The 144,179-nt window shown below is 44.6% G+C and overlaps 3 protein-coding genes across 3 annotated transcripts; all 3 read right to left on the bottom strand.

Moving 5' to 3' along the window:
- Positions 1-10,299: 10,299 nt before the first annotated feature.
- On the bottom strand, positions 10,300-71,708 carry LOC309672460 (nucleoporin NUP35-like; the record flags this gene model as incomplete). The annotated part of the gene is made up of 10 exons (XM_082483989.1): positions 10,300-10,461; positions 11,779-11,891; positions 65,267-65,297; positions 67,257-67,385; positions 67,476-67,545; positions 67,941-68,082; positions 68,464-68,524; positions 70,156-70,283; positions 70,972-71,142; positions 71,690-71,708. 10 exons carry the CDS (start codon positions 71,706-71,708, stop codon positions 10,300-10,302), a joined length of 1,026 nt encoding a protein of 341 aa, XP_082340115.1.
- A 7,323-nt stretch (positions 71,709-79,031) lies between these two features.
- LOC309672461 (nucleoporin NUP35-like) lies at positions 79,032-83,507 on the bottom strand (the record flags this gene model as incomplete). Its single annotated transcript, XM_082483990.1, has 7 exons — positions 79,032-79,184; positions 79,275-79,344; positions 79,740-79,881; positions 80,263-80,323; positions 81,955-82,082; positions 82,771-82,941; positions 83,489-83,507. The coding sequence occupies 7 exons, from the start codon at positions 83,505-83,507 to the stop codon at positions 79,032-79,034; spliced, it is 744 nt and encodes a 247-aa protein (XP_082340116.1).
- A 33,583-nt stretch (positions 83,508-117,090) lies between these two features.
- LOC309672462 (nucleoporin NUP35-like) lies at positions 117,091-129,533 on the bottom strand (the record flags this gene model as incomplete). Its single annotated transcript, XM_082483991.1, has 8 exons — positions 117,091-117,168; positions 125,082-125,210; positions 125,301-125,370; positions 125,766-125,907; positions 126,289-126,349; positions 127,981-128,108; positions 128,797-128,967; positions 129,515-129,533. The coding sequence occupies 8 exons, from the start codon at positions 129,531-129,533 to the stop codon at positions 117,091-117,093; spliced, it is 798 nt and encodes a 265-aa protein (XP_082340117.1).
- Positions 129,534-144,179: the final 14,646 nt, after the last annotated feature.

The raw sequence follows: 144,179 nt of genomic DNA on the forward strand, positions 1-144,179 counted from the left end.
ACCAGTATTTGTTCCATCTTGCAATTATTTTTTAGTAATAACTGTGCAATAAATTGTGCATTAAGTAACCACAGCTGCAGTAAAGAAGCCAAGACTTCAAGTTCTGGCATTTTACTGCTGCCAGCCACAAAAATTTAAAACTTGCAGAAAGAGAAATACAATTACAACAGGAAGGAAAAAAACCAAACCAACCAAAACAAACAAACTGAAGATGAAGCTCTATTATTACTTCTTGTTAACTCTTTAATTCTATTGCATATTCTTGCTAGTGCACTGGAGGATTCTTCTTGTTTCTTATGGCCTCTCCTCTGTGTTTCCATCTTTTGGTTGACTAACTCCCAGCAATAATCTCCTTCCCTTATATGCCATTTCACCTTATGTTTTCTCTTGCTTTATTTCCTACTCCACCATCTCCAACTGCATCAATTTTCTACATGCATAAGCTATGTCAGTGATAACTCCTACCCTCCCTTTTCCTTCCAAACTTAGTGTTTATCTAATTTTTTTTCAGTAGGTTACACTGAGTGCCTAGATCTTTTCTAAGCCTACTACTGCAGATAGTGCTTTTGCTACCGATATGCTTTACCTCAGCTGGATCACAGGCTCTGCACCTCTCCCAGTGTCTGAGCTGAGTGTGGGCACTTTCCCCTCTGAAACATCTAAAGCTTTTATTGGCTGAAACACCACCTCTCCTTCCTGCAGGCTATGGAAGGGAGAACACTGAGATATTGTGAAGTTTCCACTCCCAGCAAAGACAACGAGCTTTTCAACCTCAAGTCAAACTGAGAAATCTGTTTCTCAGACCAGAGGGCAGAAAGTAATTCAGTTGAGAGTCACAACTGCTAGACTTTTTCTATGCCAGACTATAACTTTTTTTTAAGGTTGAAAGCATAGATTATGACAGTGGTCTGTGTTACATTTGATAAACAATGGAGGGGGGGAAATCATTCATTTGCCTTTTAGTTACTGCTCTGTTCTGCCTTAACCAGATGACAACTTCAATATAATATTAGGATTAGAAAACATAAGAAAACCCACAAGAATTACTAGAAGCTCACATTAAAAAAAATCAGTCTAGTCTATAATTTATGAAAACTTCTTTGGTTCAAAAAAGTGGGAATGACGATCTTTTACTAAGTTAATTACAGAGTATAAACACGATCACTAATGTCTTTGAACTACCATAGCCTACTCTGAATTTAATAAGTATTTGCTTTCAGTTTTCTTAGAGTTGCTGTTTCAACAGTTTCTTTTGCATTGCTCAAAATAGTTTTTTTAAAAAACATTATGCTTGTATGATTATTTCAAGGGCCATAAATAATATTAAAAAAAATGTATGAACTCTTAACATGTTATATAAACTATTACTGTGCAATTTAAACTAATGTTTGAGAGACTTTATTTTCAGCATTTCTTTGATTTTCTTCAGACTTCTGACACAAACAGCTTCTCTGACTCATCTGTCTCCCCAGTCTCCTATCGTTGCTCTTTTTGCTGTGACTCATATCATTCTTTCAATTTAAATCACAATTTTGCTATACTAATTCCACATACACATTACCCATCACATTATTTTTTCTTTCATGACTTTGCATAGTCACAAGGTAGCACCATAATATAACAAAGATTCAAATGGCATTGTTCTCTCCCTTGCCTTTTTTATCACATCTTTGCAATTGAATATACTTTTAATAGTCTTCCTAGTCTTTTGTGGCCATATGATATGGTAGTATTTCCCTGTGAATTTTAAACAAATAACATGTTTTCTTCTTTGTTTTTTTGATCTGTTACAAACACCTAATTTCTATTTTACCCCAAAAATCTTGTTTGTGAATTGGCAACAGGGAGTTCTGCTCAGTCATATCTAACACTGCAGGCAGGTTGTTCCTCCACACCCCATTTCTAGCAATGGGACAGTCCCAAGCTGCTACTATCACATAGCACATCCTTAGATAAGCCCATCTCGAGTTTAGAGAGAGTTTGTGTGTTTATCTTGAATAGGTGGAGCTGCCACCGTGGTCTAAACAGGGTATGCGTAGTGGTTGCAAGATAACTCTGTATATAGCAACGTGACAATTTAGGAAAAAAAACCCAGGAATTAGACAATTAAATAAAGTCCCTAGCTTAAGGATACTTTTTTTTTCTGGATTGGCAGTTGCTCAGCCGAGACCATGCCACAGTAGATCTTCCTGTAGCCCACCAAACTCTGTCTACAAGAATGGCATTGTATGTGATGCCTGGTGCCTCTCTGTACAACACCCCAGAGTCCTCCTGCCCTGACACACAAACATACACTCCTTTTCTTGAGGAACATCTATTCATGTGTCTTTGTGAAGCAAAGCAAGATCCAGAAGGGTGACTTAGCTTAGGCATTGCAATATCCAACTCCTTGGCTTCATACTGATGTAAACTACACTCCTGAGTTAGATAGATCACTTTACAAAACATGGAGAGAAAGAAACCTAAGGACCAAGTCTCAAAAGTCAGTAGACTGAAGAGAGGCCTATTATAGCATACCAACCTCCCTTAACCACCTGAAGAATTCAGATCCTGTTGCTCACCTGGAGAAGTACACCACCATCTCTCCTGGACTGCCACCAGCAAACTTTGTCCTGGAGAAAGACAAGTAGCCCAAGGGAGACTTTTCTCAAAGCACGGTTTTAACAGGAAAAAAAGAGAGACACGTCTATGTCTGAATATTTCAGAATCATCTACAGCATCTCCGGGTAACTCTGTGAGTCCTAAATCAGAGAGAGATCTGATTGTCTCTTTGGGCAAGATACCACACCTTGGAGGTGTGGGTTAACCAGCAGGCAAAAGGAGGTGCCATCTATTGACCTATGCCATTTGGGCTCTTCTTAGTATGAAATAAAGTTGTTAAGTATTTCTGCATCCAGCCCCAATTCAAAGACCAGCCCTTTGCCTTCCTCTCTCACTATCATCATTTAAAAGAAAGAAAAGCTCTGTGCCTTTCAGTACATGCAGAAGACTGAGATTCGGGGAATTGATATAGGCATATTTGACTGACTTTTCATATTAAGGGGAACCTGGAGAGATATATTAAAATGGCATCTGGACCTCTTCCCTCCATGAGCATTCCTTAAGTGTTTGTTAGTGAATTGAATCATTATATTATAACTATGTTTGCTAGGTGTGATTTTATATTGTCCCACGTTCTTTTATACATCTGGGGATTTTTTAACTTATACATGTTAGATGTATTTTATCACAGTTTTGCTGCCCCTCAGCAAGACAGCCATTGCTTACAATGAAACAACACTGGGCTCTATCTCTGTGTGTTAGAAGTTCATATTAACCCATATCTGCTGAATAAATTGAGTATTTTTTTCCGGTTTAAAACCTTGTTTTAGAACTTCTCGCAGACGTGGCAAATTGCTGTGGGATTTTTGTGGCAGCCTGATTAGACCTCTTTCCTCACTTGCAGCCTGGTGCATCAGTGCTGTATTTTAACTGTTGTACATGAAGAGTCACAGCTGGGGATGCAAGCTGTATGGGCCAGATGCCTCTTGGCCTTACTCAGCAAAACGACTTCTGACTTCAATGAGATTTGTGCTCAGTTAATGAATGTAAAATGCAACTCTCTGGTTTCTGTTAGGGCCCTAAATACACAGGCGCTTACACATACACTTAATTTTATGCATATGGACCCTGATTTAGTAAGGTAATTAAGGACATGCTCAACCAAAAATACATGAGTGTTCTTAGTGAAGTCAATGGAACAATTCCAGTGCATACAATTAAATGAATACATGAGCGTTTCGTTTCCAAGGTTGAAGCCGATTTTCTTTTTGCAGGTAAGAGACACAGCAGAGGTAGGCCTTTAGGACCCTTTCTCTGATTGTGCCACTACAACCTATAGAAAAAGCAAGAAGGAAATCTGTGACTTGGCACATAAAGGCTGAAAACATGTCAGCAGCATTATTTTAAAGTGAATTAAAACTGACTGAAATATATCTAATCGATCATAGAAATAGTAGAACATACCACTATAAAAAGAGTTATACTTGCCTGTTCCTAGTCATTGCTCATAAGACAAACACCAAACTGTTTGACCTTAAAAACATTTGACAGGGACAGGAGAGAGCTATCTGTCCAAAACTCATATCTTCTACAGTTTTCTTAGTTTGCCACTAGAGATTTCTTGGACTTAGTTGGACAACTAGCTTTGAAGGCTCATGGCCAAAATTCTGTCCCTGCGAGCAGTATAGGGTAAAGGGATACTAATGGGAGTAGAGGATACAGCTTTTCCAAGCCATCTTTCTCAAGGCAGGCTTGTTTGAAAGACTGGGAGGAGTAAGCTCAAAACCGCTCCTACACAATTAACCAAGAGCCACAACCACTTCTCTTCATATTCAGTGTCATCAGGACCTAGTGGCCATGCCCTTCAACCCTCCTGCTGTCTGCCATCTCACCTGCCCACATATGATCTCTAGTCAGGGAGTCATTTGAAACACCTCCAGGCATTTTATTGTGCAAGTGCATGGCAGTTTACAGACCAAAGCTGCCTTAACTGAAAGTTCATCTAGCCAGAGTAGGGTGCAACAGAACCTTGTCCTTTATATCAAAACTATTTATTTTATATATACTTTTAAAACAATCTTTTTCTCTCTCACCACACAAACACTGTTAATATAAGATCCTGTTTGTATTAGACTGGGCTACAGACATCTTTGTACAAGTTTGTATGAGCTAGGCAACTCACGAGTTACTCTGGATACCCACTGACAGTGGGTATCCTTGGACTGCCCCTAGAGATAGCCTTCTACCATAGTTATCCTATTCAATCTTTCATGGATAGGGTATAAATATATCATTACGTTCCTCATCTGAAAAGATTCCAGCTAGAAAACCTTTCAATCAAAGACACTTATTTTGCCAGCATGATGTAATCTCAGAATCCTTTGTTTTCAAAAAGTTACAGTCTGTTTAGATACAGGGATTCTGGGACAAATTCTCCCTGAGCTGGGATTGCTTTAGGCTTAGAAAAACCCTAAAAGATAAGTCCATCCATAGAAGGAATAAGCATAGGAAGATTGTCAGCATCACACAAGCAGTAAATTAACCTTTACCAGAGTCATCACCTCTATGGCTGACACAAGGATGTGGTTGAGACAACAGGGACCTCCTTGGGATTTCTGTGATGAAAGCCTGGTAACCACACTTTGTCCTCACAGCCCCATAGGATCCCTGGCACGGACTTATGTCATTTAGAGCAACAATTAAGTTGTTTTAATAGCAGAATCCAAGTGGCACAGTGATTTCTGGAATTGGGAAAGGATTGTGCAATACAATAGTATTAGGGCAAGAATCTCTGCTCAGCTCCACTTTTGATATTCCTTTTGTTTCCATTCTTTTGAAGCTGTATATAAATACTGCTCTGGAACCTGTGTCATTGCTGCCAGGTCGTAGTCTTACCATGTGAGTCATGGACACCTCCTCAGCCTGTCTGGAGAGAAGCAAATACTTCTGCTTTTCTTTCTGTTCTCAAGTCTCTGACATGCTTTTCCAATTAATGCCCTGTTCGTGAGCTGGTACCAAGTAAATCTGGTCAGATGCCATGTCAGCGTTGTTTCACAGACTCCAGAAAATTTACTTCTCATTGTCTGGCATAAGAGCACTGTGGTCAATGGAATTACACTGATTTTAAAAAAGAAACAACCTCCAAATGGAAGCAGTTACAGAAAGCCTAGGAGGCATAAAAATGGATAAAAGTAATAGGAGTTAAGTTCACTACATGTCACTTACATGAGTACAATCTGTAACAATCTACTTTAAAAAAAAAATTCAACAAGGATGAAAATACAATGAAAAAAAAGTCAACCCATTCATGCAATTAATCATCAATCTAAAGAGAGCATCTCTTCCCAGGCAAGGGTGTTGCAGCAAAACTACTAGAATCATTCAGCAAACAATTAGATGATCCTATGGGGAATGATGCACTACAAAGGTAATGAGCCACCTAGTTTTTACTTTCGTAATGAAATCCTCCTGCTGTTCATACAGAAAGACTCTGGGGAATGCAATATCCAACAGGCACACCAAGACTTGAAATACACACTGCAGAAAGCTAGTTGGCTTTTGGATACCGTAGGTCCCTAATGTATAAAATATACCTTCTGTATTTAGAAACCGCACACTCCATTATGGGCATTATCTAAAATTCTGTTTGACTTATTAGAGACTTAGGTATATGCTAAATGCCCTTTTTCACACTGCTACTCTTCTGAGCTGAAGAATCACAATTAAAAAATATGCTTCAGATGACCAAATAGACATGATAGCTTAGCTGACGGCTGCCCAGGAGACATCCATGTTTCCACCATGGGCATACTCATCCCCAACGTCCACCACAGAAGAGGTCTGGGAGAGAGGAAAGCATTAACTTCAAACTCTGGACCCCTTCGTAGGCATCTTACCTGACCTGCCTAACAGTTTTGCTATCCTGACTTTGGGAAGTACTACAGCCTGGCTAGGCAAGAAGGAAGAATCGGGTTAGATGCCTCAGGGTGACACTCAAGGAGGACACAGTGAAAGAAGCGCAGTTTAGTCTGTTAGTATGTTTGCTTATTGCTAGCTTGCTTGTTCCATTCTCAGACAATGCAAAAAACACCATTTTAAGACACCTTCTGCTAAGTCAGAATGTAAATGATTTATTCCACCGCTGCATTTGTTTTCCTGTGTACAGCAGACGCAATCCCATATGGCAAGTGATTTTTTGTAATAGATGGAAATTTGAAGAACATACCTTCAAAACTTGGGATCTGTTATAAACAGGCATCAGTACCTAAGGGACAATAAGCACCACAAACGTTAGTGAAGGGCACCTATTTTTTTGTAGGGTGTAAATCAAAACGTATTGACAGGAAAGAATTTTGGATCTGTCTTTGCCTGTGGGGCAACTATAATTGGTTAATCATCACTAAAACTTTCATGGCTTCAGGATATGAATACAGTACTTTATTTATTATTTAGACAATAATTGTAGTGAGGAAAAATACAATATTGCATTACTTTTTAAATGACAGTATAACTACAACATAAGTATGCATAGATATTCATATTTTAAATAAACCCAAGAGGAATTTTAAAGGTATACCAAAATCACATATATAAAGATATTATGCAAACATATGCAAGAGTAAAAGGGTCATTTGTAGTTGGTGCTTAATTTAATTTTACATAAAGTAAGTATATACTTTCTACAAGTACCATTTGTTATAAAGGACAAAAAGGAAAGAAAGTGAATTTTATTTCTGATTTTAAAAGACAAACATTTTTGATGAGCAAAACAAACATCTGCATTTCACTGATTTGGTTCAGCCTAAATAGACACAGTATTTATTTTACTGCATGCCAATATCTTTTTGTTGTAATTGTAGCACTGCTGAAGTCATCCAAGTTATGATAAGAGAAAGCTTGTTCTACGTCTCCAAGTCATTTCAGTGTAACACGGGTGTGTATTCTATTTCTAATGGTACCAATGCATCTCAGGACCTTTTGCAAGAAGCCCATTTCCTTCCTTAGAAATCAGCTGAACCAACACTGGTCTGCTGTGCTGGGAGAGGCAGGCTGAAGACTGTCTCTAAGGGAGAAAGAAGGATTCCCCAAGAGGGAAGAACTCCAGAGTTTCTGTTATAGATGGGAAAATGTAGTACTACTCACCTGTACTGAATGGATTTTTGGACATTTCAGAGACATAGTCAGCTCTAGTGGAGAGTGGAATGTTGGATTTCAGTCATTTAATAGTTTGACCCAGATTCATTTGTGTGTGCGTGACCCACCGCTTTCAGTCAGCACATATGGGCATATGAAAATTTATGTAAAACAATGTTGCAAGATTCAAACCTGACATTTGGTTATTTCACAGCTGTCAATACAAAGTAGGTATTTTCTAACAGTAGAAATTGACTTAAAATGAATAAAACTGACCTAGCATTGACCTTAAAAAAATTCATTTATTGTTTTGGCATTGCTTAAAGAATGTCTCCTGTTTGACACATGATTAGGCACTGGAAGAAGCAAGTTGTCTTACATAAACATTATTATGTGCTATTTGTAGGTTGTTTTATTTTTAAAAATCTTTAGTTGACAGGAGACTGCCTGAAAAAATAAGTGGCTCACCAACGGAAGCCAACAGGGAGTCAAAGCTCTCATTCACATTGTTGTTAAATGCAGTGGAAAAGTAAACCCCCTACAAAGTGACTTTTTGGTAGAGGGGTGTGCCAGACTCCTGATTGCAGTACATAGGCTCACGCAGTTATTTTCTTTGACCTGCCAAAGTTAGACTTGAAATGGCGTGGAAGAATGGTTCAAGGAAATGAAAGTATAATTGTTCTGTCAATTATATTTCCAACTCTGGCAATCACACGCACATTGTGAGAAGCAAGTTCTTCAGTCCATTTCATTATTTTTGTTTTGTTTTCTTCCTGGGAAGGAATAATGATGTCTCATTTGTATAATTCTCTAAAAGGAAGAAACCCATATTTTTAATAGGCAACGGTAAATTCTGAATTAGTTCACTTAATAAACGCTCACCAGTGCTTGCTACAGGATGAGGAAGAAGGAAGTCTTGAGGACCATTTGGCAGAGCACTGCATATGAGATGATTAAACGTTATTCTCCACAGAACTCTGCATCTATGACAGTGACATAATGCTCTCAGGATACTCCAACACTTAACTCTAACATTTCATAAAAATAAGCCATGCATTTAAAATGAATAATGAGGTTTTCTTTAAGGAAGAACAAAGCTCAGAAAAAGAAAAAAGGGAGTGCTTATTGAAGCATTATTTTGAGCACTGTTTTCCTTCACTGAAAGTTAGGGTCAAGTAAAGCAATAACAAAATTTCTTTGAAACAAAATACCTTCCTTTTCCAACACTTCCCTTTTCCAAGGGAATCTGGTTTGTTGCTGGTTTAAAAAAATGTAATTTGATCAATTTGAACTCTGCAAAACAGAAACAACTTTGAAATGTTTTTCAGCTATCTCCTCATGCAGATATTAGAGGACACAATAAAAATAGTTAACAGCAACTTTCCTTTAGAAGAAAAACAAGATTTTGGTGATGATTAAACTGCCTTGGATTAGCAGCAGTTAAGGAAAACCCACAAGCACAATGGAGTTTCCTTTCTTCCTTGGCTTTTCACACAAGAAACACTTCTCTATCAGAATGAAATATCCTTTTAAGCGGCAAAAGCTCAGTGCCTTGACAATGTATTGTCAGAAGGATGAGTTAAGTAATATCAGCAGTAGAGAGTACTGCAGATATATTGGAGGTTATAACAGGGGCTTGAACCCATCCCGGTAGATTAGGGATCGAACCCTTTTCTCCTGGTCATTTAAAGCCTTCCATGACACTGCAAAGGTGGTGGAATGAACACTGGAAGCTGTACAGAGCTTTACTTGAATCTCACCATAAACACAAATGTTTGCTTGTATTGTTTTCTTTTTATAGTCTAGGTGTAAGAGTCTGCTTATGTTTTCTTACACTAGTTCACATTAATTTTTGCCATTGACTTCAACAAATGTATTTTTGGTGTAACACTTGGGTGGCTTGCGCTTCAGGGCCGGGGGGACTAGGCAAGAGGGAGATTAAATTGCATAAACAGAAATCATCTTTCTTAATTTTGTTCAGATGGTTGCAGAAAATTATCCTGTGCTTCAGCAAATGCTATTTGTACAATCAGTTTCCAATGGTACGGTCCCAGCACACCAGTTATTGGTTTCCAACTTGAGAAACTCTGATTATAATAACCCTAACTGAATTCAAGCTTTGTTACAAGATCCTGTGCCTTGCACTGGTCCCACTCTGATCTTCTGTAACTCACTAAGAACACCTCCTTAGATGTCAGGAAAAGGCTTTCTTCTACTGTATATATATATATGTATATATATACATATATATATATATCAGGTATATATATATACCTGATATCCTTGATCCGAAGGGAGACTTCAAAGTCTTTTTTCATACAAATGACTAAAAGCTAAATAAAAATTATAAAATATTTTCTCCCATTTTCTTATTTTCCTCTTGTTCTTCAATGGCATTATCTAAATATCCACTAGTTCAGATGCTCCAAAACAATAACATGATTTAAGACTATATAGCCCCAAGTAGATTCACTGCTGAGTTCATTAGTGAATTGTTTTAACTGGCAATGAACAAAATTTTAAACAAGTAATTCCTAAAATTAGTAGCAGGAAGATTAAATATATACAATATTGTAAGAACTTCAAGTTCTTAAACTTGGAAGTGCCACTTACTTCTTCCTGCCATTAGCTGCACAAGCCAAGGGCCTCATTTGGATCAACTTCATCTCTGTAATGCATCTGCAACGTCAGCTGCCTCAGCCAGACCGATGAACCACTTGGCTTTATTAAGTTTCTTAGCCATTTCCCAAAACTTGCTACATAGTCTTTTGACAACTGTTCTGATTGCTGTAAAAACAGGTCATGCAATTTGTTAATACATAACATTTACTGCTCATTTGCAGTTCTGTGCTCTTGGGATTCGCAGGTGAGGAGCCTACGTTACAGGTTATGAAGCATTAAAATGGTGGAACCCTCCATGCATGGAGATCACTGTACAGGGCCCATGAAAATTTCATTAGGCAACACTATAGGAAGTCTAACTGTAGTTCAGAGTAATTTTAACTGTCAGTTAAAATCTCTTCCCATTACTACCCAAGACTGCCAAGAATTTCTGCTTGGACATCCTCTATTATGCTTTCTGGACCAGAGCCAAGCATCAAGAATCAAAGCCTCAAATCTTCCTCATTCTTTACATTTCCTTACTAAATAAAGATGAAAAACAGCAGTCTTGTTTTTACTACTCCAAATTCTTATTTGTTTCAAAATTGTTTGAATGCAGCAGGAGTTTATCATGAGGCTGTAAAATGCCTCTTGATCACTGGCTTCCATATTTTTTCCGACCTTTTGCAGTTCTAATTTGTGTCAAATTTCATAAGCCTGACATCAGATACAACTACATTGTTATTGGCAACAATGTTTTACGGGTGAGAGGGAGCTCTCTTTTTGTTGTTTTTGGCCAATTTCTGTCTACCATGGAAAATAGACATAAATGGGAAAATCCTGTATTACCCATCTACACTTGTTAACGGAATAAATCTCTGCTTCCTTCTCCTCAAAAACCTCACTGAAAACATCCCTTTTTCATGTCCTTCACACTCTTACTGATTAGACAGAATTTAGTGAGATTTTTCACTTGTGATACCCAACATGTTTATGTCCTGAAAATAAGGGGGGGGGAAGGGAATCCAAAGAGGACAAGGAGAAATACCATTGAAAACATTTTCCAGCTCACCACGTCTCATTTAAATTATTTGCCTTTTCATTGCTTACAACCACTTTGCCTATTGCATGAAAAATCTCAGGGCTCGCTTTGACTTTAGCAGCAACTTTGCTAAAGATTTCTTATTGCTGCTGTTATTCTAAATCTTAACAACTAGTTGAACTCTAATGCCTTTCTCTCCACTAATATAAAACCCACAATTATCTGGCAGTTGGCTTAAGGATTTAAATTTCTTATAAAGGCTTTGCTGTCAACTTTTCACATTAAGTTTGGGAATTAAATCCACCCAAAAAATAAAATATAAATATAGCCTTATCACCTTATGCAATGAAGTCAAATGATACAAATTATTTTCTTGCCATCCTTTTTGCACAAATAAATAGTCTGGAGTTCACAGCTCTGTTTCCAGTTCTCCTTTGACACAGGCAATGCCTGAGACTTACCAGCTGGAAGTCTGCCAGAGCTTTGAACTGTTCCTTCTCCTTCTTCTGGCTTGGTGAGTCAGCACTTGCTATTAAAGGTAAAGAATTACTGAAGAGGTTGTTTTCTTCAAAGCCTAAAAAGGAGGGGGGGGGCTGTGGATTTTTGTTTGCTTGTTTTGGGGTTTTCTTTTGTTGTTTGTTTGGGTTTGGTTTTCTATTTTTTGACCCTTGAACTGGTGTCTCTGACCTCCCTTGGGCTCCCTGGCCTTTTGTTGTGTATTTGTCTTTAAAGAAAGAGTATGTGTAGCATCAGATAAGAAAGGGGAGAAGGAAACTGACCAAAATTGAAACTTTCCCAAGAAAATCCAATAAACAGACATTTATAATGCAGATGTTTCTGAGCCACCTTGTTGAGCACCATTAAATTCACTTTTATGCTGCAAATTCACCATACCAAAACATCTGAGACATGCCAGCAAACTAAACCACAAAGGAGTTTCTGTCAACATACCCAAGCCTTCAAAAACTAGCTTAGTAACTGTTACTTATATTTTAAATCTTTCACAGACATAAACCAAACTTATTTGGTGCAATATATGCAAATGCGCTGTCAAATACTGGTGCCTTTCAGATTTCAAAGCACGTATTTTCTTGTGCTGTTTTCCACGTAATCTAGCCTCAAATAAAGGCATGAGTAATTTTGACTTGATTACACTATAATTATTCAAATATCTTTAATTTTATACTCTGGACTAATTTCCATATCCGTTGTTATCATTAAAAGAGATTGTTATAGATAATGTATTTCATGTATTTCCCCTAATTGAAAAATGCAGTTCTTGAACAATAACAGTTATGACAACAACAACAATCCTGTTTAAAGGCTACTTTGGAATATAGCTGTAATTACTGCAAACATAACCTATGGCAAGCCACCGCAATTAATAGCAGAGCAGAAGGACAAGCTGTCAATCGTTAACTTTGTCCTTTTTGCCTAGTTTCTGTTTCTTCACCATGATCCAATAGACAATGTTGGAACTTTGCCAGGGAGCTCACAAAGTAAGCTATATCCCAAGTAAATTTAGTGTAGTTGTCTTGTACTGAAGACACTCCAGAACCAGAACACCCCCAGCCGGACCTTCCAGCAATTGGTGACACCCAGCACAGCCCTGAGTCATGGTGCAGCATCACCTTCTCTATTAAAAGGTATGCTTTCCCCCAGTAACCTTTCTTATCGGTGGATTCTTGCTGAATATGGAAAGTGAGGAGGGGTAGAACAATTCACCAGAAAAAGTGCAGCTAGGACAAATGTAGACAAGAGTCACTTCTTCCCAAATCTCCCCCAAAATTAGGAAGAGAACCAAGAAGGAAAATGTCAGACAAAAAGAATCCATGGGAAAGATGAGAGAAGTGTAAGAAAGGTTAAAAAATGGAAGAGAAAATAGAAGAAATAGCAGAAAAGGAGAAAAGCAAATAAAAGAAGGGGAAAATTAACTGTGAGAAAAGGAACTACACACTGAGAAGAGGAAAACCAAAGGATAGGTAGAGACATAAAAGAGTGCAGATGCATGAATTTCATATTTGCCAAACACCAACACAGCCCTGAGGAAGAGGTTCAGGTGCCATGTACCAGAATAAAAGAGAGGATGGAAATACCAAATGAAATGATGAAATGAGAAGACAAAACAGTGTGAATACAGAGTGAGATTAAAAGCACTTCAGGGGAAAGACTGCCTTTTTATTGTGTACTTTTGCAGAAGTCAGTAGAATAGGATTTTTAGCATCACTCTTTTCTCCGAGTGCTACTTCAGTACAAATAATTAATAACAATAGCAGTCAAAATAATTCATAAGACTAATGACTTTACAAATTGTTTTGTGCAGTTCTCAAGGGTGAGGGCTCCTTTCCCCCAATTCACTATCCAAAAATCATCAGCAAACCTAGCTGCTTCTCTTGACAGCTCATCTTATCTTTCTCCTTTCTTTATTTCAGCTTGAATTATGGGTGAATTAATATATTTTCTACCTTATAAGTAGAGCCAAAGAAACCCCCTACAGTTAGCTCCGTGCTGAAGCTGACTGCATGTTGTGTTGAATTTGTAATGAACACCCTTCTACTGGCACTCGGCACTGCTTTTTCAAAGCCAAGTATTTTGGATAGGTAAATAACAAATGCTGGATTTGTCAGATCTCTGGAACATTGGCATTTTAGCATGGATAGTGCAGTGTCTGATTACCACACTACAGTGTTAATATCTCTTTTTAAATGTATGGTCTCAAGAAAATTAGTTTCCCTACAATCACATTTGATCATTAACTTATACTTACAAAATATGGACCAGTTCCAGCAGAGCCTACTCACTCTTCCTTCATACTGATGTTCTTCTCTTCCGTTACACACATTGGGCTGATTTTTTAGCAAGAACAAAACCGCAGAGAATGAAAGCCCAGAGACTATTATCTGATCTGGTTGCAGACCCGAGCTGTCTGGATGTGAATCCACAACAGTCTAGAAGCATGCATCCATGGCTTTCAGCACATGCCAACGGACCCACCTTCATCAGATGCACCAGTGTCTGCAGTGGTCTGCCAAGGTTCATCCTGTAGCACTGCACTTCTGGCAGTGAGCTGTCAGCTGAACATGGGAATGATCCTTTACGTCTGCTATCCATTGCACTGGTCCATTTTCTAGATATCCAACAGGACTGTATGTTGTGAGAAAAGAGACAATTGGATACTCTTAGTGTTGAAAGTCTTTTGTTACCCTTCTGGGAGCTCCTCCTAGTTTCTTACTATCTTGATTTCCAAGAAAAAATATTCTTCTGGTGCGATTTCTCAAAAAAAACGCCAAACAAAACCAAACACCAGAGCATATCATCACTTTCTCTTACAGCCCTTTTGAAGTAAAATAAGTGGACTAGCAAGGATTTCTCTTTACAGTCATGCCATTGTTTTGCATGTGAATGACTATCTTCCCAAATGCTCATTGTGAGATAGCACTGTTGTATTTCATCAGTGCAATTTTAATTTCTGTAGATGACATAATTGCAACTGAAGTAGAGCCAATACAGATTAAAAGGCAGGCAGGCTGCTAGACTGATCTTCTCCAGGATCCTTTCTCATGGTTGTCTCTATCCTTCCTCTGTTGTTACCTATTGACTAAGATGTAAGATTTAAGGGAAAATAGAAGGCAGTGGAGATTTGTACTTATAAGAATAAGATATCTTGTTTGCCTGTGCATTTTCCAATATTGTGGACTCTGAATTCTTGAAAAACTGGTGGACATATTTTAAGAGAATCCAGGAAGAAAAACTAACTCATGTCACCCTTGTACTGGTCTTACTAATATTTTATCTTTCTGCTAACGGCGATCCCAGCACATAATTATTTTGTAGAACTATTTTTTTTTTCTTTTCACAGAGAGACAAAGGGATCTGAAATGTCACCAATTCTATTCATAAGCAGAAGCCAAGAGAATAGATGGGGATCCATCTGTAGAGAAAGAGTTTCCTCAATTCATAGAAGTAACTTGAAGAGATTTAGAGGAATGTCACTGTGCTGAAGCTCAGCACACCCACTGACCTGTGCCGCCTCTGCTGCTCTGGGCCCACTACCACCACAAGAGTTTTTGGAAACTTAAATGCATGCATTTTTTAGTCACAGATTCATTATTTCTAAATAAAATCTCACCACTGCCTCTAAAGAACTCATTTTTGTGCTAGCAGCAACTACACTGCAATAGTATAAACTTGTACTAGTGAGCATGCTGATCATGTCTCAGCACATTTGAATGAGCAAGGCTCCCCTGTAATTGCAGTTTTGTTATAAATCCAATAAATAATAATGCAACATGAAATTACATTTGCTCTTTATGCTGCCATACCACATTATAAAATCATATGGAATGATTTGTCTAGTCTCAGACTAAAGAACCCACTCAGAAAGGTGCTCTCCAGTTTTTCCTTCTATGTTTCTAAATAGTATTCCCTAATACTGTTGGGAGAGCTAAAAATGAGCGGGGGGATGGGGAGGAAGTGTGTTGCCTAGGAGGCAAAATAGCCTCACACGTTCATAAAAATAAGTGAAAACAACAAATCTGCATCAACTTTCCTTAAATAACAGTAGTCACACCATGGCAGGTAGCAGTACTCACAGAGGCAGCTGGTCCGTATTGAAATAAGGAGGGGAAAGAGGAAAAAACAGAAACTAGTGTCCCTGAGTACTCATATGGTTTATTTTGTAAATGTCTCTAAATAGCTCCTACAATGCAGGACATAGGTTTAGACAAACCTATGACAGAAAAACATTTCCAACTTTTCCTACATCAAGAGAAAATATGATTTGTAGCAGCTTCTGGCAGTACTAACATAAGCTAGCACCAGTTATATCCAGCAAGTAATTTATAGCTAAGCCAGACTGACACTTCAAGGAGCACCTTTCAGCAACAGGGAGGAACTGATCAGTTTGAGGAATATTCTTAACACTAGAGCCGCTTCTTCACTTTCAAAACTATCTTCTGATGTAAACCTCCAGAGCGTGATTGATCTGACACTAGGTCCAACAGTCCTTGACAACCTCCCACGTCTGCTGTAGGCAGTAAGCAGCCAGTTGTCTGCTCTTCAGAGGTTCGGCAATTAACAATTCATTTTATCATGCAATATTAACAGCTGTAATAACAAAGTCAACCCGAGCAGTAGCAATATGAATAACAACAAAGGAAAAACCCAACTTGCAACACCCAGAAGACAATTAAAAGGGGCTGGTTTCTTCAGAAAAGTGGAAGTTGGTGATTCAGAGATGAAAATAGGGAGAAGGAGAAGAGCTGCCTCCCCACGTCAGTTCTGGGCTGAGGAGACACAACTGGTTTGATTTCTTTGAAACCTAGCCCCAAAATACATTTGCATTCAAGGCAAAACAGGTCCACATACCAATCCTACAGCTCCCCATACACATCACATTGCCCAGCCATGGTAAAGGTGCCGCATACAGAGACCACCACCTTTACCCCAGCCCCTGGCCTGCCTCACTGGAAGTGAGGTTGCCAAAGTGAAGTGACCTGTTGGGAAAAAAAATAAAGTGGGAGTAGAAAAGCTTGGCCAGTTGGCTCAGTAGATTGGATCACTTGACCCTTAAACAAAAATCACAAGGAGAAAGGGACTGAACATGCCACAGATGGCCACAAAGACTTCACTTGTGCCCTGGTTTCTATTGCAATTACATTAACATTTTTCTTTTTTAATTTGGCAAAGGTTTTAATAAATTATTGATAGGGAAGGATGTTTCTGGTAGTTATATCTTTGGGCTGAAACAGCCAGGGGCCTGAGCTGAAGAAGAAGCGGCAGACCATACTCCAATCCAACCCATGCCAGCAACAAGCAAGATTAACTCCTCAGTGGAACAAAAGACACAAAACGAGGGGGTTAATTTTACATATCGATATAAATATAGGATCACACAGCTGCAGATACAGAACTACCTTTTTCAAAAAACAAATGTCCAATTTACTTAGCCCACTGTAGAGCTCTACAGGCATTCTTATCTTTTTTCACAACCTGAACTCCTACTGGAAATTATTCATGCAGACCAAAACCGAACTGAATGCAAGTGATCTGCATTGCAGATAAGGGAGCTAAAAGACCTGTTTGGGAAGGAAAAGTTTAACTGATTGGCTAAATTACTTGACTTAAATACTTGTCCCCAAAGATTATATTATTTAATCCTGTTGATATTTGCGTGGTGATAGCTGGGTTTTATACTTTAATCTGTCTGAATTAAAGTGAATAAATTGGGTGATAAATCTTTAAAAATCAAGCTGGACCTCCTATCTCACTGATTTTATCTTTCCTTTGGGACTCAATGCTATTTTGATTAAATACTTGCCCTTTTCTCTGAATTCCATATTATACCAAATTCATTACGATGATTGCTGTAATCTGTGTAGCCCTAACTGTAAGCGTCTTCAATAAATCTCTTCTGCTTTGTTTCTGCCAGGGTCTGTAATGGCATCAGGACAGGTAGGAGAGGACAGTCTCAGGCAAGACCCAGCCTGTGAGATCACCTTTCCCATCCCACCCCTGCTCCAGTTCTGGTGGAGTGGAGGAGCCACGTTGTCACTCATGGTGAAGGCCCTACGAGTGTTATAAAAAAAAAAGACCCTGACCTTTTTGTAAAACCTACAGAGATCATAATAGCAATAACTTACTCCTCTAAGATATATGCAAAATGCCAGTTTAATGTTGCGTTGAAAGGAAGAAAAAGAGAGGGGGATTTTGTGAATGCAGTAGATATTTCAGTTAGAAGAAATCAGCTTTATAAAAACCGCAGAGTTTCAGAAGGGGAAATCTTAAAATATTTTCCATTAAAAAATTAGTTAATATTTATTTAAATAATTACAAGGCTAACTCAGTTGTCATCAGAAAAGTTATTTAAAACTAGCATTCTAAATCAAATCCTTAAAAAGAGACAGAAGGGGTCCTAGTCCCGCAGCACTGCTGCTTAGTCAAAGCATTCAGAATTCAAATCAGACTACTAAATGCAAAAAGATAAAGAATAATGCACAGTGATTACTCTTGTTCACTGCTTCCAGCTTTGCTTTACAAATATAAAACATACTTAAAATTCTGGCACTGTATTATCTCTGAAGTTACTACTTGTTTATAGTGAAATCCTGGATATGCTTTTCTAACCATAACTGGGGTGTGGTAAAAAATTGAGCTTAAGTGACAATGACAGGCTTAAAATTATAAACATAGGATGCTTTGTATACAACAATGCATAAGTTTTATCACGAAATAATGGGCTGTATACACCTCTGTCTCCTTTGCTGAACAGATAATTCAGCAGTGCTACTCCTAAACCTTAAACCCAAATAATATAGGTAAATAATCTGTTTAATTTAATAATTATGAGTTTCCCTGGGGCATTAATATGTGAGATTAAAATACTTGATTTCTGAGTATTAGAAGAGTATCTAATAAGTAGCACAACTCTGCAAGCCTCTGACTTGGTTTTACTTTTCCTGACTAACTTTAATCAATTGCTGCAGTCACTGATCCATGTTCGTTGCACTGTGTGTAAAACAGCAAGTGCCTTTTGCCTCGCTGCAAAGTGTGGGAGGGAAAAAAAGAGTCTGTGCAGCAGAGAAGTCCATAAACGTCCAGTAGGCTTAAAAAGCAAGAATGCCTGCCGCAGTCATGCTTGACAAGTTGGAAGGCAAGGGTCTGGTAACAGACTGGTCTGTGATGACTTCCACAAACAAACGTCTTGTGCTCAAATTCCCAGGAGGAGAGTAAAATGAAACAATTCCTCAAATTGTTATTCACAAAAGAGAAATCCAGACAATCTGCAGCAACCTGCATTTCACAGCCATGTGGGCATAACACTGACCAAGGAGAAAAAATACAGGGACTGCCAGCCAAGGGGCCAAATGGCAAAGAAAGACAGGACATGTGTCCCAGGGAACAACCAAGAAATGAAGCCAGGCTCATTTACGCACTGGACAGCCCATTTAGGTACTTTATGCTTACTTGCACTGAACGCCAAGTGTGCCTTCATCACCTTATTATTCCTTATTAACGTTGCCCCATTATGCCACGTGAGAGGAAGATTCTTACCCGTTTAAGTATCGCTAAAGCTCCAGCTATACTGCGTATCTATTTGCAGATCTTCCAAGGAACAAGAAACCAGATGCTCGGGGGAAGGAAGCACTCCTGTGTGTTCATGAAGACCACACAGATTGGCCACATGTAGTTATCTTTGACATAAATTCTAGTGCTGCTTCTAGTCTAGAAGACAAAACAGAAGGAAAGACAATGGTGACTTGTCTTATTAAAGAAGGACTGACTGAAGAGATTTATCAGATTTTGATTACTGGAGCATCAGGTATTGATTCTATCTTCATGCAGACAAGACACAATGTATGAGCTTCAGGATTTGACTCAGCAATAATTACACATTGAGAAGTGCATTGGTTAGGTTTTTAAAGTATTTTCATAGTTTTCCTAAGAATTCCAGCATTATGGACTACAGCCTCTTGGCAAAAATTGTGGAAAAGCTTATACTCTGAGTCAATTAGGCTCTCAACATCTCCAATCAAAAAGTCTTTATGCTGTATTAATGTAGCACTCTGCTTCTCACCAAGGATTATCAACTTGGACAAAGCCTTGTGCTAATCCAATTACAGAGTTTCCAGTTTAGACCAGGTCTGCATCAGAATGGTTTAAAATGCAAGCAAAATGCAGCCCAAAAAAAGACCACATAGGTCTTAAAGGTGCTACAAATGTAAATTAGTTAAGCATAAAAAAAAAAAGCTAGGGAAGACTCATTTTTCTTTTGCTTTTATAAATTTTATTAATCAGGATCAGTCTAGCAGGGAAGCACTTTCAGAAGGCACATCAGTCAGCAAATCTGACATTGCTTCTCAGTGAACGACCAGGTTGATGTTATGTTGCAAATTAACCTCCAGTATGGCAAATGAGAAACTCCCCAACTCAGAAATAGTCATGGAATTAAAGACTGACTAATGGTTCAAAACTCAGTAACATCACATATTCTGTAACAGCCTACAAGACGTGGCAGATGCATTGCTCTGCACTCTCATGTCTGTGCCACAGTGATATTTTCCAGCTAAGACACATCATACTCCTTGACTTGTCACTGATAACCAAAGGAGTTGCATCAGTGCCTGCTAAACTGAAAGATTTCTATAAAATTACAAGAGCTATATTTCCTCCTACAAGAACTAAGCCCACTGCTTCTTCAATGCTTCCACCCCACAGCAGCCTAAAAAGGTAGTCTTTGAACTCTGGATGTGAACTTGGACCCCAGTACTCATATTTGTTAAAATGAACACTAAGTGGCCTATGGCTGATTTACCACCAAAATCCAGCAGGCACAAGAAAGTAGGTAGGTTGGTATTAAATTGAATCTGATTGCATTTCCCTGGGTTTCCCAGAAGCATTTCACTCACATTAGCGCTGCATTCAGGAGCCCACAAAAGGGAGAGCTAGAAACACAATTTTAAGAGATTTAAAATATTTATAGACTGTGGTTTCATGATTACAATAAAACCTATTGCACTTTTGGGGCATCTCTGTTGTTCGTGTCTTCAGCTCTATGAAGAGTATTCAATTATTAACAGGAGATGGGCAAGTAATTTAATGGTTCTTTTAAACACCATGAGCAAATTGTTGAAGCAAGCCCATCTAACTCTGGAAGGAATTTGTGCATGCTCTTCTAGACACAGTTGATTCTTATCTCCAAAGACAACATGATTTTCTCCTTACTCATCACTTCTGGCTCTAAAGCTAAATATCTGTAGCTTACTCAGAAATGGAGTAAAAGAACAGAGAAGAAGCATCTGCTGCAAGGGATTCAAGCCTCTGTAGAGCTTTACAGCTCAGATTCCTCAGTGTGCTTTTTTCAACACTGCAGACTCTCAGAAGTCTTTACAAACTGGTGCACACATTTTAAGAGAATCAGAGAGGGAAAATTAATTAATATCATCTTTGTACTGCTCTGTTACTAAGATTTTCTGTTACTGTGATTTCTGCTAACTGTGACCCCTACATACATACATATATATATTTGTAGGGCTTTTTTGTTTGTTTAGGGTTTTTTGAGTAAGAGTTGTAAAGGTTCCTGGGATGTGATCAACTCTGCTCATAATCAGAAGTGGTATCTCAGGCTGTTCTGTAGAAAGCTGGTCAAAAGCATTTTGGCGTACAATTTCCAGCACCAAATTAACCCTTTGATTTTGTATGAGAAGGGCTGCATCTAAAACAAATAGGCAGACCATTGATCTATCTGTGGAAAAAGCAGTCCTCTAATTAATTGTAACTAATCATTATTAAGTGGAAATAGGGATGTCATGCCTGGCACTGGTTATTAACATCAGGAAATAACTGTTGGGGGTAGAAGGGAACTGGTTTTAAACCACCAACTGGTTTTCAACTGCAAACATACTAGGAACTGACCTACTCTTCTACAGACACAACCTTAAGCAACTCTTGTTTCTTACAGGAGGCAGAGGTGCTGAACCCCACTTTTTCAAATGCTGCGAGAATCACAGGTGACAGAGACTGCATTCTTCCATTTATGGGGATGAAGCAAAGTCACGGCTTCCCTAAAAATTTGGTTCTGTTTTCAGAAGTGTTTATCAGGAAAGAGGAGGCATTACAGAAATGCATATAAAATTCAACTGATTTCCTCAGCAAAAAAGTACAGAACCTGTATATTTTAATTTCTAAAATACATTTTTTTAAAATGTTAGCTTCAGATCAGAGCATATAAAATTACTTCATTTCATTTCAACCCAAAGGAAACCTCAAGAGCTAAAAATTTCTGTACCTAAAAAGAAGCCCATTGCACCATCTGATGGACACTTTTTAAACCAAGTTCTAAAAAAGACAACACTGTCTACAGATACAGGCTGCTTATTTCACACCCTGAACTCAGGCAGAAGCACTGTGTCAAAATGCAGTAATTGCAAGCATTCAAAATCATTCTGAGACTCAAGATTTCTGCTAAAGGTAAAAGTGAAGCTTGTGTTTACCAACACCAAGGGTAACGCTTCTGAGTGCTTTCTGTTTTGATATGACAGCCTAGTATAAAGGATGAGCGAGTTCCACAAACTACATTCAGCCATACATCTGCAAAGCAGAAGGCTGGCTTGCAGCAGGCTTTTTTTTTTTTTTTAAAAGTAATTGTCATAATTCCCGCTGCTGTAAACGTTTCCCCATCCCTTTGAGAGGTTTGTACATGCAGCTTGTACCAACCAGCAATGTATCTAGTAGGTGGCAGATATAAACAATTTTTGTATAAGTTTTAAAATATGAAATTGTTAAAATCTAGGGGTTTAGGAAATCAGTTTTACAAGTTCACTGGCAGGTCTAGAAGAATTTATATAAACTTTTATTATGATTGTGTCACAAAAAATCCTGGGTCCTAAAAAAAATAAAAATCCTCAAGCCCTGCAGATAACATGAATCCAGATAGGATCCTGAATGTGAATCCTAAATGGGCTATATGGCTATATAGCCTGACTCCAGGAATAAAACCACTTCTGTGATGGAGTTTATTTTGATTTTTTCAGATAAAAATTCAGCTGATTTCTAGTCCACATTTTGATGTTGGTTTTAACCAGTAAAACCCTACACAGCTTGAAACTTCCAGGCCTGACACAGCAATACACTACATCAATCCATCCAAAATGCCCAAACATCTTATTTTAAAAAGCACAAAGGGGAAGGAGGGGAGGAGGAGTAGTATTAGGCTTTTGCATTTAAATTTATATGGCTGCTACATTTTGGCTAGAAGTTCACTTCAGACACAACTTTTCAGCTGACAGAAGCAGTGATCACACTTTGAATTCCATAAAAATGGGCCTATCACCTGCTTGTTCATTTCATGCCTTTTCTGTCCCTGAATGCTTTCTCAGCAAGTCTGAAAAGACATGAAGAAAGTGTAATTACTATATTCACAGGTTTTACATTTAATTTTGGAACTCTGAGAAGCAGGTATTAAAATTTAACACAATTAATGAGGATGAGGAACAGAAAACCTGCTGAAGAACTCCCAAAGACCACACCATAAAGACTGAATTTCCCTGTAAAACAGGTTAGGCATCACAGAGATTGATGCTGCATATAAAGCAGGGATGGTTGGCACGTTTGGAATTTCCTCCAATATTTCTTCCTTGCATCTGTCTTTCTTGTCCCTAACCCAGTGGTCAGGGACTCAAATAAAGTCAGTTTCTGCTCAAGCACCCCATTATTCTCCTTCTAGACTATGGAGAAGTCACAGTTTCACCAAAACCACAGGTATAAAACTCAATAGCTCTGTACTGGCCAAATAAATAACTGAACAGTGCTAAGTAATACCTTACACCATTTTTCAGTGACAGCAGTGCCTGCAAGGTACATTTCCTTTGCTCTTGGTGAGAGGGGCTCTGTACAGGAAGAAGAGCATGCTGCCTGGCAATCCCAGGCCATTCTAGAAGATGTCAATGAAAATAATCTCTTCCAGCCACAGCCTGTAATTTTATTCACCTACAGTTCAGCTGACACCATTGCCCTGGATTCCTCCTCCTTGTTAGAGATTAAAATGGCTGAAGTCAAACATGAAATACTATTCTATTTCAAAAATCTGTTTGGGAATTCAAAACCCAGGGACAACTGGACTCTGCAATAGCTCTTATACCCTACTGACACTTTAAAATCATTTCCTCCCTCCAGTCTCAGCAGTAAAAACAGCTTTAAAACATTTCTCTATTCTTAATGTAGTTCACTGATTTCTGCTGAGTGCCTTTGCCCTCTCCTCCCCTCCTCATTCAGTTGCTGCAAGTTCACAGGCAGCGAAAGAAGTTAAAGCAAGAAACATCCAGGAAAAACTGAAACCCTATCTCGCTCTGCCTCACGCAGACAAGGCAGTCACAAAAATCATCCTGAAAATTCAAGTTTCCATAATTTTTCAAGTGCCCCCTTGAGAAACTCCCTAGTAATCAAATCAAATCCAGTTCCTAGATCTGCTGGAACTTATTAAGAAACACCTCTGCCACCACAAACAAGACGAGCCCTCTGCCAACTGTTTCAGTGGAGAATTTGTTGGCTATGGGTCCTAACTGGCTTCTCCATAATCTAGTCCTGACATGTACTGCATATATGGAGAGGTCTCCAGAGGCTGAAAGACTCTACTGCTTCCAGGGTTTACAAGACTGAGGGCACTCAGAAGGGATTTAGACACCCAACCAATATTGAACAGCAATGAATCAGCAGTCAGTAAGTGCAGGACCTCTAGGAAATAAACTGGATAGAAATGAGTGATTATCATTGCAAGCATCCTTTATCCTGACATCCCTTACACATATATGAGAATACATGGATACAGCTTAGACACTAATATGACTGAGGTAGAAATCATAGCCAGACAGAATAAAACACAAAGTAGTTTTGGCTGCTCTGAGCTGACAAAGCATTGGTTTGGGCTTATTAAATAAGTACTCAGCTGGGAGGCTGGAGAACTGGGCTCCCCATTCCTGCTAATGACTTCATGCCCTAAAACGAAAGTATTAAGTACACAATGTATTTAATTAGAATAGACATCACCGTGGATATGGATGTAAAAAAACCCACTTGACTCTCAGCATGCAGCACTGTTGCTGGAAGACAAATTTAGAGCTAAGGATAATGGGGAAATACAAAGAATTACAGCTCTACTGCACATAACTGCATCCCTAACTGCTCAAGAGAGACTGGAGTACCAAGCACTGCCCAGTTATCTGGAGAAAAAGATACTCATTTTCTCTCACATTTGTTCTGTCTGCTTGCCAAGAGTTTGCACGCCATTTCCACATGGATTTCCAGACTTTTCAGTCTTCTTATATTTATATATATATAAATATATATATAACCTCAGTGCCTTCAGTAAGGTGTTTGGAGCTCAGACCTGGAGGGGAGCCAGCTTCCAGAGGTTGCAACACATGCAAAAGACGCCCGTGGTGTTTAAAGATGAAGGATGAAGTCCATCTACTTAATATAGGGCTGCATTTAGCTGTAATTCTCTATTGGACTTTAATATAAACATAATATACACACATATGTATGATACATATATTAAATAAATATGTTTTTAAACACAGAACTGGTATTCTCAGCAACAGAAGAAAAATTCCTCACCAGACGATTTCTTCCAAAGAAAAAAATATACTCAAAGGCATCAAAAGACCATTGAAATAATGAAAAATCTCAAAGTGGTTCCAGAAAGAGATGTACCGAGTGCTCGGTCCCTGTGAGGGAACAGCAGGTTTGGACCCTGTTTCATCGTTGGGGCACGTATGCATTGCTGCACTTTTGACAGATGGCCAACAACCAGAGCCATTGTTTGAACCCTTTCAGTCATGCTTTGGTTGTCACTAACCTAGAGGAACCAAAGCCATAAACATGCTATTACAATAAATCATCTACTGTTTTCATGAGGGAACCTCTATACACAAATAGACTGAAGAACAACGCAGACGGAAGGTCATATTGCTAGAGCAATGTAGCTGATGATATGCTATTTTCCACGCACCAAATGGTAGCTATTTTTTTTGCCAACTCACAGGCATTTGGATAAGACACCTTATTCTATCTTGTGATATAAAGCCATTTCTAATCACTTACCCACTAAAGTATGGTAAAACAATCAATGCAATTAAGATTAATTATTCTGTTAGTGTGAAAAACAGTGTCCAAGACCTTTATATTATAGCTTAAGAACATCAAACATAAAAAGCAACTCAGGAGTCCTCTCCAGAGGACAAAACCTTCCCTCTTCTCATCCAGCAAAACAAAAAAATGAAATAAACTAACTGACTTTCTTCCAGAAATGGCTCCCCATACTGCCATTATTTAATCCTCAAGGTGACCTGATTTAGGCTGAAAGTACCAAGAGATTACCAGGAGGAGGAACAAAAATAGCACAGAAATGGTATGTGCCATTCTCCTGAGACTCATGAACAGGAAGGACAAGGACAGAATCTTGCTGTCGGTTCAAGCAAAAGAAAAAAAATATAAAAAAAAGGAAAAAAGTAGCAGAATCCAAGCCTCCTCCACTTTCCAAAGTATAAACTTCCAGCCTCCCAGCAAACCAGGTCTTGTGAACAGATAGGCTTTGCTTTCTTTAACAGAAACTTTAGCAGGATTTTAAATTAACCTACAGATTTAAGAAAGTGTCATTTTCTATAGTTTTGCTGAAGCGTGGGAAGGAATTATGAATCATTTCAGAAAATGATTAGCATGGTCTGAATTCTTTGTATTTAGATCAGGAAGCAAACATAATAAAAAATGCCCCAAAGTAATCACTCCCCGAGAAAGGCTTTCTGTTGAAGCTTAACATTTGTTCCTTTTAGAATATCCAACACAGATTCCTCTTCAGACGTCGGCCATTGAAGGAAGAGCCCCTGACCCTTTGATCCCTCAGCTTTTATACTGAGCATGAGGCAGATGGGATGGAATACCCTGTTGGTCGGGTTTGGGTCACCTGTCCTGTCCGCTCCTCCCTGCAGGTGGGACCCCACTATGCTTTTCCGCTTCCGACCCTCCAGCGGGGCAAATAACAAAGTTGGTTGGCCTTGGGTGTTATAGCAATAAGCATAAGCAGGAGCCTCTCTGCATACCATGCCTGGGCATCAGCTATAAACAATTGGTCTTATCACTCTGAGAGAGTGAACGCTGACTGCACAATATGCAGTTAATTTCAGTTGTTAGAAGAGGCCCAGCTGAGAGGCGAAGTTACTGAACAAAATTGGTTCTGTTTTACTTCAAACCAGGACAGGAACACAACAACCATAGTGGCAATCACTTGTTGAAAGTCTCTTTTCTACCAGAACCACTGATGTCAAGAAGTGGCAACAATTGTGACTTTGGCAGTATCTTAATATCTGGTTTGTTTTGATTTCTAGAAGATTGCCCTTCCTCTATTATCATAGAAATGGAGAAGACAGAATAGGAAGCCAAAGAGAGACGGCAGATGGAAACAGACCTTTTGTATTCCTCAAATGTAAGGTGTTCAGTAATCAAAGAAACAATTTTTTTTTTCTTTGCTGCTACACAGCCAAAAAAGTAGATCAGAGTAGAAAGGCAATATGGCAAGATCTGTTTTTCACTTCAACAGGAGGTTGCCTCACCTTCCTGTGCACAACGATCCCCAGGAAAAGTATATAGTGCTCTTGATCTCCAGCAGTGAGAGTACATGTAGTAAGCTATTGCTCTCACCTGTCACCTTAAATTATATAATGAGCATAGCAGAATTTGATGATGTCTATAGTACATTCATGCATGTGTAGAGGAGTCTGAGTGTTAGGGGTAGTCCTATGTAGACCTCCCAGGAAAAGTCTGATAGAGAATTACAGGCAAACACAGCCCTACATTAAGTAGTTGAGCTTTGTCCTTCATCATTAAACACCATGAGTCTCCTGACCATGTAGTAGGACCATGGGAAACTGGCTCCCCTGCAAAACAAGCCTGTGCGGATCACACTCCCAATACCTCACTGATCACCCTGCTATGCCCCACATCTAACAGTGTATTGCTGCTGGCGACAGTGCTTCCAGTGCAGAAAAGGTACTGACAGATGGCAAGTTTCTATGTACAGTGCTCTGCCCACTCGTCATTTGAACTTGATTTAAAAAATCCAGAAGAAAGAAAATGAATGAATGCTTGCCATAGTTATACCAACAAAATAGAATTTACAAAATGCAGAAAAATGTATGTACTTATCTGCTTATGATTGCACTGAAAGTAGTTGGTTTTGTTTGTTAAATGCATTAAAAGATTACATTTAGGCATACTGCAGAACTTGCTAGCCAGCATAATCATTCAAGGAGAAGCTTGGAAGGAAATAGTAGGTAATTCCATCTTTGCTTTCTTTTTTGCAGTATTTTTACAAAACAGAAAACAATCCTTTGAGAACATCCTGAAATCCAAAACCAGACATAACTTCCCTAAGGATTAAATCAGGCTTTAGATACGTACACACTGTTCACTCTGACTGCTTTTCATAAACATCTAGGAGGGTAACAGCCCTTAGTGAAGGGGTTTAACTATATTTAGACCAGATTTTGTGAAATAGAGTGCAAGTTCATAGTAAAACTGATTCTGAGATCCAATTCTCCAGATAGAGCATTGATTGTAGTCTTATTTGCAGCAATAATTCCACAAAAGCCACTTTGCTCCACTGATTTGTGAAACAAGTTCAGAGACTTCAGAACAGGTTTTCAAATAGATGAATATGAATCCTGCACACTGCCCTCATGTCGACATGGAGAGGAGGATTTCTCCACTAATTACAAGAAAGCTTGGTAAGTCAAAGCAGATGATAGTTATGCTACTAAGGAAATCATGTTTATATGAAGATTTTCATTTGTTTGTGGAATTTCACAGCTATCCATATCACAGACATTTTTAATACAGACAGATACGCACATCAAGAGTAGGAAGGATGAGCCTCAAAGATGTGTTCACAGCTGGCACACACTGGCACTTCCATCCTGCTGTGGTCTTCTACCCTATTTGCTTAAATCATCGATGTTGGAAGACAAACAAGCAGTGCACAAAATGGAACCCTTCCAAATTGCCACTTCTTTAAGAACAACTGCTGTTGATGAAGCCTGATCCATTTAAAATTAAAATCTAAGTTGATTGTAGCAGATCAACCTCTGCACACTACAGGTAAAATACATGTATGTACCTTTCATTTTTTCATTTATCATTATGTACCACTTCAGTGTACCATAAAAAAACCCACAGCATGTATCATCAGCACATTGTCATCAGAAAAATTAAGTATATACTCAGGAGAAAGGAAAACGTGGTTAAATGATGGACTTCAGCAAGGCAAGCTGTGGTGAACACTGCTGCTGTAGGTCAAGTTGGTACAGCTTCGGCTACCCACCCTCCAGTCTGCAGCATCACCAGTGCAGAGAGGACATGAAGTCCCTTTCACAGGGCAGAGCTTTTGCTCACCTCGGATGAAGCAGTTCCCATTGAAATGCAGGACTATGAGCTAGATCATGTCTGTCGTGGGGACGGAAATACTCTGCTGAAGGGCAGTAACGTCTCAAACTGCCACAGCTGCTCATTCGGTGAGCATGAGCCCTAAATCTTCACACTGTACCTCGAGGATTAGTCCAGCTTTACCACTACATTGTCTGAAACATGTCACCTCTTTACATCTTTTTTTTCCCCCCGTCCCTTCTGTTCATCTCATGCATTTTGATTTGCCATTGGTGGAACGATGGTGGACCCCTCAGTCTGGTTTAGCCCATAGTGCTGCTATAACAACAACAAAAAAATTCTTAATGATAGTTATCACAAAAGCAAATATGCAGGCAGTAAAATGAATGATTATCCTAATATGAATATTTGTTTGTTTGGTGCTTCTAAGTAGAAAAGGACTGCTTAGAAATTACAATAGCCACAACCAAAAATCAGAAAGCATACATATTTGAAATCTAGTTACTGAGTAAGAGTCAGTAGCCATTAAGTCCTCCTCACAGATCCTCTGTTCAGGTTAACTCCTGGCATCAGTGGATTTGCACCACAAGAAGCTTCCTGAGAGCAGGAACAGGCTTCTAAGCCAGGTATGGGTTTTTTTTAACTCTTCCAAGAATTACTAAAAATTTAGAGTTTAATGCCTTCTTAGTCATTGCTTTATTATGCAACATGAAGTGTATCTACTTCTTTTACTTGCAGGTTTCTTCGTAAAAGGGAGGAAATTTGGTCAAAAATAACCTATGTATGAATTTCTGCTCTTCGGTATGCAGCTGAGTCCCTGAGTGTGATAAAGAAATAGCTAAGAGAGAAATTCAACCATGAATTTGTTATTTCATGGAGCTATATATACCCAATTCCTTAGCAGTTACAAAAGTTTATATTTTATTTTAATTGGAAGGGCAACAAAATTCAGAACAGCATCCTTAAAATATCACCATGGGTATTTGTTCTCTGAATCAGGGGGCGCACGGGGGACAGGACGGGGGGACAGGACACACGCCCTATAATGAACTACCCATTTTGATCCAGGCAGTATCCACTGTGTTTCTTTTTCCTTAAACACACAGAAACAAAAATAAATGGCCCCACTGGACAGTAATTTTCCTCTTTTCTAAGGAACTCAGAGACTAATATGTCACTTTCAGACAAAAGAGACTTGGGCTGCAGGCTTTTTCAACACACAGAAAATGGCTCTGTTACTTCTGGGATTTTGTTAAGAAGGCAGCCTGCCTCTTTCTATTTCTCTCTTAATTTTGTTGTTTCAAAACACTCAAACAAGCAAACAATTAGCTCAATGGACTACTACTGATTACAGTCTCTTCGGAAGGAGTGAAGCATGAGGTCTTCAATTGGAGAGTGACAGACCTGAAGCTTCCAATAAATACCAGAAAGGGGAATACTGTTTCACCACCAACAGCCCTCTCCTGAGGTCTTTCTGTAGCTAAGGTCTCTACCTCAAAAAGGCTGACAAACATAAAAACCTGGTGGCAATCCTCTCCTTCACAGATAAGTATTTCTAACCACGATGGAACTACACAGCAAAATGCCTTTTCGCCTCCACCACCATGCCCACTTCTCAGTATTTTTTGTGCTAATTTTAACCAGCTAGCAAAAAGGTTTTCAAAGCTTAATTTTTAAACGTTTTTGTTTGTTTGAGGATGCCATCGTTGCTGTTGGAAAAAATACTTTTGCCAGATTGCTATGCTGCTTCAGGGCTCTCCTCTCCTGTTTGACAGAGGCCTGAGGCTATAGACTGAGCGCTCGCTCTCTGCCTCTCTCTTCAGGACTCCAACAAGCTCTTGGTTTCACAGTGTAACACCTCACCACCCCCCTCCCCTGGCTAGCTCCTCTTATAGCTGGGCATGGGGCACGGGGTATGGAATACCTGCTTCCCCTGCCGGCTCCTTGGAAAAATTAGCCCCATCCCTGCTGGAACCAGGACAGTCTTGAAACCAGAACACCGGGTTTTGCTGTGGATTATTATGGTGAAAAATTCAGAAGGAAAAATGCACACTACCAGTGCTTTAATCTCTTTTGCGAACTGCTATCCCTACACATGACTCATTCGGCTATCCCTACACATAGAATCATAGAATCATAGGGTTGGAAGGGACCTCTGGAGATCATCTAGTCCACCCCCCTGCCAGAGCAGGGACACCTTAGAGCAGGTTGCACAGGAACCCGTCCAGGTGGGTTTTGAATGGCTCCAGAGATGGAGACTCCACCACCTCCCTGGGCAGCCTGTTCCAGTGCTCTACCACCCTCAAGGTACCCTCCTGCCCCCCACCCCAGTTCCTGTATAGACTGGCGGGAGAGTATGCATGGAAAGGAGTTCACTCAATCTTCGCACACTACACAAAGTCCTTACTGAGCAAATTAACACCACAAACTCTTTGGCCAGTTTAGCTAATAGGGAAGCTACAGATGTTATAAAGCGAAAAAGAATGAGCCTGGTGCATCTACTTGGTGACAGGTCACAGCAGATTCAATTTCTGTAATAGCAAGAGTATTTTAGACTTAGATTAAGAGGCTTTCATAGCCTTTATGTTTGCAGCACAGAACATGGAGTGAACTGATTAATCTTCATCAAATAGTAGGTAGGACAGCGAACAAAAGAATAGATAACCTCAATTTTAAAGCTGATTGTTTTTCCTGGCCTTATTATAAACTAGTCGCTCCTAACCTGGAAAAATCACAAGATCGTTTGATGTCAAACTTTAACAAGAATGCCTTATAGTACTCATCTATTAAAAAATTTAATGAAGTTTAATTAAAAACTGTCTGCCTATTTTCTGCACCCATGCTTCTGCAGAGCAAGCACTGGTATGTCTGTTCGCATGCATAAGATGGGAAAATGAGCTTTGAAAAGAATGGCTATGGGATTGCATCTACCACCATTCTAAATAAACTCCAAGTTTGCAGTAGCTGGAGTTTGTTATCCTCTAGATTAACTGGACAGAAAACATGTAGTTTAAGTTGCATCTTTATAGTGAAAAACATCTATACAGATTTGCTATTCTTGTTAACCCCTGATATTCTCTGACACAACACTGACTGAACTGGCTATACATACCATGTCATCTGCTCTTTACTAGTGAGAAGACTAAAGGCACTTTGCCATGAATACACTGAGAAGCTCAGTTTTGTCGCTCATATTGCAACAAAGTAAGAATTGTACTCTATAAGAATAAATATGCAAGGTTTTGGTCTTCTCAAACATGTGAGTGCTTACAGCTGTTGAGCTCAGACACTTTGTTGTAACTTGATTATTTTGTGTTCACAGCTCTTCAGGGTACAGTGTTTGTAAAAACAGGCAATCACATTATACATAAAGAGCAGGTGAGTTCTGCAGCACACAGCCTAATCTTTGATAACGCTCACTATCTTTGGTCCACTACACAGAAAATGCTTATTTCATTACAGGGTCAAGGAAAAGCATCCTGAAGGTCATTAGCACTACATTTCTGAAGTTCAAGTATCCCATCATTGGCAAACACAGCAGCTAAACAGTAATCACAGTGCAGTGCAATAATCAGTAACATTCATAAGAACACAACTAAACCTTTAATTCCTTCTCAAACAAGAGGAGAAAGGAGGCTGATTATTTTAGGATTCATAGCAAAAACTGCTGAACTATTTCTGGAAATTCTCAAAAGGTGATGTAGACACATACTCATGCAGGAGATAAGTTCTGTTAGCACTTTCAGAAGTTACTTTGAATTTTACAGAATCAGATCCCAAAGCAGAGTCCTAGGGCAAAAGATGAAGGACTTATTTCCTCCATTGTAAATAAACCCATATTGTTCACTGGGCCGCTGCAGAGATGTTGAAACCAACCATGTTGAGTTTCTATTTCTAGTTTTCACAGCTTTTCTGATGAGCTTGTCACATTTTCAAGAAGCTCCTCAAAGGTAAGCCTTATTTTTTTTAAGTTATCATAATTCCATCCAATGCAATGGAGCTGCCTTGAGCGGCACAGATGAAAATTTTCCAGTTTCTTTTGGTCTGCTTTCCTATTATACTTTATATTATACTATATTTATACTATAATATTATACTATTATCTTCAGCAACATGTAAAAACATATAGACAGATTGTCTTTTACAGTTTCTTTGATCGTTTTCTAGCAAAGCAGAAAATTAACTCCTCTAGGAAACCGTATTGCTCTGTAACTTTTTCAAGCCTACAATGCATACAAGTTTGTTTCTTTCACCTGTAACAACAAGAAACTTAGGAACTACATAACCAATTTACCACTGTTAGTGCCATATAGAATGGTGACACAAACTCCACCTGAGAGTGAATAGTTCTGCAAGGTCATTCCCACCAAATACATCTCAAAATGGAACAAAGATACCCTGAGAGAGGTATTCTGACTAGGAGACAGAATAATGTATTGATTAATCTCAGAATTCACTTTTTTTTTCCCCAAGACAGAGTCAAAGTACCAAAACTGCAACCATAAACATCTAAATACAGCTGTTCTTACAGCTCTGACAACAGCCTCTGCTCACTCAGCTGTATTACTCTGCTGTAATCTGCATGTTCTTTAATATGATTTTCTTTTCACCTGTGCATTTATTATATTTTTGTACATAATCAAGCCATTTTTAGTCAAACTGTCCGTAGAAGTGGAATGTGAAGTAAACTGGTTTTCAAAGCCACTATGACACCCCAAAAATAGTAGGGGAAAATGGTAGTAAAGTGCAGCCCTGTAAGATTTTCCTTCACTAGAAATAAATAGTGGCTGTTACTAAAAATGCCAAGTGAATTGGAGTTTCATTAAAGCAAAAAATTCCAGGAGCACAAAAGACTAATTTAGGTCTTGATACACCCCATATTCACTGTTTACTATTACCACAGATAAAGGCTAAAATATGTCCGGTTGTCCCTATATATATTTACTAAACCTAAAGCAGCTACTTGGGGATGTCAGTGTCCTTTAGAAAACAATTAGAAAAAAAAAATTACTATATTTTAAAACAAAAAGTTATTTGAAAACCAAGAAGCACACTAAATAACATTCTTCATAGCCCATAATCTCAGCCTAAAGCCAAGTCATTTTGGAAATTAAAAATTACCTTGAACATTTTCCTAAATCAGAGACTTTGTTCATAAAGTAAGGATTCTCAGTTTACCTACAATATATTTTTTTATTGTTTGAAAGACCCTGGAAAATGGAATAGTTGTTTCAGAAAAAGAAACCAAACCTAAGAAAGAAAAAAAAAGCATGGGATAAGATAAAAGATTATGTTGCTCTAATTCTGGGCTACAGGCTAGCACAAGGAAGTGCTGAAGAGCAATATTTTAATATGGTTACAAACAACAGCTATAGATTGCTTTGACCTGTTTCCAGGCTGCTCAGTACTGTCCATTCTTTACTCATGAAGCAAGTCACCTTTTCCTCCAGTTTAATAAAGGATTACAGGACAATTTATGGACTTCCATGAAAGCGTTGTATCAGTAGTGTTTCTAGTTGTGTCTAGAAACTTTCAGCAGAGGAACACGCTTACAGAGCCATGATAAGACTTTTTGATCTCATGGATTTATGTATTTGGTTTGTAAACTGTTAACACTAAGCTACTATTATAGCAATCAGAAATTATGTCACTGAATTTTGAAAAATAAACCCTAAAAAATAAAATCAAGTAAACACCACTGTGTTAGGAAGATATGGTATATGATAAGATGTGCCATGTACACAGAACATTAAAAATTCTTTCCCCACATAGTCCATCATACTTCCATTCTAGCTTTCAGGTTGATTCTCAAAACAGAGTTTTGGGTTAGGACTAACCTTTCCACAAGAAATAAGCTCATAAAATAACAACAATTAATATGAAAAGGGAAAGCATGGAATTAAAATTTGCAGCCATCTCTCACATCCTGATAGCTCACCTCTCAATTTTCTAAGTCCTACTTCCCCTCTAAAGGGATTTCCCCCCTTGTTTACACATAAATTATACACATATTATGCATGTAAGTATGCACATAAATTATAATGATTAAATATTTTTAATTGCTCTATCTGCTTCAAAAAGACAGATACCCTATTATTTATGCATGCTTTCCCTCTGTATAAGCAAAATAAACTCTGCTCTGGAATTAGCTATAAACAACTTGAAGTAGTATTGTCGAGTGAGAGAATGGTAAGAGTGTTAGAAAAATTGAACAGGTTTGAGGCTGATTTCACCTGCACATAGCAAACAGGTATACATTAAAGTAAATGGATAAAAGTTTGTTAAAGTAATCCTTTTTCATGCTTAAACTTTTACCAAAAGAAAATTATTTATGTTTGGGAAATAGTACTGAGCTCCTTGCAGTCACACATACATAACTGAGAGGTGACTGCTCTTACAGAGAGAGGGAGACACACATACAGACTATGTTCTTCATGAAAAGGCTGCTTGTTAACCTACTTTGGGTCACAGCTACTTATTTTATATGCTTTCAGACTATGGAAGTATGACTGTCACACAGCATGATTTTCTCAACTAAAGCTTCACATCAAATACTCTGGAAACAGATCCATTCACTTCCCCTCTGCCCCGTTTTACTGAACACTTTGTTATCTTGAATCCGGCCTGGATTTAGGTAGTTATTCACAAAGCTATTGGCAAATCTCTACTTTTAGAGTTTGCGGATCCAGTTTCCCCGTAGAGCACGGTCAGCCGTGTACAATGACCCTAGGGGTCAAACCCTGATGACACATGAGCAATGATTCGTTTCAGTGGTGGCAAAATTTCTTGCTCTATCTAAAAAACACTGTAAGAGTTTCAGAAAAGCGAATATTCCAGGAAATAAATATTGCTGGAACTGCTGGAAATGAACCCCCTTTTTTCTCTCCTTCCCTTCGTTTTATATTTGACACATATTTTACTTTTTATAATGCTACCCCCTTTACCCTATATCATGACTACTGTTTTCAAACAGTATTCTTAGAACCACTAGGATTTATATGGAGCCTTAACTTTGCTGGTAAGCACAAGAAAAACTTGTTCTTCCAAAGGTATGTTGAAAAAATGTTAACATAGTATTCCACCTCGATCTGTTATAGAGCACAAATTATTCTTTGAATTGTTTTCACCCTCACAGAATACATTTTAGAGATATCACTTTATGTTTTCAGAAACACGCGAGACACTTGTTTAGAGATCATTTTCAATACATCACAAAGAAAGACTGCCGCTTTTCTAAATGGGTAATTGTTGACAAGAGCCATTTAAGCTGTCGCACATGCTAATAAATAGCCATGCACTCTGCAGGCTTTTGGAAAAGAAAAAAAAGCAGATGAAAATGCTTTTAAGCTATAGAGGAAGCTGAGCTGCGTAAATGGGAATAGCTTGTTTCCAAGAGCAGAGCAGTGCTCTAAATAAGAGTACTGCCAGCCCGCAAACACAGCGGGACAATTACATACTGCGGTGAAAGCGAGGAGTTCAAAGTTGGTATCAAGCTCTCAAGGACAACTGGAACTATGCTGATGCAACTTTCTTAGCTTTAAAGCATATTCTGAAAAACTGACCTACAAGAGTTCTTGAAGCAGCTACTGGTACTGAAATTTTCTATCCATTTCTATTGTCTGATGCTGCCAAGGACTGCATCAACTCAAAATAGAAGTGCCGCACAATATGTCCTTCAGCATAAAATCAGCAATTGTTATTAGTAACAAGTACCTTTATTATCCACAGGAATTTTCATTCTGCTGCTTTTAAGCTGAAGAGGGTTAACTGAGTGTCCTCAGTTTCTTTTTAAAAGTTTGATTCTTAAAGCTCACAGTGTTTTCCGCTGATGAGTATACAGTAACAGTTTTCATTTTCAGAACCAACATTAGTTTACTGCACTATTGGTTGAAATCCAAGCATTTAGTCAAGCTTGTTTCCCTCACTGCCTGGCTTAGCACAGGTAATGAGAATTATGTCTTCCACGTTCATGCCAACTTGAATACATCAGATGCAGGAATAACAGAGTCAGCATTATATCAAGAGAGACTGCACTGCAGAAAATAATTTAATGCATTCTTACCCAGGTGGCATTCCAATTCCAAATGTTAAAACTAGTGAACCATAAAAAGCTAATGATAAAATAGAGTTTGCTTCTATAGGCTAACCTTGCTTAGTTTAAACTGTTGCTGGATGCATTTTAAAAAGTATTACTTTGAGAACGCAGCCTGTTCCATACAGGTTAGATATTGTCATAACATTGCTTAAGTAGTCTTTGTCACCTTGCATTCAGATTGCAAAAAGAAAAAAAACACAACACTTGAATTTCAACATAAACCACTATCTTTTCCCTAATTTTCAAATCTCTGCTTTGTGTACATTATTTTGCAAACATACTTAAAAATATGAAAAATACAAAATAACAGGTCAAATTTGCACATGAATGCATGTAAGCATATACAAGTTTTGCACTGTATTACTAGTACAGTTATTACAGTAAGCACAAATAATTAAAATATTTTATATATTTTCTTGTTTTAAAAAATTGTATTTCAGTTTAACATATTTCTGATATTCATTGTTTTTTTCTATTCAGCAAGGCATTGATGCATAAGGTAAGCTCTAGGCTTCCTGTGAAGCCAACACTTAAGTCAACACTATATAAACACGTCTTCTAGATGGAACATATCCCTGAATAATTTGCATAACAGGGATATCATAAGAACTTACATATTCCTTACTTGAATTGGGACCCTCATCCTCAGACTGGCTGAACATGAACCTGAACTGATCGTTGCCAAGAAACAGTATTATCCAGGATTGTTGTCAGGCTGTTCTACAGTGTAAGAAATAAAGAAATAGCTGAGCAGTACTCAACAGTTCATTTCAATGTTATTAAGGTACAAAATACCCCAAAGATTTTATTTACTAATATGAGAATATATTCAAAGAAAGCCCTCAATGAAATTACATAGCAAGACAAAAGAACACTGCATTTTAGTAACACAAAACATTCAGTGGAGATAACTGAAACAGCTCTGGGTGGTCAGTTTGCTGCCTCCCCATGACAGCCCACCTTGTGAATCCTAACGGTCCCAGTGTCACCTTCCTCCTCTTTTTTTTTGTAACTTTTTTATCTTCCATTTGCTCTGGTTCTTTTGCTCAAAGTTTTCTTAGGACATGAACATAACATAACAATTAGGGCATAAACACCTATGTGTGGATGAATGACAACTTTATACTATAGATACATATGGAATATATGTATTTTTATACTTCATAAAAGACATAAAAGATTACTTACCTTACCCATATGATATGTTTTCCATTCATAGGGAAGTAGGCAACTGGGACGAATCAAATCTAGATACTCCACTGCCCACATGGGACTAGATACCTCTGTGCCTTGTTTGCCTTCATGCCCAGTCCCAGGGCAACTTACTAGTTTCAGCACAGCATGAACATGTGAAGTCAGGTCCGTCCCTGAACTGTATTAACACAACGTGACACTGGAACTAGTAATCCCTGGTGGACAAAGGTATGCCCACAAAACCAGCCTGGTACAGTATTTGCAAACTCGTTATGCCAGACATGAGATAGCAGAACGTAAATATTATTTTTAATTATAGGTCTTCTATTTTCTTGAACATAAAACTATTTTAAAATTTAATAGATTAATACGTTATTTTGATAAACTTACCTTATATTTCCATGAATGGAAGGATTCTCTTTCCAGCACTAGAAGAAGGATGGCAAATTAAGGAATGAGCTGTTGAACTTCATTACGTGACATGGGACAACCTGACAGACTAGTTAGGTGAGCCTCACATTACTATTCTCCAGTAAGACTGTGTCTGGTAGCAAAGGATTTACAAGTGGAAACTATAGTCAATTATGAATTAATCAAATACCTGACTTCTGATTTAGGACAAAAGCAGATTTCACATTTTAAAACAATATAATAAATCCTGTATTTCAAACACTAATAATACTGTGAAAATTTCCTTGATTTTGCTAATATAAAAACAGAGTTAGATTATTGCCATAAAATAGGACCAGCAAAACAAACTGACCCTTTCTTTTAAGTCAACTTGACATAGAGTTTGTAAACCAACATCTGATAACCTATCTGTTGCTCTGCTTTAGGGGTTTTTATTTGGTTTTGTTTACTGTAACACCCTTACCCAAGGAGTGATCCTGTGAAAGTACTGAGTCCCTTGAATAACTGGGTCCCCTTTGCCCTCATGGTGATGCAGAAGCAAAACAAGAGCTTATACTGCTAATATCTGATGAAAGAAAATATAAATCTAAATGACATCACTAAACTGATCACACTAAAAAGGGGTAGATGCACACACAGTTTAGATTACTTAGTTCAACTTTGTAAAAAGTTAGTTTGTTTCAACACAATATCAGATATCCTAATTATCACTCCCAGGCCAATCTTTTTCCTATTTTTTTTTTCAACACAATGTGAGAGTTTCAGTTCAATTCAATTCTTTATCTCTTCTAAATGACATAGGACCTGCCGTCCAAAATCAAATATCACCACTACTAATAGGACCTAAATCTTGAAGTCAATACAGCAATTTTAGAGTACAGTGAATTAGATTTTTTTTTAGTCATTATCAGACACAAAGTGACATCCTTTTCTCCCTTGTATTTCTAGTGGGTAGAAGCAACACTAATGTGCCTGACCAGAAAATGCCAAGGGGAAAACATGCAAGTGTAGGCACTCAGCTGGTAAGACTACCTCAAACAGCACTGGTGCCTCAAGCCATAGTGCCCTTCTTACATTTCACAAAGTTCTTCCTCATCCTGAGAACCTTTTGTGGAGATCTTTGTTCAAAACCAAGTTGCCAACAGGGAGACCACATGAAATCTAGCAAAAATCTTAGCTGCAGCAGCGGCTTTTGAGATCCCAATTAGACACATTTGGATCAATACCTGAGTCAGTCTCTTGCACTGCTTCAAAACGGTGGGTCATGAGCTCATTACTTTTTGTAATCTTCTCTACCAACTTTCAAACCCACGTGGCCTCTCCAGAGGTCAGGGCCTGCAAAGCCTGTGATACACATACACAGTTTGCTTTTGTACAGGCTACACAGAAGATACATCTTTCCTACTGCCAAGGTGCTAACTTTTAAGCTTATACTCCTTATCCTAAGGAAGAAAATATACACAGTATTTCATACAGATTATTAAAAACTAAGGAAAAAAAAAAAAAGAATGGAAAATTACGTATATCACTACTATTTGTCAACTGAAATCTCAATCCACTAACACATTCCTACCAAACTTATGCTTTCAAAAAAATAATAAATCTCTTATGTAAATATAGGGATATATATCAGTTTTGTAGGGTAGCTTGGGCATTTAAATCACAGTCTGACAGGGCCTCTGTTGGGAGAGAAAAAAGCAAGCTTTCCTTCCCCTCACTTACAGAACCTGTACTATGCAGTTAATACGTCAGGTATGGGAGTATTTTTTCCCTCTCTCCTTTGTGTAATACAAAATGTCTTTGTTCTTTTTTATTGAGAGATTTCTATTGTTTCTGCATGATAGTAGGACCTTCGTGTACGTAATAGTTGCTACTGCTCTGTGACACACCAGCCCCCCTTTTCTATTTCTATTCTCTTTGCTATTATTCCACAAAAACAGCTGTATTGCAGTGAAAACACTTGGGTACAGCTCTTGATTTTCAGCTGATAAGAGGTGCTGTAGTATTTTAAGATGACAAGGTAAAATGTAGCACAAGGGCATTATTTCTACCCCTCCCAACAAACTTGGCTTCCTCTTTGCAAATACGGGGGGGGGGGGGGGAGGGTGTAGCAGGCATTTCCGTTTCTGTATGCTTATGCAGCAAAAGAAAAGGTGCACCAATAGAGCCTTAACCACAGTTTTCTAGCAGAAGATACCCAACACTGAGTTGTCTTAAAATAAAATAATTGCTACTTCCATACTGACATTAGCAGGAAGTGAAGAATTCTTTCTATTACAGTACTAAACCAAACTTTGCTGTACATGTGTTCTGCTGCTCCAGACCTACAGTGTAACCCTAGGATCAGTCATTTACTCTTTCAGTTAATCGATTTCCTTATCTATAAAATGAAGATCCCAGTTTCCATCAATCTCACATTTCCAGGATGTATGTTCTGCAGGACAGTATCTACTTCTTCCAAAGCATCTATTTAGCACTTACAAAAGGCACTATGACAAGAATGGGAGTCTAAAAACAGTATGAGAGCACAGGCACCAGAACAAATAGCTCCGTGTTCCAGAAGGTCCCAGACATCCATGCAGGATTTGAGATATTTCAGTTATCAGAAGATTCTGAGTATTTCTGCTGAGGACAAACTTCAGCAAATAAAAGAGGAGATTCCTGGGTTCTAGACAGACATTCTCCAGCAAAAGCAAGATCATTTCCACATAACAGTGAAACTCTGGAAATATAAGCTTTTACGGTAACATAAAGCTTTTAGGCCATCATCTTTTATAAGATTTGTTATTCCCATACATTTTCTCCCTGCATGGTAAAGACCATACAACTTTTTCCGTGCCTAGAATCTTGGCAGTTAAAATGTATAAAAAGAATTCACTGCTTTATCATAAGAATTGCCAGGTATTGGTGTCTATATTGAGGAAGGCTTTTCCTGCTGTGCCAAGGTCAACCTGAGATATAATGAGAACAGATGTGATCAGTGAATCTTTGAACACTGACACAACACAAAAGGAAAAGGCTTCATATGCCCATTGAAGTACACTCAAGAAAAAAATAAAGGCAGTGCTGCAATGGTGGGCTACATTTTCCACTGTAGAACATTTATTTGTATTCCACAGAAAGCAAAACTATTTCTTTTGAACATGAGCACGCAACAAACTGGGAAGAAAACTATGGGATAAAAATAACGGATAGGATATAAAATTGTGATCAAGAGGGAATTATGGTCAACCTTTCACAATAATAGCATGCAGCTTAATAACAGATCTTCTTCTGTTTTGTAACTAGCTACAGGAGATGTTCATATTTAATCACAATAGATGTGAAACTCTAGATCCTGACTAGACAAGCACTCTGACCTAATATGCCAGATCAGGTTGCTGCTTGAATTTGCTCCAGTAAACCATATTAATTTCTTTTCCCTTTAAAACAGCTAGGTTTACATTCTCCATGTATTACTGAACACAGAGAAAGTCTAAACCATTAGCTTTAACAGTGCTGGGCTGCTGTTGAAAAAAAAAGAAAACAAAACAAAAAAAAAAAAACAAACCAAAAAACCCCAAACAAAGCAAACAAATAAAAAAAAAACCAAAACAAAACAACAACAACAACAACAAAAAAGCATTTCAGCATTTCATGTGAATGTTAAGACAACTTAAGGGGTAGTGCTGAAAACTTGAGGCCTTCTTTCACTAGCTTGTGAGGTGCATAGAAGTTTACCCTGCTTTTACTGAATCTTCTTTGATGTCATTAGTACATTTGTTTGTGTGAGGTTATTAAAATAATAAAATATACCAATAATTCATTTAACACACTGTCAAACTCACCAACTATTTAAGTCCTGTCCTTATAGAGATAGAGATTTCAATTTTAAGTTTCCCATTGACTTTAGGAGACAAAGGTTTGAGAAAAAATTCTTATGATTAAGAATATGAAATATAATATTGTAGGATTTCAGAAAAGAACAATTAGATTTACAGTTGAAGTAAAGTGGATTTCTGGCTCTTAGTGGCTTTAGAGAACAATTACAATAGACTCTGTAACTGGAATTTCAAATATAGTTAACAGTAAATGATTTGGTCAATGATCAGTCCTACCCAAAAATCGAAGTCTATATAAACCACTTGCAATAAAAAAGTTTTGTGATTTGGGTTTTTTTATTTTTTTAAGAATTACAGTTTTCTACTCCTATTGACTAACTTTTGTGGTAGTGTTCCTCACGGTTTTAATAATATAACTTCAAGAACTCCTTCCCGCCATCACACCACATTTTCAGTTTTCTCTGCCTTTCATGCATTATAAAAAAAAAAATTAAATTACATGTGTAAATTATTGTACAAGTTTACCACAACATAGCATTTATATATATATATAATTAGAGGAAAACCCCATAATCGTATGGGGAGCACCATTCATGTTCAGTAACAATATTTGACCTGAAGCTACCACAGTGACTGCCAGACGTTATTTACATTGGTAGCTCAAATTTCAGCAGGCTAAAATACTGGTGCAGCAATACTTCTGCAAGGAAGCTTGTAGAGCTTCGGTATATCTTTCTCCTTAGGAGAGAAATAGTGTTTTTATGTCTGAACGACAGCGGGCATGATCTCATTTCTTTCAGCTCTAGAACAAAGCTGGCACACCTTTCAGTGGAACCGACATCTCCCAATTCACAATGCAGAATTTTTGAGAGAATACAGAAAAATCTAACAGATCCTAACACAGACATTGTGGAATCAAATCCCTACACAGATTTTTTTTCCAGCCCAAAGAGTTCATTCAAACTACGTGAGTAGTTTTTCCCAGTCCTTCCTACAGGGACTCAAATGTCAGCAATTCCAGATGGTCAGAGAATGATACCCACAAAACTACTTCTAGTTGTTAAAAAGAAATCCTTCATCCAGCAAATAAAGACCTGGCACAGAATGCCAATCAAGCCCATGCTAGGTAGAGAAAACGTTGTGCATTCTTTTCGCTACAAGCATTTACAGCATTGCTATGTCAACCATATTTTATGTGCTTCCCACTTAATGTAGTGCCAAGGTGGCATTTTTTTCAGAAACAGAGGTGGCAATTTTTATCATGCTACTTTAATTGCACAAAAAAAGGGCAGAGGAAGAATACTGAGAAAACACTACTAAGCCATTTGTTACTCTCTTCATGCTGTCATAGGCCTGAAAGCAAATGACAAATTTATGTAACCTTGTTTTATTCATGCAAGGTGTTAAGGTTCAGAGATAAGTGCACCATTGTTATATTTGTGTGTCAAAGTTAAATTTAAAGTTAGACTTTTAAACTTTTCAAACGTATTTGAAATGGCAGAAGATATCAGAACATAAACTTCCAATACTTGTTGTATTTTACAGTAGTTCGGTGATAAATATTTGTACTATAAAAAAGATTCCCAATCACTTTTTCAGACTATTCTTCATGCCTTAGAAATTTTCTTAGTTTGATTTTGAATAAATAATTATACTTGACCTGGTCTTTGTCACATTGTGTATTCCATTGATGATACCCTGAATATCTTGTATACACACATAACATTTCTCAAGGTTCATTATATGCCTATCTAGAGTCAGATGCCACAAAAGTCTTCTAGAAATAAAGAAGCTATGCAGCTGCTCCTGCATCACCTCTTGCTATTACAGCTTTAATTCATCCAAATAAACTTGTTTTCATCTCCTAGGGCACAGAATGCCAGCTGCCACCACTTTGCTGCAACTAGTAATAACATGTACTAGTGCCATAGTTGTGGTGTCAGGAGTTGGACACGATGATCCTTATGGGTCCCTTCCAACTTGAGATATTCTATGATTGTATGTCTTTCAGGACCTTTTCTAGTGGCAACTTTACATAGAGCTAAAAAAACATTTCAACTAGTAAGGTGCTCAGCAAGGACTAAATGGTCAAAGCTGAAAAGACAGTCATTACCATCACCTACTCCATTAAAATGCTAATATTGCGGTTAATCATTTATATCTATTAGGCAAGTTGTCTCTGCAACAAAATAATTAAAAGTACATTTTAAATTCTTAATTATGCAAGGGACTGTGAACAACATTAGATTAATTTTTAGAAGGATGCTTTAAGCCTTGAAGTCAAGCTCTAAATTCATCCTATCCCATTCCTACAATGTACCTGGAGTGAAAGTGGTTTGATACTTCTCATTCTAAAGAACCATTGCATTTGCTAGAAACTGGAAAGCTGGCAAGTCTAAATAAGTGCTTAGGAATTATAATTTTTTTTGTTCAATTTACCATCAGCAAGAACAAAACCGATACTATTCAATATATATGCAAGCTCCATTGTTAATGTAGTCATCTGGAAAAAATAATGTAATTAACATTAGATGTTCTCTAGCCTGTATATAAAGTTGACCTCTGCAATTTTTACCTTATGACTTTCAATCTACAAATTAACATTTTCATATGTTCACGAGCACAACTCAATTACAAAGAAAGAGAAACTGTGGCACCTAAAAATCAATAGCCCATTACAGTATCCTATGATGGACAATTTTAACTGTATTTCATCTATTGAAATGTGATACTACATGGTATCACATTGCATGCTTGGAAAATATTGCAGGCCTTTGCTCAATTTCACTGAAGTCATCAGCATGATCTTATCCCCCCCATGCAGTCCTACACAGTAAAGAAATCAAATTTGCAAACTTTAAAAAGAGAGTGAGAAAGCCTCAGTAAGAAAGCCCAGTAAGTCAAAGTACTTGTCAGCTGAGAAAGCATGTTGTGCAAGAAAAGTTGGTCACTTGCAGCAAAGACCTTTTTGTTTTATATAGAGGACACAGTTTTATAACTTTATGGAAGCAAGGTCTAACTCCTGTTGCAGTCTGGATTGCTGAGCATTTTTGAGCAGGAGACTGGAAACTAACACAAGTTGAATTAATGATGTATTTTGTTAATATATTAAAAGATCTAGGTAGCTTAATTAGTTCATTTTACAGTGCTTGATGTCATGACAGCCAGTGTTGCAACCATGATTCTTTCAGACCAGCTAAATGTTTAGTTGCCAGGAGGAAACGGGAGTCTTGGCAAAAGAACAACCACCAGTTAACATACTAGCACTCAAAAAAACTCCCCCCGTCTGAGTTCCAACTGAAATATTCAGCTACAGCACTGTATCTGATAACCAATTTTGGACTCTCTTCAGATTTCAAAACAAATAGTTTATTAGTAGTAACTAGACAATCCACGCTACAGAACTATCATTTCCAAGATCTCCACAGATATCCATTTGTCAGGTTATATTTGCTTCATTTGTTCAAGGCTACCTCCTTAACACCAGGGGTTTGGAGAGAACAGCATTTTTTGGAAATGAATTCTGCAACAAGGGACAGATTCTCACAGAACACACAGGGCTCCGAAGGGAGCTAAACAAGATGATAATTAGGTGGCTGACATACACAATAGAAAGGGAAAAAATACCATTGAGAAGTTCTCTATTTTTCATACTGAAAATTCACTTCATCCCTACAATGAAAGATATGTTCATAAACTGATTTCTGCAGTAAAATATACCAAAATCTGATGCAATAAACAATTGAACAAAATAAAACAGTGACTGTTCAGAACATTTCCTTACTTTCATGCTGTTTCTAATCAGAAAAGAGTCTCCACACACAAAATAACTGTAATGAACAAAAACCAGCACTTTATCTACAGAGACCAGAATTTGGGGGTCACTTTAACTACATCTGATTACATCATCAACAAACCCTTTATTTAAGCTGAAAGTTCACTTACAAGACTGAAGAACTTGAAGAGGAATCAAGATATTTGTTGACGTTATATAAGACATAAGAATTTATAGCTTCTCACACAGACTCTTGCTTTCAACTTGAGTTTTACTTCACAAAAAGTGGAAAATATGAATTTGTTGATAGAAGCACAGTTTATATGCATTAAACAAAACTGTACTTGGGTCAAAAGATTTCTTAATAGAAGACCAAAAACATTTTACAAAGTTATTAACTATTAATTCATTTCTAGAGGTAACTTCACCAACTGAACTCTAAGAAGTTTGACAGTACTGCTTGTACTTTGATACTTATTGAGAGAGACACCACGTCAAAAGAACACCTTTTACTTTTGTCCAAGCAATTAAAAATAAGGCAGCATTACCACAAAGCCATGAAGTTGCCGGAGGACTGATGTTTTTACTAGAGATCTAGAACACTTATCCCAGAGCCTTCTCATCTGCAGTCTGGAATTCAGTAAACCAACTCCTGATTCCCAGTTGTTTGTCAGCCAGTTTATTTTGTTTTCACTCACTTAACAACTGAACAGCTTACTCTTTCTAAACATATTTAAGCAGTACATTTTTGCAGGTTCATCTGTGGTCTAGTCATCTACAGTCAAATTAAAGGAAATTGATGCAAGTCTTGTATTTTTACACATGTACTCAGACTATCAGAAAAAAAAGGCAATTATGCTCATACATATTCTGTAAAATGTCATTTGGTCAATTTATCCATCTCAAAATGGAGATGAGTAAATACTGGTAAGATTCTAAATAAAGTTTAAGAACTATTTCATTAAAGCAATGTTTAGAAATCTGAATTACTTCTGAATTAAGGCATTTAGTAAACTCACCTTTGTCCTTTCTTCTTTTATTACAAAAGCACTTCAGCTAAGAGAAATTTGAGCACTGCTTTTTTCTCACAGCACTGTTTATACACTTCATAACTAAAGTAGAATTAAGATACCACATTCTATTTAATATCAGTTAAACCTCTCATTAAATTTCTGAAAAACTGCCACATGGTGGAGGTAGATACTTACAATTGAAAATGAGAGGTAGACATGATGTACTCTCACATTTGATCTTCATTTTATGTTAGTGTACATGTATTGCCCAAATAAACATCAATCACTTTGAAAGTTACTAGAAAGCTAAATTGAGGAGGGTTGGGAGGGAAAAAGGAGGGCAAAAATAAGCACTTTATCCAAGTCTATATAAAAAAAAAATCCGTTAAAATGGCAGTGAAATTACCATTAAAACAATACAACAAATCCTTCTAGAATTTAAAAATGTGCAGATCCATATACTCAGAGAAGTGAATTAGATACCTGAGTAACATGCTTGTGATTAAGGCAGACAAAAGAAAGTCAGTATTCATGACAGTTTTATATTAAACTCAAGCCATAATCCTGTGAAAAATGTAGTCCGCAGTCTTACAAGAAATCCCATACAACTGAAACCAGAACTGAGTTTCATGAGTATGTTACACATCACTAGCTGAAGTCCATAACTTTAGTTTTAATGTAAATCACATCTAGCTACAGCTAGAAGAGAATCCTTCCTTATTGCAAAGCAGCAGGTACATAGTTACCAAAAGGGAAGAATTGGATTTTTAAATGCAATACTACCTAACAACAGTAGCTAGCCGTGAAAAGGTTTTCCTTGAAGAACTTCCAAGTGTTTCAGAGATTCTTGAAACATGTAATTCTCAGTATCCTCTGCCCTTTCACACATGGCCCCTGTACACTCATACAATCAATAATGATATTATCAGGAACAGATTGCAACAAAACTGTGCAGTGGTTTGTGCAGCGTGGGACCAGAATGTTCTCAAACTTAGTAAGCCCCAATCATTGATACCAAGGTATAACTAGTGCTCAAAACTAAGGTAACATATTAAATCCTACCAGCAGTCTTTACCAGTAGAAACCGTACGAATATAATTTCTTAATGTTACTATCCAGATGTACACAAATTTATATGCTCTGAACTTTCTTCTCCTCCTATTTACTATCTCCAGAGCAAAGTAAACAGCATCCGCTACTCCCAAGTGTTTTTCCTCTACAGGAAGCTGCAACGACCTATCAATAAAATCATTCCTAAAGCTATGAAAAACAAGAGACTAAGGTAAACAATTGGGGAAAAATAACGCCAGCTTATCACACTTTAAAATCTGGTACTTACTGGTAAAATACGTCAGCCAAACTACTGACTTTGGCTCCAACGCCTGCTTATGTATCTAGCTTCAGACTTACTTGATCTCAGTTCAATCTTATTCTCCATCACTTCATGAAACTGAATCCTATAGACATCATTACAAGCCTAAAGCATACCAGAAGTATATTTTGCAAAGCAAATAGCAAAACAAGAATTTAGCTGAACTTCCTATTTTCTTTCTCAAGTCATCTGCATGACAAATATTCTTCCCCAAAAAAAAGCCAGATGCATTCTCAGAAAACACGTTCAGGTATTAATGAGGTATGAGCAGGTCCTTCTAATCAAAACCAAAGGAATGAGTAGCAACCAACATTCCAAAAGCATCAGTCAGAAAATACACTAAAATACATCCCAAAAATGTCTGAATCTGCCTGCATGGAGGTTTCTTCTGAAAGCCACAGTGAAGCACAAAGTGCCCTGAGGCAGAAACCCCAATTCTCACGAAGTGCTTCGGGGATTTTCCTCAGGACTATCTCTAGCTTAGTCCTCTATACTGGATGCCAGTTAGCATCCAAGGGACATTAGGCATGCTCCTGGACTAACCTTTTGGTGTCGTTGCATCAGAGAAGTGCAGCTGAAGAAAAAGGGCGGAAGGGAAATGAAAACTTCAGCCCCGTGTCCAGGAGGAGCCGGGGACACTCCCAACCGGCAATGCAGGCGCCCCTGAGACAAGCGGTAGGGGTATGCCAGTTTTTGTCCGTGTCCCCTTGACTACCTCTGACCTGTGCCATTGGAAACAATCTCTTGGATCCCATCGAGGAAACCCTGAAGGAAGGTATCAGCTCTCAGAAACCGTGATGTTGACTCACAACCCCAACTGGGGAGTGTCCGGGTTTGAGGTAAAACAGAACCAATTTTGTTCGGTAACGTCGCTTCTTAGCTGGGCCTCTCCAACTACTGAAATTAACTGCATCTTGTGCAGAGAGTGCTCACTCTCTCAGAGTGATAAGACCAATTGTTTATAGCTGATGCCCAGGCATGGTATGCAGAGAGGCTCTTGCTTATGCTTATTGCTATAACACCCAAGGCCAACCAACTTTGTTATTTGCCCCGCTGGAGGGTCGGAAGCGGAAAAGCATAGTGGGGTCCCACCTGCAGGGAGGAGCGGACAGGACAGGTGACCCAAACCTGACCAACAGGGTATTCCATCCCATCTGCCTCATGCTCAGTATAAAAACTGAGGGATCAAAGGGTCAGCTCTCTTCCTCCAGTGGCCGACGTCTGAGGAGGACTCTCTTCGTCTGCCTGTGATCCTGATCCTGAATGCAGATCCGGAATTCAGTTCCCGTCCGTCACTGAGTCCAGCCTGGGACTGCCCCAGTGCCAGCCAGCGTCGTGACTGTCATCTCGGGAGCTTGATACGGTTTTGTCTATATTTTTCATTATTTCTTTTTATTTCATGATTAGTATTTCATTAAAGTAGTTTAGTTCCTTCTAAACTCCTAAGTCTCTTTCCTCCTCTGCCTCTCTCTTTCAAGAGGGGTAGAGGGGAGCATCTGTCGGTCCCATCTGGGGTCCCCCAGGTCCCCAGTAGCGGCTTCTGGCGCGTAAACCACGACAGGGAGGTACGCCAGCTTTTTTGAATCCCTTTTTGCCTGCAGAGGAAAGGAGAACGGCGTTAGATTAGACAGAAGCGGGAGGAAAAAGGAGCGGGCAAGAGGATCCTAGTCAGTGCCCGCCTTTGGGGGAAGATGCAGAACGGCATCCGAATGCTGGGCTGGGAGGGGCTGAACTGAAGGTATATCAGATGCAGCTAATACTGTGTGGCATGCGGTGTGGGGTCCCAAACCCAAAGAATCTCTCTAAACTAGAGGAAGTTAGACAAGGGTCCGGAGAAAGCCCGTTGGCTTTTTGTGAGCAATTATGTGACTAGAGGGATGAGGGAGGAGAAGCCTGAGCATTCACACACTGTTCACGGTGACACACACCCAACCCCACACCCCCCCACCCCCCACCCCCCACCCCCCCCCCCCACCCCTACTCTCCAGTGCGCTTCCTTCTTCTTCAGGCTTGGCCCTAAGTTTCCCGCATCAGAGTCTCAGGCCTCGGATTTTATAAAATAATGAATTTAATTGAGAGGTACAGCAGCACTGACAGCCCGGGCTGGGTGCCTCCAAAAGACAGGGACCGCCAACAAAGAAATCCCTGGGCAATTACACACTCGTGATCTATACCCCCGCCCCTCACGCGCTCTCCACACGCTCTCCACACGTCCTTTAGTCCCAAGGTGATTCTTGGCCTGGTGTCTTCTAACATCTGGCTGCTGCCGCCGCCTTCTGTGTCCGGGCAGGCTGGCTCTTCTCTTGTTGATCTGCAGTTTCAGCCCAGGGTTGGAGCCTCCTTATCTTCTGGCTTACACTCCTTGGGCACCTGCGCTCCTGGAAGAACATGGAGAACTGAAGAGTCCCAGGCTTGGGAAAAACACTACAGAAACATCAGTGCGATATCAACATCTTCCCCATAGGAAAAGACTAAACACAGCCCTCTACCAGCTGCAAGGAAAATCACTAAGAAAAAGAACTCTATGCCCGCCTGAAGGCTTCAACAAATCTAGCTCCTCGTGCCAAGTAAACCTAGGCAAACAGCGCAAATCACACCCAAAGTAATTTATTCTCATTAAAACTTACTTATTTACACTAAGCAACTACTATCCCCCAACAGGGATAGCTCCCGGGCAACACTGGCAAAGAGATTCCACATTTTGGCAACTCAGAGAAAAGTTCAAATCTCGGCTTGTTTTGGGAGACACCTTTTCGAGCTGGCCGGAAGCTTTCCCTTGCCGCACCAATTGGGCGAGAGAAGTTGTCAAAGCTCTGTTAAAAGAAGTAATTCCTAGATTGGGAACTCCTGAGGGGTCCTCCTCTGATAACGGGCCTCATTTCATTCACAGGGGTTCCGAATTGCTCCAGGAGCGAGGCAAGGAGCGAATCCTTTTGAAGTATTGCCTGGAAAACTGTATCCCGGTAAAAGTCTGGGTACGCCAAGCGATCAAATGCCTCTTAAAGGGGAGGGAATGTTCCACAATTATTTGTTGTCTCTTTTGCGTGTTTTGTCATCCTTACACGGGATTCTTACTCAGCGAGCTCCTCCGCCCCTGGATTCTCCGGTACAGGAGCTTCATCCTGGAGACTCAGCGGGGTGGTTGGCAACGTGAGGTGCGCTGGCTCTTGTTAAATGCCCGGCACCTGATCCTGCAGAATTGAAATGAAAACAACTATCTCGACTCAGTGTGTTGATTGGCTCTCGCACACCGGGTGGAGAACCCCCCTGTAGGGACCACATTAGCATCCGAGGGACATTAGGCATGCTCCTGGACTAACCTTTTGGTGTCGTGGCATCAGAGAAGTGCAGCTGAAGAACTTTCAGACCACGCTGCAGCGTGAAGCAAAGCACGGAAATAGGTATGCCTGGGTATTCACCTGGCAATCACACTCCTGACCCAAACGGAAATGCTGATGTTGACCCACACCAACACAGACACCAAATCGAAACACACAGGGACATTTGAGTTACTGCTGAGTAGCGCTTACACCGGGTCCAGGCCTTTTCTGCTTCTCACAGCACCCCACCAGCCAGTAGGCTGGGGGTGCCCGAGAAGCTGGCAGGAGACACAGCCGGGACAGCTGACCCCAGCTGACCAACAGGGTATTCCACGGACACGTTGCGTTTTTCTATTCAGCTCTTTCAACTCAACATTTCATAGCTTAGAATGCTACAGTTTCCTACCTGTTACGTGCGTGCTGCTGTAAAAGACCCACAGAGACGACATTTAAACATGAGCTAGTTTTAACGCTGGTTGCTACCACTGCGGTAAAAATCAGCAGCATCTGCTCGGCTGATCACGCTTTGAGAATCGTTAGGCAGCATCATACTTCACGGTTCGGAAAAACGATGTGCAGAACTCACGCTTGTTTAAAAAACAACCTAAGAACAACTTACATTTATTCAGCTTTCTATAGAAAACAGAGTTAAAAAGTCGCTATGACATTTAGAATGCCATGCCAGAGATAATTATGAAAGAACAACGAATCCAAACAAAATAATTAACATCACATATACTAAGAACAGTCCCGGTCCCCAGAAGCCAAATATGCACAGTGTTCTTTCTCCAAGAAGCCTGCCACCTTTCCAGACAACAAAAAAAAAAAAAAAAAAAAAAAAGAAAAGAAACAAACAGTAAGATGAAAGGCATCGGTAAATAAAGCTGCCATTTTAAACACGTCCAACTTACGGGGAAGCAACGTACAGAGGGAAAAAAAGCCAGCACTGATAGGTTTTCTACAATCAGGCAACCAGAGCACAAATGGGGAAAAAAGCACTTCTATTACACTTGCTCGGTGTTTAAAAACGTGTCGACATTGCCATCATTTAAAGTGCAAGCTACGTGTCTGCTGAATTAACTGACGCTGTAACAGGTGACACGCAAGTTAAAATCCTGCCACCAGTCCTTCTACACCTGACCACAGATGCCAGTAGCATCTTTGAAACCCTGACCAACTTAGTGTGTTACTTCCTCTTGTATATTACCAACCAAACACAGATCCCATTGCTTTAGATACAATAAATTCACCTTTCCTAGGACCGTGTCTGTCAGAAACCACCTAGAAGGCAGGGGGAAAAAGGAAGAGAGAAAATAGAGAGAGTCAGTCAACACACAGTTAATTCTCATTATACCAACCAGGTCTTTTTCTTTTCCCAAGTGCTACTCTATTTGCACAGACTACGTTTGAAAGAGTTTCAAAACAAGTCCTTAACCTCTGGAAACAGGACAAGTCATCAATTCATTTATCATTATTATCAGGACTACCATCATTATCAGTATTATCGTTATTTCAGAGCCTGAAGAGAGTGAGGTTGTACTTGAGGCACATCTTTAAAGAAACGACAGGAGGAGAAGATCGAGGCCAAAGTCACGTGGAAGTGATTGAGCGTACAGCCTCATCCAACTCAGAGGAGACAGCACAAAGAAACACGCGCTTCTGTTCCCTTAAAATACCTGATAGTGTCTCACGGAAGCTTGATATGCTGGGGCAAGAGGTCTCATCGTAGGAAATCTAGAGCTTCTTTCCAAGTTGGCCATCACACTCTTAAAAAGAGGCATAGTAGAATGTAATCAAGTACCACAAAGCAGTACTTCAACCTTTAGTATCTAGAATTATTATCCGGAATCGTCTCATAACATCCGTTCACATTTCTGAGCCAGCAAGGTAAATTGACAGGTAAATTGCCTGTCAGTACAGAGCACCACCAAGCATTTCTCTCACTGCAAGCATTGATAGGTTGCATTATGCCATTGCACAGCAGTGGAAGCTTGTCATCTGTTCACTGTAGGTCCTAAGCGGCAGCCAAGTTTGAAACAGTGCAGAGAAAATAAAAAATGGTAAGACTTGCAGCAGTCTTCAAGAAGTAACTTTTTTTCAGGCCCAGATGAACACACGTAGCACAACATCCTCTTTCCAAAGACTTCTAAGAATATTCTAGCCGAGCCCTAGAGGAGCCTCTCCAGTCCTTTACCCGCTGGCAGCTTTTGGCTCAGGTTCAGTTTGCCAAGGAGTTTCACTCAGTCCCCTTGGCAAATGCTAGAAAAGGAGGCAGAAGGCTCCATTTTTGTCAGCTGTGTTTGGAAGGGAATGCGTGCAGAATGGAAGGGGCAGCAAGCGACCCGATGGGAACCACAAGTTCCACAAGAACCCAGAGAACACAAGACGGGAAATGGCAACCAGCCTGGGGAGACCCGATTTGCTGCATTAGACTCAGCAGAGCACAGCCTTCAACAGCCTCGGGACGACAGACATTGAGAAGCCCATCGGGACGACAGACATTGAGAAGCCCGTCTGGCCGCAGACGGCTATCCAAAATACAGCATAGGGGTAGCGTCCCGTGGGGGTGGCAGCTGCCTCTGCTCAACACAAGGGGAACTGACCCATGGAACTACCTGCTCCTTTTCAATCAGAAGCCGAAGCACTGATGCCAAATCCATCCTATCCAATTGCCAATTGCAAGGCAGAGCTTTACAGACTAAGGCCAAACCCTCAAATGCATTGGTCTCCAGCAGTCTCTCTTGCCTCCAAACATACAGGCTAATGACTATGGCTTTGGTTAGGGATATTTCAAAGCGGACACTAGCCACAAAAAACAGGCATTTCAAAAGCAACAAAGACCAGATACCTGACAATTGAGTGTCTTAGATCGTTACTTGTAGCGTTCCAGCTACCAATTCCCGTCTCGGAAACTCTTGTAGCTCAAGTGTCTCCTATGTTATGGTTTCCCTTCGTATCTGGTACAACAACAGAATCCTGTGCATTCTAACTTCCAAGCAGCACAGAGGTTTGCAATCGTGATCCTTCTCAGCAGCAAATTTGGACAAACGCTTACGAAAAACTCATGTAAGGCAGAAGAGACTCTACCTACAGAACTTAACTTGCTAGGTTTTGCAATTCAAAAAGGGAAAAAAGAAAAGAGGTCAGGGAAAATCAAGAGGAAGCCCAAAAGCAGAGCGCCTTCCATGTCATAAAAGCAGCTGGTAACTTACTTGATCTGTACACCGCTTGACACCAATCATGATACCGTCACCAAACACTTTTCCATCTTTGCTTAAGGCTTTCCGGGCTTGAAATTTAGACTGGTATTGAATATGCATCCAGTTTCCCGTGTTGGACATCTAGATGACATTAAGTGACAATTGTGACACTCAGCCTTTTAAAGAATGAGCCACAACGTTTTCAGAAATAAATCTCAAACTAAGACATACCACATGCTTTAAGATGGTTCCATACTGCCCAAACTGTTGAAGAATATAGGAAGCTGATGCCGGAGTAAATCTGAAAAACCGAAAAAAAAAAGAATCCAGAATTTACCGGGAGCACTTTATGAAATCTGGTGCTAAAACAGGAGCCTAGGAAGGGGGTTTAGAAATCCAGAAGAGACCAGTGTGTTAATGCCATTTTAGAAGCAGGGCCTGCAGGAATATTATCTTCTAGGCTTTCTTCCTTCACCACACCCCAATGGCAGAATGCTGCCTTTCTAACTGGAAAAAAATAACATGCAGCTTAAGTTAAGGTGCTTCACTAGAACAGGGGCATTGACTGGCTTCAGCCGCAGCTGTACTTCCGGCAGAACCTAGGAATGCCAGACAACAGCAACGTCCAAGGCCTCCTTGCCACACGTTGCCAGGATTTCACCCGTGATTTTTCTCATGCTTTGGAAGTCTACTTACCCAAATACAGTTACCCATGTGCCATCAAGTTGATCCGCTGCACTTAGGGATCCACCCTGAGTATAAAAAGGATCTTGTTGAGCAGGAGATGGAGTGCTCTTGCTAGGCTGCCTGGCACTCGCAGGAGTGAACGTCCCTGAAGCTGTTAAATTGAAATGGCATTGTTTAACAAATCACTTTTGCAAGACAGATCAGCTTAGGAGCCTAAACTCAAGATCAGAAACCTTATGAAGATTCAAGGCGACCCATAGATCTCAGCAGCTTCACTCAAGCACAACTACCTCTGTGCTCACTTCAACAACACACTTGAATAAGGAATAAACAAAGCTGATTGCAATTTAGTTTATCTCAAAGTGGAAAACCATTTCCCGTTCACATCCACATCTCTTTTGAAAAGCCCGTAAAGAAAGATACAAGTCCTTCGTCAACTAGCAAGGAGTTGATGCAGCTTGAACAGTAATGGTTTTTCTTTCTTAAGGAAAGCTGTAAGACAGTCGATTATCTATTTTGACATGATATCTACCTGTTCCAGGAGTTGCTGGCAGAGTTCCAACCAATGGGCTTTGTGTTAGAGAGAAGCTGGCCTGCAGTAAAATACAGAAAGAGTAACAAATCATTCTTACAGGTGCACTTCTCAGATCAGCCGAGAGCATTTCCAGGCATTTCCAAGTACATTTCATACAAGATTATTAAAAGTTAGCAACGAAAAGTGATTTGACAATGGTATTACGTTCTAGCACGCTGCCTAGCAGATTGTCTGGACAGCCAGTCGGCCTCTGGAATGCCATTCTGGCATTTCCAGCTGATGACTAAGCCTTAGAAGAGAAGGCAGTTAACTTTCCTGATCAGAGGCTTCAGTGCAACGATCAGAGATAGCATGGGAGTGTAGAGCAAACTCCTGAAGGGAAGCGCCACAAGCAACAGGATTCAGGCACTGTCTGCAATATTTTAGCATCTAACAAGAAAGAGCTACCAGTACACAAGAAGAAAGCTTAGTTAGGCTTAGGGTGAGCTTTAGGCAATAGGAACTGAAGAATCCCTTACCTAACACCAATCGCATATGCTTTGTGAAACCAAGCAGCTCTTGGTATCGATACTCAGAAATCTGCAAGATTTACTTTTTCAAAAAAACAGGCATCTCGCCAGTGCTGTAGTAGAGCAATTCACACATTCACCTGCATCCTGATGGAAAGCATGCCAGGATCATTAGTCACCAGCATCTGATTTTCACTGTCTAAAAGGCTTACAAATCACGAGAGCATCATCCCCACTGGTATTCCTCACCACTGACTTCCTTATCCTCTCAACTCCTTACTGCAACTGTGCTAAAGGAAAGTATACTTCCAGCTTTAGCAGCCAGGAGTTATTTGCTTTTTAACATAGAAGGATTTCAATATCCAAAACAATTTTAGTACATTTTTAGTCTGAATCAGGGCACGTCTCAGATGCAAGATCAAACAAACTTGAGCACCACTCTGCCTAGCAACATGTATTCTGAGAGCTGGTCTTTCTTTATTTTTGTTTTTTAAAATATCCAGTCCTTTAGGACAGTTGGGTTCTGTCCTTCGCAGAGTAATTGAACTTTAAAAATAAACTTTTCAGAAGGTAACACACAAAAAAGGACTGCACATTCAGTGAGGCCTTCTCCTTGCATCTAAAGAATCATGTTCACCAAAAGAGAACCTACTAATGTTTGGCTGCTTGCTTGAGGTAAGTGTTGGAGCTTATTATTAGAATGACCTTGCAGAAATTTTTTGTTACTTTCAAAATTGACCCCGTCTCCCTCCCCAAAGTTTGATGACATCTTTCCCTCCGCACAAAAGTCCTCCTAGCTCAGTAAATGCCTCTAGTGCCCACTAACAGAAAAGAGAACACAAATTTGGGCCCTTCGGGCAATCAGCAGCCCCATAGATTTACAAGAAGGTAAAAAGCTCTCACAAGTCTGCATTTGTCATGGACAAAGCATAACAGAGGCAAGATTTGCACTTTGCATTCTCTACAGCACCGAAAATCACTAACAACAGGAGACGGCTCCACAACGGCAGCTCGCAGTTAGGCTACACAGGAACAGGCACACCAAGCAACCAGACTAAGCAGCAGCAGGACCTGAAGGCTCACCAGCCAGTTTGCTGACAACGGAGTTAAAAGAACTCACGGAAGCAGTAAACTACCTCCCCTCTTCTGCTTCCAACAGGCCAGTACCTAAGCCACTTACTGGTCTTCCTGAGCTTAGAGGCATCGATCCAAGTGCAGGACTAGATAATTCATCATAAAGGCTTCGAACTGGCGGTGCACTGCTTTTCGCTTTAGGCGTCGGGACTACTGCTGGTCGGGGAGATCCTCCTGCAATCAAAAGGAATAAACGAAGAGCCTGAGAAGACTTGCAAGTTTACTCCACTGCTACTTGTTCTTGAAACTTCAGCAGGAAATTCAGCCAGGAAAGACTCTGGATTCTTTCGCTGGGGGCTTGCAAAACCATCCGGCCTCCCCAACTCTGCAGCCTCGGTCGTTCTACGGAAGAATATCACACATGTGTCAGACACTGCCTCCTCCAGTACAACCGAGAATTAAACCGACTGAAAGATCATGACATAGCTCTGAACACTTTGCGGGTGTTTACCCCGGCCGGGTTGGGGGGGAGGGGGTTAGTTTGACTTCACGGTTTTCACTTGCAAAACATTTGGAAAATTAAGCTCTTCCAAAGAGTCCTAAATCTTCAGTCCTAAATCCTGACCGTCAAGACTCCTCTCTGACCTCTTTAACGCATCCAAGAACTCTTAGGGTGTATTCTGCAAAGCGCTCTACCCCCATCAAGGTTTTCGGCTTCAGTGGCATACTTAACCACTCATTTTGGGAGGCCCACCTTAGTACCTTACTGGTTCCCACTTTTCTAGAGTTCATACCCTGAGGCTGTAATAAACCCTTTTAAAAACAGTTAGGTGAAATTCACACAATTATTTTCAATTTCATATCTATTTCCTTAGAAGGCTTTTATTTAGGGGGACCAGACAAGAATCAGACGAATTCTGACCTGCAAGTAGCGGAGAGCTCATTTCCATTACACCAACTGCACGGCTGTTTAAAGCATAGGGTTCCGGAGCCTCTGGTATAGGTAAATTGCCCATCAAGAATTCAGGAAGAAACTCAAAACTCTCCTCAGGTACTGGAGATGTTCGGGAGCCAGGACTCTTTGGCTCAGCTCCTGTATTAATGAAAAAAAAACACACAAAAAACCATGGAAGCAGCCAAGTGATCGAGACTTTTCTACAGCATAAATGGATGTTCCATTAAAAAAACGTAAAACAATGTACACTAAGTGACTAAGTTTGTTCTAATAACGTATTTTACAAGTAATAAAAGTTTATCATAATCTGGCATTTTTTTGCAATGACAAGAACTGCCACGCTGAGACTTCATTGTTAGAACACACTGCTTCGGCTACAGCTGGATTTCCGGGTTAGAGGGTAATTATGGGGTTGTTTCAAAGGTCTTTCTTTGGTAAAGGCCATCATGCCAAGGCTGGATTCTCCTGCCCTGCTGGCCGGTTCCGCACCCTAGACAGGGGAATGTACTCCAACACAGCACCGCGGGCTCATGCCAGCCACGTCGCGACTTCACCGAGGCCCTGCCACCGCAGCCGCACTCGCCACCCCCCTGAGCTGTACCTGCTTTCGGGGTGCTTCAGGGGCGGATCTTATACCCCGGAGCACCGGCCCCTTGGTTTAAACCCACAAGCCTTTTCGCTTTACCCCAGGAGAAGGGGCTCATCCTGGCGCCGTCTCCCATCACCCAACTTCAGCCCCGCGGCCTCCGGACTCCCCCAACGTGCAGCACCGCCAGAAGCGACGGACAGCCCCGGTCCGGGCCTACTCAGCAGGCCAGCGGAGGGCGGGCAGCGCCGGGGGGACGGGCCGGGCAGCCTCGTCCGGGCAGCAGCCGCCTCTGAGGCACCTCGCGCCGCCCAACGGCCCCGCACGCGCACAAGGGCCGCGCGGCACGACCCGGCCCGGCCCGGCCCGCCCCGCCCCGGCCCGGCGCGCGCGGGGCCAGGCGGCGGCCGGCAGAGCCGGAGGGGGCGCGAGGCCGGGAAGGGGGGGCGGCCCCGCGGCCCGGCTCACCTGCGGACGGCGGCTCCGCGGCGAAGGCGGCCGTGTGCGCCCGGGCGGCGGGGAAACCTGGGTTCTGCCTGAAGGCACTGCAGGGCGAGTGCTCTTCCCCGAGGAAAAGCCGCAGGGGTGCTGAGAAAAGCCCTCCGGGGCTGAGCGAGGGCTGAGCGGCTCCGGCAGAGGCAAAGGCGGAGGCGGAGGCAGGTGGGCTAGGGGCGCCCGGGGCTGCAGAAGCCTCAGTCCACAAAGGCAGGAAAAGGCATTTCCTGCGTCTGTCTGCGCGGAGGTTTCTTCGGAAGCCCACCGTGGAGCACAAAGCGCCCCGAGCCAGAAACCTGACTTGTCTCTCCCTCCGCGCTTTGGGGGTTTTACTGGGGACCAGCTCCAGCTTCCCCCTGTAACCCGGGTGCCCATCAGGGATGTCACCGAACAGAGTCCAGAGCTGAGCAAGACGCTGTGGTTGGGACGGGGCTGAGCCGTCACAGAAGGCACCTGACCTTGAAGAGGGTGCAAAAGGAAACGACGGGTCCAACGTGTTCTTCTGCAGTTGCGGACTTAGACAGAAGCCAGCCCAAAAGAGAACTTGTGGACCAAAGGGGAGCCCAGAGGGGATCCCAGACTGCCCCTGGGTAGTTCTGGTGCTAAAAGACACCCCCCCCTTTGTGACTCATGAGCATGCTCATCGGGTAACCTCCCTGACTGGATTAAACATGAGCTTGGATGCAGATGTCTCATCAGGAGTGCCCAGGGAATCATTACTGACCAATTGGCTGTGTTTGACTGTAGTAAATATCGGGTGTTTGGAAACATGAGGTGTGCTGGCTGTTGTTAAATGGCTGGACCCCCATTCTACAGAATGGAAATAAACCCAGAAATCTGAGACTTGAAGGGCTTGTTCTAATTTTCACGCAACATAGCCTCACCACATCTTGGTAGTCCTCATGAGTGGCAGAGAATTGGATGGGACAGGACTCCAGTGCGCACCAACCACTTGAGCCTTCTCTTCTCCACGCTGAACAACCCCAGCTCTCTCAGCCTGTCCTCACAGGAGAGGTGCTCCAGCCCTCTGATCACCTCGGAGGCCCTCCTCTGGGCCCGCTCCAACAGGTCCATGTCTTCCCTGTGTTGGGGGCTCCAGAGCTGGACGCAGTACTCCAGGTGGGGTCTCACCAGAGCAGAGTAGAGGGGCAGAATCACCTCCCTTGACCTGCTGGCCACGCATCTTCTGATGCAGCCCAGGACACGGTTGGCCTTCTGGGCTGTGATCACGCTTTGCCGGCTCATGCTGAGCTTCTCCTCAATCAGCACCCCCAGCTCCTTCTCCTCAGGGCTGCTCTCGATCCATTCTCCCCCCAGCCTGGATCTGTGCTTGGGATTGCCCCGACCCTGAGGTAGGACCTTGCACTTGGCCTTGTTCAACTTCAGGAGGTTGGCACGGGCCCACCTCTCCAGCCTGTCCAGGTCCCCCTCTACCCTGAGGTAGAGACAGGAGACAAACGGGGAAGTCCTGGGGGGGAGTTCAAGAAAAAGGGCGGAAGGGAAATGAAAGCTTCAGCCCCGTGTCCAGGAGGAGCCGGGGACACTCCCAACCGGCAATGCAGGCACCCCTGAGACAAGCGGTAGGGGTATGCCAGTTTTTGTCCGTGTCCCCTTGACTACCTCTGACCTGTGCCATTGGAAACAATCTCTTGGATCCCATCGAGGAAACCCTGAAGGAAGGTATCAGCTCTCAGAAACCGTGATGTTGACTCACAACCCCAACTGGGGAGTGTCCGGGTTTGAGGTAAAACAGAACCAATTTTGTTCGGTAACGTCGCTTCTTAGCTGGGCCTCTCCAACTACTGAAATTAACTGCATCTTGTGCAGAGAGTGCTCACTCTCTCAGAGTGATAAGACCAATTGTTTATAGCTGATGCCCAGGCATGGTATGCAGAGAGGCTCTTGCTTATGCTTATTGCTGTAACACCCAAGGCCAACCAACTTTGTTATTTGCCCCGCTGGAGGGTCGGAAGCGGAAAAGCATAGTGGGGTCCCACCTGCAGGGAGGAGCGGACAGGACAGGTGACCCAAACCTGACCAACAGGGTATTCCATCCCATCTGCCTCATGCTCAGTATAAAAACTGAGGGATCAAAGGGTCAGCTCTCTTCCTTCAGTGGCCGACGTCTGAGGAGGACTCTCTTCGTCTGCCTGTGATCCTGATCCTGAATGCAGATCCGGAATTCAGTTCCCGTCCGTCACTGAGTCCAGCCTGGGACTGCCCCAGTGCCAGCCAGCGTCGCGACTGTCATCTCGGGAGCTTGATACGGTTTTGTCTATATTTTTCATTATTTCTTTTTATTTCATGATTAGTATTTCATTAAATACTAATTTACACCACACCCCCACACCCCCCCACACCCCCCCTCCCACGCCCCCCACCCCCCACACCCCTACTCTCCAGTGCACTTCCTTCTTCTTCAGGCTTGGCCCTAAGTTTCCCGCATCAGAGTCTCAGGCCTCGGATTTTATAAAATAATGAATTTAATTGAGAGGTACAGCAGCACTGACAGCCCGGGCTGGGTGCCTCCAAAAGACAGGGACCACCAACAAAGAAATCCCTGGGCAATTACACACTCGTGATCTATACCCCCGCCCCTCACGCGCTCTCCACACGCTCTCCACGCGTCCTTTAGTCCCAAGGTGATTCTTGGCCTGGTGTCTTCTAACATCTGGCTGCTGCCGCCGCCTTCTGTGTCCGGGCAGGCTGGCTCTTCTCTTGTTGATCTGCAGTTTCAGCCCAGGGTTGGAGCCTCCTTATCTTCTGGCTTACACTCCTTGGGCACCTGCGTTCCTGGAAGAACATGGAGAACTGAAGAGTCCCAGGCTTGGGAAAAACACTACAGAAACATCAGTGCGATATCAACATCTTCCCCATAGGAAAAGACTAAACACAGCCCTCTACCAGCTGCAAGGAAAATCACTAAGAAAAAGAACTCTATGCCCGCCTGAAGGCTTCAACAAATCTAGCTCCTCGTGCCAAGTAAACCTAGGCAAACAGCGCAAATCACACCCAAAGTAATTTATTCTCATTAAAACTTACTTATTTACACTAAGCAACTACTATCCCCCAACAGGGATAGCTCCCGGGCAACACTGGCAAAGAGATTCCACATTTTGGCAACTCAGAGAAAAGTTCAAATCTCGGCTTGTTTTGGGAGACACCTTTTCGAGCTGGCCGGAAGCTTTCCCTTGCCGCACCAATTGGGCGAGAGAAGTTGTCAAAGCTCTGTTAAAAGAAGTAATTCCTAGATTGGGAACTCCTGAGGGGTCCTCCTCTGATAACGGGCCTCATTTCATTCACAGGGGTTCCGAATTGCTCCAGGAGCGAGGCAAGGAGCGAATCCTTTTGAAGTATTGCCTGGAAAACTGTATCCCGGTAAAAGTCTGGGTACGCCAAGCGATCAAATGCCTCTTAAAGGGGAGGGAATGTTCCACAATTATTTGTTGTCTCTTTTGCGTGTTTTGTCATCCTTACACGGGATTCTTACTCAGCGAGCTCCTCCGCCCCTGGATTCTCCGGTACAGGAGCTTCATCCTGGAGACTCAGCGGGGTGGTTGGCAACGTGAGGTGCACTGGCTCTTGTTAAATGCCCGGCACCTGATCCTGCAGAATTGAAATGAAAACAACTATCTCGACTCAGTGTGTTGATTGGCTCTCGCACACCGGGTGGAGAACCCCCCTGTAGGGACCACATTAGCATCCGAGGGACATTAGGCATGCTCCTGGACTAACCTTTTGGTGTCGTGGCATCAGAGAAGTGCAGCTGAAGAACTTTCAGACCACGCTGCAGCGTGAAGCAAAGCACGGAAATAGGTATGCCTGGGTATTCACCTGGCAATCACACTCCTGACCCAAACGGAAATGCTGATGTTGACCCACACCAACACAGACACCAAATCGAAACACACAGGGACATTTGAGTTACTGCTGAGTAGCGCTTACACCGGGTCCAGGCCTTTTCTGCTTCTCACAGCACCCCACCAGCCAGTAGGCTGGGGGTGCCCGAGAAGCTGGCAGGAGACACAACCGGGACAGCTGACCCCAGCTGACCAACAGGGTATTCCACGGACACGTTGCGTTTTTCTATTCAGCTCTTTCAACTCAACATTTCATAGCTTAGAATGCTACAGTTTCCTACCTGTTACGTGCGTGCTGCTGTAAAAGACCCACGGAGACGACATTTAAACATGAGCTAGTTTTAACGCTGGTTGCTACCACTGCGGTAAAAATCAGCAGCATCTGCTCGGCTGATCACGCTTTGAGAATCGTTAGGCAGCATCATACTTCACGGTTCGGAAAAACGATGTGCAGAACTCACACTTGTTTAAAAAACAACCTAAGAACAACTTACATTTATTCAGCTTTCTATAGAAAACAGAGTTAAAAAGTTGCTACGACATTTAGAACGCCCTGCCAGAGATAATTATGAAAGAACAATGAATCCAAACAAAATAATTAACATCACATATACTAAGAACAGTCCCAGTCCCCAGAAGCCAAATATGCACAGTGTTCTTTCTCCAAGGAGCCTGCCACCTTTCCAGACAAAAAAAAGAAAAAAGAAAAAAAGAAACAAACAGTAAGATGAAAGGCATCAGTAAATAAAGCTGCCATTTTAAACATGTACAACTTATGGGGAAGCAACGTACAGAGGGAAAAAAAGCCAGCACTGATGTGATTTCTACAATCAGGCAATCAGAGCACAAAAGGGAAAAAAGCACTTCTATTTACATTTGCTCGGTGTTTAAAAATGTGTCTACATTGCCATCATTTAAAGTGCAAGCTACGTGTCTGCTGAATTAACTGACGCTGTAACAGGTGACACGCAAGTTAAAATCCTGCCACCAGTCCTTCTACACCTGACCACAGATGCCAGTAGCATCTTTGAAACCCTGACCAACTTAGTGTGTTACTTCCTCTTGTATATTACCAACCAAACACAGATCCCATTGCTCTAGGTAAAATACTTTTACCTTTTCTAGGACCGTGTCTGCCAGAAACCACCTAGAAGGCAGGGGGAAAAAGGAAGAGAGAAAATAGAGAGAGTCAGTCAACACAGTTAATTCTCATTATACCAACCAGGTCTTTTTCTTTTCCCAAGTGCTGCTCTATTTGCACAGACTACGTTTGAAAGAGTTTCAAAACAAGTCCTTAACCTCTGGAAACAGGACAAGTCATCAATTCATTTATCATTATTATCAGGACTACCATCATTATCAGTATTATCGTTATTTCAGAGCCTGAAGAGAGTAAGGTTGTACTTGAGGCACATCTTTAAAGAAACGACAGGAGGAGAAGATCGAGGCCAAAGTCACGTGGAAGTGATTGAGCGTACAGCCTCATCCAACTCAGAGGAGACAGCACAAAGAAACACGCACTTCTGTTCCCTTAAAATACCTGATAGTGTCTCACGGAAGCTTGATATGCTGGGGCAAGAGGTCTCATCGTAGGAAACCTTGGGGTACAAACTGAAGGCATTGACGATCTAGAGCTTCTTTCCAAGTTGGCCATCACACTCTTAAGAAGAGGCATAGTAGAATGTAAGCAAGTACCACAAAGCAGTACTTCAACCTTTAGTATCTAGAATTATTATCCGGAATCGTCTCATAACATCCGTTCACATTTCTGAGCCAGCAAGGTAAATTGACAGGTAAATTGCCTGTCAGTACAGAGCACCACCAAGCATTTCTCTCACTGCAAGCATTGATAGGTTGCATTATGCCATTGCACAGCAGTGGAAGCTTGTCATCTGTTCACTGTAGGTCCTAAGCGGCAGCCAAGTTTGAAACAGTGCAGAGAAAATAAAAAATGGTAAGACTTGCAGCAGTCTTCAAGAAGTAACTTTTTTTCAGGCCCAGATGAACACACGTAGCACAACATCCTCTTTCCAAAGACTTCTAAGAATATTCTAGCCGAGCCCTAGAGGAGCCTCTCCAGTCCTTTACCCGCTGGCAGCTTTTGGCTCAGGTTCAGTTTGCCAAGGAGTTTCACTCAGTCCCCTTGGCAAATGCTAGAAAAGGAGGCAGAAGGCTCCATTTTTGTCAGCTGTGTTTGGAAGGGAATGCGTGCAGAATGGAAGGGGCAGCAAGCGACCCGATGGGAACCACAAGTTCCACAAGAACCCAGAGAACACAAGACGGGAAATGGCAACCAGCCTGGGGAGACCCGATTTGCTGCATTAGACTCAGCAGAGCACAGCCTTCAACAGCCTCGGGACGACAGACATTGAGAAGCCCATCGGGACGACAGACATTGAGAAGCCCGTCTGGCCGCAGACGGCTATCCAAAATACAGCATAGGGGTAGCGTCCCGTGGGGGTGGCAGCTGCCTCTGCTCAACACAAGGGGAACTGACCCATGGAACTACCTGCTCCTTTTCAATCAGAAGCCGAAGCACTGATGCCAAATCCATCCTATCCAATTGCCAATTGCAAGGCAGAGCTTTACAGACTAAGGCCAAACCCTCAAATGCATTGGTCTCCAGCAGTCTCTCTTGCCTCCAAACATACAGGCTAATGACTATGGCTTTGGTTAGGGATATTTCAAAGCGGACACTAGCCACAAAAAACAGGCATTTCAAAAGCAACAAAGACCAGATACCTGACAATTGAGTGTCTTAGATCGTTACTTGTAGCATTCCAGCTACCAATTCCCGTCTCGGAAACTCTTGTAGCTCAAGTGTCTCCTATGTTATGGTTTCCCTTCGTATCTGGTACAACAACAGAATCCTGTGCATTCTAACTTCCAAGCAGCACAGAGGTTTGCAATCGTGATCCTTCTCAGCAGCAAATTTGGACAAACGCTTACGAAAAACTCATGTAAGGCAGAAGAGACTCTACCTACAGAACTTAACTTGCTAGGTTTTGCAATTCAAAAAGGGAAAAAAGAAAAGAGGTCAGGGAAAATCAAGAGGAAGCCCAAAAGCAGAGCGCCTTCCATGTCATAAAAGCAGCTGGTAACTTACTTGATCTGTACACCGCTTGACACCAATCATGATACCGTCACCAAACACTTTTCCATCTTTGCTTAAGGCTTTCCGGGCTTGAAATTTAGACTGGTATTGAATATGCATCCAGTTTCCCGTGTTGGACATCTAGATGACATTAAGTGACAATTGTGACACTCAGCCTTTTAAAGAATGAGCCACAACGTTTTCAGAAATAAATCTCAAACTAAGACATACCACATGCTTTAAGATGGTTCCATACTGCCCAAACTGTTGAAGAATATAGGAAGCTGATGCCGGAGTAAATCTGAAAAACCGAAAAAAAAAAGAATCCAGAATTTACCGGGAGCACTTTATGAAATCTGGTGCTAAAACAGGAGCCTAGGAAGGGGGTTTAGAAATCCAGAAGAGACCAGTGTGTTAATGCCATTTTAGAAGCAGGGCCTGCAGGAATATTATCTTCTAGGCTTTCTTCCTTCACCACACCCCAATGGCAGAATGCTGCCTTTCTAACTGGAAAAAAATAACATGCAGCTTAAGTTAAGGTGCTTCACTAGAACAGGGGCATTGACTGGCTTCAGCCGCAGCTGTACTTCCGGCAGAACCTAGGAATGCCAGACAACAGCAACGTCCAAGGCCTCCTTGCCACACGTTGCCAGGATTTCACCCGTGATTTTTCTCATGCTTTGGAAGTCTACTTACCCAAATACAGTTACCCATGTGCCATCAAGTTGATCCGCTGCACTTAGGGATCCACCCTGAGTATAAAAAGGATCTTGTTGAGCAGGAGATGGAGTGCTCTTGCTAGGCTGCCTGGCACTCGCAGGAGTGAACGTCCCTGAAGCTGTTAAATTGAAATGGCATTGTTTAACAAATCACTTTTGCAAGACAGATCAGCTTAGGAGCCTAAACTCAAGATCAGAAACCTTATGAAGATTCAAGGCGACCCATAGATCTCAGCAGCTTCACTCAAGCACAACTACCTCTGTGCTCACTTCAACAACACACTTGAATAAGGAATAAACAAAGCTGATTGCAATTTAGTTTATCTCAAAGTGGAAAACCATTTCCCGTTCACATCCACATCTCTTTTGAAAAGCCCGTAAAGAAAGATACAAGTCCTTCGTCAACTAGCAAGGAGTTGATGCAGCTTGAACAGTAATGGTTTTTCTTTCTTAAGGAAAGCTGTAAGACAGTCGATTATCTATTTTGACATGATATCTACCTGTTCCAGGAGTTGCTGGCAGAGTTCCAACCAATGGGCTTTGTGTTAGAGAGAAGCTGGCCTGCAGTAAAATACAGAAAGAGTAACAAATCATTCTTACAGGTGCACTTCTCAGATCAGCCGAGAGCATTTCCAGGCATTTCCAAGTACATTTCATACAAGATTATTAAAAGTTAGCAACGAAAAGTGATTTGACAATGGTATTACGTTCTAGCACGCTGCCTAGCAGATTGTCTGGACAGCCAGTCGGCCTCTGGAATGCCATTCTGGCATTTCCAGCTGATGACTAAGCCTTAGAAGAGAAGGCAGTTAACTTTCCTGATCAGAGGCTTCAGTGCAACGATCAGAGATAGCATGGGAGTGTAGAGCAAACTCCTGAAGGGAAGCGCCACAAGCAACAGGATTCAGGCACTGTCTGCAATATTTTAGCATCTAACAAGAAAGAGCTACCAGTACACAAGAAGAAAGCTTAGTTAGGCTTAGGGTGAGCTTTAGGCAATAGGAACTGAAGAATCCCTTACCTAACACCAATCGCATATGCTTTGTGAAACCAAGCAGCTCTTGGTATCGATACTCAGAAATCTGCAAGATTTACTTTTTCAAAAAAACAGGCATCTCGCCAGTGCTGTAGTAGAGCAATTCACACATTCACCTGCATCCTGATGGAAAGCATGCCAGGATCATTAGTCACCAGCATCTGATTTTCACTGTCTAAAAGGCTTACAAATCACGAGAGCATCATCCCCACTGGTATTCCTCACCACTGACTTCCTTATCCTCTCAACTCCTTACTGCAACTGTGCTAAAGGAAAGTATACTTCCAGCTTTAGCAGCCAGGAGTTATTTGCTTTTTAACATAGAAGGATTTCAATATCCAAAACAATTTTAGTACATTTTTAGTCTGAATCAGGGCACGTCTCAGATGCAAGATCAAACAAACTTGAGCACCACTCTGCCTAGCAACATGTATTCTGAGAGCTGGTCTTTCTTTATTTTTGTTTTTTAAAATATCCAGTCCTTTAGGACAGTTGGGTTCTGTCCTTCGCAGAGTAATTGAACTTTAAAAATAAACTTTTCAGAAGGTAACACACAAAAAAGGACTGCACATTCAGTGAGGCCTTCTCCTTGCATCTAAAGAATCATGTTCACCAAAAGAGAACCTACTAATGTTTGGCTGCTTGCTTGAGGTAAGTGTTGGAGCTTATTATTAGAATGACCTTGCAGAAATTTTTTGTTACTTTCAAAATTGACCCCGTCTCCCTCCCCAAAGTTTGATGACATCTTTCCCTCCGCACAAAAGTCCTCCTAGCTCAGTAAATGCCTCTAGTGCCCACTAACAGAAAAGAGAACACAAATTTGGGCCCTTCGGGCAATCAGCAGCCCCATAGATTTACAAGAAGGTAAAAAGCTCTCACAAGTCTGCATTTGTCATGGACAAAGCATAACAGAGGCAAGATTTGCACTTTGCATTCTCTACAGCACCGAAAATCACTAACAACAGGAGACGGCTCCACAACGGCAGCTCGCAGTTAGGCTACACAGGAACAGGCACACCAAGCAACCAGACTAAGCAGCAGCAGGACCTGAAGGCTCACCAGCCAGTTTGCTGACAACGGAGTTAAAAGAACTCACGGAAGCAGTAAACTACCTCCCCTCTTCTGCTTCCAACAGGCCAGTACCTAAGCCACTTACTGGTCTTCCTGAGCTTAGAGGCATCGATCCAAGTGCAGGACTAGATAATTCATCATAAAGGCTTCGAACTGGCGGTGCACTGCTTTTCGCTTTAGGCGTCGGGACTACTGCTGGTCGGGGAGATCCTCCTGCAATCAAAAGGAATAAACGAAGAGCCTGAGAAGACTTGCAAGTTTACTCCACTGCTACTTGTTCTTGAAACTTCAGCAGGAAATTCAGCCAGGAAAGACTCTGGATTCTTTCGCTGGGGGCTTGCAAAACCATCCGGCCTCCCCAACTCTGCAGCCTCGGTCGTTCTACGGAAGAATATCACACATGTGTCAGACACTGCCTCCTCCAGTACAACCGAGAATTAAACCGACTGAAAGATCATGACATAGCTCTGAACACTTTGCGGGTGTTTACCCCGGCCGGGTTGGGGGGGAGGGGGTTAGTTTGACTTCACGGTTTTCACTTGCAAAACATTTGGAAAATTAAGCTCTTCCAAAGAGTCCTAAATCTTCAGTCCTAAATCCTGACCGTCAAGACTCCTCTCTGACCTCTTTAACGCATCCAAGAACTCTTAGGGTGTATTCTGCAAAGCGCTCTACCCCCATCAAGGTTTTCGGCTTCAGTGGCATACTTAACCACTCATTTTGGGAGGCCCACCTTAGTACCTTACTGGTTCCCACTTTTCTAGAGTTCATACCCTGAGGCTGTAATAAACCCTTTTAAAAACAGTTAGGTGAAATTCACACAATTATTTTCAATTTCATATCTATTTCCTTAGAAGGCTTTTATTTAGGGGGACCAGACAAGAATCAGACGAATTCTGACCTGCAAGTAGCGGAGAGCTCATTTCCATTACACCAACTGCACGGCTGTTTAAAGCATAGGGTTCCGGAGCCTCTGGTATAGGTAAATTGCCCATCAAGAATTCAGGAAGAAACTCAAAACTCTCCTCAGGTACTGGAGATGTTCGGGAGCCAGGACTCTTTGGCTCAGCTCCTGTATTAATGAAAAAAAAACACACAAAAAACCATGGAAGCAGCCAAGTGATCGAGACTTTTCTACAGCATAAATGGATGTTCCATTAAAAAAACGTAAAACAATGTACACTAAGTGACTAAGTTTGTTCTAATAACGTATTTTACAAGTAATAAAAGTTTATCATAATCTGGCATTTTTTTGCAATGACAAGAACTGCCACGCTGAGACTTCATTGTTAGAACACACTGCTTCGGCTACAGCTGGATTTCCGGGTTAGAGGGTAATTATGGGGTTGTTTCAAAGGTCTTTCTTTGGTAAAGGCCATCATGCCAAGGCTGGATTCTCCTGCCCTGCTGGCCGGTTCCGCACCCTAGACAGGGGAATGTACTCCAACACAGCACCGCGGGCTCACGCCAGCCACGTCGCGACTTCACCGAGGCCCTGCCACCGCAGCCGCACTCGCCACCCCCCTGAGCTGTACCTGCTTTCGGGGTGCTTCAGGGGCGGATCTTATACCCCGGAGCACCGGCCCCTTGGTTTAAACCCACAAGCCTTTTCGCTTTACCCCAGGAGAAGGGGCTCATCCTGGCGCCGTCTCCCATCACCCAACTTCAGCCCCGCGGCCTCCGGACTCCCCCAACGTGCAGCACCGCCAGAAGCGACGGACAGCCCCGGTCCGGGCCTACTCAGCAGGCCAGCGGAGGGCGGGCAGCGCCGGGGGGACGGGCCGGGCAGCCTCGTCCGGGCAGCAGCCGCCTCTGAGGCACCTCGCGCCGCCCAACGGCCCCGCACGCGCACAAGGGCCGCGCGGCACGACCCGGCCCGGCCCGCCCCGCCCCGCCCCGGCCCGGCCCGGCGCGCGCGGGGCCAGGCGGCGGCCGGCAGAGCCGGAGGGGGCGCGAGGCCGGGAAGGGGGGGCGGCCCCGCGGCCCGGCTCACCTGCGGACGGCGGCTCCGCGGCGAAGGCGGCCGTGTGCGCCCGGGCGGCGGGGAAACCTGGGTTCTGCCTGAAGGCACTGCAGGGCGAGTGCTCTTCCCCGAGGAAAAGCCGCAGGGGTGCTGAGAAAAGCCCTCCGGGGCTGAGCGAGGGCTGAGCGGCTCCGGCAGAGGCAAAGGCGGAGGCGGAGGCAGGTGGGCTAGGGGCGCCCGGGGCTGCAGAAGCCTCAGTCCACAAAGGCAGGAAAAGGCATTTCCTGCGTCTGCCTGCGCGGAGGTTTCTTCGGAAGCCCACCGTGGAGCACAAAGCGCCCCGAGCCAGAAACCTGACTTGTCTCTCCCTCCGCGCTTTGGGGGTTTTACTGGGGACCAGCTCCAGCTTCCCCCTGTAACCCGGGTGCCCATCAGGGATGTCACCGAACAGAGTCCAGAGCTGAGCAAGACGCTGTGGTTGGGACGGGGCTGAGCCGTCACAGAAGGCACCTGACCTTGAAGAGGGTGCAAAAGGAAACGACGGGTCCAACGTGTTCTTCTGCAGTTGCGGACTTAGACAGAAGCCAGCCCAAAAGAGAACTTGTGGACCAAAGGGGAGCCCAGAGGGGATCCCAGACTGCCCCTGGGTAGTTCTGGTGCTAAAAGACACCCCCCCTTTGTGACTCATGAGCATGCTCATCGGGTAACCTCCCTGACTGGATTAAACATGAGCTTGGATGCAGATGTCTCATCAGGAGTGCCCAGGGAATCATTACTGACCAATTGGCTGTGTTTGACTGTAGTAAATATCGGGTGTTTGGAAACATGAGGTGTGCTGGCTGTTGTTAAATGGCTGGACCCCCATTCTACAGAATGGAAATAAACCCAGAAATCTGAGACTTGAAGGGCTTGTTCTAATTTTCACGCAACATAGCCTCACCACATCTTGGTAGTCCTCATGAGTGGCAGAGAATTGGATGGGACAGGACTCCAGTGCGCACCAACCACTTGAGCCTTCTCTTCTCCACGCTGAACAACCCCAGCTCTCTCAGCCTGTCCTCACAGGAGAGGTGCTCCAGCCCTCTGATCACCTCGGAGGCCCTCCTCTGGGCCCGCTCCAACAGGTCCATGTCTTCCCTGTGTTGGGGGCTCCAGAGCTGGACGCAGTACTCCAGGTGGGGTCTCACCAGAGCAGAGTAGAGGGGCAGAATCACCTCCCTTGACCTGCTGGCCACGCATCTTCTGATGCAGCCCAGGACACGGTTGGCCTTCTGGGCTGTGATCACGCTTTGCCGGCTCATGCTGAGCTTCTCCTCAATCAGCACCCCCAGCTCCTTCTCCTCAGGGCTGCTCTCGATCCATTCTCCCCCCAGCCTGGATCTGTGCTTGGGATTGCCCCGACCCTGAGGTAGGACCTTGCACTTGGCCTTGTTCAACTTCAGGAGGTTGGCACGGGCCCACCTCTCCAGCCTGTCCAGGTCCCCCTCTACCCTGAGGTAGAGACAGGAGACAAACGGGGAAGTCCTGGGGGGGAGTTCAAGAAAAAGGGCGGAAGGGAAATGAAAGCTTCAGCCCCGTGTCCAGGAGGAGCCGGGGACACTCCCAACCGGCAATGCAGGCACCCCTGAGACAAGCGGTAGGGGTATGCCAGTTTTTGTCCGTGTCCCCTTGACTACCTCTGACCTGTGCCATTGGAAACAATCTCTTGGATCCCATCGAGGAAACCCTGAAGGAAGGTATCAGCTCTCAGAAACCGTGATGTTGACTCACAACCCCAACTGGGGAGTGTCCGGGTTTGAGGTAAAACAGAACCAATTTTGTTCGGTAACGTCGCTTCTTAGCTGGGCCTCTCCAACTACTGAAATTAACTGCATCTTGTGCAGAGAGTGCTCACTCTCTCAGAGTGATAAGACCAATTGTTTATAGCTGATGCCCAGGCATGGTATGCAGAGAGGCTCTTGCTTATGCTTATTGCTGTAACACCCAAGGCCAACCAACTTTGTTATTTGCCCCGCTGGAGGGTCGGAAGCGGAAAAGCATAGTGGGGTCCCACCTGCAGGGAGGAGCGGACAGGACAGGTGACCCAAACCTGACCAACAGGGTATTCCATCCCATCTGCCTCATGCTCAGTATAAAAACTGAGGGATCAAAGGGTCAGCTCTCTTCCTCCAATGGCCGACGTCTGAGGAGGACTCTCTTCGTCTGCCTGTGATCCTGATCCTGAATGCAGATCCGGAATTCAGTTCCCGTCCGTCACTGAGTCCAGCCTGGGACTGCCCCAGTGCCAGCCAGCGTCGCGACTGTCATCTCGGGAGCTTGATACGGTTTTGTCTATATTTTTCATTATTTCTTTTTATTTCATGATTAGTATTTCATTAAATACTAATTTACACCACACCCCCACACCCCCCCACACCCCCCCTCCCACGCCCCCCACCCCCCACACCCCTACTCTCCAGTGCACTTCCTTCTTCTTCAGGCTTGGCCCTAAGTTTCCCGCATCAGAGTCTCAGGCCTCGGATTTTATAAAATAATGAATTTAATTGAGAGGTACAGCAGCACTGACAGCCCGGGCTGGGTGCCTCCAAAAGACAGGGACCGCCAACAAAGAAATCCCTGGGCAATTACACACTCGTGATCTATACCCCCGCCCCTCACGCGCTCTCCACACGCTCTCCACGCGTCCTTTAGTCCCAAGGTGATTCTTGGCCTGGTGTCTTCTAACATCTGGCTGCTGCCGCCGCCTTCTGTGTCCGGGCAGGCTGGCTCTTCTCTTGTTGATCTGCAGTTTCAGCCCAGGGTTGGAGCCTCCTTATCTTCTGGCTTACACTCCTTGGGCACCTGCGTTCCTGGAAGAACATGGAGAACTGAAGAGTCCCAGGCTTGGGAAAAACACTACAGAAACATCAGTGCGATATCAACATCTTCCCCATAGGAAAAGACTAAACACAGCCCTCTACCAGCTGCAAGGAAAATCACTAAGAAAAAGAACTCTATGCCCGCCTGAAGGCTTCAACAAATCTAGCTCCTCGTGCCAAGTAAACCTAGGCAAACAGCGCAAATCACACCCAAAGTAATTTATTCTCATTAAAACTTACTTATTTACACTAAGCAACTACTATCCCCCAACAGGGATAGCTCCCGGGCAACACTGGCAAAGAGATTCCACATTTTGGCAACTCAGAGAAAAGTTCAAATCTCGGCTTGTTTTGGGAGACACCTTTTCGAGCTGGCCGGAAGCTTTCCCTTGCCGCACCAATTGGGCGAGAGAAGTTGTCAAAGCTCTGTTAAAAGAAGTAATTCCTAGATTGGGAACTCCTGAGGGGTCCTCCTCTGATAACGGGCCTCATTTCATTCACAGGGGTTCCGAATTGCTCCAGGAGCGAGGCAAGGAGCGAATCCTTTTGAAGTATTGCCTGGAAAACTGTATCCCGGTAAAAGTCTGGGTACGCCAAGCGATCAAATGCCTCTTAAAGGGGAGGGAATGTTCCACAATTATTTGTTGTCTCTTTTGCGTGTTTTGTCATCCTTACACGGGATTCTTACTCAGCGAGCTCCTCCGCCCCTGGATTCTCCGGTACAGGAGCTTCATCCTGGAGACTCAGCGGGGTGGTTGGCAACGTGAGGTGCGCTGGCTCTTGTTAAATGCCCGGCACCTGATCCTGCAGAATTGAAATGAAAACAACTATCTCGACTCAGTGTGTTGATTGGCTCTCGCACACCGGGTGGAGAACCCCCCTGTAGGGACCACATTAGCATCCGAGGGACATTAGGCATGCTCCTGGACTAACCTTTTGGTGTCGTGGCATCAGAGAAGTGCAGCTGAAGAACTTTCAGACCACGCTGCAGCGTGAAGCAAAGCACGGAAATAGGTATGCCTGGGTATTCACCTGGCAATCACACTCCTGACCCAAACGGAAATGCTGATGTTGACCCACACCAACACAGACACCAAATCGAAACACACAGGGACATTTGAGTTACTGCTGAGTAGCGCTTACACCGGGTCCAGGCCTTTTCTGCTTCTCACAGCACCCCACCAGCCAGTAGGCTGGGGGTGCCCGAGAAGCTGGCAGGAGACACAGCCGGGACAGCTGACCCCAGCTGACCAACAGGGTATTCCACGGACACGTTGCGTTTTTCTATTCAGCTCTTTCAACTCAACATTTCATAGCTTAGAATGCTACAGTTTCCTACCTGTTACGTGCGTGCTGCTGTAAAAGACCCACGGAGACGACATTTAAACATGAGCTAGTTTTAACGCTGGTTGCTACCACTGCGGTAAAAATCAGCAGCATCTGCTCGGCTGATCACGCTTTGAGAATCGTTAGGCAGCATCATACTTCACGGTTCGGAAAAACGATGTGCAGAACTCACGCTTGTTTAAAAAACAACCTAAGAACAACTTACATTTATTCAGCTTTCTATAGAAAACAGAGTTAAAAAGTTGCTACGACATTTAGAACGCCCTGCCAGAGATAATTATGAAAGAACAATGAATCCAAACAAAATAATTAACATCACATATACTAAGAACAGTCCCAGTCCCCAGAAGCCAAATATGCACAGTGTTCTTTCTCCAAGGAGCCTGCCACCTTTCCAGACAAAAAAAAGAAAAAAGAAAAAAAGAAACAAACAGTAAGATGAAAGGCATCAGTAAATAAAGCTGCCATTTTAAACATGTACAACTTATGGGGAAGCAACGTACAGAGGGAAAAAAAGCCAGCACTGATGTGATTTCTACAATCAGGCAATCAGAGCACAAAAGGGAAAAAAGCACTTCTATTTACATTTGCTCGGTGTTTAAAAATGTGTCTACATTGCCATCATTTAAAGTGCAAGCTACGTGTCTGCTGAATTAACTGACGCTGTAACAGGTGACACGCAAGTTAAAATCCTGCCACCAGTCCTTCTACACCTGACCACAGATGCCAGTAGCATCTTTGAAACCCTGACCAACTTAGTGTGTTACTTCCTCTTGTATATTACCAACCAAACACAGATCCCATTGCTCTAGGTAAAATACTTTTACCTTTTCTAGGACCGTGTCTGCCAGAAACCACCTAGAAGGCAGGGGGAAAAAGGAAGAGAGAAAATAGAGAGAGTCAGTCAACACAGTTAATTCTCATTATACCAACCAGGTCTTTTTCTTTTCCCAAGTGCTGCTCTATTTGCACAGACTACGTTTGAAAGAGTTTCAAAACAAGTCCTTAACCTCTGGAAACAGGACAAGTCATCAATTCATTTATCATTATTATCAGGACTACCATCATTATCAGTATTATCGTTATTTCAGAGCCTGAAGAGAGTAAGGTTGTACTTGAGGCACATCTTTAAAGAAATGACAGGAGGAGAAGATCGAGGCCAAAGTCACGTGGAAGTGATTGAGCGTACAGCCTCATCCAACTCAGAGGAGACAGCACAAAGAAACACGCACTTCTGTTCCCTTAAAATACCTGATAGTGTCTCACGGAAGCTTGATATGCTGGGGCAAGAGGTCTCATCGTAGGAAACCTTGGGGTACAAACTGAAGGCATTGACGATCTAGAGCTTCTTTCCAAGTTGGCCATCACACTCTTAAGAAGAGGCATAGTAGAATGTAAGCAAGTACCACAAAGCAGTACTTCAACCTTTAGTATCTAGAATTATTATCCGGAATCGTCTCATAACATCCGTTCACATTTCTGAGCCAGCAAGGTAAATTGACAGGTAAATTGCCTGTCAGTACAGAGCACCACCAAGCATTTCTCTCACTGCAAGCATTGATAGGTTGCATTATGCCATTGCACAGCAGTGGAAGCTTGTCATCTGTTCACTGTAGGTCCTAAGCGGCAGCCAAGTTTGAAACAGTGCAGAGAAAATAAAAAATGGTAAGACTTGCAGCAGTCTTCAAGAAGTAACTTTTTTTCAGGCCCAGATGAACACACGTAGCACAACATCCTCTTTCCAAAGACTTCTAAGAATATTCTAGCCGAGCCCTAGAGGAGCCTCTCCAGTCCTTTACCCGCTGGCAGCTTTTGGCTCAGGTTCAGTTTGCCAAGGAGTTTCACTCAGTCCCCTTGGCAAATGCTAGAAAAGGAGGCAGAAGGCTCCATTTTTGTCAGCTGTGTTTGGAAGGGAATGCGTGCAGAATGGAAGGGGCAGCAAGCGACCCGATGGGAACCACAAGTTCCACAAGAACCCAGAGAACACAAGACGGGAAATGGCAACCAGCCTGGGGAGACCCGATTTGCTGCATTAGACTCAGCAGAGCACAGCCTTCAACAGCCTCGGGACGACAGACATTGAGAAGCCCATCGGGACGACAGACATTGAGAAGCCCGTCTGGCCGCAGACGGCTATCCAAAATACAGCATAGGGGTAGCGTCCCGTGGGGGTGGCAGCTGCCTCTGCTCAACACAAGGGGAACTGACCCATGGAACTACCTGCTCCTTTTCAATCAGAAGCCGAAGCACTGATGCCAAATCCATCCTATCCAATTGCCAATTGCAAGGCAGAGCTTTACAGACTAAGGCCAAACCCTCAAATGCATTGGTCTCCAGCAGTCTCTCTTGCCTCCAAACATACAGGCTAATGACTATGGCTTTGGTTAGGGATATTTCAAAGCGGACACTAGCCACAAAAAACAGGCATTTCAAAAGCAACAAAGACCAGATACCTGACAATTGAGTGTCTTAGATCGTTACTTGTAGCGTTCCAGCTACCAATTCCCGTCTCGGAAACTCTTGTAGCTCAAGTGTCTCCTATGTTATGGTTTCCCTTCGTATCTGGTACAACAACAGAATCCTGTGCATTCTAACTTCCAAGCAGCACAGAGGTTTGCAATCGTGATCCTTCTCAGCAGCAAATTTGGACAAACGCTTACGAAAAACTCATGTAAGGCAGAAGAGACTCTACCTACAGAACTTAACTTGCTAGGTTTTGCAATTCAAAAAGGGAAAAAAGAAAAGAGGTCAGGGAAAATCAAGAGGAAGCCCAAAAGCAGAGCGCCTTCCATGTCATAAAAGCAGCTGGTAACTTACTTGATCTGTACACCGCTTGACACCAATCATGATACCGTCACCAAACACTTTTCCATCTTTGCTTAAGGCTTTCCGGGCTTGAAATTTAGACTGGTATTGAATATGCATCCAGTTTCCCGTGTTGGACATCTAGATGACATTAAGTGACAATTGTGACACTCAGCCTTTTAAAGAATGAGCCACAACGTTTTCAGAAATAAATCTCAAACTAAGACATACCACATGCTTTAAGATGGTTCCATACTGCCCAAACTGTTGAAGAATATAGGAAGCTGATGCCGGAGTAAATCTGAAAAACCGAAAAAAAAAAGAATCCAGAATTTACCGGGAGCACTTTATGAAATCTGGTGCTAAAACAGGAGCCTAGGAAGGGGGTTTAGAAATCCAGAAGAGACCAGTGTGTTAATGCCATTTTAGAAGCAGGGCCTGCAGGAATATTATCTTCTAGGCTTTCTTCCTTCACCACACCCCAATGGCAGAATGCTGCCTTTCTAACTGGAAAAAAATAACATGCAGCTTAAGTTAAGGTGCTTCACTAGAACAGGGGCATTGACTGGCTTCAGCCGCAGCTGTACTTCCGGCAGAACCTAGGAATGCCAGACAACAGCAACGTCCAAGGCCTCCTTGCCACACGTTGCCAGGATTTCACCCGTGATTTTTCTCATGCTTTGGAAGTCTACTTACCCAAATACAGTTACCCATGTGCCATCAAGTTGATCCGCTGCACTTAGGGATCCACCCTGAGTATAAAAAGGATCTTGTTGAGCAGGAGATGGAGTGCTCTTGCTAGGCTGCCTGGCACTCGCAGGAGTGAACGTCCCTGAAGCTGTTAAATTGAAATGGCATTGTTTAACAAATCACTTTTGCAAGACAGATCAGCTTAGGAGCCTAAACTCAAGATCAGAAACCTTATGAAGATTCAAGGCGACCCATAGATCTCAGCAGCTTCACTCAAGCACAACTACCTCTGTGCTCACTTCAACAACACACTTGAATAAGGAATAAACAAAGCTGATTGCAATTTAGTTTATCTCAAAGTGGAAAACCATTTCCCGTTCACATCCACATCTCTTTTGAAAAGCCCGTAAAGAAAGATACAAGTCCTTCGTCAACTAGCAAGGAGTTGATGCAGCTTGAACAGTAATGGTTTTTCTTTCTTAAGGAAAGCTGTAAGACAGTCGATTATCTATTTTGACATGATATCTACCTGTTCCAGGAGTTGCTGGCAGAGTTCCAACCAATGGGCTTTGTGTTAGAGAGAAGCTGGCCTGCAGTAAAATACAGAAAGAGTAACAAATCATTCTTACAGGTGCACTTCTCAGATCAGCCGAGAGCATTTCCAGGCATTTCCAAGTACATTTCATACAAGATTATTAAAAGTTAGCAACGAAAAGTGATTTGACAATGGTATTACGTTCTAGCACGCTGCCTAGCAGATTGTCTGGACAGCCAGTCGGCCTCTGGAATGCCATTCTGGCATTTCCAGCTGATGACTAAGCCTTAGAAGAGAAGGCAGTTAACTTTCCTGATCAGAGGCTTCAGTGCAACGATCAGAGATAGCATGGGAGTGTAGAGCAAACTCCTGAAGGGAAGCGCCACAAGCAACAGGATTCAGGCACTGTCTGCAATATTTTAGCATCTAACAAGAAAGAGCTACCAGTACACAAGAAGAAAGCTTAGTTAGGCTTAGGGTGAGCTTTAGGCAATAGGAACTGAAGAATCCCTTACCTAACACCAATCGCATATGCTTTGTGAAACCAAGCAGCTCTTGGTATCGATACTCAGAAATCTGCAAGATTTACTTTTTCAAAAAAACAGGCATCTCGCCAGTGCTGTAGTAGAGCAATTCACACATTCACCTGCATCCTGATGGAAAGCATGCCAGGATCATTAGTCACCAGCATCTGATTTTCACTGTCTAAAAGGCTTACAAATCACGAGAGCATCATCCCCACTGGTATTCCTCACCACTGACTTCCTTATCCTCTCAACTCCTTACTGCAACTGTGCTAAAGGAAAGTATACTTCCAGCTTTAGCAGCCAGGAGTTATTTGCTTTTTAACATAGAAGGATTTCAATATCCAAAACAATTTTAGTACATTTTTAGTCTGAATCAGGGCACGTCTCAGATGCAAGATCAAACAAACTTGAGCACCACTCTGCCTAGCAACATGTATTCTGAGAGCTGGTCTTTCTTTATTTTTGTTTTTTAAAATATCCAGTCCTTTAGGACAGTTGGGTTCTGTGCTTCGCAGAGTAATTGAACTTTAAAAATAAACTTTTCAGAAGGTAACACACAAAAAAGGACTGCACATTCAGTGAGGCCTTCTCCTTGCATCTAAAGAATCATGTTCACCAAAAGAGAACCTACTAATGTTTGGCTGCTTGCTTGAGGTAAGTGTTGGAGCTTATTATTAGAATGACCTTGCAGAAATTTTTTGTTACTTTCAAAATTGACCCCGTCTCCCTCCCCAAAGTTTGATGACATCTTTCCCTCCGCACAAAAGTCCTCCTAGCTCAGTAAATGCCTCTAGTGCCCACTAACAGAAAAGAGAACACAAATTTGGGCCCTTCGGGCAATCAGCAGCCCCATAGATTTACAAGAAGGTAAAAAGCTCTCACAAGTCTGCATTTGTCATGGACAAAGCATAACAGAGGCAAGATTTGCACTTTGCATTCTCTACAGCACCGAAAATCACTAACAACAGGAGACGGCTCCACAACGGCAGCTCGCAGTTAGGCTACACAGGAACAGGCACACCAAGCAACCAGACTAAGCAGCAGCAGGACCTGAAGGCTCACCAGCCAGTTTGCTGACAACGGAGTTAAAAGAACTCACGGAAGCAGTAAACTACCTCCCCTCTTCTGCTTCCAACAGGCCAGTACCTAAGCCACTTACTGGTCTTCCTGAGCTTAGAGGCATCGATCCAAGTGCAGGACTAGATAATTCATCATAAAGGCTTCGAACTGGCGGTGCACTGCTTTTCGCTTTAGGCGTCGGGACTACTGCTGGTCGGGGAGATCCTCCTGCAATCAAAAGGAATAAACGAAGAGCCTGAGAAGACTTGCAAGTTTACTCCACTGCTACTTGTTCTTGAAACTTCAGCAGGAAATTCAGCCAGGAAAGACTCTGGATTCTTTCGCTGGAGGCTTGCAAAACCATCCGGCCTCCCCAACTCTGCAGCCTCGGTCGTTCTACGGAAGAATATCACACATGTGTCAGACACTGCCTCCTCCAGTACAACCGAGAATTAAACCGACTGAAAGATCATGACATAGCTCTGAACACTTTGCGGGTGTTTACCCCGGCCGGGTTGGGGGGGAGGGGGTTAGTTTGACTCCACGGTTTTCACTTGCAAAACATTTGGAAAATTAAGCTCTTCCAAAGAGTCCTAAATCTTCAGTCCTAAATCCTGACCGTCAAGACTCCTCTCTGACCTCTTTAACGCATCCAAGAACTCTTAGGGTGTATTCTGCAAAGCGCTCTACCCCCATCAAGGTTTTCGGCTTCAGTGGCATACTTAACCACTCATTTTGGGAGGCCCACCTTAGTACCTTACTGGTTCCCACTTTTCTAGAGTTCATACCCTGAGGCTGTAATAAACCCTTTTAAAAACAGTTAGGTGAAATTCACACAATTATTTTCAATTTCATATCTATTTCCTTAGAAGGCTTTTATTTAGGGCGACCAGACAAGAATCAGACGAATTCTGACCTGCAAGTAGCGGAGAGCTCATTTCCATTACACCAACTGCACGGCTGTTTAAAGCATAGGGTTCCGGAGCCTCTGGTATAGGTAAATTGCCCATCAAGAATTCAGGAAGAAACTCAAAACTCTCCTCAGGTACTGGAGATGTTCGGGAGCCAGGACTCTTTGGCTCAGCTCCTGTATTAATGAAAAAAAAACACACAAAAAACCATGGAAGCAGCCAAGTGATCGAGACTTTTCTACAGCATAAATGGATGTTCCATTAAAAAAACGTAAAACAATGTACACTAAGTGACTAAGTTTGTTCTAATAACGTATTTTACAAGTAATAAAAGTTTATCATAATCTGGCATTTTTTTGCAATGACAAGAACTGCCACGCTGAGACTTCATTGTTAGAACACACTGCTTCGGCTACAGCTGGATTTCCGGGTTAGAGGGTAATTATGGGGTTGTTTCAAAGGTCTTTCTTTGGTAAAGGCCATCATGCCAAGGCTGGATTCTCCTGCCCTGCTGGCCGGTTCCGCACCCTAGACAGGGGAATGTACTCCAACACAGCACCGCGGGCTCACGCCAGCCACGTCGCGACTTCACCGAGGCCCTGCCACCGCAGCCGCACTCGCCACCCCCCTGAGCTGTACCTGCTTTCGGGGTGCTTCAGGGGCGGATCTTATACCCCGGAGCACCGGCCCCTTGGTTTAAACCCACAAGCCTTTTCGCTTTACCCCAGGAGAAGGGGCTCATCCTGGCGCCGTCTCCCATCACCCAACTTCAGCCCCGCGGCCTCCGGACTCCCCCAACGTGCAGCACCGCCAGAAGCGACGGACAGCCCCGGTCCGGGCCTACTCAGCAGGCCAGCGGAGGGCGGGCAGCGCCGGGGGGACGAGCCGGGCAGCCTCGTCCGGGCAGCAGCCGCCTCTGAGGCACCTCGCGCCGCCCAACGGCCCCGCACGCGACCAAGGGCCGCGCGGCACGACCCGGCCCGGCCCGCCCCGCCCCGCCCCGGCCCGGCCCGGCGCGCGCGGGGCCAGGCGGCGGCCGGCAGAGCCGGAGGGGGCGCGAGGCCGGGAAGGGGGGGCGGCCCCGCGGCCCGGCTCACCTGCGGACGGCGGCTCCGCGGCGAAGGCGGCCGTATGCGCCCGGGCGGCGGGGAAACCTGGGTTCTGCCTGAAGGCACTGCAGGGCGAATGCTCTTCCCCGAGGAAAAGCCGCAGGGGTGCTGAGAAAAGCCCTCCGGGGCTGAGCGAGGGCTGAGCGGCTCCGGCAGAGGCAAAGGCGGAGGCGGAGGCAGGTGGGCTAGGGGCGCCCGGGGCTGCAGAAGCCTCAGTCCACAAAGGCAGGAAAAGGCATTTCCTGCGTCTGCCTGCGCGGAGGTTTCTTCGGAAGCCCACCGTGGAGCACAAAGCGCCCCGAGCCAGAAACCTGACTTGTCTCTCCCTCCGCGCTTTGGGGGTTTTACTGGGGACCAGCTCCAGCTTCCCCCTGTAACCCGGGTGCCCATCAGGGATGTCACCGAACAGAGTCCAGAGCTGAGCAAGACGCTGTGGTTGGGACGGGGCTGAGCCGTCCCAACTGGGGAGTGTCCGGGTTTGAGGTAAAACAGAACCAATTTTGTTCGGTAACGTCGCTTCTTAGCTGGGCCTCTCCAACTACTGAAATTAACTGCATCTTGTGCAGAGAGTGCTCACTCTCTCAGAGTGATAAGACCAATTGTTTATAGCTGATGCCCAGGCATGGTATGCAGAGAGGCTCTTGCTTATGCTTATTGCTATAACACCCAAGGCCAACCAACTTTGTTATTTGCCCCGCTGGAGGGTCGGAAGCGGAAAAGCATAGTGGGGTCCCACCTGCAGGGAGGAGCGGACAGGACAGGTGACCCAAACCTGACCAACAGGGTATTCCATCCCATCTGCCTCATGCTCAGTATAAAAACTGAGGGATCAAAGGGTCAGCTCTCTTCCTCCAGTGGCCGACGTCTGAGGAGGACTCTCTTCGTCTGCCTGTGATCCTGATCCTGAATGCAGATCCGGAATTCAGTTCCCGTCCGTCACTGAGTCCAGCCTGGGACTGCCCCAGTGCCAGCCAGCGTCGCGACTGTCATCTCGGGAGCTTGATACGGTTTTGTCTATATTTTTCATTATTTCTTTTTATTTCATGATTAGTATTTCATTAAATACTAATTTACACCACACCCCCACACCCCCCCACACCCCCCCTCCCACGCCCCCCACCCCCCACACCCCTACTCTCCAGTGCACTTCCTTCTTCTTCAGGCTTGGCCCTAAGTTTCCCGCATCAGAGTCTCAGGCCTCGGATTTTATAAAATAATGAATTTAATTGAGAGGTACAGCAGCACTGACAGCCCGGGCTGGGTGCCTCCAAAAGACAGGGACCGCCAACAAAGAAATCCCTGGGCAATTACACACTCGTGATCTATACCCCCGCCCCTCACGCGCTCTCCACACGCTCTCCACGCGTCCTTTAGTCCCAAGGTGATTCTTGGCCTGGTGTCTTCTAACATCTGGCTGCTGCCGCCGCCTTCTGTGTCCGGGCAGGCTGACTCTTCTCTTGTTGATCTGCAGTTTCAGCCCAGGGTTGGAGCCTCCTTATCTTCTGGCTTACACTCCTTGTGCACCTGCGCTCCTGGAAGAACATGGAGAACTGAAGAGTCCCAGGCTTGGGAAAAACACTACAGAAACATCAGTGCGATATCAACATCTTCCCCATAGGAAAAGACTAAACACAGCCCTCTACCAGCTGCGAGGAAAATCACTAAGAAAAAGAACTCTATGCCCGCCTGAAGGCTTCAACAAATCTAGCTCCTCGTGCCAAGTAAACCTAGGCAAACAGCGCAAATCACACCCAAAGTAATTTATTCTCATTAAAACTTACTTATTTACACTAAGCAACTACTATCCCCCAACAGGGATAGCTCCCGGGCAACACTGGCAAAGAGATTCCACATTTTGGCAACTCAGAGAAAAGTTCAAATCTCGGCTTGTTTTGGGAGACACCTTTTCGAGCTGGCCGGAAGCTTTCCCTTGCCGCACCAATTGGGCGAGAGAAGTTGTCAAAGCTCTGTTAAAAGAAGTAATTCCTAGATTGGGAACTCCTGAGGGGTCCTCCTCTGATAACGGGCCTCATTTCATTCACAGGGGTTCCGAATTGCTCCAGGAGCGAGGCAAGGACCGAATCCTTTTGAAGTATTGCCTGGAAAACTGTATCCCGGTAAAAGTCTGGGTACGCCAAGCGATCAAATGCCTCTTAAAGGGGAGGGAATGTTCCACAATTATTTGTTGTCTCTTTTGCGTGTTTTGTCATCCTTACACGGGATTCTTACTCAGCGAGCTCCTCCGCCCCTGGATTCTCCGGTACAGGAGCTTCATCCTGGAGACTCAGCGGGGTGGTTGGCAACGTGAGGTGCGCTGGCTCTTGTTAAATGCCCGGCACCTGATCCTGCAGAATTGAAATGAAAACAACTATCTCGACTCAGTGTGTTGATTGGCTCTCGCACACCGGGTGGAGAACCCCCCTGTAGGGACCACATTAGCATCCGAGGGACATTAGGCATGCTCCTGGACTAACCTTTTGGTGTCGTGGCATCAGAGAAGTGCAGCTGAAGAACTTTCAGACCACGCTGCAGCGTGAAGCAAAGCACGGAAATAGGTATGCCTGGGTATTCACCTGGCAATCACACTCCTGACCCAAACGGAAATGCTGATGTTGACCCACACCAACACAGACACCAAATCGAAACACACAGGGACATTTGAGTTACTGCTGAGTAGCGCTTACACCGGGTCCAGGCCTTTTCTGCTTCTCACAGCACCCCACCAGCCAGTAGGCTGGGGGTGCCCGAGAAGCTGGCAGGAGACACAGCCGGGACAGCTGACCCCAGCTGACCAACAGGGTATTCCACGGACACGTTGCGTTTTTCTATTCAGCTCTTTCAACTCAACATTTCATAGCTTAGAATGCTACAGTTTCCTACCTGTTACGTGCGTGCTGCTGTAAAAGACCCACGGAGACGACATTTAAACATGAGCTAGTTTTAACGCTGGTTGCTACCACTGCGGTAAAAATCAGCAGCATCTGCTCGGCTGATCACGCTTTGAGAATCGTTAGGCAGCATCATACTTCACGGTTCGGAAAAACGATGTGCAGAACTCACACTTGTTTAAAAAACAACCTAAGAACAACTTACATTTATTCAGCTTTCTATAGAAAACAGAGTTAAAAAGTTGCTACGACATTTAGAACGCCCTGCCAGAGATAATTATGAAAGAACAATGAATCCAAACAAAATAATTAACATCACATATACTAAGAACAGTCCCAGTCCCCAGAAGCCAAATATGCACAGTGTTCTTTCTCCAAGGAGCCTGCCACCTTTCCAGACAAAAAAAAGAAAAAAGAAAAAAAGAAACAAACAGTAAGATGAAAGGCATCAGTAAATAAAGCTGCCATTTTAAACATGTACAACTTATGGGGAAGCAACGTACAGAGGGAAAAAAAGCCAGCACTGATGTGATTTCTACAATCAGGCAATCAGAGCACAAAAGGGAAAAAAGCACTTCTATTTACATTTGCTCGGTGTTTAAAAATGTGTCTACATTGCCATCATTTAAAGTGCAAGCTACGTGTCTGCTGAATTAACTGACGCTGTAACAGGTGACACCCAAGTTAAAATCCTGCCACCAGTCCTTCTACACCTGACCACAGATGCCAGTAGCATCTTTGAAACCCTGACCAACTTAGTGTGTTACTTCCTCTTGTATATTACCAACCAAACACAGATCCCATTGCTTTAGATACAATAAATTCACCTTTCCTAGGACCGTGTCTGCCAGAAACCACCTAGAAGGCAGGGGGAAAAAGGAAGAGAGAAAATAGAGAGAGTCAGTCAACACAGTTAATTCTCATTATACCAACCAGGTCTTTTTCTTTTCCCAAGTGCTGCTCTATTTGCACAGACTACGTTTGAAAGAGTTTCAAAACAAGTCCTTAACCTCTGGAAACAGGACAAGTCATCAATTCATTTATCATTATTATCAGGACTACCATCATTATCAGTATTATCGTTATTTCAGAGCCTGAAGAGAGTAAGGTTGTACTTGAGGCACATCTTTAAAGAAATGACAGGAGGAGAAGATCGAGGCCAAAGTCACGTGGAAGTGATTGAGCGTACAGCCTCATCCAACTCAGAGGAGACAGCACAAAGAAACACGCACTTCTGTTCCCTTAAAATACCTGATAGTGTCTCACGGAAGCTTGATATGCTGGGGCAAGAGGTCTCATCGTAGGAAACCTTGGGGTACAAACTGAAGGCATTGACGATCTAGAGCTTCTTTCCAAGTTGGCCATCACACTCTTAAGAAGAGGCATAGTAGAATGTAAGCAAGTACCACAAAGCAGTACTTCAACCTTTAGTATCTAGAATTATTATCCGGAATCGTCTCATAACATCCGTTCACATTTCTGAGCCAGCAAGGTAAATTGACAGGTAAATTGCCTGTCAGTACAGAGCACCACCAAGCATTTCTCTCACTGCAAGCATTGATAGGTTGCATTATGCCATTGCACAGCAGTGGAAGCTTGTCATCTGTTCACTGTAGGTCCTAAGCGGCAGCCAAGTTTGAAACAGTGCAGAGAAAATAAAAAATGGTAAGACTTGCAGCAGTCTTCAAGAAGTAACTTTTTTTCAGGCCCAGATGAACACACGTAGCACAACATCCTCTTTCCAAAGACTTCTAAGAATATTCTAGCCGAGCCCTAGAGGAGCCTCTCCAGTCCTTTACCCGCTGGCAGCTTTTGGCTCAGGTTCAGTTTGCCAAGGAGTTTCACTCAGTCCCCTTGGCAAATGCTAGAAAAGGAGGCAGAAGGCTCCATTTTTGTCAGCTGTGTTTGGAAGGGAATGCGTGCAGAATGGAAGGGGCAGCAAGCGACCCGATGGGAACCACAAGTTCCACAAGAACCCAGAGAACACAAGACGGGAAATGGCAACCAGCCTGGGGAGACCCGATTTGCTGCATTAGACTCAGCAGAGCACAGCCTTCAACAGCCTCGGGACGACAGACATTGAGAAGCCCATCGGGACGACAGACATTGAGAAGCCCGTCTGGCCGCAGACGGCTATCCAAAATACAGCATAGGGGTAGCGTCCCGTGGGGGTGGCAGCTGCCTCTGCTCAACACAAGGGGAACTGACCCATGGAACTACCTGCTCCTTTTCAATCAGAAGCCGAAGCACTGATGCCAAATCCATCCTATCCAATTGCCAATTGCAAGGCAGAGCTTTACAGACTAAGGCCAAACCCTCAAATGCATTGGTCTCCAGCAGTCTCTCTTGCCTCCAAACATACAGGCTAATGACTATGGCTTTGGTTAGGGATATTTCAAAGCGGACACTAGCCACAAAAAACAGGCATTTCAAAAGCAACAAAGACCAGATACCTGACAATTGAGTGTCTTAGATCGTTACTTGTAGCGTTCCAGCTACCAATTCCCGTCTCGGAAACTCTTGTAGCTCAAGTGTCTCCTATGTTATGGTTTCCCTTCGTATCTGGTACAACAACAGAATCCTGTGCATTCTAACTTCCAAGCAGCACAGAGGTTTGCAATCGTGATCCTTCTCAGCAGCAAATTTGGACAAACGCTTACGAAAAACTCATGTAAGGCAGAAGAGACTCTACCTACAGAACTTAACTTGCTAGGTTTTGCAATTCAAAAAGGGAAAAAAGAAAAGAGGTCAGGGAAAATCAAGAGGAAGCCCAAAAGCAGAGCGCCTTCCATGTCATAAAAGCAGCTGGTAACTTACTTGATCTGTACACCGCTTGACACCAATCATGATACCGTCACCAAACACTTTTCCATCTTTGCTTAAGGCTTTCCGGGCTTGAAATTTAGACTGGTATTGAATATGCATCCAGTTTCCCGTGTTGGACATCTAGATGACATTAAGTGACAATTGTGACACTCAGCCTTTTAAAGAATGAGCCACAACGTTTTCAGAAATAAATCTCAAACTAAGACATACCACATGCTTTAAGATGGTTCCATACTGCCCAAACTGTTGAAGAATATAGGAAGCTGATGCCGGAGTAAATCTGAAAAACCGAAAAAAAAAAGAATCCAGAATTTACCGGGAGCACTTTATGAAATCTGGTGCTAAAACAGGAGCCTAGGAAGGGGGTTTAGAAATCCAGAAGAGACCAGTGTGTTAATGCCATTTTAGAAGCAGGGCCTGCAGGAATATTATCTTCTAGGCTTTCTTCCTTCACCACACCCCAATGGCAGAATGCTGCCTTTCTAACTGGAAAAAAATAACATGCAGCTTAAGTTAAGGTGCTTCACTAGAACAGGGGCATTGACTGGCTTCAGCCGCAGCTGTACTTCCGGCAGAACCTAGGAATGCCAGACAACAGCAACGTCCAAGGCCTCCTTGCCACACGTTGCCAGGATTTCACCCGTGATTTTTCTCATGCTTTGGAAGTCTACTTACCCAAATACAGTTACCCATGTGCCATCAAGTTGATCCGCTGCACTTAGGGATCCACCCCGAGCACAAAAACAACAGAGCTGAGCAGGAGATGGAGTAGTCTTCCTAGGCTGCCTGGCACTCGCAGGAGTGAACGTCCCTGAAGCTGTTAAATTGAAATGGCGTTGTTTAACAAATTACGTTTGCAAGACAGATCAGCTTAGGAGCTTAAACTCAAAGAATAAACTCGGTATCGAGCATTTCCCTTGTCTATGCAAGAGCTTGCAGGAGATTTCTCTGCAGACTCAAAGACAAAGACGTCTGCAAGCACGGTAGGGAGTTTTATGGCTCGTAAGCTAACTTTCTCCTTCAGCCCTGAACACCAGCAGCTGAACACCAAATCCAAGCGGGAACAAGATGGCGGAATTAAGCTTAGGAAGAAGCCACGGGTTCCTACAGAAGATCGGAAGCCTTATGAACATGGAAGGCGACCCGCCTTCTCTTATCTCTTTTGACAGGACATCTACCTGTTCCAGGAGTTGATGGCATCGTTTCCACCAATGGGCTCCGTGTTAGAAAAAAGCTGGCCTGCAGGAAAATACAGAAAGGGTAACAAATCATTCTTACAGGTACACTTCTCAGAGCAGCAGAGAGCATTTCCGGGGAACTTAAGCATCGGGCAAGAACATTCACTGTTTGCCTTAAGTTACCCCTCGCTTTTAAGAGTAAGAACAGACATTGCCACGTACATTTCCTACAGGATCATTAAAAGTCCAAAACCAAATTGTACTGTTACTCTCAAAATTGACCCCGCCCCCCTGCCCAAAGTTTCATGAGATCTTTCCCTCAGTACAAAAGTCCTCCTAGCTCAGTAAATGCCTCTAGTGCCCACTAACAGAAAAGAGAACACAAATTTGGGCCCTTCGGGCAATCAGCAGCCCCATAGATTTACAGGAAGGTGAAAAGCTCTCACAAGTCTGCATTTGTCATGGACAAAGCATAGCAGAGGCAGGATTTGCACTTTGCATTCTCTACAGCACCGAAAATCACTAACAACAGCAGACAGCTCCACAACGGCAGCTCGCAGTTAGGCTACACAGGAACAAGCACACCAAGCAACCAGACTAAGCAGCAGCAGGACCTGAAGGCTCACCAGCCAGTTTGCTGACAACGGAGTTAAAAGAACTCACGGAAGCAGTAAACTACCTCCCCTCTTCTGCTTCCAACAGGCCAGTACCTAAGCCACTTACTGGTCTTCCTGAGCTTAGAGGCATCGATCCAAGTCCGAGGCTAGATAATTCATCATAAAGGCTTCGAACTGGCGGTGCACTGCTTTTCGCTTTAGGCGTCGGGACTACTGCTGGTCGGGGAGACACTCCTGCAATCAAAAGGAATAAACGAAGAGCCTGAGAAGACTTGCAAGTTTACTCCACTGCTACTTGTTCTTGAAACTTCAGCAGGAAATTCAGCCAGGAAAGACTCTGGATTCTTTCGCTGGGGGCTTGCAAAACCATCCGGCCTCCCCAACTCTGCAGCCTCGGTCGTTCTACGGAAGAATATCACACGTGTGTCAGACACTGCCTCCTTACACAAGTGCCATCTAAAACTTGGCGACCTCTTAGTCACCCGCTCTATTCACTATCCCACGCGCTTGTTCTTTTGAAGACCTTCTCAGCACAGTTACCTCTGCCTATTTGAAGGCTACACGCTAAAGAACCCGGCGACGGACATTGCACATGCTGTCACATGCCCACTGTCCAGATTCCTTTCCTTCCCATGTCATTTCACATTCAATTAAAATGTAAGCTCTTGAGCGCAGGGACGAGCTTGCATTTCGACAGGATGAGGTTAAGCCAATTGCTCTCCCATTTTGGAAACTTTGGGACTTCCAGTACAACCGAGAATTAAACGGACTGAAAGATCATGACATAGCTCTGAACACTTTGCGGGTGTTTACCCCGGCCGGGTTGGGGGGGAGGGGGTTAGTTTGACTTCACGGTTTTCACTTGCAAAACATTTGGAAAATTAAGCTCTTCCAAAGAGTCCTACATCTTCAGTCCTAAATCCTGACCGTCAAGACTCCTCTCTGACCTCTTTAACGCATCCAAGAACTCTTAGGGTGTATTCTGCAAAGCGCTCTCCCCCCATCAAGGTTTTCGGCTTCAGTGGCATACTTAACCACTCCTTTTCAATTTCACCAAGATTCTTCTCAGAGGCCTGTCCCTGGGGGAGGGAGGGGAGGGGGGCAAACAAGAGCGAGAAGCGGGAGACCAAGGGACCACCAGAGCATAGAATGGCTCAAGTTGGAAGGCACTCACAAGGATCACTGAGTCCAATTCTGCTTGAAAGTGAAAGAAAAGCATTTCTACAGTTCTCCAGCATTCCTTTGAACCCTCAATGTCTCCTTCAAAATGGCGAGCACACTAACACCATCAGATGGTTAGATTATGCCACCGGATCGAACACCAAAGCCAAGATCCCCCCCAATCTATTACACTCTTAAACACGATTATTAGCAATACCTTTACTCGGCAGAGTTTAGCCAAACTCCATTGCATACACTTGAGCTCACCGTTCATTGAGCGCAAGTTAGAGAACTACGAGAATTCAAGCCTGCAGCAGTCCCTTCGAGCAAGAAGACAAAGCCAATGTTTACATGCTGACAAATTGGCCTGACAGTAACCAAGTCTGACCTGCAAGTAGCGCCCACAACTCCAAGAGCCCGACCGTCCGGCCCCTTAAGTCAGGCGCTGGCCGAGCCACCGAGCCCGGCAAACCGTCCATCAGGAAGCCCGGCAGAAACGCGGCACTGGCTCCGGGCTTTGGCGATGCCGCGGAGCCAAGGGTCATTGTCTCGGCTCCTGCGCGACTGCCCACCGACTCTACAAACCAGGCCAGCGGAGCGCGGGCAGCGCCGGGGGGAAGAGCCGGGCAGCCTCGTCCGGGCAGCGGCCGCCTCTGAGGCACCTCGCGCCGCCCAACGGCCCCGCACGCGACCAAGGGCCGCGCGGCGCGGCACGGCGCGGCGCGGCGCGGCCCGGCCCGGCCCGGCCCGGCCCGGCGCGCGCGGGGCCAGGCGGCGGCCGGCAGAGCCGGAGGGGGCGCGAGGCCGGGAAGGGGGGGCGGCCCCGCGGCCCGGCTCACCTGCGGACGGCGGCTCCGCGGCGAAGGCGGCCGTGTGCGCCCGGGCGGCGGGGAAACCTGGGTTCTGCCTGAAGGCACTGCAGGGCGAGTGCTCTTCCCCGAGGAAAAGCCGCAGGGGTGCTGAGAAAAGCCCTCCGGGGCTGAGCGAGGGCTGAGCGGCTCCGGCAGAGGCAGAGGCACAGCCGGAAGAGGAGGAGGAGGAGGAGGAGGAAGAGGAGGAGGAGTGGGCCAGGGGCGCCCGGGGCTGCAGAAGCCTCAGTCCACAAAGGCAGGAAAAGGCATTTCCTGCGTCTGCCTGCGCGGAGGTTTCTTCGGAAGCCCACCGTGGAGCACAAAGCGCCCCGAGCCAGAAACCTGACTTGTCTCTCCCTCCGCGCTGTGATAAACTCAGTATCGTTTGTTCACCAAACCTAAAAACTTACATTTCCACAAGAAGGCAACTGCTTAACAAGAGGTGGCAAGATGGCCAACATTTTACTGTGTAAACAAGATATGCATGATTGTGCAGGCAAGACTAAGCTGCAGGGTCAAGTTATGTAGACAAAGTATAATAAATTGTGAAAAGACTTGAAGGAAAGAAACCTTCACCCCAAGACCACTGGCAATACTAGTGTTTAAGATATTAATTTGTGTAATTTTAAAGGTGTTCGTTTAGTACTGCCAGAGTTTTAGAGATACCTATAGCACTTAGATAAATACTTTGAGAAAATGTTAGATGAAGAATCCTTATAGAATTTACTAACTCTTTAGAAAAAGGGGGGGGGACTAAGTCAAAGATATAGTACTAATTAACTAGTAGTAATTCATAACCTAAAAGACAGGCCTGATAAAAAATGGACGAAGCAAGAAGTCTTGAGGCATTGCCAAGGACAGCTCCTGATAACAAATAAAAGAAGGCCTTGAAAGGCGGCTGAAACCAACCCTGCAGTCTGGACAGAGACCAAAAAGAAAAACTGAGTCTGCGCAGGGACAAAAGGTTACTTGAAGTGATGAAGAAGAATTTGCAGCCTTCATCCTCAAGACCCTCAGCGACCACCACCACAAAGCATTGCGCAAGCGCAGTTAGGAGGAGTTTATGAAAATGACTTCTTAAAGCTAATTTTAATACGAAGCGGGGATAGGTTATGCATATGTATAGCCGTATTAAGAGATCTTATGATTATGTAAAAAGTACCATATATATTTGAGAAAGCCGCTGCATTGAGTGCGCGCCGTCGGTGGAGTGAGACTCCCGGGCCGCCCAGCGCTGTTTTGCTTGCTGCCGCTTGCTAATAAATACTCCAAATTTTAATTGACTCTGTCTCACGTCAATTTTGTGAGATCAACATATAACAATTTTGGTGCCGTGACTCGGATAGAGGCAATCTGGTGAGAAGCCCCATACAGGGAGGCGCCCCGCTGAAATTCAGCGGCCCTGGCTGGGTGCTATCGCATCACATCCTCTACCGACGAACCCTAAATTCGGCAACAAGCAAAAGAAAGCCGGCAAACCCTGTAATCTTTGTGCACGAAGCCCCAAACGAAGACGCAGGAACGCGTGAGTATAGGCCGGTTATCCGTTCGGTTGGGGTTGGGTATCCCGGAGTGTGATAATGTGAGACGTCCACCGGACTTAGTAGCCCACCGGACGAAGCGAGTGCGGACCCCTTAGTAGTGCGGTTCCCATCTCCCGCGAGGGACTGGGCCACGAATAGGGGGAGCGTGTGTGTGTGTGTAAGAAGGCACTCCGGAAGATGGGACAGAGGAAGAGCAAGCCCTCTGATCCCATGGGTGGATTGGGACCTCATGTGAAACCCCCCCCCAAATACCACCAGATGTGGATTGGGACCTCATGTGAGACCCCCCCAAATACCACCAGACAGTCCGTTAAGTTTAATGATCAAGTATTGGGATGATTACCCCTCTAGGCGGGGTAAGAACAAAGTAAAATTGATCCACTATTGTATAGAAATATGGAGAGAAAGAAACAAATAAGAAAAGGCTTATATTGGCCAATTTAGATTTGTGATCAGTCTGACTATCTTGGTGCAGATTAGTGGTAAATGGCAAATGGTTTAAGATTTAAGTTACACGTAACTGGCTATTGTTTTAATTGGAAAATCTTGTGGTGTGAGTGAGAAATGTAATGGGCCCTTTTATATGACTGAGTGAGTGTTTGAGTGAGTGCGGTGCAGAGTTTGTGTGTTCACCCTAAGTGAAAAGGATTTTCATAATGGAGGAGAGGGAACATCGACATAGTCCAGGCGCAGACATTAAATGGCTACTACAGCGGCCAAACTGGACTAATCAAGACACTGAACATAAAACTCATATGGTGGATCTGCGCACCAGAGTTGTTCAAGAAATTAAAGAATCTGTTCCTCAGAGACAGAATATAAATAAAGCTTTTAGTGAACATCAAGGGAAAGATGAACCCCCCACTAAATGGCTAGACAGATTGCGACAGAATCTGCAACTCTATTCAAGGCTAGATCCCACCACCCCTGTGAGACAAGTTCTGTTGAAAACTCAGTTTGTGGTAAAGTCATGGACAGACATTAGAAAGAAATTGATAAAGTTAGAAAACTGGCAAGAGCAAGGATTAAACGAGTTGTTGAGAAAGGTATTGTTCTCGCCCCTCACTCTCGGGACGAGATTGAGCACGGAACCATTGGTTCCAACTGCAAGGTGTCATAAACCGAATAGTGGTGTTGCACAAAGAAGCTAAAGCTAGAAAGAGAAAAGGGAAAGCTACTGCTTGTGCTGTGCTGGGAGCGTGCCTGGCGGCTGCGGTGGAGAACAAGAGGCAGGCGCCCTGCCAAGAAGAGGCGATAGTTGCCTCAATACAAGCGGCACTGGCGCCGCTGCAGGAACAGTTCCTAGAAACCAAGCGGGTGCTAAAGGAAGAAAAGAGCAAAAAACTTAATATTGAAAGAGAAGCTGAGTTCAGCTCCTGAAGGAGTCAGACACCCTCGCTGAGACAAAAGTAATGCCAAAGGGAAAAGGGGTGCGCCCAATTTATCGTCAGGAAGATAAAAACACCACAAAACAAAAACCCAACTAAAAGACGCCACAGATAACACCCCCACATGTATCCACTGATAAAAACAGAATCCCCTTTACCGCCACTGAATTAGCCAAACTACGGAAAGATTTTGCTAGGATGGCAAGGAAATCCGAAACCGAATACGTGTGGAGTATATCCCTGTCGGGGGAGAACGGAATCATTTTATCAAAAAGGAAGCAGAGGGATATTGGGGCCCTGGCGTTTTCCTCACAACGGGCGACCTCCGAGCCCCATGGTCTCTAACCCAGAGAGCCACATATTAGTCGGGGGGTGGGGGGGCTGAACCCATTGAAGAGGGGGAAGTGACTCAAGAATTAATAAATTACAGAAAGAAATATAGGCCAGTAAGTCGGACTTACCAAAAAGCAGAAACTAGAGCAGTGCGGACGGAGGAGCAGGCGAATAAATCATCGTTTAGGTTTTTTTTTCTGGGAAAAGCCCTGATCTAAAAAAAAAAAAAAAAAAAAAAAAAAAAAAGAGAGAGAGACCTCTGTTCCAGCAAGAATTGTGGCAAATAGAACTACAAAAGGAGGTGCCCCAAGACTTAATGGATGGGGGTCCCCACCAAAAAGCTAGAGTTCCTGGTGCGGAGGTGGTCTGAACAAAAACCCCCGCTCACACTGAACCCACCTTCGGCGCCACCCGTGGACATGGGGGAAGGGTTCAAGAGAAACGAAAAGGTGGCAGAAAGCTAAATCCTCCGCCCCCTCAAGGTGAGAGGGGAGGCAGAGGGTGGATGTTTATTAGACAACTCATCTGCAATAATAAAGGAGACTTATTAATTACAGTTGCAGTAGGGCCAAGGAAAAAGCCCGTGACTTTTTAATTGATACAGGAGCCCAAATTACAGCAATTAACGGGAGTGAGGCAGAACAGTGCGGCATCTCGGCCCCTTCTAAACACCTAATAGTACTAAATGCTTTGGGGAAAACCCAGTCTGTGCCCATGACTCCGGTAATCTTGTGGCTACCAGGAGAGGAAAGTCCGGTAGACACCATGGCGGTTATAAAGCCCTTCCAAATAAATCTCCTAGAAATAAATGTTTTGAAGGGAAGACAGTGGCGGGACACCCAAGGGAACTTACAGTCTTTCAGCATTCCTCAGGTTAGAAGACTAACCGAGAATTTCAGTGTGTCAGTGCGCCTGCTACAAGCGGCGCCTCCCCCCCCCCCCTTCCCGCTTGACTAATGTGAAACCCTACCCGTTACCCCTGAGAGCGAGGGAGGGCATCACCCCCGTGTTAGAAGATCTGAAGAAGCAGAGAGTCGTAGTCCCGACACAGTCCCCCTTCAACTCTCCCATATAGCCCGTGAGAAAACCTAATGAGAAATGGAGATTGGCTGTAGACTACCGGCGCTTCAATAACAATACAGGCCCATTAACGGCTGCCGTGCCAACAATTGATGTCAAAGACATTTTTTTTTTTATGGTTCCGCTGCAACCTGTGGAACAAGAATGCTTTGCTTTCACGTGGGGGGGGGGGGGGGGGGGGGCAGCAGTATACGTTTACTCGACTGCCTCAAGGATGTAAACACTCCCCCACACCAGCTCATCATGTACTGGCCCAAGAACTTGAAACCATTCCCATACAAGAAGGAGTTAAAATTTACAAAGACCCCACCCCTGACGGGGTGGCTCAGCGCGCCTCCATAAAAAAAAATAAAAAAAATAAAAAATAAAAATAGTATGCTCAAATAAAACACTATTGCAATTTTTTGTGACAAAAGGAACTGCTAAAATACTGCCTATCCAAGATGAGGCGAACTTGGATAGGGAGATGCCCCCAACTTTCCCTTGTGATCAAAGTCGCTCCCCCATTCTCAGAGCAAGTTTTAAATACATAGTTTACTGATGCTTCATCGAAGCGAAAAGAGAAAGTTTAGAAGTACCGGGCTGTGGCCCTTCAAGTAAAAACCAAGAAGCAAATCATTACAGGAGAGGGCAGTGCACAGGTGAGAGAGCTGGTTGCAGTGTGGAGTGTGTTTCAAGGTGAGAGACAGACTCTTTCTCCTGTGCATGAAAAGGAGGCAAAAGTTAATAAAGAAAAGACTAAGAGTGCAGAGACCGCCTTTAAATATTACAATTAAATAAAGTATTGATCAAAGTCTGGAAAGAATCATCCCTGACTCCTGTTGGGAGGTACCTTTTCTTGTTTTACTCACTACAGATTCTGTTGTTCGGACTGCTGAAAAAGAGTGGACTCACGCAAGCCGAATCAAGGACCCGTTCGAAGCTCCCATTAGGAGGCAACAGGAAGCCCAGACAACCTAAAGGTTACCTTCCGAAGAAAGACAAATGAATGAAACTGTCTTTTGTAGAAATCCTAACTGTATTTGTTATCCCTTTGTCTAAGTGTAAACTTTGTAAAGAAAAGTGGTGGGTCCACTGCCTCTATGGGTATCCTCTTAGTAGTATTTGCCATGAATGTTATAACTACAGACATTACGCATAAGAGTTGCAACCGGGAAAATCATAAAAGAATCTAAGAAGTAGTAAAATATCTTTGCCAAAAGCATGAACCCTGAGAAGTGTTGTCTGCATGCAAATGAACCTTGTTTAACGGAGGCCAAAATTGTGCAGGTGACTTGCGGACAGACAGTGTCTAAGATAGGGTGTAGAGCTTAGGAGGTAAAAAGTAAAAACTGACAAGCATGTAAGTCAAGGTGAGCTAAATATGAAGGAGGTTCCCCTGAAAAATACGACTGCTGCCGAGAAGATGGTACCCCTCGCTGCTCTAAGCAACAGAGTAGGCAGAGGAAGAGGCAGAGGCGTACTGCTGTGGGGACTGAGATTAATAAACCACCTCCAGAAATGACCCATATAGCCCTTTGACTTACAACTCCCAACCCAAGCAACCTTAAGACTTTCCCGAAGTCTACACACTCTCCCAGGAAACAAAAGTAAAAAAAAAAAAAAAAAAAAAAAAAAAAAAATAAATAAAAAAATATATATATAAATTGCCAGAGATATTGAAATACCTATAGCAAAGGCAAGAGCACTCCACCTTTCTCAAATCTGCAAATAAGTCTGTGTACAATAAAAGTGTTGGTAATGACAATAAAGCAACAAAATAGTTGCAATTGTAAAAAGCAAATTAAAAGCAGCTCATTTAATGCTTATAAGAGCCAAGTATGAACCCCTAAAAAAGATACCAAAAACAAAAGAGACCTTTATTTTAAGTCAACAAAAGCTTAAGCGGTTTGATGAACAAAATAGTAAAAAAAAATAAAGGGGGGAATTGTGATAAACTCAGTATCGTTTGTTCACCAAACCTAAAAACTTACATTTCCACAAGAAGGCAACTGCTTAACAAGAGGTGGCAAGATGGCCAACATTTTACTGTGTAAACAAGATATGCATGATTGTGCAGGCAAGACTAAGCTGCAGGGTCAAGTTATGTAGACAAAGTATAATAAATTGTGAAAAGACTTGAAGGAAAGAAACCTTCACCCCAAGACCACTGGCAATACTAGTGTTTAAGATATTAATTTGTGTAATTTTAAAGGTGTTCGTTTAGTACTGCCAGAGTTTTAGAGATACCTATAGCACTTAGATAAATACTTTGAGAAAATGTTAGATGAAGAATCCTTATAGAATTTACTAACTCTTTAGAAAAAGGGGGGGGGACTAAGTCAAAGATATAGTACTAATTAACTAGTAGTAATTCATAACCTAAAAGACAGGCCTGATAAAAAATGGACGAAGCAAGAAGTCTTGAGGCATTGCCAAGGACAGCTCCTGATAACAAATAAAAGAAGGCCTTGAAAGGCGGCTGAAACCAACCCTGCAGTCTGGACAGAGACCAAAAAGAAAAACTGAGTCTGCGCAGGGACAAAAGGTTACTTGAAGTGATGAAGAAGAATTTGCAGCCTTCATCCTCAAGACCCTCAGCGACCACCACCACAAAGCATTGCGCAAGCACAGTTAGGAGGAGTTTATGAAAATGACTTCTTAAAGCTAATTTTAATACGAAGCGGGGATAGGTTATGCATATGTATAGCCGTATTAAGAGATCTTATGATTATGTAAAAAGTACCATATATATTTGAGAAAGCCGCTGCATTGAGTGCGCGCCGTCGGTGGAGTGAGACTCCCGGGCCGCCCAGCGCTGTTTTGCTTGCTGCCGCTTGCTAATAAATACTCCAAATTTTAATTGACTCTGTCTCACGTCAATTTTGTGAGATCAACATATAACAATTTTGGTGCCGTGACTCGGATAGAGGCAATCTGGTGAGAAGCCCCATACAGGGAGGCGCCCCGCTGAAATTCAGCGGCCCTGGCTGGGTGCTATCGCATCACATCCTCTACCGACGAACCCTAAATTCGGCAACAAGCAAAAGAAAGCCGGCAAACCCTGTAATCTTTGTGCACGAAGCCCCAAACGAAGACGCAGGAACGCGTGAGTATAGGCCGGTTATCCGTTCGGTTGGGGTTGGGTATCCCGGAGTGTGATAATGTGAGACGTCCACCGGACTTAGTAGCCCACCGGACGAAGCGAGTGCGGACCCCTTAGTAGTGCGGTTCCCATCTCCCGCGAGGGACTGGGCCACGAATAGGGGGAGCATGTGTGTGTGTGTAAGAAGGCACTCCGGAAGATGGGACAGAGGAAGAGCAAGCCCTCTGATCCCATGGGTGGATTGGGACCTCATGTGAAACCCCCCCCCAAATACCACCAGATGTGGATTGGGACCTCATGTGAGACCCCCCCAAATACCACCAGACAGTCCGTTAAGTTTAATGATCAAGTATTGGGATGATTACCCCTCTAGGCGGGGTAAGAACAAAGTAAAATTGATCCACTATTGTATAGAAATATGGAGAGAAAGAAACAAATAAGAAAAGGCTTATATTGGCCAATTTAGATTTGTGATCAGTCTGACTATCTTGGTGCAGATTAGTGGTAAATGGCAAATGGTTTAAGATTTAAGTTACACGTAACTGGCTATTGTTTTAATTGGAAAATCTTGTGGTGTGAGTGAGAAATGTAATGGGCCCTTTTATATGACTGAGTGAGTGTTTGAGTGAGTGCGGTGCAGAGTTTGTGTGTTCACCCTAAGTGAAAAGGATTTTCATAATGGAGGAGAGGGAACATCGACATAGTCCAGGCGCAGACATTAAATGGCTACTACAGCGGCCAAACTGGACTAATCAAGACACTGAACATAAAACTCATATGGTGGATCTGCGCACCAGAGTTGTTCAAGAAATTAAAGAATCTGTTCCTCAGAGACAGAATATAAATAAAGCTTTTAGTGAACATCAAGGGAAAGATGAACCCCCCACTAAATGGCTAGACAGATTGCGACAGAATCTGCAACTCTATTCAAGGCTAGATCCCACCACCCCTGTGAGACAAGTTCTGTTGAAAACTCAGTTTGTGGTAAAGTCATGGACAGACATTAGAAAGAAATTGATAAAGTTAGAAAACTGGCAAGAGCAAGGATTAAACGAGTTGTTGAGAAAGGTATTGTTCTCGCCCCTCACTCTCGGGACGAGATTGAGCACGGAACCATTGGTTCCAACTGCAAGGTGTCATAAACCGAATAGTGGTGTTGCACAAAGAAGCTAAAGCTAGAAAGAGAAAAGGGAAAGCTACTGCTTGTGCTGTGCTGGGAGCGTGCCTGGCGGCTGCGGTGGAGAACAAGAGGCAGGCGCCCTGCCAAGAAGAGGCGATAGTTGCCTCAATACAAGCGGCACTGGCGCCGCTGCAGGAACAGTTCCTAGAAACCAAGCGGGTGCTAAAGGAAGAAAAGAGCAAAAAACTTAATATTGAAAGAGAAGCTGAGTTCAGCTCCTGAAGGAGTCAGACACCCTCGCTGAGACAAAAGTAATGCCAAAGGGAAAAGGGGTGCGCCCAATTTATCGTCAGGAAGATAAAAACACCACAAAACAAAAACCCAACTAAAAGACGCCACAGATAACACCCCCACATGTATCCACTGATAAAAACAGAATCCCCTTTACCGCCACTGAATTAGCCAAACTACGGAAAGATTTTGCTAGGATGGCAAGGAAATCCGAAACCGAATACGTGTGGAGTATATCCCTGTCGGGGGAGAACGGAATCATTTTATCAAAAAGGAAGCAGAGGGATATTGGGGCCCTGGCGTTTTCCTCACAACGGGCGACCTCCGAGCCCCATGGTCTCTAACCCAGAGAGCCGCATATTAGTCGGGGGGTGGGGGGGCTGAACCCATTGAAGAGGGGGAAGTGACTCAAGAATTAATAAATTACAGAAAGAAATATAGGCCAGTAAGTCGGACTTACCAAAAAGCAGAAACTAGAGCAGTGCGGACGGAGGAGCAGGCGAATAAATCATCGTTTAGGTTTTTTTTTCTGGGAAAAGCCCTGATCTAAAAAAAAAAAAAAAAAAAAAAAAAAAAAGAGAGAGAGACCTCTGTTCCAGCAAGAATTGTGGCAAATAGAACTACAAAAGGAGGTGCCCCAAGACTTAATGGATGGGGGTCCCCACCAAAAAGCTAGAGTTCCTGGTGCGGAGGTGGTCTGAACAAAAACCCCCGCTCACACTGAACCCACCTTCGGCGCCACCCGTGGACATGGGGGAAGGGTTCAAGAGAAACGAAAAGGTGGCAGAAAGCTAAATCCTCCGCCCCCTCAAGGTGAGAGGGGAGGCAGAGGGTGGATGTTTATTAGACAACTCATCTGCAATAATAAAGGAGACTTATTAATTACAGTTGCAGTAGGGCCAAGGAAAAAGCCCGTGACTTTTTAATTGATACAGGAGCCCAAATTACAGCAATTAACGGGAGTGAGGCAGAACAGTGCGGCATCTCGGCCCCTTCTAAACACCTAATAGTACTAAATGCTTTGGGGAAAACCCAGTCTGTGCCCATGACTCCGGTAATCTTGTGGCTACCAGGAGAGGAAAGTCCGGTAGACACCATGGCGGTTATAAAGCCCTTCCAAATAAATCTCCTAGAAATAAATGTTTTGAAGGGAAGACAGTGGCGGGACACCCAAGGGAACTTACAGTCTTTCAGCATTCCTCAGGTTAGAAGACTAACCGAGAATTTCAGTGTGTCAGTGCGCCTGCTACAAGCGGCGCCCCCCCCCCCCCCTTCCCGCTTGACTAATGTGAAACCCTACCCGTTACCCCTGAGAGCGAGGGAGGGCATCACCCCCGTGTTAGAAGATCTGAAGAAGCAGAGAGTCGTAGTCCCGACACAGTCCCCCTTCAACTCTCCCATATAGCCCGTGAGAAAACCTAATGAGAAATGGAGATTGGCTGTAGACTACCGGCGCTTCAATAACAATACAGGCCCATTAACGGCTGCCGTGCCAACAATTGATGTCAAAGACATTTTTTTTTTTATGGTTCCGCTGCAACCTGTGGAACAAGAATGCTTTGCTTTCACGTGGGGGGGGGGGGGGGGGGGGCAGCAGTATACGTTTACTCGACTGCCTCAAGGATGTAAACACTCCCCCACACCAGCTCATCATGTACTGGCCCAAGAACTTGAAACCATTCCCATACAAGAAGGAGTTAAAATTTACAAAGACCCCACCCCTGACGGGGTGGCTCAGCGCGCCTCCATAAAAAAAAATAAAAAAAAAAAAAAAATAAAAATAGTATGCTCAAATAAAACACTATTGCAATTTTTTGTGACAAAAGGAACTGCTAAAATACTGCCTATCCAAGATGAGGCGAACTTGGATAGGGAGATGCCCCCAACTTTCCCTTGTGATCAAAGTCGCTCCCCCATTCTCAGAGCAAGTTTTAAATACATAGTTTACTGATGCTTCATCGAAGCGAAAAGAGAAAGTTTAGAAGTACCGGGCTGTGGCCCTTCAAGTAAAAACCAAGAAGCAAATCATTACAGGAGAGGGCAGTGCACAGGTGAGAGAGCTGGTTGCAGTGTGGAGTGTGTTTCAAGGTGAGAGACAGACTCTTTCTCCTGTGCATGAAAAGGAGGCAAAAGTTAATAAAGAAAAGACTAAGAGTGCAGAGACCGCCTTTAAATATTACAATTAAATAAAGTATTGATCAAAGTCTGGAAAGAATCATCCCTGACTCCTGTTGGGAGGTACCTTTTCTTGTTTTACTCACTACAGATTCTGTTGTTCGGACTGCTGAAAAAGAGTGGACTCACGCAAGCCGAATCAAGGACCCGTTCGAAGCTCCCATTAGGAGGCAACAGGAAGCCCAGACAACCTAAAGGTTACCTTCCGAAGAAAGACAAATGAATGAAACTGTCTTTTGTAGAAATCCTAACTGTATTTGTTATCCCTTTGTCTAAGTGTAAACTTTGTAAAGAAAAGTGGTGGGTCCACTGCCTCTATGGGTATCCTCTTAGTAGTATTTGCCATGAATGTTATAACTACAGACATTACGCATAAGAGTTGCAACCGGGAAAATCATAAAAGAATCTAAGAAGTAGTAAAATATCTTTGCCAAAAGCATGAACCCTGAGAAGTGTTGTCTGCATGCAAATGAACCTTGTTTAACGGAGGCCAAAATTGTGCAGGTGACTTGCGGACAGACAGTGTCTAAGATAGGGTGTAGAGCTTAGGAGGTAAAAAGTAAAAACTGACAAGCATGTAAGTCAAGGTGAGCTAAATATGAAGGAGGTTCCCCTGAAAAATACGACTGCTGCCGAGAAGATGGTACCCCTCGCTGCTCTAAGCAACAGAGTAGGCAGAGGAAGAGGCAGAGGCGTACTGCTGTGGGGACTGAGATTAATAAACCACCTCCAGAAATGACCCATATAGCCCTTTGACTTACAACTCCCAACCCAAGCAACCTTAAGACTTTCCCGAAGTCTACACACTCTCCCAGGAAACAAAAGTAAAAAAAAAAAAAAATAAAAAAAAATAAAATAAATAAAAAAATATATATATAAATTGCCAGAGATATTGAAATACCTATAGCAAAGGCAAGAGCACTCCACCTTTCTCAAATCTGCAAATAAGTCTGTGTACAATAAAAGTGTTGGTAATGACAATAAAGCAACAAAATAGTTGCAATTGTAAAAAGCAAATTAAAAGCAGCTCATTTAATGCTTATAAGAGCCAAGTATGAACCCCTAAAAAAGATACCAAAAACAAAAGAGACCTTTATTTTAAGTCAACAAAAGCTTAAGCGGTTTGATGAACAAAATAGTAAAAACAAATAAAGGGGGGAATTGTGATAAACTCAGTATCGTTTGTTCACCAAACCTAAAAACTTACATTTCCACAAGAAGGCAACTGCTTAACAAGAGGTGGCAAGATGGCCAACATTTTACTGTGTAAACAAGATATGCATGATTGTGCAGGCAAGACTAAGCTGCAGGGTCAAGTTATGTAGACAAAGTATAATAAATTGTGAAAAGACTTGAAGGAAAGAAACCTTCACCCCAAGACCACTGGCAATACTAGTGTTTAAGATATTAATTTGTGTAATTTTAAAGGTGTTCGTTTAGTACTGCCAGAGTTTTAGAGATACCTATAGCACTTAGATAAATACTTTGAGAAAATGTTAGATGAAGAATCCTTATAGAATTTACTAACTCTTTAGAAAAAGGGGGGGGGACTAAGTCAAAGATATAGTACTAATTAACTAGTAGTAATTCATAACCTAAAAGACAGGCCTGATAAAAAATGGACGAAGCAAGAAGTCTTGAGGCATTGCCAAGGACAGCTCCTGATAACAAATAAAAGAAGGCCTTGAAAGGCGGCTGAAACCAACCCTGCAGTCTGGACAGAGACCAAAAAGAAAAACTGAGTCTGCGCAGGGACAAAAGGTTACTTGAAGTGATGAAGAAGAATTTGCAGCCTTCATCCTCAAGACCCTCAGCGACCACCACCACAAAGCATTGCGCAAGCGCAGTTAGGAGGAGTTTATGAAAATGACTTCTTAAAGCTAATTTTAATACGAAGCGGGGATAGGTTATGCATATGTATAGCCGTATTAAGAGATCTTATGATTATGTAAAAAGTACCATATATATTTGAGAAAGCCGCTGCATTGAGTGCGCGCCGTCGGTGGAGTGAGACTCCCGGGCCGCCCAGCGCTGTTTTGCTTGCTGCCGCTTGCTAATAAATACTCCAAATTTTAATTGACTCTGTCTCACGTCAATTTTGTGAGATCAACATATAACACGCGCTTTGGGGGTTTTACTGGGGACCAGCTCCAGCTTCCCCCTGTAACCCGGGTGCCCATCAGGGATGTCACCGAACACAGTCCAGAGCTGAGCCAGACGCTGTGGTTGGGACGGGGCTGAGCCGTCACAGAAGGCACCTGACCTTGAAGAGGGTGCAAAAGGAAACGACGGGTCCAACGTGTTCCTTCTGCAGTTGCGGACTTAGACAGAAGCCAGCCCAAAAGAGAACTTGTGGACCAAAGGGGAGCCCAGAGGGAATCCCAGACTGACGCAGGGTAGTTCTGGTGCTAAAAGACACCCCCCCTTTGTGACGCATGATCATCATGCTCCAGCCCTCTGATCACCTCGGAGGCCCTCCTCTGGGCCCGCTCCAACAGGTCCATGTCTTCCCTGTGTTGGGGGCTCCAGAGCTGGACGCAGTACTCCAGGTGGGGTCTCACCAGAGCAGAGTAGAGGGGCAGAATCGCCTCCCTTGACCTGCTGGCCACGCATCTTCTGATGCAGCCCAGGACACGGTTGGCCTTCTGGGCTGTGATCACGCTTTGCCGGCTCATGCTGAGCCTCTCCTCAATCAGCACCCCCAGCTCCTTCTCCTCAGGGCTGCTCTCGATCCATTCTCCCCCCAGCCTGGATCTGTGCTTGGGATTGCCCCGACCCTGAGGTAGGACCTTGCACTTGGCCTTGTTCAACTTCAGGAGGTTGGCACGGGCCCACCTCTCCAGCCTGTCCAGGTCCCCCTCTACCCTGAGGTAGAGACAGGAGACAAACGGGGAAGTCCTGGGGGGGAGTTCAAGAAAAAGGGCGGAAGGGAAATGAAAACTTCAGCCCCGTGTCCAGGAGGAGCCGGGGACACTCCCAACCGGCAATGCAGGCGCCCCTGAGACAAGCGGTAGGGGTATGCCAGTTTTTGTCCGTGTCCCCTTGACTACCTCTGACCTGTGCCATTGGAAACAATCTCTTGGATCCCATCGAGGAAACCCTGAAGGAAGGTATCAGCTCTCAGAAACCATGATGTTGACTCACAACCCCAACTGGGGAGTGTCCGGGTTTGAGGTAAAACAGAACCAATTTTGTTCGGTAACGTCGCTTCTTAGCTGGGCCTCTCCAACTACTGAAATTAACTGCATCTTGTGCAGAGAGTGCTCACTCTCTCAGAGTGATAAGACCAATTGTTTATAGCTGATGCCCAGGCATGGTATGCAGAGAGGCTCTTGCTTATGCTTATTGCTATAACACCCAAGGCCAACCAACTTTGTTATTTGCCCCGCTGGAGGGTCGGAAGCGGAAAAGCATAGTGGGGTCCCACCTGCAGGGAGGAGCGGACAGGACAGGTGACCCAAACCTGACCAACAGGGTATTCCATCCCATCTGCCTCATGCTCAGTATAAAAACTGAGGGATCAAAGGGTCAGCTCTCTTCCTCCAGTGGCCGACGTCTGAGGAGGACTCTCTTCGTCTGCCTGTGATCCTGATCCTGAATGCAGATCCGGAATTCAGTTCCCGTCCGTCACTGAGTCCAGCCTGGGACTGCCCCAGTGCCAGCCAGCGTCGCGACTGTCATCTAGGGAGCTTGATACGGTTTTGTCTATATTTTTCATTATTTCTTTTTATTTCATGATTAGTATTTCATTAAAGTAGTTTAGTTCCTTCTAAACTCCTAAGTCTCTTTCCTCCTCTGCCTCTCTCTTTCAAGAGGGGTAGAGGGGAGCATCTGTCGGTCCCATCTGGGGTCCCCCAGGTCCCCAGTAGCGGCTTCTGGCGCGTAAACCACGACAGGGAGGTACGCCAGCTTTTTTGAATCCCTTTTTGCCTGCAGAGGAAAGGAGAACGGCGTTAGATTAGACAGAAGCGGGAGGAAAAAGGAGCGGGCAAGAGGATCCTAGTCAGTGCCCGCCTTTGGGGGAAGATGCAGAACGGCATCCGAATGCTGGGCTGGGAGGGGCTGAACTGAAGGTATATCAGATGCAGCTAATACTGTGTGGCATGCGGTGTGGGGTCCCAAACCCAAAGAATCTCTCTAAACTAGAGGAAGTTAGACAAGGGTCCGGAGAAAGCCCGTTGGCTTTTTGTGAGCAATTATGTGACTAGAGGGATGAGGGAGGAGAAGCCTGAGCATTCACACACTGTTCACGGTGACACACACCCAACCCCACACCCCCCCACCCCCCCCCACACCCCTACTTTCCAGTGCGCTTCCTTCTTCTTCAGGCTTGGCCCTAAGTTTCCCGCATCAGAGTCTCAGGCCTCGGATTTTATAAAATAATGAATTTAATTGAGAGGTACAGCAGCACTGACAGCCCGGGCTGGGTGCCTCCAAAAGACAGGGACCGCCAACAAAGAAATCCCTGGGCAATTACACACTCGTGATCTATACCCCCGCCCCTCACGCGCTCTCCACACGCTCTCCACGCGTCCTTTAGTCCCAAGGTGATTCTTGGCCTGGTGTCTTCTAACATCTGGCTGCTGCCGCCGCCTTCTGTGTCCGGGCAGGCTGGCTCTTCTCTTGTTGATCTGCAGTTTCAGCCCAGGGTTGGAGCCTCCTTATCTTCTGGCTTACACTCCTTGGGCACCTGCGTTCCTGGAAGAACATGGAGAACTGAAGAGTCCCAGGCTTGGGAAAAACACTACAGAAACATCAGTGCGATATCAACATCTTCCCCATAGGAAAAGACTAAACACAGCCCTCTACCAGCTGCGAGGAAAATCACTAAGAAAAAGAACTCTATGCCCGCCTGAAGGCTTCAACAAATCTAGCTCCTCGTGCCAAGTAAACCTAGGCAAACAGCGCAAATCACACCCAAAGTAATTTATTCTCATTAAAACTTACTTATTTACACTAAGCAACTACTATCCCCCAACAGGGATAGCTCCCGGGCAACACTGGCAAAGAGATTCCACATTTTGGCAACTCAGAGAAAAGTTCAAATCTCGGCTTGTTTTGGGAGACACCTTTTCGAGCTGGCCGGAAGCTTTCCCTTGCCGCACCAATTGGGCGAGAGAAGTTGTCAAAGCTCTGTTAAAAGAAGTAATTCCTAGATTGGGAACTCCTGAGGGGTCCTCCTCTGATAACGGGCCTCATTTCATTCACAGGGGTTCCGAATTGCTCCAGGAGCGAGGCAAGGAGCGAATCCTTTTGAAGTATTGCCTGGAAAACTGTATCCCGGTAAAAGTCTGGGTACGCCAAGCGATCAAATGCCTCTTAAAGGGGAGGGAATGTTCCACAATTATTTGTTGTCTCTTTTGCGTGTTTTGTCATCCTTACACGGGATTCTTACTCAGCGAGCTCCTCCGCCCCTGGATTCTCCGGTACAGGAGCTTCATCCTGGAGACTCAGCGGGGTGGTTGGCAACGTGAGGTGCGCTGGCTCTTGTTAAATGCCCGGCACCTGATCCTGCAGAATTGAAATGAAAACAACTATCTCGACTCAGTGTGTTGATTGGCTCTCGCACACCGGGTGGAGAACCCCCCTGTAGGGACCACATTAGCATCCGAGGGACATTAGGCATGCTCCTGGACTAACCTTTTGGTGTCGTGGCATCAGAGAAGTGCAGCTGAAGAACTTTCAGACCACGCTGCAGCGTGAAGCAAAGCACGGAAATAGGTATGCCTGGGTATTCACCTGGCAATCACACTCCTGACCCAAACGGAAATGCTGATGTTGACCCACACCAACACAGACACCAAATCGAAACACACAGGGACATTTGAGTTACTGCTGAGTAGCGCTTACACCGGGTCCAGGCCTTTTCTGCTTCTCACAGCACCCCACCAGCCAGTAGGCTGGGGGTGCCCGAGAAGCTGGCAGGAGACACAGCCGGGACAGCTGACCCCAGCTGACCAACAGGGTATTCCACGGACACGTTGCGTTTTTCTATTCAGCTCTTTCAACTCAACATTTCATAGCTTAGAATGCTACAGTTTCCTACCTGTTACGTGCGTGCTGCTGTAAAAGACCCACGGAGACGACATTTAAACATGAGCTAGTTTTAACGCTGGTTGCTACCACTGCGGTAAAAATCAGCAGCATCTGCTCGGCTGATCACGCTTTGAGAATCGTTAGGCAGCATCATACTTCACGGTTCGGAAAAACGATGTGCAGAACTCACACTTGTTTAAAAAACAACCTAAGAACAACTTACATTTATTCAGCTTTCTATAGAAAACAGAGTTAAAAAGTTGCTACGACATTTAGAACGCCCTGCCAGAGATAATTATGAAAGAACAATGAATCCAAACAAAATAATTAACATCACATATACTAAGAACAGTCCCAGTCCCCAGAAGCCAAATATGCACAGTGTTCTTTCTCCAAGGAGCCTGCCACCTTTCCAGACAAAAAAAAGAAAAAAGAAAAAAAGAAACAAACAGTAAGATGAAAGGCATCAGTAAATAAAGCTGCCATTTTAAACATGTACAACTTATGGGGAAGCAACGTACAGAGGGAAAAAAAGCCAGCACTGATGTGATTTCTACAATCAGGCAATCAGAGCACAAAAGGGAAAAAAGCACTTCTATTTACATTTGCTCGGTGTTTAAAAATGTGTCTACATTGCCATCATTTAAAGTGCAAGCTACGTGTCTGCTGAATTAACTGACGCTGTAACAGGTGACACGCAAGTTAAAATCCTGCCACCAGTCCTTCTACACCTGACCACAGATGCCAGTAGCATCTTTGAAACCCTGACCAACTTAGTGTGTTACTTCCTCTTGTATATTACCAACCAAACACAGATCCCATTGCTCTAGGTAAAATACTTTTACCTTTTCTAGGACCGTGTCTGCCAGAAACCACCTAGAAGGCAGGGGGAAAAAGGAAGAGAGAAAATAGAGAGAGTCAGTCAACACAGTTAATTCTCATTATACCAACCAGGTCTTTTTCTTTTCCCAAGTGCTGCTCTATTTGCACAGACTACGTTTGAAAGAGTTTCAAAACAAGTCCTTAACCTCTGGAAACAGGACAAGTCATCAATTCATTTATCATTATTATCAGGACTACCATCATTATCAGTATTATCGTTATTTCAGAGCCTGAAGAGAGTAAGGTTGTACTTGAGGCACATCTTTAAAGAAACGACAGGAGGAGAAGATCGAGGCCAAAGTCACGTGGAAGTGATTGAGCGTACAGCCTCATCCAACTCAGAGGAGACAGCACAAAGAAACACGCACTTCTGTTCCCTTAAAATACCTGATAGTGTCTCACGGAAGCTTGATATGCTGGGGCAAGAGGTCTCATCGTAGGAAACCTTGGGGTACAAACTGAAGGCATTGACGATCTAGAGCTTCTTTCCAAGTTGGCCATCACACTCTTAAGAAGAGGCATAGTAGAATGTAAGCAAGTACCACAAAGCAGTACTTCAACCTTTAGTATCTAGAATTATTATCCGGAATCGTCTCATAACATCCGTTCACATTTCTGAGCCAGCAAGGTAAATTGACAGGTAAATTGCCTGTCAGTACAGAGCACCACCAAGCATTTCTCTCACTGCAAGCATTGATAGGTTGCATTATGCCATTGCACAGCAGTGGAAGCTTGTCATCTGTTCACTGTAGGTCCTAAGCGGCAGCCAAGTTTGAAACAGTGCAGAGAAAATAAAAAATGGTAAGACTTGCAGCAGTCTTCAAGAAGTAACTTTTTTTCAGGCCCAGATGAACACACGTAGCACAACATCCTCTTTCCAAAGACTTCTAAGAATATTCTAGCCGAGCCCTAGAGGAGCCTCTCCAGTCCTTTACCCGCTGGCAGCTTTTGGCTCAGGTTCAGTTTGCCAAGGAGTTTCACTCAGTCCCCTTGGCAAATGCTAGAAAAGGAGGCAGAAGGCTCCATTTTTGTCAGCTGTGTTTGGAAGGGAATGCGTGCAGAATGGAAGGGGCAGCAAGCGACCCGATGGGAACCACAAGTTCCACAAGAACCCAGAGAACACAAGACGGGAAATGGCAACCAGCCTGGGGAGACCCGATTTGCTGCATTAGACTCAGCAGAGCACAGCCTTCAACAGCCTCGGGACGACAGACATTGAGAAGCCCATCGGGACGACAGACATTGAGAAGCCCGTCTGGCCGCAGACGGCTATCCAAAATACAGCATAGGGGTAGCGTCCCGTGGGGGTGGCAGCTGCCTCTGCTCAACACAAGGGGAACTGACCCATGGAACTACCTGCTCCTTTTCAATCAGAAGCCGAAGCACTGATGCCAAATCCATCCTATCCAATTGCCAATTGCAAGGCAGAGCTTTACAGACTAAGGCCAAACCCTCAAATGCATTGGTCTCCAGCAGTCTCTCTTGCCTCCAAACATACAGGCTAATGACTATGGCTTTGGTTAGGGATATTTCAAAGCGGACACTAGCCACAAAAAACAGGCATTTCAAAAGCAACAAAGACCAGATACCTGACAATTGAGTGTCTTAGATCGTTACTTGTAGCGTTCCAGCTACCAATTCCCGTCTCGGAAACTCTTGTAGCTCAAGTGTCTCCTATGTTATGGTTTCCCTTCGTATCTGGTACAACAACAGAATCCTGTGCATTCTAACTTCCAAGCAGCACAGAGGTTTGCAATCGTGATCCTTCTCAGCAGCAAATTTGGACAAACGCTTACGAAAAACTCATGTAAGGCAGAAGAGACTCTACCTACAGAACTTAACTTGCTAGGTTTTGCAATTCAAAAAGGGAAAAAAGAAAAGAGGTCAGGGAAAATCAAGAGGAAGCCCAAAAGCAGAGCGCCTTCCATGTCATAAAAGCAGCTGGTAACTTACTTGATCTGTACACCGCTTGACACCAATCATGATACCGTCACCAAACACTTTTCCATCTTTGCTTAAGGCTTTCCGGGCTTGAAATTTAGACTGGTATTGAATATGCATCCAGTTTCCCGTGTTGGACATCTAGATGACATTAAGTGACAATTGTGACACTCAGCCTTTTAAAGAATGAGCCACAACGTTTTCAGAAATAAATCTCAAACTAAGACATACCACATGCTTTAAGATGGTTCCATACTGCCCAAACTGTTGAAGAATATAGGAAGCTGATGCCGGAGTAAATCTGAAAAACCGAAAAAAAAAAGAATCCAGAATTTACCGGGAGCACTTTATGAAATCTGGTGCTAAAACAGGAGCCTAGGAAGGGGGTTTAGAAATCCAGAAGAGACCAGTGTGTTAATGCCATTTTAGAAGCAGGGCCTGCAGGAATATTATCTTCTAGGCTTTCTTCCTTCACCACACCCCAATGGCAGAATGCTGCCTTTCTAACTGGAAAAAAATAACATGCAGCTTAAGTTAAGGTGCTTCACTAGAACAGGGGCATTGACTGGCTTCAGCCGCAGCTGTACTTCCGGCAGAACCTAGGAATGCCAGACAACAGCAACGTCCAAGGCCTCCTTGCCACACGTTGCCAGGATTTCACCCGTGATTTTTCTCATGCTTTGGAAGTCTACTTACCCAAATACAGTTACCCATGTGCCATCAAGTTGATCCGCTGCACTTAGGGATCCACCCTGAGTATAAAAAGGATCTTGTTGAGCAGGAGATGGAGTGCTCTTGCTAGGCTGCCTGGCACTCGCAGGAGTGAACGTCCCTGAAGCTGTTAAATTGAAATGGCATTGTTTAACAAATCACTTTTGCAAGACAGATCAGCTTAGGAGCCTAAACTCAAGATCAGAAACCTTATGAAGATTCAAGGCGACCCATAGATCTCAGCAGCTTCACTCAAGCACAACTACCTCTGTGCTCACTTCAACAACACACTTGAATAAGGAATAAACAAAGCTGATTGCAATTTAGTTTATCTCAAAGTGGAAAACCATTTCCCGTTCACATCCACATCTCTTTTGAAAAGCCCGTAAAGAAAGATACAAGTCCTTCGTCAACTAGCAAGGAGTTGATGCAGCTTGAACAGTAATGGTTTTTCTTTCTTAAGGAAAGCTGTAAGACAGTCGATTATCTATTTTGACATGATATCTACCTGTTCCAGGAGTTGCTGGCAGAGTTCCAACCAATGGGCTTTGTGTTAGAGAGAAGCTGGCCTGCAGTAAAATACAGAAAGAGTAACAAATCATTCTTACAGGTGCACTTCTCAGATCAGCCGAGAGCATTTCCAGGCATTTCCAAGTACATTTCATACAAGATTATTAAAAGTTAGCAACGAAAAGTGATTTGACAATGGTATTACGTTCTAGCACGCTGCCTAGCAGATTGTCTGGACAGCCAGTCGGCCTCTGGAATGCCATTCTGGCATTTCCAGCTGATGACTAAGCCTTAGAAGAGAAGGCAGTTAACTTTCCTGATCAGAGGCTTCAGTGCAACGATCAGAGATAGCATGGGAGTGTAGAGCAAACTCCTGAAGGGAAGCGCCACAAGCAACAGGATTCAGGCACTGTCTGCAATATTTTAGCATCTAACAAGAAAGAGCTACCAGTACACAAGAAGAAAGCTTAGTTAGGCTTAGGGTGAGCTTTAGGCAATAGGAACTGAAGAATCCCTTACCTAACACCAATCGCATATGCTTTGTGAAACCAAGCAGCTCTTGGTATCGATACTCAGAAATCTGCAAGATTTACTTTTTCAAAAAAACAGGCATCTCGCCAGTGCTGTAGTAGAGCAATTCACACATTCACCTGCATCCTGATGGAAAGCATGCCAGGATCATTAGTCACCAGCATCTGATTTTCACTGTCTAAAAGGCTTACAAATCACGAGAGCATCATCCCCACTGGTATTCCTCACCACTGACTTCCTTATCCTCTCAACTCCTTACTGCAACTGTGCTAAAGGAAAGTATACTTCCAGCTTTAGCAGCCAGGAGTTATTTGCTTTTTAACATAGAAGGATTTCAATATCCAAAACAATTTTAGTACATTTTTAGTCTGAATCAGGGCACGTCTCAGATGCAAGATCAAACAAACTTGAGCACCACTCTGCCTAGCAACATGTATTCTGAGAGCTGGTCTTTCTTTATTTTTGTTTTTTAAAATATCCAGTCCTTTAGGACAGTTGGGTTCTGTCCTTCGCAGAGTAATTGAACTTTAAAAATAAACTTTTCAGAAGGTAACACACAAAAAAGGACTGCACATTCAGTGAGGCCTTCTCCTTGCATCTAAAGAATCATGTTCACCAAAAGAGAACCTACTAATGTTTGGCTGCTTGCTTGAGGTAAGTGTTGGAGCTTATTATTAGAATGACCTTGCAGAAATTTTTTGTTACTTTCAAAATTGACCCCGTCTCCCTCCCCAAAGTTTGATGACATCTTTCCCTCCGCACAAAAGTCCTCCTAGCTCAGTAAATGCCTCTAGTGCCCACTAACAGAAAAGAGAACACAAATTTGGGCCCTTCGGGCAATCAGCAGCCCCATAGATTTACAAGAAGGTAAAAAGCTCTCACAAGTCTGCATTTGTCATGGACAAAGCATAACAGAGGCAAGATTTGCACTTTGCATTCTCTACAGCACCGAAAATCACTAACAACAGGAGACGGCTCCACAACGGCAGCTCGCAGTTAGGCTACACAGGAACAGGCACACCAAGCAACCAGACTAAGCAGCAGCAGGACCTGAAGGCTCACCAGCCAGTTTGCTGACAACGGAGTTAAAAGAACTCACGGAAGCAGTAAACTACCTCCCCTCTTCTGCTTCCAACAGGCCAGTACCTAAGCCACTTACTGGTCTTCCTGAGCTTAGAGGCATCGATCCAAGTGCAGGACTAGATAATTCATCATAAAGGCTTCGAACTGGCGGTGCACTGCTTTTCGCTTTAGGCGTCGGGACTACTGCTGGTCGGGGAGATCCTCCTGCAATCAAAAGGAATAAACGAAGAGCCTGAGAAGACTTGCAAGTTTACTCCACTGCTACTTGTTCTTGAAACTTCAGCAGGAAATTCAGCCAGGAAAGACTCTGGATTCTTTCGCTGGGGGCTTGCAAAACCATCCGGCCTCCCCAACTCTGCAGCCTCGGTCGTTCTACGGAAGAATATCACACATGTGTCAGACACTGCCTCCTCCAGTACAACCGAGAATTAAACCGACTGAAAGATCATGACATAGCTCTGAACACTTTGCGGGTGTTTACCCCGGCCGGGTTGGGGGGGAGGGGGTTAGTTTGACTTCACGGTTTTCACTTGCAAAACATTTGGAAAATTAAGCTCTTCCAAAGAGTCCTAAATCTTCAGTCCTAAATCCTGACCGTCAAGACTCCTCTCTGACCTCTTTAACGCATCCAAGAACTCTTAGGGTGTATTCTGCAAAGCGCTCTACCCCCATCAAGGTTTTCGGCTTCAGTGGCATACTTAACCACTCATTTTGGGAGGCCCACCTTAGTACCTTACTGGTTCCCACTTTTCTAGAGTTCATACCCTGAGGCTGTAATAAACCCTTTTAAAAACAGTTAGGTGAAATTCACACAATTATTTTCAATTTCATATCTATTTCCTTAGAAGGCTTTTATTTAGGGGGACCAGACAAGAATCAGACGAATTCTGACCTGCAAGTAGCGGAGAGCTCATTTCCATTACACCAACTGCACGGCTGTTTAAAGCATAGGGTTCCGGAGCCTCTGGTATAGGTAAATTGCCCATCAAGAATTCAGGAAGAAACTCAAAACTCTCCTCAGGTACTGGAGATGTTCGGGAGCCAGGACTCTTTGGCTCAGCTCCTGTATTAATGAAAAAAAAACACACAAAAAACCATGGAAGCAGCCAAGTGATCGAGACTTTTCTACAGCATAAATGGATGTTCCATTAAAAAAACGTAAAACAATGTACACTAAGTGACTAAGTTTGTTCTAATAACGTATTTTACAAGTAATAAAAGTTTATCATAATCTGGCATTTTTTTGCAATGACAAGAACTGCCACGCTGAGACTTCATTGTTAGAACACACTGCTTCGGCTACAGCTGGATTTCCGGGTTAGAGGGTAATTATGGGGTTGTTTCAAAGGTCTTTCTTTGGTAAAGGCCATCATGCCAAGGCTGGATTCTCCTGCCCTGCTGGCCGGTTCCGCACCCTAGACAGGGGAATGTACTCCAACACAGCACCGCGGGCTCACGCCAGCCACGTCGCGACTTCACCGAGGCCCTGCCACCGCAGCCGCACTCGCCACCCCCCTGAGCTGTACCTGCTTTCGGGGTGCTTCAGGGGCGGATCTTATACCCCGGAGCACCGGCCCCTTGGTTTAAACCCACAAGCCTTTTCGCTTTACCCCAGGAGAAGGGGCTCATCCTGGCGCCGTCTCCCATCACCCAACTTCAGCCCCGCGGCCTCCGGACTCCCCCAACGTGCAGCACCGCCAGAAGCGACGGACAGCCCCGGTCCGGGCCTACTCAGCAGGCCAGCGGAGGGCGGGCAGCGCCGGGGGGACGAGCCGGGCAGCCTCGTCCGGGCAGCAGCCGCCTCTGAGGCACCTCGCGCCGCCCAACGGCCCCGCACGCGCACAAGGGCCGCGCGGCACGACCCGGCCCGGCCCGGCCCGCCCCGCCCCGGCCCGGCCCGGCGCGCGCGGGGCCAGGCGGCGGCCGGCAGAGCCGGAGGGGGCGCGAGGCCGGGAAGGGGGGGCGGCCCCGCGGCCCGGCTCACCTGCGGACGGCGGCTCCGCGGCGAAGGCGGCCGTGTGCGCCCGGGCGGCGGGGAAACCTGGGTTCTGCCTGAAGGCACTGCAGGGCGAGTGCTCTTCCCCGAGGAAAAGCCGCAGGGGTGCTGAGAAAAGCCCTCCGGGGCTGAGCGAGGGCTGAGCGGCTCCGGCAGAGGCAAAGGCGGAGGCGGAGGCAGGTGGGCTAGGGGCGCCCGGGGCTGCAGAAGCCTCAGTCCACAAAGGCAGGAAAAGGCATTTCCTGCGTCTGCCTGCGCGGAGGTTTCTTCGGAAGCCCACCGTGGAGCACAAAGCGCCCCGAGCCAGAAACCTGACTTGTCTCTCCCTCCGCGCTTTGGGGGTTTTACTGGGGACCAGCTCCAGCTTCCCCCTGTAACCCGGGTGCCCATCAGGGATGTCACCGAACAGAGTCCAGAGCTGAGCAAGACGCTGTGGTTGGGACGGGGCTGAGCCGTCACAGAAGGCACCTGACCTTGAAGAGGGTGCAAAAGGAAACGACGGGTCCAACGTGTTCTTCTGCAGTTGCGGACTTAGACAGAAGCCAGCCCAAAAGAGAACTTGTGGACCAAAGGGGAGCCCAGAGGGGATCCCAGACTGCCCCTGGGTAGTTCTGGTGCTAAAAGACACCCCCCCTTTGTGACTCATGAGCATGCTCATCGGGTAACCTCCCTGACTGGATTAAACATGAGCTTGGATGCAGATGTCTCATCAGGAGTGCCCAGGGAATCATTACTGACCAATTGGCTGTGTTTGACTGTAGTAAATATCGGGTGTTTGGAAACATGAGGTGTGCTGGCTGTTGTTAAATGGCTGGACCCCCATTCTACAGAATGGAAATAAACCCAGAAATCTGAGACTTGAAGGGCTTGTTCTAATTTTCACGCAACATAGCCTCACCACATCTTGGTAGTCCTCATGAGTGGCAGAGAATTGGATGGGACAGGACTTCAGTGCGCACCAACCACTTGAGCCTTCTCTTCTCCACGCTGAACAACCCCAGCTCTCTCAGCCTGTCCTCACAGGAGAGGTGCTCCAGCCCTCTGATCACCTCGGAGGCCCTCCTCTGGGCCCGCTCCAACAGGTCCATGTCTTCCCTGTGTTGGGGGCTCCAGAGCTGGACGCAGTACTCCAGGTGGGGTCTCACCAGAGCAGAGTAGAGGGGCAGAATCACCTCCCTTGACCTGCTGGCCACGCATCTTCTGATGCAGCCCAGGACACGGTTGGCCTTCTGGGCTGTGATCACGCTTTGCCGGCTCATGCTGAGCTTCTCCTCAATCAGCACCCCCAGCTCCTTCTCCTCAGGGCTGCTCTCGATCCATTCTCCCCCCAGCCTGGATCTGTGCTTGGGATTGCCCCGACCCTGAGGTAGGACCTTGCACTTGGCCTTGTTCAACTTCAGGAGGTTGGCACGGGCCCACCTCTCCAGCCTGTCCAGGTCCCCCTCTACCCTGAGGTAGAGACAGGAGACAAACGGGGAAGTCCTGGGGGGGAGTTCAAGAAAAAGGGCGGAAGGGAAATGAAAGCTTCAGCCCCGTGTCCAGGAGGAGCCGGGGACACTCCCAACCGGCAATGCAGGCACCCCTGAGACAAGCGGTAGGGGTATGCCAGTTTTTGTCCGTGTCCCCTTGACTACCTCTGACCTGTGCCATTGGAAACAATCTCTTGGATACCATCGAGGAAACCCTGAAGGAAGGTATCAGCTCTCAGAAACCGTGATGTTGACTCACAACCCCAACTGGGGAGTGTCCGGGTTTGAGGTAAAACAGAACCAATTTTGTTCGGTAACGTCGCTTCTTAGCTGGGCCTCTCCAACTACTGAAATTAACTGCATCTTGTGCAGAGAGTGCTCACTCTCTCAGAGTGATAAGACCAATTGTTTATAGCTGATGCCCAGGCATGGTATGCAGAGAGGCTCTTGCTTATGCTTATTGCTGTAACACCCAAGGCCAACCAACTTTGTTATTTGCCCCGCTGGAGGGTCGGAAGCGGAAAAGCATAGTGGGGTCCCACCTGCAGGGAGGAGCGGACAGGACAGGTGACCCAAACCTGACCAACAGGGTATTCCATCCCATCTGCCTCATGCTCAGTATAAAAACTGAGGGATCAAAGGGTCAGCTCTCTTCCTTCAGTGGCCGACGTCTGAGGAGGACTCTCTTCGTCTGCCTGTGATCCTGATCCTGAATGCAGATCCGGAATTCAGTTCCCGTCCGTCACTGAGTCCAGCCTGGGACTGCCCCAGTGCCAGCCAGCGTCGCGACTGTCATCTCGGGAGCTTGATACGGTTTTGTCTATATTTTTCATTATTTCTTTTTATTTCATGATTAGTATTTCATTAAATACTAATTTACACCACACCCCCCCACCCCCCCACACCCCCCCTCCCACGCCCCCCACCCCCCACACCCCTACTCTCCAGTGCACTTCCTTCTTCTTCAGGCTTGGCCCTAAGTTTCCCGCATCAGAGTCTCAGGCCTCGGATTTTATAAAATAATGAATTTAATTGAGAGGTACAGCAGCACTGACAGCCCGGGCTGGGTGCCTCCAAAAGACAGGGACCGCCAACAAAGAAATCCCTGGGCAATTACACACTCGTGATCTATACCCCCGCCCCTCACGCGCTCTCCACACGCTCTCCACGCGTCCTTTAGTCCCAAGGTGATTCTTGGCCTGGTGTCTTCTAACATCTGGCTGCTGCCGCCGCCTTCTGTGTCCGGGCAGGCTGGCTCTTCTCTTGTTGATCTGCAGTTTCAGCCCAGGGTTGGAGCCTCCTTATCTTCTGGCTTACACTCCTTGTGCACCTGCGCTCCTGGAAGAACATGGAGAACTGAAGAGTCCCAGGCTTGGGAAAAACACTACAGAAACATCAGTGCGATATCAACATCTTCCCCATAGGAAAAGACTAAACACAGCCCTCTACCAGCTGCGAGGAAAATCACTAAGAAAAAGAACTCTATGCCCGCCTGAAGGCTTCAACAAATCTAGCTCCTCGTGCCAAGTAAACCTAGGCAAACAGCGCAAATCACACCCAAAGTAATTTATTCTCATTAAAACTTACTTATTTACACTAAGCAACTACTATCCCCCAACAGGGATAGCTCCCGGGCAACACTGGCAAAGAGATTCCACATTTTGGCAACTCAGAGAAAAGTTCAAATCTCGGCTTGTTTTGGGAGACACCTTTTCGAGCTGGCCGGAAGCTTTCCCTTGCCGCACCAATTGGGCGAGAGAAGTTGTCAAAGCTCTGTTAAAAGAAGTAATTCCTAGATTGGGAACTCCTGAGGGGTCCTCCTCTGATAACGGGCCTCATTTCATTCACAGGGGTTCCGAATTGCTCCAGGAGCGAGGCAAGGAGCGAATCCTTTTGAAGTATTGCCTGGAAAACTGTATCCCGGTAAAAGTCTGGGTACGCCAAGCGATCAAATGCCTCTTAAAGGGGAGGGAATGTTCCACAATTATTTGTTGTCTCTTTTGCGTGTTTTGTCATCCTTACACGGGATTCTTACTCAGCGAGCTCCTCCGCCCCTGGATTCTCCGGTACAGGAGCTTCATCCTGGAGACTCAGCGGGGTGGTTGGCAACGTGAGGTGCGCTGGCTCTTGTTAAATGCCCGGCACCTGATCCTGCAGAATTGAAATGAAAACAACTATCTCGACTCAGTGTGTTGATTGGCTCTCGCACACCGGGTGGAGAACCCCCCTGTAGGGACCACATTAGCATCCGAGGGACATTAGGCATGCTCCTGGACTAACCTTTTGGTGTCGTGGCATCAGAGAAGTGCAGCTGAAGAACTTTCAGACCACGCTGCAGCGTGAAGCAAAGCACGGAAATAGGTATGCCTGGGTATTCACCTGGCAATCACACTCCTGACCCAAACGGAAATGCTGATGTTGACCCACACCAACACAGACACCAAATCGAAACACACAGGGACATTTGAGTTACTGCTGAGTAGCGCTTACACCGGGTCCAGGCCTTTTCTGCTTCTCACAGCACCCCACCAGCCAGTAGGCTGGGGGTGCCCGAGAAGCTGGCAGGAGACACAGCCGGGACAGCTGACCCCAGCTGACCAACAGGGTATTCCACGGACACGTTGCGTTTTTCTATTCAGCTCTTTCAACTCAACATTTCATAGCTTAGAATGCTACAGTTTCCTACCTGTTACGTGCGTGCTGCTGTAAAAGACCCACGGAGACGACATTTAAACATGAGCTAGTTTTAACGCTGGTTGCTACCACTGCGGTAAAAATCAGCAGCATCTGCTCGGCTGATCACGCTTTGAGAATCGTTAGGCAGCATCATACTTCACGGTTCGGAAAAACGATGTGCAGAACTCACACTTGTTTAAAAAACAACCTAAGAACAACTTACATTTATTCAGCTTTCTATAGAAAACAGAGTTAAAAAGTTGCTACGACATTTAGAACGCCCTGCCAGAGATAATTATGAAAGAACAATGAATCCAAACAAAATAATTAACATCACATATACTAAGAACAGTCCCAGTCCCCAGAAGCCAAATATGCACAGTGTTCTTTCTCCAAGGAGCCTGCCACCTTTCCAGACAAAAAAAAGAAAAAAGAAAAAAAGAAACAAACAGTAAGATGAAAGGCATCAGTAAATAAAGCTGCCATTTTAAACATGTACAACTTATGGGGAAGCAACGTACAGAGGGAAAAAAAGCCAGCACTGATGTGATTTCTACAATCAGGCAATCAGAGCACAAAAGGGAAAAAAGCACTTCTATTTACATTTGCTCGGTGTTTAAAAATGTGTCTACATTGCCATCATTTAAAGTGCAAGCTACGTGTCTGCTGAATTAACTGACGCTGTAACAGGTGACACGCAAGTTAAAATCCTGCCACCAGTCCTTCTACACCTGACCACAGATGCCAGTAGCATCTTTGAAACCCTGACCAACTTAGTGTGTTACTTCCTCTTGTATATTACCAACCAAACACAGATCCCATTGCTCTAGGTAAAATACTTTTACCTTTTCTAGGACCGTGTCTGCCAGAAACCACCTAGAAGGCAGGGGGAAAAAGGAAGAGAGAAAATAGAGAGAGTCAGTCAACACAGTTAATTCTCATTATACCAACCAGGTCTTTTTCTTTTCCCAAGTGCTGCTCTATTTGCACAGACTACGTTTGAAAGAGTTTCAAAACAAGTCCTTAACCTCTGGAAACAGGACAAGTCATCAATTCATTTATCATTATTATCAGGACTACCATCATTATCAGTATTATCGTTATTTCAGAGCCTGAAGAGAGTAAGGTTGTACTTGAGGCACATCTTTAAAGAAACGACAGGAGGAGAAGATCGAGGCCAAAGTCACGTGGAAGTGATTGAGCGTACAGCCTCATCCAACTCAGAGGAGACAGCACAAAGAAACACGCACTTCTGTTCCCTTAAAATACCTGATAGTGTCTCACGGAAGCTTGATATGCTGGGGCAAGAGGTCTCATCGTAGGAAACCTTGGGGTACAAACTGAAGGCATTGACGATCTAGAGCTTCTTTCCAAGTTGGCCATCACACTCTTAAGAAGAGGCATAGTAGAATGTAAGCAAGTACCACAAAGCAGTACTTCAACCTTTAGTATCTAGAATTATTATCCGGAATCGTCTCATAACATCCGTTCACATTTCTGAGCCAGCAAGGTAAATTGACAGGTAAATTGCCTGTCAGTACAGAGCACCACCAAGCATTTCTCTCACTGCAAGCATTGATAGGTTGCATTATGCCATTGCACAGCAGTGGAAGCTTGTCATCTGTTCACTGTAGGTCCTAAGCGGCAGCCAAGTTTGAAACAGTGCAGAGAAAATAAAAAATGGTAAGACTTGCAGCAGTCTTCAAGAAGTAACTTTTTTTCAGGCCCAGATGAACACACGTAGCACAACATCCTCTTTCCAAAGACTTCTAAGAATATTCTAGCCGAGCCCTAGAGGAGCCTCTCCAGTCCTTTACCCGCTGGCAGCTTTTGGCTCAGGTTCAGTTTGCCAAGGAGTTTCACTCAGTCCCCTTGGCAAATGCTAGAAAAGGAGGCAGAAGGCTCCATTTTTGTCAGCTGTGTTTGGAAGGGAATGCGTGCAGAATGGAAGGGGCAGCAAGCGACCCGATGGGAACCACAAGTTCCACAAGAACCCAGAGAACACAAGACGGGAAATGGCAACCAGCCTGGGGAGACCCGATTTGCTGCATTAGACTCAGCAGAGCACAGCCTTCAACAGCCTCGGGACGACAGACATTGAGAAGCCCATCGGGACGACAGACATTGAGAAGCCCGTCTGGCCGCAGACGGCTATCCAAAATACAGCATAGGGGTAGCGTCCCGTGGGGGTGGCAGCTGCCTCTGCTCAACACAAGGGGAACTGACCCATGGAACTACCTGCTCCTTTTCAATCAGAAGCCGAAGCACTGATGCCAAATCCATCCTATCCAATTGCCAATTGCAAGGCAGAGCTTTACAGACTAAGGCCAAACCCTCAAATGCATTGGTCTCCAGCAGTCTCTCTTGCCTCCAAACATACAGGCTAATGACTATGGCTTTGGTTAGGGATATTTCAAAGCGGACACTAGCCACAAAAAACAGGCATTTCAAAAGCAACAAAGACCAGATACCTGACAATTGAGTGTCTTAGATCGTTACTTGTAGCGTTCCAGCTACCAATTCCCGTCTCGGAAACTCTTGTAGCTCAAGTGTCTCCTATGTTATGGTTTCCCTTCGTATCTGGTACAACAACAGAATCCTGTGCATTCTAACTTCCAAGCAGCACAGAGGTTTGCAATCGTGATCCTTCTCAGCAGCAAATTTGGACAAACGCTTACGAAAAACTCATGTAAGGCAGAAGAGACTCTACCTACAGAACTTAACTTGCTAGGTTTTGCAATTCAAAAAGGGAAAAAAGAAAAGAGGTCAGGGAAAATCAAGAGGAAGCCCAAAAGCAGAGCGCCTTCCATGTCATAAAAGCAGCTGGTAACTTACTTGATCTGTACACCGCTTGACACCAATCATGATACCGTCACCAAACACTTTTCCATCTTTGCTTAAGGCTTTCCGGGCTTGAAATTTAGACTGGTATTGAATATGCATCCAGTTTCCCGTGTTGGACATCTAGATGACATTAAGTGACAATTGTGACACTCAGCCTTTTAAAGAATGAGCCACAACGTTTTCAGAAATAAATCTCAAACTAAGACATACCACATGCTTTAAGATGGTTCCATACTGCCCAAACTGTTGAAGAATATAGGAAGCTGATGCCGGAGTAAATCTGAAAAACCGAAAAAAAAAAGAATCCAGAATTTACCGGGAGCACTTTATGAAATCTGGTGCTAAAACAGGAGCCTAGGAAGGGGGTTTAGAAATCCAGAAGAGACCAGTGTGTTAATGCCATTTTAGAAGCAGGGCCTGCAGGAATATTATCTTCTAGGCTTTCTTCCTTCACCACACCCCAATGGCAGAATGCTGCCTTTCTAACTGGAAAAAAATAACATGCAGCTTAAGTTAAGGTGCTTCACTAGAACAGGGGCATTGACTGGCTTCAGCCGCAGCTGTACTTCCGGCAGAACCTAGGAATGCCAGACAACAGCAACGTCCAAGGCCTCCTTGCCACACGTTGCCAGGATTTCACCCGTGATTTTTCTCATGCTTTGGAAGTCTACTTACCCAAATACAGTTACCCATGTGCCATCAAGTTGATCCGCTGCACTTAGGGATCCACCCTGAGTATAAAAAGGATCTTGTTGAGCAGGAGATGGAGTGCTCTTGCTAGGCTGCCTGGCACTCGCAGGAGTGAACGTCCCTGAAGCTGTTAAATTGAAATGGCATTGTTTAACAAATCACTTTTGCAAGACAGATCAGCTTAGGAGCCTAAACTCAAGATCAGAAACCTTATGAAGATTCAAGGCGACCCATAGATCTCAGCAGCTTCACTCAAGCACAACTACCTCTGTGCTCACTTCAACAACACACTTGAATAAGGAATAAACAAAGCTGATTGCAATTTAGTTTATCTCAAAGTGGAAAACCATTTCCCGTTCACATCCACATCTCTTTTGAAAAGCCCGTAAAGAAAGATACAAGTCCTTCGTCAACTAGCAAGGAGTTGATGCAGCTTGAACAGTAATGGTTTTTCTTTCTTAAGGAAAGCTGTAAGACAGTCGATTATCTATTTTGACATGATATCTACCTGTTCCAGGAGTTGCTGGCAGAGTTCCAACCAATGGGCTTTGTGTTAGAGAGAAGCTGGCCTGCAGTAAAATACAGAAAGAGTAACAAATCATTCTTACAGGTGCACTTCTCAGATCAGCCGAGAGCATTTCCAGGCATTTCCAAGTACATTTCATACAAGATTATTAAAAGTTAGCAACGAAAAGTGATTTGACAATGGTATTACGTTCTAGCACGCTGCCTAGCAGATTGTCTGGACAGCCAGTCGGCCTCTGGAATGCCATTCTGGCATTTCCAGCTGATGACTAAGCCTTAGAAGAGAAGGCAGTTAACTTTCCTGATCAGAGGCTTCAGTGCAACGATCAGAGATAGCATGGGAGTGTAGAGCAAACTCCTGAAGGGAAGCGCCACAAGCAACAGGATTCAGGCACTGTCTGCAATATTTTAGCATCTAACAAGAAAGAGCTACCAGTACACAAGAAGAAAGCTTAGTTAGGCTTAGGGTGAGCTTTAGGCAATAGGAACTGAAGAATCCCTTACCTAACACCAATCGCATATGCTTTGTGAAACCAAGCAGCTCTTGGTATCGATACTCAGAAATCTGCAAGATTTACTTTTTCAAAAAAACAGGCATCTCGCCAGTGCTGTAGTAGAGCAATTCACACATTCACCTGCATCCTGATGGAAAGCATGCCAGGATCATTAGTCACCAGCATCTGATTTTCACTGTCTAAAAGGCTTACAAATCACGAGAGCATCATCCCCACTGGTATTCCTCACCACTGACTTCCTTATCCTCTCAACTCCTTACTGCAACTGTGCTAAAGGAAAGTATACTTCCAGCTTTAGCAGCCAGGAGTTATTTGCTTTTTAACATAGAAGGATTTCAATATCCAAAACAATTTTAGTACATTTTTAGTCTGAATCAGGGCACGTCTCAGATGCAAGATCAAACAAACTTGAGCACCACTCTGCCTAGCAACATGTATTCTGAGAGCTGGTCTTTCTTTATTTTTGTTTTTTAAAATATCCAGTCCTTTAGGACAGTTGGGTTCTGTCCTTCGCAGAGTAATTGAACTTTAAAAATAAACTTTTCAGAAGGTAACACACAAAAAAGGACTGCACATTCAGTGAGGCCTTCTCCTTGCATCTAAAGAATCATGTTCACCAAAAGAGAACCTACTAATGTTTGGCTGCTTGCTTGAGGTAAGTGTTGGAGCTTATTATTAGAATGACCTTGCAGAAATTTTTTGTTACTTTCAAAATTGACCCCGTCTCCCTCCCCAAAGTTTGATGACATCTTTCCCTCCGCACAAAAGTCCTCCTAGCTCAGTAAATGCCTCTAGTGCCCACTAACAGAAAAGAGAACACAAATTTGGGCCCTTCGGGCAATCAGCAGCCCCATAGATTTACAAGAAGGTAAAAAGCTCTCACAAGTCTGCATTTGTCATGGACAAAGCATAACAGAGGCAAGATTTGCACTTTGCATTCTCTACAGCACCGAAAATCACTAACAACAGGAGACGGCTCCACAACGGCAGCTCGCAGTTAGGCTACACAGGAACAGGCACACCAAGCAACCAGACTAAGCAGCAGCAGGACCTGAAGGCTCACCAGCCAGTTTGCTGACAACGGAGTTAAAAGAACTCACGGAAGCAGTAAACTACCTCCCCTCTTCTGCTTCCAACAGGCCAGTACCTAAGCCACTTACTGGTCTTCCTGAGCTTAGAGGCATCGATCCAAGTGCAGGACTAGATAATTCATCATAAAGGCTTCGAACTGGCGGTGCACTGCTTTTCACTTTAGGCGTCGGGACTACTGCTGGTCGGGGAGATCCTCCTGCAATCAAAAGGAATAAACGAAGAGCCTGAGAAGACTTGCAAGTTTACTCCACTGCTACTTGTTCTTGAAACTTCAGCAGGAAATTCAGCCAGGAAAGACTCTGGATTCTTTCGCTGGGGGCTTGCAAAACCATCCGGCCTCCCCAACTCTGCAGCCTCGGTCGTTCTACGGAAGAATATCACACATGTGTCAGACACTGCCTCCTCCAGTACAACCGAGAATTAAACCGACTGAAAGATCATGACATAGCTCTGAACACTTTGCGGGTGTTTACCCCGGCCGGGTTGGGGGGGAGGGGGTTAGTTTGACTTCACGGTTTTCACTTGCAAAACATTTGGAAAATTAAGCTCTTCCAAAGAGTCCTAAATCTTCAGTCCTAAATCCTGACCGTCAAGACTCCTCTCTGACCTCTTTAACGCATCCAAGAACTCTTAGGGTGTATTCTGCAAAGCGCTCTACCCCCATCAAGGTTTTCGGCTTCAGTGGCATACTTAACCACTCATTTTGGGAGGCCCACCTTAGTACCTTACTGGTTCCCACTTTTCTAGAGTTCATACCCTGAGGCTGTAATAAACCCTTTTAAAAACAGTTAGGTGAAATTCACACAATTATTTTCAATTTCATATCTATTTCCTTAGAAGGCTTTTATTTAGGGGGACCAGACAAGAATCAGACGAATTCTGACCTGCAAGTAGCGGAGAGCTCATTTCCATTACACCAACTGCACGGCTGTTCAAAGCATAGGGTTCCGGAGCCTCTGGTATAGGTAAATTGCCCATCAAGAATTCAGGAAGAAACTCAAAACTCTCCTCAGGTACTGGAGATGTTCGGGAGCCAGGACTCTTTGGCTCAGCTCCTGTATTAATGAAAAAAAAACACACAAAAAACCATGGAAGCAGCCAAGTGATCGAGACTTTTCTACAGCATAAATGGATGTTCCATTAAAAAAACGTAAAACAATGTACACTAAGTGACTAAGTTTGTTCTAATAACGTATTTTACAAGTAATAAAAGTTTATCATAATCTGGCATTTTTTTGCAATGACAAGAACTGCCACGCTGAGACTTCATTGTTAGAACACACTGCTTCGGCTACAGCTGGATTTCCGGGTTAGAGGGTAATTATGGGGTTGTTTCAAAGGTCTTTCTTTGGTAAAGGCCATCATGCCAAGGCTGGATTCTCCTGCCCTGCTGGCCGGTTCCGCACCCTAGACAGGGGAATGTACTCCAACACAGCACCGCGGGCTCACGCCAGCCACGTCGCGACTTCACCGAGGCCCTGCCACCGCAGCCGCACTCGCCACCCCCCTGAGCTGTACCTGCTTTCGGGGTGCTTCAGGGGCGGATCTTATACCCCGGAGCACCGGCCCCTTGGTTTAAACCCACAAGCCTTTTCGCTTTACCCCAGGAGAAGGGGCTCATCCTGGCGCCGTCTCCCATCACCCAACTTCAGCCCCGCGGCCTCCGGACTCCCCCAACGTGCAGCACCGCCAGAAGCGACGGACAGCCCCGGTCCGGGCCTACTCAGCAGGCCAGCGGAGGGCGGGCAGCGCCGGGGGGACGAGCCGGGCAGCCTCGTCCGGGCAGCAGCCGCCTCTGAGGCACCTCGCGCCGCCCAACGGCCCCGCACGCGCACAAGGGCCGCGCGGCACGACCCGGCCCGGCCCGGCCCGCCCCGCCCCGGCCCGGCCCGGCGCGCGCGGGGCCAGGCGGCGGCCGGCAGAGCCGGAGGGGGCGCGAGGCCGGGAAGGGGGGGCGGCCCCGCGGCCCGGCTCACCTGCGGACGGCGGCTCCGCGGCGAAGGCGGCCGTGTGCGCCCGGGCGGCGGGGAAACCTGGGTTCTGCCTGAAGGCACTGCAGGGCGAGTGCTCTTCCCCGAGGAAAAGCCGCAGGGGTGCTGAGAAAAGCCCTCCGGGGCTGAGCGAGGGCTGAGCGGCTCCGGCAGAGGCAAAGGCGGAGGCGGAGGCAGGTGGGCTAGGGGCGCCCGGGGCTGCAGAAGCCTCAGTCCACAAAGGCAGGAAAAGGCATTTCCTGCGTCTGCCTGCGCGGAGGTTTCTTCGGAAGCCCACCGTGGAGCACAAAGCGCCCCGAGCCAGAAACCTGACTTGTCTCTCCCTCCGCGCTTTGGGGGTTTTACTGGGGACCAGCTCCAGCTTCCCCCTGTAACCCGGGTGCCCATCAGGGATGTCACCGAACAGAGTCCAGAGCTGAGCAAGACGCTGTGGTTGGGACGGGGCTGAGCCGTCACAGAAGGCACCTGACCTTGAAGAGGGTGCAAAAGGAAACGACGGGTCCAACGTGTTCTTCTGCAGTTGCGGACTTAGACAGAAGCCAGCCCAAAAGAGAACTTGTGGACCAAAGGGGAGCCCAGAGGGGATCCCAGACTGCCCCTGGGTAGTTCTGGTGCTAAAAGACACCCCCCCTTTGTGACTCATGAGCATGCTCATCGGGTAACCTCCCTGACTGGATTAAACATGAGCTTGGATGCAGATGTCTCATCAGGAGTGCCCAGGGAATCATTACTGACCAATTGGCTGTGTTTGACTGTAGTAAATATCGGGTGTTTGGAAACATGAGGTGTGCTGGCTGTTGTTAAATGGCTGGACCCCCATTCTACAGAATGGAAATAAACCCAGAAATCTGAGACTTGAAGGGCTTGTTCTAATTTTCACGCAACATAGCCTCACCACATCTTGGTAGTCCTCATGAGTGGCAGAGAACTGGATGGGACAGGACTCCAGTGCGCACCAACCACTTGAGCCTTCTCTTCTCCACGCTGAACAACCCCAGCTCTCTCAGCCTGTCCTCACAGGAGAGGTGCTCCAGCCCTCTGATCACCTCGGAGGCCCTCCTCTGGGCCCGCTCCAACAGGTCCATGTCTTCCCTGTGTTGGGGGCTCCAGAGCTGGACGCAGTACTCCAGGTGGGGTCTCACCAGAGCAGAGTAGAGGGGCAGAATCACCTCCCTTGACCTGCTGGCCACGCATCTTCTGATGCAGCCCAGGACACGGTTGGCCCTCTGGGCTGTGATCGCGCTTTGCCGGCTCATGCTGAGCTTCTCCTCAATCAGCACCCCCAGCTCCTTCTCCTCAGGGCTGCTCTCGATCCATTCTCCCCCCAGCCTGGATCTGTGCTTGGGATTGCCCCGACCCTGAGGTAGGACCTTGCACTTGGCCTTGTTCAACTTCAGGAGGTTGGCACGGGCCCACCTCTCCAGCCTGTCCAGGTCCCCCTCTACCCTGAGGTAGAGACAGGAGACAAACGGGGAAGTCCTGGGGGGGAGTTCAAGAAAAAGGGCGGAAGGGAAATGAAAGCTTCAGCCCCGTGTCCAGGAGGAGCCGGGGACACTCCCAACCGGCAATGCAGGCGCCCCTGAGACAAGCGGTAGGGGTATGCCAGTTTTTGTCCGTGTCCCCTTGACTACCTCTGACCTGTGCCATTGGAAACAATCTCTTGGATCCCATCGAGGAAACCCTGAAGGAAGGTATCAGCTCTCAGAAACCATGATGTTGACTCACAACCCCAACTGGGGAGTGTCCGGGTTTGAGGTAAAACAGAACCAATTTTGTTCGGTAACGTCGCTTCTTAGCTGGGCCTCTCCAACTACTGAAATTAACTGCATCTTGTGCAGAGAGTGCTCACTCTCTCAGAGTGATAAGACCAATTGTTTATAGCTGATGCCCAGGCATGGTATGCAGAGAGGCTCTTGCTTATGCTTATTGCTATAACACCCAAGGCCAACCAACTTTGTTATTTGCCCCGCTGGAGGGTCGGAAGCGGAAAAGCATAGTGGGGTCCCACCTGCAGGGAGGAGCGGACAGGACAGGTGACCCAAACCTGACCAACAGGGTATTCCATCCCATCTGCCTCATGCTCAGTATAAAAACTGAGGGATCAAAGGGTCAGCTCTCTTCCTCCAGTGGCCGACGTCTGAGGAGGACTCTCTTCGTCTGCCTGTGATCCTGATCCTGAATGCAGATCCGGAATTCAGTTCCCGTCCGTCACTGAGTCCAGCCTGGGACTGCCCCAGTGCCAGCCAGCGTCGCGACTGTCATCTCGGGAGCTTGATACGGTTTTGTCTATATTTTTCATTATTTCTTTTTATTTCATGATTAGTATTTCATTAAATACTAATTTACACCACACCCCCCCACCCCCCCACACCCCCCCTCCCACGCCCCCCACCCCCCACACCCCTACTCTCCAGTGCACTTCCTTCTTCTTCAGGCTTGGCCCTAAGTTTCCCGCATCAGAGTCTCAGGCCTCGGATTTTATAAAATAATGAATTTAATTGAGAGGTACAGCAGCACTGACAGCCCGGGCTGGGTGCCTCCAAAAGACAGGGACCGCCAACAAAGAAATCCCTGGGCAATTACACACTCGTGATCTATACCCCCGCCCCTCACGCGCTCTCCACACGCTCTCCACGCGTCCTTTAGTCCCAAGGTGATTCTTGGCCTGGTGTCTTCTAACATCTGGCTGCTGCCGCCGCCTTCTGTGTCCGGGCAGGCTGACTCTTCTCTTGTTGATCTGCAGTTTCAGCCCAGGGTTGGAGCCTCCTTATCTTCTGGCTTACACTCCTTGTGCACCTGCGCTCCTGGAAGAACATGGAGAACTGAAGAGTCCCAGGCTTGGGAAAAACACTACAGAAACATCAGTGCGATATCAACATCTTCCCCATAGGAAAAGACTAAACACAGCCCTCTACCAGCTGCGAGGAAAATCACTAAGAAAAAGAACTCTATGCCCGCCTGAAGGCTTCAACAAATCTAGCTCCTCGTGCCAAGTAAACCTAGGCAAACAGCGCAAATCACACCCAAAGTAATTTATTCTCATTAAAACTTACTTATTTACACTAAGCAACTACTATCCCCCAACAGGGATAGCTCCCGGGCAACACTGGCAAAGAGATTCCACATTTTGGCAACTCAGAGAAAAGTTCAAATCTCGGCTTGTTTTGGGAGACACCTTTTCGAGCTGGCCGGAAGCTTTCCCTTGCCGCACCAATTGGGCGAGAGAAGTTGTCAAAGCTCTGTTAAAAGAAGTAATTCCTAGATTGGGAACTCCTGAGGGGTCCTCCTCTGATAACGGGCCTCATTTCATTCACAGGGGTTCCGAATTGCTCCAGGAGCGAGGCAAGGAGCAAATCCTTTTGAAGTATTGCCTGGAAAACTGTATCCCGGTAAAAGTCTGGGTACGCCAAGCGATCAAATGCCTCTTAAAGGGGAGGGAATGTTCCACAATTATTTGTTGTCTCTTTTGCGTGTTTTGTCATCCTTACACGGGATTCTTACTCAGCGAGCTCCTCCGCCCCTGGATTCTCCGGTACAGGAGCTTCATCCTGGAGACTCAGCGGGGTGGTTGGCAACGTGAGGTGCGCTGGCTCTTGTTAAATGCCCGGCACCTGATCCTGCAGAATTGAAATGAAAACAACTATCTCGACTCAGTGTGTTGATTGGCTCTCGCACACCGGGTGGAGAACCCCCCTGTAGGGACCACATTAGCATCCGAGGGACATTAGGCATGCTCCTGGACTAACCTTTTGGTGTCGTGGCATCAGAGAAGTGCAGCTGAAGAACTTTCAGACCACGCTGCAGCGTGAAGCAAAGCACGGAAATAGGTATGCCTGGGTATTCACCTGGCAATCACACTCCTGACCCAAACGGAAATGCTGATGTTGACCCACACCAACACAGACACCAAATCGAAACACACAGGGACATTTGAGTTACTGCTGAGTAGCGCTTACACCGGGTCCAGGCCTTTTCTGCTTCTCACAGCACCCCACCAGCCAGTAGGCTGGGGGTGCCTGAGAAGCTGGCAGGAGACACAGCCGGGACAGCTGACCCCAGCTGACCAACAGGGTATTCCACGGACACGTTGCGTTTTTCTATTCAGCTCTTTCAACTCAACATTTCATAGCTTAGAATGCTACAGTTTCCTACCTGTTACGTGCGTGCTGCTGTAAAAGACCCACGGAGACGACATTTAAACATGAGCTAGTTTTAACGCTGGTTGCTACCACTGCGGTAAAAATCAGCAGCATCTGCTCGGCTGATCACGCTTTGAGAATCGTTAGGCAGCATCATACTTCACGGTTCGGAAAAACGATGTGCAGAACTCACACTTGTTTAAAAAACAACCTAAGAACAACTTACATTTATTCAGCTTTCTATAGAAAACAGAGTTAAAAAGTTGCTACGACATTTAGAACGCCCTGCCAGAGATAATTATGAAAGAACAATGAATCCAAACAAAATAATTAACATCACATATACTAAGAACAGTCCCAGTCCCCAGAAGCCAAATATGCACAGTGTTCTTTCTCCAAGGAGCCTGCCACCTTTCCAGACAAAAAAAAGAAAAAAGAAAAAAAGAAACAAACAGTAAGATGAAAGGCATCAGTAAATAAAGCTGCCATTTTAAACATGTACAACTTATGGGGAAGCAACGTACAGAGGGAAAAAAAGCCAGCACTGATGTGATTTCTACAATCAGGCAATCAGAGCACAAAAGGGAAAAAAGCACTTCTATTTATATTTGCTCGGTGTTTAAAAATGTGTCTACATTGCCATCATTTAAAGTGCAAGCTACGTGTCTGCTGAATTAACTGACGCTGTAACAGGTGACACGCAAGTTAAAATCCTGCCACCAGTCCTTCTACACCTGACCACAGATGCCAGTAGCATCTTTGAAACCCTGACCAACTTAGTGTGTTACTTCCTCTTGTATATTACCAACCAAACACAGATCCCATTGCTTTAGATACAATAAATTCACCTTTCCTAGGACCGTGTCTGTCAGAAACCACCTAGAAGGCAGGGGGAAAAAGGAAGAGAGAAAATAGAGAGAGTCAGTCAACACACAGTTAATTCTCATTATACCAACCAGGTCTTTTTCTTTTCCCAAGTGCTACTCTATTTGCACAGACTACGTTTGAAAGAGTTTCAAAACAAGTCCTTAACCTCTGGAAACAGAACAAGTCATCAATTCATTTATCATTATTATCAGGACTACCATCACTATCAGTATTATCGTTATTTCAGAGCCTGAAGAGAGTGAGGTTGTACTTGAGGCACATCTTTAAAGAAACGACAGGAGGAGAAGATCGAGGCCAAAGTCACGTGGAAGTGATTGAGCGTACAGCCTCATCCAACTCAGAGGAGACAGCACAAAGAAACACGCGCTTCTGTTCCCTTAAAATACCTGATAGTGTCTCACGGAAGCTTGATATGCTGGGGCAAGAGGTCTCATCGTAGGAAATCTAGAGCTTCTTTCCAAGTTGGCCATCACACTCTTAAAAAGAGGCATAGTAGAATGTAATCAAGTACCACAAAGCAGTACTTCAACCTTTAGTATCTAGAATTATTATCCGGAATCGTCTCATAACATCCGTTCACATTTCTGAGCCAGCAAGGTAAATTGACAGGTAAATTGCCTGTCAGTACAGAGCACCACCAAGCATTTCTCTCACTGCAAGCATTGATAGGTTGCATTATGCCATTGCACAGCAGTGGAAGCTTGTCATCTGTTCACTGTAGGTCCTAAGCGGCAGCCAAGTTTGAAACAGTGCAGAGAAAATAAAAAATGGTAAGACTTGCAGCAGTCTTCAAGAAGTAACTTTTTTTCAGGCCCAGATGAACACACGTAGCACAACATCCTCTTTCCAAAGACTTCTAAGAATATTCTAGCCGAGCCCTAGAGGAGCCTCTCCAGTCCTTTACCCGCTGGCAGCTTTTGGCTCAGGTTCAGTTTGCCAAGGAGTTTCACTCAGTCCCCTTGGCAAATGCTAGAAAAGGAGGCAGAAGGCTCCATTTTTGTCAGCTGTGTTTGGAAGGGAATGCGTGCAGAATGGAAGGGGCAGCAAGCGACCCGATGGGAACCACAAGTTCCACAAGAACCCAGAGAACACAAGACGGGAAATGGCAACCAGCCTGGGGAGACCCGATTTGCTGCATTAGACTCAGCAGAGCACAGCCTTCAACAGCCTCGGGACGACAGACATTGAGAAGCCCATCGGGACGACAGACATTGAGAAGCCCGTCTGGCCGCAGACGGCTATCCAAAATACAGCATAGGGGTAGCGTCCCGTGGGGGTGGCAGCTGCCTCTGCTCAACACAAGGGGAACTGACCCATGGAACTACCTGCTCCTTTTCAATCAGAAGCCGAAGCACTGATGCCAAATCCATCCTATCCAATTGCCAATTGCAAGGCAGAGCTTTACAGACTAAGGCCAAACCCTCAAATGCATTGGTCTCCAGCAGTCTCTCTTGCCTCCAAACATACAGGCTAATGACTATGGCTTTGGTTAGGGATATTTCAAAGCGGACAGTAGCCACAAAAAACAGGCATTTCAAAAGCAACAAAGACCAGATACCTGACAATTGAGTGTCTTAGATCGTTACTTGTAGCGTTCCAGCTACCAATTCCCGTCTCGGAAACTCTTGTAGCTCAAGTGTCTCCTATGTTATGGTTTCCCTTCGTATCTGGTACAACAACAGAATCCTGTGCATTCTAACTTCCAAGCAGCACAGAGGTTTGCAATCGTGATCCTTCTCAGCAGCAAATTTGGACAAACGCTTACGAAAAACTCATGTAAGGCAGAAGAGACTCTACCTACAGAACTTAACTTGCTAGGTTTTGCAATTCAAAAAGGGAAAAAAGAAAAGAGGTCAGGGAAAATCAAGAGGAAGCCCAAAAGCAGAGCGCCTTCCATGTCATAAAAGCAGCTGGTAACTTACTTGATCTGTACACCGCTTGACACCAATCATGATACCGTCACCAAACACTTTTCCATCTTTGCTTAAGGCTTTCCGGGCTTGAAATTTAGACTGGTATTGAATATGCATCCAGTTTCCCGTGTTGGACATCTAGATGACATTAAGTGACAATTGTGACACTCAGCCTTTTAAAGAATGAGCCACAACGTTTTCAGAAATAAATCTCAAACTAAGACATACCACATGCTTTAAGATGGTTCCATACTGCCCAAACTGTTGAAGAATATAGGAAGCTGATGCCGGAGTAAATCTGAAAAACCGAAAAAAAAAAGAATCCAGAATTTACCGGGAGCACTTTATGAAATCTGGTGCTAAAACAGGAGCCTAGGAAGGGGGTTTAGAAATCCAGAAGAGACCAGTGTGTTAATGCCATTTTAGAAGCAGGGCCTGCAGGAATATTATCTTCTAGGCTTTCTTCCTTCACCACACCCCAATGGCAGAATGCTGCCTTTCTAACTGGAAAAAAATAACATGCAGCTTAAGTTAAGGTGCTTCACTAGAACAGGGGCATTGACTGGCTTCAGCCGCAGCTGTACTTCCGGCAGAACCTAGGAATGCCAGACAACAGCAACGTCCAAGGCCTCCTTGCCACACGTTGCCAGGATTTCACCCGTGATTTTTCTCATGCTTTGGAAGTCTACTTACCCAAATACAGTTACCCATGTGCCATCAAGTTGATCCGCTGCACTTAGGGATCCACCCCGAGCACAAAAACAACAGAGCTGAGCAGGAGATGGAGTAGTCTTCCTAGGCTGCCTGGCACTCGCAGGAGTGAACGTCCCTGAAGCTGTTAAATTGAAATGGCGTTGTTTAACAAATTACGTTTGCAAGACAGATCAGCTTAGGAGCTTAAACTCAAAGAATAAAGTCGGTATCGAGCATTTCCCTTGTCTATGCAAGAGCTTGCAGGAGATTTCTCTGCAGACTCAAAGACAAAGACGTCTGCAAGCACGGTAGGGAGTTTTATGGCTCGTAAGCTAACTTTCTCCTTCAGCCCTGAACACCAGCAGCTGAACACCAAATCCAAGCGGGAACAAGATGGCGGAATTAAGCTTAGGAAGAAGCCACGGGTTCCTACAGAAGATCGGAAGCCTTATGAACATGGAAGGCGACCCGCCTTCTCTTATCTCTTTTGACAGGACATCTACCTGTTCCAGGAGTTGATGGCATCGTTTCCACCAATGGGCTCCGTGTTAGAAAAAAGCTGGCCTGCAGGAAAATACAGAAAGGGTAACAAATCATTCTTACAGGTACACTTCTCAGAGCAGCAGAGAGCATTTCCGGGGAACTTAAGCATCGGGCAAGAACATTCACTGTTTGCCTTAAGTTACCCCTCGCTTTTAAGAGTAAGAACAGACATTGCCACGTACATTTCCTACAGGATCATTAAAAGTCCAAAACCAAATTGTACTGTTACTCTCAAAATTGACCCCGCCCCCCTGCCCAAAGTTTCATGAGATCTTTCCCTCAGTACAAAAGTCCTCCTAGCTCAGTAAATGCCTCTAGTGCCCACTAACAGAAAAGAGAACACAAATTTGGGCCCTTCGGGCAATCAGCAGCCCCATAGATTTACAGGAAGGTGAAAAGCTCTCACAAGTCTGCATTTGTCATGGACAAAGCATAGCAGAGGCAGGATTTGCACTTTGCATTCTCTACAGCACCGAAAATCACTAACAACAGCAGACAGCTCCACAACGGCAGCTCGCAGTTAGGCTACACAGGAACAAGCACACCAAGCAACCAGACTAAGCAGCAGCAGGACCTGAAGGCTCACCAGCCAGTTTGCTGACAACGGAGTTAAAAGAACTCACGGAAGCAGTAAACTACCTCCCCTCTTCTGCTTCCAACAGGCCAGTACCTAAGCCACTTACTGGTCTTCCTGAGCTTAGAGGCATCGATCCAAGTCCGAGGCTAGATAATTCATCATAAAGGCTTCGAACTGGCGGTGCACTGCTTTTCGCTTTAGGCGTCGGGACTACTGCTGGTCGGGGAGACACTCCTGCAATCAAAAGGAATAAACGAAGAGCCTGAGAAGACTTGCAAGTTTACTCCACTGCTACTTGTTCTTGAAACTTCAGCAGGAAATTCAGCCAGGAAAGACTCTGGATTCTTTCGCTGGGGGCTTGCAAAACCATCCGGCCTCCCCAACTCTGCAGCCTCGGTCGTTCTACGGAAGAATATCACACGTGTGTCAGACACTGCCTCCTTACACAAGTGCCATCTAAAACTTGGCGACCTCTTAGTCACCCGCTCTATTCACTATCCCACGCGCTTTTTCTTTTGAAGACCTTCTCAGCACAGTTACCTCTGCCTATTTGAAGGCTACACGCTAAAGAACCCGGCAACGGACATTGCACATGCTGTCACATGCCCACTGTCCAGATTCCTTTCCTTCCCATGTCATTTCACATTCAATTAAAATGTAAGCTCTTGAGCGCAGGGACGAGCTTGCATTTCGACAGGATGAGGTTAAGCCAATTGCTCTCCCATTTTGGAAACTCTGGGACTTCCAGTACAACCGAGAATTAAACCGACTGAAAGATCATGACATAGCTCTGAACACTTTGCGGGTGTTTACCCCGGCCGGGTTGGGGGGGAGGGGGTTAGTTTGACTTCACGGTTTTCACTTGCAAAACATTTGGAAAATTAAGCTCTTCCAAAGAGTCCTAAATCTTCAGTCCTAAATCCTGACCGTCAAGACTCCTCTCTGACCTCTTTAACGCATCCAAGAACTCTTAGGGTGTATTCTGCAAAGCGCTCTCCCCCCATCAAGGTTTTCGGCTTCAGTGGCATACTTAACCACTCCTTTTCAATTTCACCAAGATTCTTCTCAGAGGCCTGTCCCTGGGGGAGGGAGGGGAGGGGGGCAAACAAGAGCGAGAAGCGGGAGACCAAGGGACCACCAGAGCATAGAATGGCTCAAGTTGGAAGGCACTCACAAGGATCACTGAGTCCAATTCTGCTTGAAAGTGAAAGAAAAGCATTTCTACAGTTCTCCAGCATTCCTTTGAACCCTCAATGTCTCCTTCAAAATGGCGAGCACACTAACACCATCAGATGGTTAGATTATGCCACCGGATCGAACACCAAAGCCAAGATCCCCCCCAATCTATTACACTCTTAAACACGATTATTAGCAATACCTTTACTCGGCAGAGTTTAGCCAAACTCCATTGCATACACTTGAGCTCACCGTTCATTGAGCGCAAGTTAGAGAACTACGAGAATTCAAGCCTGCAGCAGTCCCTTCGAGCAAGAAGACAAAGCCAATGTTTACATGCTGACAAATTGGCCTGACAGTAACCAAGTCTGACCTGCAAGTAGCGCCCACAACTCCAAGAGCCCGACCGTCCGGCCCCTTAAGTCAGGCGCTGGCCGAGCCACCGAGCCCGGCAAACCGTCCATCAGGAAGCCCGGCAGAAACGCGGCACTGGCTCCGGGCTTTGGCGATGCCGCGGAGCCAAGGGTCATTGTCTCGGCTCCTGCGCGACTGCCCACCGACTCTACAAACCAGGCCAGCGGAGCGCGGGCAGCGCCGGGGGGAAGAGCCGGGCAGCCTCGTCCGGGCAGCGGCCGCCTCTGAGGCACCTCGCGCCGCCCAACGGCCCCGCACGCGACCAAGGGCCGCGCGGCGCGGCACGGCGCGGCGCGGCCCGGCCCGGCCCGGCCCGGCCCGGCCCGGCGCGCGCGGGGCCAGGCGGCGGCCGGCAGAGCCGGAGGGGGCGCGAGGCCGGGAAGGGGGGGCGGCCCCGCGGCCCGGCTCACCTGCGGACGGCGGCTCCGCGGCGAAGGCGGCCGTGTGCGCCCGGGCGGCGGGGAAACCTGGGTTCTGCCTGAAGGCACTGCAGGGCGAGTGCTCTTCCCCGAGGAAAAGCCGCAGGGGTGCTGAGAAAAGCCCTCCGGGGCTGAGCGAGGGCTGAGCGGCTCCGGCAGAGGCAGAGGCACAGCCGGAAGAGGAGGAGGAGGAGGAGGAGGAAGAGGAGGAAGAGGAGGAAGAGGAGGAGGAGTGGGCCAGGGGCGCCCGGGGCTGCAGAAGCCTCAGTCCACAAAGGCAGGATAAGGCATTTCCTGCGTCTGCCTGCGCGGAGGTTTCTTCGGAAGCCCACCGTGGAGCACAAAGCGCCCCGAGCCAGAAACCTGACTTGTCTCTCCCTCCGCGCTGTGATAAACTCAGTATCGTTTGTTCACCAAACCTAAAAACTTACATTTCCACAAGAAGGCAACTGCTTAACAAGAGGTGGCAAGATGGCCAACATTTTACTGTGTAAACAAGATATGCATGATTGTGCAGGCAAGACTAAGCTGCAGGGTCAAGTTATGTATTTTCACAATAAATTGTGAAAAGACTTGAAGGAAAGAAACCTTCACCCCAAGACCACTGGCAATACTAGTGTTTAAGATATTAATTTGTGTAATTTTAAAGGTGTTCGTTTAGTACTGCCAGAGTTTTAGAGATACCTATAGCACTTAGATAAATACTTTGAGAAAATGTTAGATGAAGAATCCTTATAGAATTTACTAACTCTTTAGAAAAAGGGGGGGGGACTAAGTCAAAGATATAGTACTAATTAACTAGTAGTAATTCATAACCTAAAAGACAGGCCTGATAAAAAATGGACGAAGCAAGAAGTCTTGAGGCATTGCCAAGGACAGCTCCTGATAACAAATAAAAGAAGGCCTTGAAAGGCGGCTGAAACCAACCCTGCAGTCTGGACAGAGACCAAAAAGAAAAACTGAGTCTGCGCAGGGACAAAAGGTTACTTGAAGTGATGAAGAAGAATTTGCAGCCTTCATCCTCAAGACCCTCAGCGACCACCACCACAAAGCATTGCGCAAGCGCAGTTAGGAGGAGTTTATGAAAATGACTTCTTAAAGCTAATTTTAATACGAAGCGGGGATAGGTTATGCATATGTATAGCCGTATTAAGAGATCTTATGATTATGTAAAAAGTACCATATATATTTGAGAAAGCCGCTGCATTGAGTGCGCGCCGTCGGTGGAGTGAGACTCCCGGGCCGCCCAGCGCTGTTTTGCTTGCTGCCGCTTGCTAATAAATACTCCAAATTTTAATTGACTCTGTCTCACGTCAATTTTGTGAGATCAACATATAACAATTTTGGTGCCGTGACTCGGATAGAGGCAATCTGGTGAGAAGCCCCATACAGGGAGGCGCCCCGCTGAAATTCAGCGGCCCTGGCTGGGTGCTATCGCATCACATCCTCTACCGACGAACCCTAAATTCGGCAACAAGCAAAAGAAAGCCGGCAAACCCTGTAATCTTTGTGCACGAAGCCCCAAACGAAGACGCAGGAACGCGTGAGTATAGGCCGGTTATCCGTTCGGTTGGGGTTGGGTATCCCGGAGTGTGATAATGTGAGACGTCCACCGGACTTAGTAGCCCACCGGACGAAGCGAGTGCGGACCCCTTAGTAGTGCGGTTCCCATCTCCCGCGAGGGACTGGGCCACGAATAGGGGGAGCGTGTGTGTGTGTGTAAGAAGGCACTCCGGAAGATGGGACAGAGGAAGAGCAAGCCCTCTGATCCCATGGGTGGATTGGGACCTCATGTGAAACCCCCCCCCAAATACCACCAGATGTGGATTGGGACCTCATGTGAGACCCCCCCAAATACCACCAGACAGTCCGTTAAGTTTAATGATCAAGTATTGGGATGATTACCCCTCTAGGCGGGGTAAGAACAAAGTAAAATTGATCCACTATTGTATAGAAATATGGAGAGAAAGAAACAAATAAGAAAAGGCTTATATTGGCCAATTTAGATTTGTGATCAGTCTGACTATCTTGGTGCAGATTAGTGGTAAATGGCAAATGGTTTAAGATTTAAGTTACACGTAACTGGCTATTGTTTTAATTGGAAAATCTTGTGGTGTGAGTGAGAAATGTAATGGGCCCTTTTATATGACTGAGTGAGTGTTTGAGTGAGTGCGGTGCAGAGTTTGTGTGTTCACCCTAAGTGAAAAGGATTTTCATAATGGAGGAGAGGGAACATCGACATAGTCCAGGCGCAGACATTAAATGGCTACTACAGCGGCCAAACTGGACTAATCAAGACACTGAACATAAAACTCATATGGTGGATCTGCGCACCAGAGTTGTTCAAGAAATTAAAGAATCTGTTCCTCAGAGACAGAATATAAATAAAGCTTTTAGTGAACATCAAGGGAAAGATGAACCCCCCACTAAATGGCTAGACAGATTGCGACAGAATCTGCAACTCTATTCAAGGCTAGATCCCACCACCCCTGTGAGACAAGTTCTGTTGAAAACTCAGTTTGTGGTAAAGTCATGGACAGACATTAGAAAGAAATTGATAAAGTTAGAAAACTGGCAAGAGCAAGGATTAAACGAGTTGTTGAGAAAGGTATTGTTCTCGCCCCTCACTCTCGGGACGAGATTGAGCACGGAAGCATTGGTTCCAACTGCAAGGTGTCATAAACCGAATAGTGGTGTTGCACAAAGAAGCTAAAGCTAGAAAGAGAAAAGGGAAAGCTACTGCTTGTGCTGTGCTGGGAGCGTGCCTGGCGGCTGCGGTGGAGAACAAGAGGCAGGCGCCCTGCCAAGAAGAGGCGATAGTTGCCTCAATACAAGCGGCACTGGCGCCGCTGCAGGAACAGTTCCTAGAAACCAAGCGGGTGCTAAAGGAAGAAAAGAGCAAAAAACTTAATATTGAAAGAGAAGCTGAGTTCAGCTCCTGAAGGAGTCAGACACCCTCGCTGAGACAAAAGTAATGCCAAAGGGAAAAGGGGTGCGCCCAATTTATCGTCAGGAAGATAAAAACACCACAAAACAAAAACCCAACTAAAAGACGCCACAGATAACACCCCCACATGTATCCACTGATAAAAACAGAATCCCCTTTACCGCCACTGAATTAGCCAAACTACGGAAAGATTTTGCTAGGATGGCAAGGAAATCCGAAACCGAATACGTGTGGAGTATATCCCTGTCGGGGGAGAACGGAATCATTTTATCAAAAAGGAAGCAGAGGGATATTGGGGCCCTGGCGTTTTCCTCACAACGGGCGACCTCCGAGCCCCATGGTCTCTAACCCAGAGAGCCACATATTAGTCGGGGGGTGGGGGGGCTGAACCCATTGAAGAGGGGGAAGTGACTCAAGAATTAATAAATTACAGAAAGAAATATAGGCCAGTAAGTCGGACTTACCAAAAAGCAGAAACTAGAGCAGTGCGGACGGAGGAGCAGGCGAATAAATCATCGTTTAGGTTTTTTTTTCTGGGAAAAGCCCTGATCTAAAAAAAAAAAAAAA

This window comes from Vanellus vanellus (assembly GCF_965231255.1).
Source record: "Vanellus vanellus genome assembly, chromosome: 5".
Taxonomy (NCBI): Eukaryota; Metazoa; Chordata; class Aves; order Charadriiformes; family Charadriidae; genus Vanellus; species Vanellus vanellus.